At 35.3% G+C, this 144,179-nt stretch overlaps 8 protein-coding genes and 1 long non-coding RNA gene across 12 annotated transcripts; 4 read left to right on the forward strand and 5 right to left on the reverse strand.

Annotated features, from left to right (window-relative positions):
- Nucleotides 1-16,564: 16,564 nt before the first annotated feature.
- LOC104882274 (uncharacterized) lies at nt 16,565-18,288 on the forward strand. Of its 2 annotated transcripts, XR_787987.2 has the most exons (5): nt 16,566-16,593; nt 16,698-16,795; nt 16,929-17,021; nt 17,418-17,520; nt 18,121-18,288. It is a non-coding gene; the product is annotated as an uncharacterized LOC104882274 (long non-coding RNA). The 2 variants fall into 2 exon arrangements; XR_002032269.1 differs by lacking the exon at nt 16,698-16,795 and having other exon boundaries at nt 16,565-16,593.
- A 9,388-nt stretch (nt 18,289-27,676) lies between these two features.
- On the forward strand, nt 27,677-33,782 carry LOC100253625 (protein DEHYDRATION-INDUCED 19 homolog 5). Of its 2 annotated transcripts, none has more exons than XM_002280268.5 (5): nt 27,677-28,055; nt 30,786-30,901; nt 31,289-31,366; nt 31,446-31,651; nt 33,323-33,782. In XM_002280268.5, exons 1-5 carry the CDS (start codon nt 27,980-27,982, stop codon nt 33,423-33,425), a joined length of 579 nt encoding a protein of 192 aa, XP_002280304.2. In that variant the 5' UTR covers nt 27,677-27,979; the 3' UTR covers nt 33,426-33,782. The 2 variants fall into 2 exon arrangements, with proteins under 2 accessions (XP_002280304.2, XP_019082105.1); XM_019226560.2 differs by lacking the exon at nt 27,677-28,055 and adding an exon at nt 28,740-29,133.
- Nucleotides 33,783-36,365: 2,583 nt separating this feature from the next.
- LOC100244975 (elongation factor TuB, chloroplastic) lies at nt 36,366-38,305 on the reverse strand. Its single transcript, XM_002277265.5, has one exon. It carries the CDS (start codon nt 38,045-38,047, stop codon nt 36,587-36,589), a length of 1,461 nt encoding a protein of 486 aa, XP_002277301.1. The 5' UTR covers nt 38,048-38,305; the 3' UTR covers nt 36,366-36,586.
- A 6,855-nt stretch (nt 38,306-45,160) lies between these two features.
- On the reverse strand, nt 45,161-59,517 carry LOC100250110 (with no lysine kinase). Its single transcript, XM_010664787.3, has 9 exons — nt 59,358-59,517; nt 59,144-59,267; nt 58,887-58,924; nt 58,506-58,733; nt 58,187-58,410; nt 57,919-58,076; nt 46,925-47,108; nt 46,713-46,847; nt 45,161-46,603 (listed from the first exon to the last, which is right to left on the reverse strand). Exons 2-9 carry the CDS (start codon nt 59,228-59,230, stop codon nt 45,648-45,650), a joined length of 2,010 nt encoding a protein of 669 aa, XP_010663089.1. The 5' UTR covers nt 59,231-59,267; nt 59,358-59,517; the 3' UTR covers nt 45,161-45,647.
- Nucleotides 59,518-61,548: 2,031 nt separating this feature from the next.
- Nucleotides 61,549-65,387, reverse strand: LOC100255272 (uncharacterized). Of its 2 annotated transcripts, none has more exons than XM_010664786.3 (6): nt 65,245-65,387; nt 64,942-65,113; nt 64,106-64,342; nt 63,915-64,001; nt 63,654-63,787; nt 61,549-61,949 (listed from the first exon to the last, which is right to left on the reverse strand). In XM_010664786.3, the coding sequence occupies exons 2-6, from the start codon at nt 65,107-65,109 to the stop codon at nt 61,847-61,849; spliced, it is 729 nt and encodes a 242-aa protein (XP_010663088.1). In that variant the 5' UTR covers nt 65,110-65,113; nt 65,245-65,387; the 3' UTR covers nt 61,549-61,846. The 2 variants fall into 2 exon arrangements, with proteins under 2 accessions (XP_010663088.1, XP_002277262.1); XM_002277226.5 differs by having other exon boundaries at nt 64,106-64,345; nt 65,245-65,374.
- Nucleotides 65,388-73,576: 8,189 nt separating this feature from the next.
- LOC104882385 (uncharacterized) lies at nt 73,577-74,947 on the forward strand. The gene has a single exon (XM_010665532.1). It carries the CDS (start codon nt 73,577-73,579, stop codon nt 74,945-74,947), a length of 1,371 nt encoding a protein of 456 aa, XP_010663834.1.
- Nucleotides 74,948-92,398: 17,451 nt separating this feature from the next.
- Nucleotides 92,399-93,388, forward strand: LOC100243254 (uncharacterized). Its single transcript, XM_010664785.2, has one exon. It carries the CDS (start codon nt 92,399-92,401, stop codon nt 93,386-93,388), a length of 990 nt encoding a protein of 329 aa, XP_010663087.1.
- A 947-nt stretch (nt 93,389-94,335) lies between these two features.
- LOC100248384 (uncharacterized) lies at nt 94,336-104,468 on the reverse strand. Its single transcript, XM_002277150.5, has 9 exons — nt 104,053-104,468; nt 102,408-103,066; nt 102,086-102,291; nt 101,295-101,375; nt 101,095-101,181; nt 100,806-100,938; nt 100,639-100,710; nt 100,086-100,235; nt 94,336-94,795 (listed from the first exon to the last, which is right to left on the reverse strand). The coding sequence occupies exons 1-9, from the start codon at nt 104,451-104,453 to the stop codon at nt 94,674-94,676; spliced, it is 1,911 nt and encodes a 636-aa protein (XP_002277186.3). The 5' UTR covers nt 104,454-104,468; the 3' UTR covers nt 94,336-94,673.
- An 11,170-nt stretch (nt 104,469-115,638) lies between these two features.
- Nucleotides 115,639-115,998, reverse strand: LOC104882384 (non-specific lipid-transfer protein 3-like). The gene has a single exon (XM_010665531.1). The coding sequence runs from the start codon at nt 115,996-115,998 to the stop codon at nt 115,639-115,641; it is 360 nt and encodes a 119-aa protein (XP_010663833.1).
- Nucleotides 115,999-144,179: the final 28,181 nt, after the last annotated feature.

A 144,179-nucleotide genomic window follows, 5' to 3' on the forward strand; every position in this document is an offset into this window, starting at 1 on the left:
TATGTTGATGAGGAAAGTCTTTGATAGTCACAGGGATAACATAGGTGTCAGATGTGTACTTAGTTTGCTTTAGTAGGACAATGCTTTGTGGATTAGTGGGAGATTGTTAGGATAACGCCCCTTAAAAGTACGACATAATTATAACAAATTTGAAATTTATTATTTATCTAATTATATTTGAATTACATTTTTATCTATCCTTGTTTCACACATTATACTGTATGAGCATTCTAACTTGTATTTTTTTTCATTGTACATGATTTGGGTGCATTAAAAGTTGTATGGAAAATCTAAGTTATGAGTTTTTAGTAAGTTGATAATTTATTCACAATCGGTTTGTGGATTTAGGCAGTCCATTTGAGGCTATAGTGCACTACCTCTCAATTAGAGAAATAACTAGTCTTGACCATCAGGATGAGGTTCCCATGATGAGTGCAATTGTGTATATAGTTACACTTTGTACATGAGCCACAATGAGTTATAACATAAGACTTTAGGAAACCGTATTTGACTTCTGGAGTATTCAACGACAATCCTTATCATAAGGAATTGATTTAGAAACATCCAAATCTCGATAAACACTCTAAACTTGTAATTTAGAACTATTTTTTTTTCTTTTTTTAATGTTTTTTTTTTTGCTTCCATTTCTAGGATCTAAACATGTAAAAGATATATATGCAACTAAAATCAAGAGTTAAAGATGAATAAACTAGCATTAAAGTGGACTAATATACACTAAACATGCAAAAGGGTCAGACAGATCAACAAACATGCACTTGCAAAATAAACACAAATAAAATGGCTAGAGAAGATCTATGCCACAAGGAAGGGCTTGTATAACATGCATAAAATGTTTGAAATACAAAACAAGAGCCAAAGGAGATTAAAGCATACCAAAGTGTGTTGATCAAACAAGTTATTCAAATTGTATAAAAATAGGATTGAAAAAATGAAATTGCAAAATAAATATAAATAAAATGGTTAGAGATGAGATAAAAGAAAAACAAAAATTCTACATCATATTCAAAGTGTCTAGAACACAACCTAAGAGCTCAAGGAGCTCAAACATACACTAAATAGTCCAGATTCCAAAGAACATGTCACAACCTTGAATTGGGTTAGCACAATAAGCATAAAAAGATGGAATTAATTCATAAGCTTAAAAAATGATTTTTAAGCGAGACCAAAGCTTCCAATAAGAAATCTAGAATACCAAAAAAAAAAAAATTGAAAAAAAATTAAAAACCCAAGAGATAGGACTAACTTATAAAAACATTTTGAAGGTAAAAATAAGAATGAAGTTGGATAATTGGAGATACTGATTTATTCAACAAGCTTAGAGAGAGTTTTTTTTTAACAATTCTTTGGTACATTCATTAAAACATGTTCTAAGCCTTAATAATATTTTAGAACAAGTCAAAAAGTCTAGATTTACAAATATACTTTGGATGTCAAAAATAGGATAACAAACAAACAAAATTTAGAAATAAATTAATATAGACTTTGTTATAAGCCCAAATTAATTTCCATTGAAAAATTTATGTCTTAACCCTCTAATGAATATAGGAAAAGGTTCATAGCGATTGGAGATAATCTCATTAATTTAAAATTTTCAAGAATAATTCATGTTCCAAAAATCAAGAAAATTTGAAAATGAGTGATATAAGCTAAGGAAGTGAGTCATAGATTAACTACAAGACTAATTCTCTTTCTCAAGCTCAAATGAACATAAGATTAGGCTCATAAGAAGCATGGAAGGTCAAATCAACACTCACATTAAAAAAAATGTGGTTGAAAGATACATGAAGACATCCATGAGAAGGTTTGCTCATGTGAATCTAAGTCATGTTTGCCAAAGCTAATGAAAACTATTAATGACCTAAAATGAGCAAAATCTCAAGCCCCTAATGACCATGAAGAGAGATTCATAAGGGTTGAAAATGGCTGTGGACCCGCATTTTTCACGTGCGTCCCCACTCGATCGGCGAGACTCGCTTTTTATTTATTTGTGAAAAATTGATTTTTTGAAAAAAAGCTGGAGTCGCCACTTATTTTATTTTTATTTTTGAAGGGAAAATAAAACAAGAAATAAAACCCTAAAAAAATGACTCCATAATTTTTGGAAAAGCGTGTCTTTGAAAAACCCGAGTCTCAGTCCGGGGATCAGGTTACCTATTGGGAAGGTACCTTTGAAAGGTAGCACCCCTCTAAGCCCTATAAAGGTCTCTACTGACAAAGTTAAGGAAAGTGTGGCCATTAGTCAGTTAATTATAGGTACCTAAGTAGGCTAGGTGATTTCAAATATTGCATGCCTAACAAGAAAGCCAACCATGAGAGAGAGTCGAAGTGCGTACCTAAACGGCTTCTCAAGCGCTATCATAAAACATAAGAGATTAGTTTGGAAATATGACACATTACATGTATTTTATCAAAGATGATCAAACAAACATCAAGACAATCAAATATTGTATCAAACATGGTCATGGCTCATGATATCGTACATATTCATAGAATTTTAGGGTTGTGGGGTAGAAATGGCGTACCTGATTAGCAAGCGTCCACATCTCTATGGGAAGCAAAGATATCTCAACAATAAATATAAAACGAATTCATATATGTCATCAAGGAGAATAAAAAAAATCAACATATCAAGCAAACAATATTGAAGTGAGTGTTATGAATGTGGGGCCCCCACCAAAGCCCTAATTAATTTCGCATGAGTTTGTTCTATGAATTCCATTGTTTGGAATCATGAATTTTAGTCATGCTTGTTGAAAAATCAAGAAAATCACGAAAATAGTTAAAAATCGGATAAAACAATGAAAGTGCATGCCCGGAGGAAAATGGCAGCAAAAGTGTGTTAGAATATGGATTTTATACCTAGAAAGGATCTAAGATGAAATTTTCAAAGCCAGGAGTGTTTAATTGAACAATGGTTCAAAAATTCAATTTAAAATAGTAAGTTCCCAAGCAAAGAAGCAAGAAAAGGGGAAAGTGTGTGTAGCAAGGTAGCCATAACGGACTGGAGCCTAGCAATGAGATTTTGGGACTATCTTGCTGGTGTTGAATCCCCAAATACATTCTGCCCTCTCTCTCTCTTGGCACTTTCTAGGGCTTCTTTGCGCAATCAACGTTCCCTATCCATGTTTTCCTTGGATCCATGAGCTCAAATTGAAGCAGTTATTGAATGGAGATTCTGATGGGCATTTGATGTTAAAGATATTGCTGGAAGAGAGCTTGAGGGCTTCATTTAATCGTGGGTGACAGTAGAAATTAACAGGAAATAACAATTCCGGCTCTTGCTTAGTTGGGGATGGTTGCAAGTCTTAGTACTCAAATGCCTGCTACAATTTTCTCCTTGATCATCAAAAGCAATGCTGAGTTTAGTACGATTTTCAAGATCTAAGCTTGCAATTTCTTAAAGAACCCCGGTCCCCTTTCTCTCTTCCAAATAACATAAAGAACACCATGTCCTGTTTTGTGGGATTTCTGTGGGGCTTTCTTGGCTTCATCGTCATTCGAATCTGCTGCGTGAACCATGATCTTACATCCAATTGCTGGATATATCAAAGAAGTAGCAGTATTCTTTGAAATTGCACCCAACATGAAAACCGAGGGCAAAAAGGGTTTCTGGGTATGAGCCCTTAGGTGAAACCTCTGAATCTGAAACCTGCAATCTGCTCCTCTATTCTTTTCTTGAGATTCAGGGCAGAACTCTTAACAAGATCTGTTTCAGAATTTTGTTTCTCATTCTTTTTAGCGATGTGTTCTTTATGAGCCATAACCCCATCAGCATCAGACTCATTTTGAGTGATATTCTTGTAAATCTGGTCAAATGTCACGAATCTTAATGCTTAGGCAGTTCCTTTCTCAAGCTCGGAAACATATCCATGTTCATCTGCATTTTCATCCTCCACATTATCTGGAAGCTTCTGTGTTGTCTTCCTGCATATCAGAAGACACTCTGGCTCTTTCTTTCCACTCCTCAAGTGCATCCCCATCATTATGGTAAAGGTTTGCTTGAGTTTTCTGAACGGATGAAGAATCTTGTTGAGGCAATTGATTTTTGGGTTGATCATCGATGAGTTTCACATCCATAGATGAGTCAGCCACCATCATCTCCATCTCAGGAGTATCATTGGAAGGTAAGCCACTTATAAAGTGCAAGGTTATAGTGAATACCACTGCTATTAGACCATTATGTTTCTGGTGTCACGTTTCTTGAATCTGCAGCCTGCATGTCATTCTTTGGTTGTATCACAGATTTTGCATTGAGCATATGATCACTAATGAAGTCAGAATTTTCAAATCCCAAGACATCTTTCCTTGGTGCCTCTGAATCCATGTCAGCTCTCTCTTCATTACTCTTCCCAGATCACCACTCTCAGAATTTCCATCCACTTGTCCAGATTCTGCCTCTTCTAGATTTTCATTTATGGGAGAAGTTTTACACGGTTTGAATTGGTGCTCACACTCTGAAGCTGGAATTATAGGTTGAGCATCTCTGATTTCATCTTTTCTACCTGCAGATTATGATGGCATTTCTGCTCTCCAGATTCAAGGATAAACAACGACTGTGCAGTCTTCCAAGCAGCTCTTTTCTCCTTCATTAATGCCAAACAACCAATGAATGTACCTCACAAAGCTCTCCAATCTGCCAGTCCATCTCTTGCACGGATTATATTATCTGTAGTGGGCAAATACATCCCCATCTCTCTGACTAGTGCCTCTAAAGTTAATATATCGTTCTTCAAAAGGTAAGCGACAGCGTCCACACTTGCAGCCTGCTGAATCGAAGGGCGAAATGAGTCGACGTACGATTCGGTATATTGAGTCAATGGACTCAATTGTGCCATTGCACTGTATAGTTGAGCAGAGAGGTTTTGGAATGTGAGGGTTTTGGAGTTCATCATCTTCACCATCATGATCAGAAGCATGGCTTCCAAGACTAAATACATCCCCAAGAGAGCCGGAACTGGATTTTCTACTAACAGCTTCGGTCTCAGTTTCTTTGTCTTCAACTGGAATTAGAACCTTAGCGGAAATCTTAGGAGTTAGAACTGATGGGGAAATCTGTGATATCTTATGGTTTGAAGTGACAGTCCTATTGTCAATTAAAGCTTTTGAGAGAAATCCTTCAAAATAATTTGACAATTGAATCTGGGTATTGGTCTAATCGTCGCTGCTTTGGAAATCTGGTTGTCATCTCCATGGGCTGAATGCAGAGATTTGCCTGAAGAATTCGAATGAAATCCGACACTGCAGGTGACCATAATGGTAAGCGAAATCGAACAGGTGGAGAACTTTTGACGGGAGGTCTTGATGGGATTCCAAGTCTTAGTGATGAAATTATTCTCTCAGCGTGAACCTTGGCGAAGATCCCTGCTTCCATGTCATGTGTCATGGATCCATCAACAGAATCTGTATCCTTAAACTTGGTATTGTCCAATCTAATTGTATCAAAAGATGTAAAAGGAATAATAACTGGATGCAAATGTAGCTTATAAAGAGTAGACATAGAAACTGAATTCGCGTTGGTTTGGAACTCAGATTCCTTGTATTTATGTGAATGAACCAAACATGACAAAGCCAAATCCTCTGGCCAAAAACATATGCGGCTGCTGGTCAATCAGTGGGAGGAGATTCCCGACACTTATCCAATGCATGCCGAAGAGGAAGTGATACATCAGCAGGCAGTGAATCCAGCTGTTGAAGTCCAAATTCTTTCTCAACCATTGCCAAGGCTGTCGACTCCTCAGAACTGGAAGATGCTCCTGTAGTAAGGTTACCATAAACTCCAGATGAAGGTTTTTCTCCCCACTGGTTTCGCACCAGATAACAGACTTTGGAAGGAAACTATCTCTCGGGCCCAGATAACTGAATGGTCATCTTTACGAGTCAGAGGTGAAAGGTCATTTATATTAGTAGAATCACATCCTCACTACAAGCAGTATTCAAGCCATCTGAATAGACGAGGAGGAGTTGTCTGGGAAAGACAGTCTTTACACATCTCAAGTTTCTTAGGAATACCAGGAAAATCATGAACATAATGGTCCAAATAACCTCCCTCTCCTAGAAAATTAGCAACATTACATAATAGAACCACCAGAAGTCCCAAGTCCTTTTTGCGAAGATAATCTAATTTCAAACTTTCATATACCGCATGGAGGGGATCCAAAGTCTCCTTCAAAGGCTCGGAATAGGATAATTTTTCTGGGCTTCATCTACCATCCGAATACGATTTAGAAGAATCTGATTCCTGCAACTCAAGTGACATTTTGGAAGAAATCCCAGTGATCAAATTAAGTTCAAAGTAGTTCTTGTGTAAGTCGCTGTTAATAAGAAACTCCCAGGATGTGTGTGCCACTGTATCCATGATCTTTGGAGGAATTAATCTCGACTTTTTGCACATATACATTTTGATACTACTAAAAGACCCCCATTCTGAATCAACATTAAAGTCACTGGCAGTGATCTTTTGTATTATTGTCCAACAAGAATTACCCTCTTTGTGAGCCTTTGGGAAGGCAGGTTGAGAGTGGATTGTCCACAAATTTTCTGGTCTCTTACTAAGTTAGCATCAAGATATTCCCGAACAGCTTCATCGACATTTTCTGCAGTAGCTTTGACCAGCTTAGCACTTTATTACTCGGTTTGCTCTGATAGGCGATTTCGGAGGGGTTCCTCACGGTCATTTCCAATCTAATTGGACACCAATGAAGTATTTGAAGTTCACCCTTTTGGTCACGCCTGGGCTGCAAGTGGAATAAGTTCCATAATTTCTTTCCTCTCTTTGTGTAATTGATCAACCGAACAGTGATTTCATAAACTGTAATTCACGGTATTTTGGCCAGCTTTCAAGCCGAGAGCCATAGCTTTTTAAGAGTCGAATTTCTCCTTAAATGGTGATCCCATACTAGACACCTCTGCCCCTCCCTTCAGAGCTGTTGCCCCCATCAGCACCATCAATTCTCCAAACTGCAATGTATCTGTCACCAATAGCGAATGACAAGATGTACTCCCCATCATCAATAAGGATCATACAATAGACAACTTCAAGGGACATCTTTGAGAAGGGGATCTCGTGAGAACACAAAATCTTTTGGGGATATCCAACTATCTCCCAATGCAACTCCTCCAAGTTTAAGCTTCAAGTTTCCTGCTTCTGTGGCTTCCAGAGCTGCCAATCCAAGAGTGACAACAATTTTCCTCTGTAAGACTCTGCTTCTGTGTACGGAGGACTCTGTTGGGGGCTCTCATTCCTTGTTGAAAATCTCCTTCAACAATATAGTCAAATCAGTCTTCACCAATAGCTTTGTATCTTCCACGAAACTGTATTTTGTTCCAACCAGGTTATCCACAAACAGCAGATCTGCTATTCTCTTCATTCCCGCACTTAATACATATCATTGTTGCCGCATTGAGCTGGACCTCATAAGCCGAAACAAGCATCCGGAAAACGAACTTAACATCTCCACAAAAATCCTTTCTTTCCCATATATGTTTATCATTGCAGACTGGAAAACCACATTCCTTCTCATTGGCATTTCTTCAAACAATTTCCACGCTCCTCAACCTTCCCTCAGTGTACATACTTTGAAATGATCGAATTCCGAGAAGCTTCATCTCTAACCCCCATATCAACCCGCAAATTTACATTATCGTAACCAAGCTTAACAAGTGCATAAGCAGCCGACAAGCCACTAGGACAATCTTCTCTGGATCCCATATTGCGATAACAGTTTCCACAGCAATAGAACATAACCATTGGTAGAAAATGTGGCAGCTGTCATTGGCTTTCTTTTATATGAACCGACAGAATGGCATGTCCAAACAGAATTTTGAAGCGATCTCTTCGCTGAATCTCATGACTGTATGCCCAAACACTTGGAGTCACCCCCATATGAAGAGTTGACAGCTACATGACGAGTAGAAGGAAAACCAAAAAAAACAAGTGTGGTGGAAAACAAAGAAAACAAAGAGAGAAGGAACATGCGGGAAGAAATTAGATAAAACCACATCTCATGGTCTTTCAATGGGTTCAGGCTAGTGGAAAAATCATAAGTAGATTCGGGACAAAATAAGTAAGCAACCAATATCAACAAAACAATTTGTGGCCCTTTCTGTCCACACCAATCAACAGTATATTAAATATTCAGGAACGAACACACAGAGAAGTCGAATATGAGTAAGAATTCCAAGAGTAACAAGAAGCACACCTGGACAAACTCGGTTGCCATTGCTCCTTTTCTGCTTTTCTGTGCTTTTCCTCCCTTAATCAAAGAATCTCTCCCCTCATCCTCCAATGCGTACCTCCAGTTTTCTTAAAGAAAAATCCCCCCTCCTCTCGTTCCTCTGTTCTCCCATTTTATATGACAGCCCCTCAAGACCTAAATTTGTTTCCCAAAAGGAAAATTCTCCTCTTTCCTTTCTTCTTCTCTTCTTTTTTTTTAAATCTTCCAATCAAAAGCAATCCTCCCAATTTCAAATTCCCCTCCAAAACCTTCCAAGAAGAGTCCCACCTTCCTTAAACTCCAATGGTAAGTTTCCTTGCAAAAACATGAAATTCTTGAAGTTAAATAAATTGAATGAATAGATAAGCAAGTAAATAAATTAGGAAACAGTAAAAAATAAATAAATAAATAAACAAAAATAAATAATAAATAAATAAATAAGTTAATGAAAATAATATAAAGAGGAAGCAATAAAAAGTGAATGATAATCATAAAACTAAAACTAAAATAAAATAAAATAAAATAAAAATAAGCCAATAAACAAAAGCCGAGCCCAAAAGCCATGTAACCATACAAGTCATACAAGTCACGCTAAAAATGTCCAAATAGGCCAAGTGTGCCTAAACGGGCCTATGATGAGACTAAGCGGGCCTAGAGTGGTGTCTAATGGGCCAAGTGTATCTAAAGGCTATCCTAAAAAAACAAGAAAAGCCTAAGTCTAAATTAGGGCTGCCAAGGGTCACAATAAGGGATCAAATAATCCCTCAACCAAAGTCTCCAAGGTGACTCAGAAAAAGGTAAGTGGTGAGTAGTACTGGGCCACCAAGGAACTACTGTGGAGCACTGAAAACGAACTTAAAGACATGTGTTAAAGGGACAAAATTGAGGGTCTACAATGGCCCCCCAAAAATCAATTTGGAAAAGCTTTTGAAAATCCCAAAATGGTGAGAGCAACTATCTATTTTTAAAACATGATGGTAAGCACAAAGCCCATGGTAAGAGGCTTAACCTTTGGCCGCAAAATTGGCCAATGAAAGGTGCTTGAAATTCAACTAAAGAGAGTCTGAAAATGGGTTTTACAACCAGACTTGCGAAGAAAACCAAAAAGATAAAAAAAAAAAAAAAATTCTCCAAAGGGTATTTTTTAAAGAAAATGATCACTTTGGCAAATAAATAAACATTTTATGGCTCTCAAATTTTATTTCAAAATCAGTCACAAAGCTTTCAAAAATCGTTTAAATAAAAGGGAAAAACTAAATCCCTAAAAGATAAATCAAAAGAAAAAACTAAATCCCTAAAAGATAAATCAAAAGAAAATCGATTTTCTTTAAAAAAACAAATTTAAGGACACTTCATTCCTTAGGACTTTTAAAAAGTGTCAAGATTCAAGGGACATAAGGGTTAATCTTGGCGCTCATTGGATATGAGTTAATATTAATGCTTTAAAAAGGACTCAATGACTCTTCTTTTCCTTGGCGCTTTTTAAAGTGTTATAGAATAACTTTCAACTTTTGGGCAACCTTGGCACTTCTTAGAAGTGTCATGTTCTCACTTCCTATATATAACCCTCATTTCCAATTCTCTTAACATCAAAACCCTTACAACCCGACAAACCTAAAAATGCTTCAAGTTCACACCTATATTGGTAAGTTAGCAGAAACTTAAAGTTTTTTTCCTCTCTTCCGACCACCTTCAGTGACCTCACCCCAAAGGTAAAAACCGCATACCTTGAAAACTTTGGAGACTACACCTACCAAGCTACTATTGACCTCAAAGCTTAATCCTTAATGTCCAATTTCACTATTAACCTTCATAAGTGACACCCACCACCGACAAAATCTAGACTAACTACCACCTGTGAAGTTGGAAATCGTTCAAATCCTACATCTTTATTTAGGGCTATGACTCTTGTAATTTTTGTGGTGGCATGTTTCATTATTGGTTAGGGTTTTTGTGTTAGTGTGTTTCAAAAAAGAATTATTTAACAATTTTCACTCAAACAACATCAAATTAGAGATGGATATGTCACGAAACTTGGTTGTTTATAGGTACTTTAGCATGTACATGAGTTGGGTTTGACCTAAACACTACAAAGGATGATGTATCTTTATGAGAAGTTCTTAGTTTGGGCAACTTATAAACTTTGATGGGCTAAGCTTTATTAGGTTTGTTTGTGGGGTTTGGTTTCGTGTGGATGACACCACATTCCATATTTGATATGTTGGTTGCCTCTAATTCAACTCTATTGCAGGGGAAAGAAAAGTGTTTTGTTTGTTTAACTCTGAAATTTTTAATTGTATGTGATTTAAATTTTTAAATAAATTAAATTATATGAGCAGTCAATCTGGTTTATTTCATCACCTAGTGAAAAACAGCCATGGGTCTTAATTAGGGGAAGAAAAGGGGAAAAATGGAACTTTGGCCTAGTTATGGTATACGAGCCTCTTTCATCATATATAACAACCGATCATTCTCTACTTATTAGCTCACTTGAATTCTCTCATTTGGCTTGGGATCACTGGTTCACATTAAGGATCTTGAAAAGTGACAAATTGATTTTGAAAGGAAAATATTCTTGGTGAAGGTGAATATGGGTTTATTTACTCAATGGACCTCTAATGGCAGTTAAAAAGACCATTAGCAATTTGTGAGTTTGAACATGGCACTATCGTGTTTACAACTTTGTTATGGTTATTTATTTATTCCTCTGGTGATATCATCTAGAGTTTAACTTTCTAAACTTATTTTCTTTAGGGGTTAAGTAGAGATAGAATTTAGAGTTGAAGTTGATGCTATGTGCACCATAATAATTGGGTTAGACTTCTTGTATACTACATTGAAGGGAACCATAGGCACGTACTTTTTTTCTTCTAAAGATCTAGTTAAATAGTTTGTTTGCTTGTTTTCCATGTTTAGCTCTTAAATATTTGACATGTAGCATCATTATCTAAATTTTAGGATCTAGGTTACTGATATGAGAAAAAAAAAAAGCTTTGGTCATTGCCAAGGTTTATAATTTCAATCTAGCCAAGTTGTTGGCTACTAGGAAAAGTCATCACAACTTAAGTTTGAGGAATTAGGAATCGTGTAGGAAAATTAAAGTTGTTTTGCATTCCTATGCCTTTGAACAAGTCAAAAGGAAAAATAAATAAATAAAAGAAAAAAATTTAGAATGAAAATAGCATTTTAAAATAAGAATATATCAAACTAGAAATGTTAAGTTATTAAATGGAAGAAAGAATGAAAGATTACAAATGCAATCTTAGAATTGATTAATTTTATTGTTTATACTCTTTCTAAAATAATAGTAAGAAAAAAAATTATAATATGGTATTTTCCGTATAAAAGGAGATTAAGATATCGTTTAGGCCCATTGCATTGTTTTGTTTATTTCTATACTTTCCTTTTAATATGAATAATTTGAGATAAAATAATAGATAAATAATTATATCATGAAGTGAATTTGTTTCTTTAAGATAAATACTAACTTAAGATATCTTCTAACCTTTGGTTCCAATAAAAAAAAAACACTTAAAAAGAAAAAAAATGATAAAGAAATAATTTTCTCAAATTTGATTCACCTTAAAAAATGTGAAATAAAATCAAACATAATTTTAATAAATTACAATCTCATATATTTTAAATTATTTAATCTTTATATAAAATAAAATTAATTTAAATAAATGTCAATAAGTTTGTAAAAATAATTTTAAATTTATAACTATTTTTTATTTTTCTTTCTCTTTTTCCTTAAAATTTTCCAAGAATCAAATATAAGATAAAATATTTTTCAAGGGAAATCATTTTCCAAGAGTTTTCTCAACTAAAGACTTCTATATTTAGGGCTAATATTATGAATTCATTGTACAACTATATTTGTATTTATCAATTCATTTATTCTTATATGCCACTTGAATGATGCTATACTAAAAGTATTGGTGACTTGATTAGAAACTGCAGCTATATTGTTTTCTAAATTCTAAACTATTTAGTTAATAATCAAACTTAGAAATGATTAACCTATACTGGAATAAAACAAAGAAAGTGTTGAATGATATTGATTGACAAGATACTATTTTGAAATGTTCTCAAGAGCTATGATTAAAATATGGGAATTGATTTTTGATAATTGTGAATATCAAACATTAATTGAATATATAGAATGATGAAGTAGACTTTTTTTTTCCTTTTTGCTTTCCTTTTTGTTGACTATAGTGGGTCCATTAAAGATAATTCATTAGTTTTTTCATGTTAAGATTGTTCAATTAATTTGATTAAAGTTAATACTATTAAAGTTTGTTTGTAGGATTAACAAGTCCAAGATTCATATGAAAATAATGATATATATGTTAGCTTATATGGTTAAAAAATCTCTTTTCCTAAATATCAATTTGCAATTGTGGGATAGTTAATATTTAAAATATAACAATTGGTTATTTTACTGATTTTAGAAGTTGAATGTTTGTGTTTAATTATCATCTCTGCACCCAAATACCAATCTTGAAACCCATTTTTCTCATCTCATCATTTCATCTTGAAAAATGAATATCACATTGGTCTTCTATGCATTGAACTGTTTTTTTTTTTTTTATATATAGACTCTATTGCCCAACCATAACCATAAATCAAGACTGAAAAAACCAATAACCATAAAAAAAAAAAAAAAAGAGCCCAATAATCTCCAAACACAATGAATTCTAAATTGTTTAAAAGTATGAAAAAAAAAATCATCCATAAACAAATCAAAACAAAATATATAAAAAAAAATATTTCTTTCTTGGTTATGCTCTATTAATTTTTAGTTTAATACTCTCTTTTTCCTTATGGAATGTTATTAGTCAACTACATTTGGTAATATAGGAAAGTTGTAAGAAGAAATTAACACTACTACAAAAAATGTAATTTATGACGCTTTTTTTCTTGACGCTTATATAAAGTGTCATTATTTATTCTCAAAAATGGGTATTAATGACGCTTGCATTATCTTGGCGCTTTAATGGGAGAAATAATGACATTTTTAAATAATGGCGCTTTTTTAAGCGTCATTGTACAATGAATTTCAAATAATGACGCTTTATTAAGTGCCATTGTAGGAGAACCTCAACCTTGGCGCTTTTAAAAGCGTCATTGTATAATGCATTTCAAATAATGACGCTTTTTTAAGTGCCATTGTAGGAGAACCTCAACCTTGGCGCTTTTAAAAGCGTCATTTTCTGTTCATTTTATAATTACTCACATTTTTCAATTAAAAAAAAAGAGATAAATGTAATAAAGCCTTTTCCATACCCGATGCCCACACTCAAGTTTCATTACCAAATATGTCTCTAATTGAACCAGCAAGCTCCAGCCAATTTCGATTGAGAAAATGAAGTTCTTACTCCAAATCAAGAAGATAGCATTCATGGATGTTCCACCGATTTGACTATTTGGGTGCTGGATTGAGAGAAAGGAAATGAATGGAGATATGAGAGAAAGCTAGGGTTTTTTAGATTCGTAGGTTGGGAGAGGCAAGAGGAAGCAAAGGCAGGTGCCTTCGGTTGAAGAGGTAAGCAAGGAGGAAAGGTCGAAGAACCAAAGGAACAGAGGAAAGAAAAGAAAGGAGAAGAAAAAACCCAAAAGAGAGAGTTGTCGGGTACGAGCCCATATGTTCTCGTTTTCCCATGGATTCACATTCTTCACTATTAATTTCTGGGATTTGAGTGTGAATGCTTGTAAATCTGTTGTGGTTTTTGTTTATTATAAGTTATTTTCTTGGTTTGCATCTCCGATAAAAAGATACTATACCTCTGTTTTTAGGCTCAATTGTGTCTTTCCTCTGTTTTTGTTCTCTGGTTCTTATGTTCTCTAGAAGATTTGGAAATGGTTCTCGTGTTGTTCCATTTGTGTACAATGGTTCATGCCGAAAGGAGCTTGCTTTCCATGGAGTTGTAGGTACTGCCTATAACTTGTTTGATGAAATGCCATTTCGAGATATGGGCTCTTGGAATGCATAGAAAGTTTTTCAACAATTTTTATTAAGGGATGTAGTGTCATGGAACTCAATAATTGTTGCCTATGAGCAGAATCATGTGGCTTTCGAATTAAATAAAAAAAAAATTCTTTAGGGGGCACTGCCCCCTTCAACCCCCGTGAGCTGACCGGGCAGCTCAACCCCCGACATCCCGAGTGAAGTGCAACATTTACTACTAATTTAAGCTTCACAATCTGACATAGGCTTCATTTCTTATGTTACAAAAGATGCTATTCAACTTCATTTTTAAATGGGTTACTCAACATGTTATCTAATTAATAATAACGTCATGTTTGGTTCATCTATTCAATAAACTAATTGAGATTTGACACCCCACTTATGACCACAAACTAGAATGGTCACCCCCAACATAAGTAGAACACATGTCAAGGTGCGGCTTAGCTCTACTTTAGCCTTACTTGGGAAATCTACCCAAGTCTAAGCCTAAAAACAAAATGAAAAAAATATCATGATATTATATTAATAAAATTATATGTATCTATATTGATTATCTAATTAATCAAGACTCTAAAAAATGAGTAACTTTGATAAATCATTTTGGGGGTTGGAGATGAACCAATTTTAACATGAACTTTATGTAGTGGGTCTTTAATGGATTTAGCCAAGTTTGTGAACTTAGGCCTAAAATGTGATGCTTACAAACAATATTTTCCTATTCTTACCATTGCAATTGATATGAATAATTTATAATACATAACTAGATGTAATATTTTAATAAGTATTTATGTTTTAGTTTTAATTAACTATGCATGCATGAAACCTTAGAATTCCCATTCAAGTATCATTGTGAGACAGAAGTTTCTCTTATTACATACTAAGACAATAAGTTGTCAAAATGTGAAATGTGGGTATATTTAAGCCAGTTTCAAGTTGACAACTACTAAATTTGTCTTCCATGTGATAAAGATCTTTTCTCTGCAAATGATGTTTGAATTGTCCAGTTGGACAGTATAAGAAAACATGATATCTATGAAGTTAATTGCTTGTTCTTAATTCAATTTTTAGAAAATTTGGTAGTCTTTCTTTTTGTTCTCTGGGTTCATATTTGGACAAGGTCACATATTGTGCCTTATCCATTTTGTGTACTTGGAGAACTATAGGGAAATGCTGCCGAAATTTCTTTAAAATGAATTTAAGTATATTGGCAATTGACACATAGGGATTATGTATTCCTATATGGGATATGAACCACCACCTAATTAAGGATGTTGGAGATGTTAGAATGCCTAAATCATGTATAAATCACTTGCTTCTATTCATTCGAATCTTAGTTCCATTCGTTAATTGTTTTAGTTCATGGTATCATTGTCTCTTGTGGTTATGTGTTTTTAGAATTTTCAAACTTGGTGTATTTAATAATATAAGAGAAGACTAAAAGTTAGATCTTGCTTTTCATTCCTATTCATGAATAAAGCAAACATCATGAATGCACTAAGATCCATTTTTTATGCTAATATTGAATAACCTAATATACTAATTATGTTTCTTGTCATAGTGCTTATTGTTAGATGACTTGCACATTGTCGTTTTTTGGATTGGTCTAAGTTTTGTGACAATGTGGGAAATTTTAATTTGGTAGATTATATATTTTAAGCCTATTAATAGGATTTTATTAATAACTTTAGTTGTTGGTGGTATCTAGGAGTTGTGTTTATCTCTTGTACATCAAATGGATTGTTCTTGGATGTCAAAGGATAGGAGATCAAAGGATTATGCAGATGGGGTAGAAAGCTTTATCGCATTTGCATTACAATATTCCACATATAAAAACTCCATTAAATGTCCATGCCTTCAGTGTGGTAATATGATATTCCACACTCCTCAAAAAATTAGAGAACATTTATTCTTCTATGGAATTGATCAGAGTTACTATACATGGTATTGGCATGGAGACGCTGCTCCAAGTGGACCACCAACTAGTAGGGCAGAATGGCATCATACAGTTGAATTTAACGATGTGGATAGTACAATAGAAATGGTTCAAGTTGCATATGATGATCGTAAGAATGACCCAAAATTGTTTGAAACATTACTTGAAAATGCTCAAAAACCTTTATATCCTAGTTGTAGAAACTTTACAAAGTTATCTGCATTGGTCAAATTATACAACCTGAAAGCACGATATGGATGGTCTGATAAAAGCTTTTCAAAGCTTTTAAGTATTCTTGGAGATATGTTGCCTCTAAACAATGAGTTGCCTCTGTCTATGTATGAAGCAAAAAAAACATTGAATACATTGGGAATGGAATATGAGAAAATACATGCATGTCCCAATGATTGCATATTGTATAGAAATGAGTTGCTAATCCAAACCAACTAACATCAAAGGTTTGCACTCAATTCAATTCATATGGTTGGTCATTTTACTATAGCATTTTTTTTTTTTTTTGGTCAATTGAACTTAGTGAATTGTATATGTCACTCCAATTCAGTTTTGCGGGAAGAAATCATATAGTGAAATGGAAATTAATGAAGTTCGATCAGATTGGGTTATGTTAGTGACTCAGTTAATCATTACTCATGTTTGAAGGTACCTCTTATAACTTATAGTCTAATACAACTTCATATTCTTTTAAAGATGTAGTCAATATTTTGTTAATGTTAATTTTATAATGGATTTATTCACAATGATAATTTGTTAATGTATATCTTTGTACTCCTAGTTGGCAGTGTTTTCAATATGGATCATTTTGGGGGTTGCTCTATTATGATTGATGTATAGTTGGCATATTGAGAGGTGAAGCCAAGTAGACATGGTAGGTGTAACAACTTTTGTATATTTCCTCTACAAATTATTATCAGTTAGATTTGGAGAAATCTTACAATAGCATAGCTACAAAAATTCCTGCATGTCCAAGCTCATTTTCGTAGAGCCTTTAGTTTCATTACATGTGCATGAATTAGGAATTTGTCTATTCTCTACAAAAGCATTTTTGGTCTTTAAGATTACTAGCTTTATAAACTTCTTTAATCTAAATTTATAAAGGTCTCCTACTATACTAATGGGCTTAAAGTCTATAACATCTTGTACTTCCATTTTCTTTTACATAAAAAATAGGAAGTTAGTATAAGACTTCTTACAAATAAGCCTATGGAAGGAAATAACACCTCTTACTAATTGGTTGTTAAATTGTTTATTATATATTCTTCAGGTTGTACAAAAAGGCATAGGTCATTCTATTAACAACGTCACTACTGCTCTTGATGAAGGACACCCACAAACAATTCAAAATATATCATCAAAAGAATTTTGAGGTAACATGTTGTGGTTATTGTAAGTTTTATGAATCAATTCCATGTTTAGAGATCATTTCATGCAAGTTCCATATTTAGATCATAGATATCCTCATATTATTAAATGTTGATATACTAATACAATAAGAAGAACATAGATATTTTAACACAATTTTATAATTTTACATAAATATGTTAATTTACAATTTTATAATTTTTCGGACTTCTAGTTTTTTTTGTTTTTTTTTTTTTCATTCCTTAGTTCCTTCTCATGCAAAACATCTAATGTCTTGTACAACCTATAAGAAGAATGAGAAGATGTTAATGGTTGAAGTTTCATAAATAAGATAAAAATCATACCAAAATAGTCAATGACATAAAAACTTTTTTTTTTTTCTGTTTTAAAAAAAAAATAGAATAAGAGTTCTAAAATATTTAGAAATTTGGTGTAATAAAATTATTGGAGTTTGTTGAGTTCTTTTGATATTTTGAAATTTATTGCAATGGAAGAAAGATATTTTGGAAATTTAAAAATTGGCATATACACATTTCATTTACAAAGTTGCTTCTTAACTATTTGTTAATACTAATAAATATGTAACCCTCTCAATTATTTTGCAGATTGAGCATCTAGAAAGTGAGTTACAACCATCCTTTTGCACTTGGAAGAAAAATGATGTAAAACTAGATGTAGTGAAGGTTATGAACAATTCAAAGTTGAAGAAGAAGTTGTAAAATTGTTGGTTTTAGTTGTTGATTATGTATGATGTTTATGGATAAATTGTAATAGTGAAAAAATAAGACCATATTTGATACTTTTTGTCAATTGAGATTCTTAAATTAAGTTTTCATTATTAATTTAATTGTTGATAGAAAATTATAAAACAGGGCATAATTAAGACATTTTAATTTCTAGGCTATTAAAATTTTATATGAGATAAGATGACGCTTTTTTAAAGCGTCATGCTTTACTTGAATAAACAGAAGATGACACTTCTCAAAAGCGTCAAGGTTGATGTTAAAAAAACATGACATTTTTTTTTAGTGTCAAGGTATAAAATGCTATACGATGACACTTATTATGAGTGTCAATGTTGCTCCTACAAATAAAAAAAGCTATAAGATGACACTTATATTGAGTGTCAATGTTGCTTCTACCTATACAATGACACTTTATTAAGTGTCAACGTTGCTCCTACAAATAAAAAGTTATAAGATGACACTTATATTGAGTGTCAATGTTGCTTCTACCTATACAATGACGCTTCATTGAGTGTCAATATTGACATGATGAAATTATTAACATATGATGACACTTATAAAGCGTCAATGTTTCAAATAATGACACTTACTATGAGCGTCATGGTTGACGTGCAAAGAAGATGACGCTTCTAAAAAGTGTCAACATATGCGATTTAAAAAGATGACAGTCTAATATATGACGCTTTTAAAAAGCATCATCTTATATCTATCTTGACACTTAAAAAGCGTCATCTTTTGACATTTGCCTTGTAGTGTAAGGCATTTGCAAATGGTTAATATTTAATGTTTTATATTACTAAATATGATGATTTGTGATTGAAACTAATTATAAAGCATACCTATTGGTATCTTCATATATTTATTTATGAGAAATGAGTTTCATATGTTAGACATAGATAAGAAAATATTATATTACATTCCATATTGTAGAATTTATACCATTGAAAGCCTAACTTATTTCCTCTAACTTAATAATGAACTAAAAAGTCTATTAATATTTTGTAAATAAGTATCAAATTAAACAATTTTTCATCTTCATTAAAGCATAACATCTCATTAAATACCAAGTTATTCTCATTTGCACTTCTTTCATGGACCATTTATGGATTTAAATTTAACTTTCATTGCATGTATATTAACTAAACATAATTTGTTTCTTCTATTGCTTTTTTTTTTTTTTTTTTAAATGTATACAGGTAAAATATTTCAAGTTCAAGAGTGGATATGCAACTAACAAGAATACTTTTGGCTTCTTCTTCTTCTTCTTTGTGTAATATTATTTTTGATAAGGAATTTAGAGACCTTGTTTTTTGGTACATGTATACTTATTTTATGTTGAAGTTGGAAAATATGCTTGTTGTAAATATTTTGATACATTTACAAATTTACGTATTAATTAACTATGTAGCATTAGTTCTTTATCATGATATTATTCCCAAATTTATTCAATTTCTTTTGGAAGATATAGTTATTAATATTGAAGTTATTGTTTTGTACTTTATAAAAAATCATGCAGCCAAAATTATATATAACAGGACATACAAAATATATCATTTCAATAGGGGGATTTTCAATATTATTATCCACATAAGATGACACTTTTTTTAGTGTCAAAATAGACATATTTTGGATATTCCTTGGCGTTAGTGTACGTGTTAATATAGGCAGATCAATAATGACGCTCTATAAAACGTTAAAGATAATGAACATTAAAGATGACACTTTAAAAGTGTAAACATTGAAAATTTGGTGGAAATAATGGTACATAAAAAATGTCATGCTTTTGGAAAGATGACACTTGGATAAGCGTCAATGTAAGTGCTTTTATAGATGATGCTTTCTAAAAGCGACATGGTTGCCTGCACCCATTCTTTAACAGGGGCGAAAAGGACGCTTTCAAGAAGCGTCATCTTATACATTTATTGACGCCTAAAAAGCGTCATTATTGCCCTTTTTTCTTATAGTGATCAAAGATTTCAAATCCAAATAAACCTCATGTCTTGATTTAGTAAATGAGCTTCAAAAAGAGGAAAAAAACATAACAAAACCAAATTAAGTAAGGCTTGAAAAACCATTGAGCAATAATATAAGTAAGATATCAAACATCTTATCAAATAATAATCAAGATGAATAAGGTGAAGAAACGAAAAAGAAAATCTAAAGATGAAAAGCAAAAACCCAACAAGCAAATGTGGGGGCTTTCAATATCCACACCCAATATACATGTCATATCAAGAATCAATAGAAGGAGGAAAATAAACTAAAAATAAGCACAAAAATCAGAGCTAAAGAGAACTTACTAAAAATCTTCTCACAAGCGAAATCATAGTATGCATAACTTCACCTCCAAGCTAAGATTTCTCCAAAATTCTAGGAACCTCTCCTCTAGAAAAATGGGCAGAGTTTCCTTTTAAAAAACCAAGAGAGAAGTCCCTAAAAATGAGCCCCAAGACCCTTTCTTCTACGCAAGAAAGAGTGGAGATTTTGATATTTATCACCATCTCTACCAAGGCTTAATTTTCTTTAAATCCAAACCTAAACCTGAAGAGTTACTAACCCAAGGTTAAAGGACACAAAAACCCTCCAAAACAAACTATAGGAGCCCCCAAAGAAGGGTAAAAAATATAGGGCTCAAAAAGAGGTTGAAAAGAGGCTAAAAAGGAAAAATCTTATTAACTGGTTGAGGGAACTAGTTGAGTCAGTCTTTTTTGACCAGTTTGGCTAAAAAAAGTCTCGGGTTGCACAAAAAAGGCTTGAATGAGCTCCAAATATGATGAAACTTTGAGGGAACCTAGGGTGCCACTAAAGTCACACTGCAAATCTAAAAAATCCCTTCAAAAGGTATCTAAAAGTGGCCTAAAAGTAAGTTTCAAAAATTAAATAACAAATAGACCACTAAGGAACGTGACAAACAAATAACCAAAAAGGGATCCTAGTGAGTTCTACACGAAGACACAAGGTGAGGGGTAATAATACGATGAATAACATATACTATTAGAACAAAATTGAGGATCCACACTATAGTACCATGAAGGTAGGGTTACAACTTGGATTGGTTGGGTTTGATTGATAGTCAACCTAAGCTCAACCAAAAAATAAACCGCATTTGCCCAAAGTGTTACCTAATCTAATTGGTATTTTTTTTTGTTTTTCCTATTAAAAAAAAAAAATCAATCAAGCTACTTATTTAACTCTCAATAAAAAATGAATACTAAAATTATTTTCAATTTTATAGTAATTTTTATTTCATTAGAATTTTAAAAATTAGTTATCTTTAATTTATATGCAATTTAAAATTTATTTATTCATTTTTAATAAAATTTAACTTGAAAATGATTTTATATAACATAGTTATTAAAAATAAAATCAATTTCTTTATCCAAACAAGTTTTTTAAAATAATAATAATAATAATAATAATAATAATTAGTCATTGTTTTCAAAAAATTAAAAAAAACATTTTTTTCTCCATCTTAAAAATAATTTTTAAAAACAAGTTTTAAAAAACACGACTCTTTGATTTCCTTTCAATTTCTTTAATTATTATCTAGCCTAGAAATAATGTACCAATCTCATAATAGAATGTCAAACTTTTTTTTATGTGATGTTGGATATAATGTACTAGGAGTGAACATATCTAGCCATCCTGGCTAGCTTGGTGAAGCAAGTTGTCAACACATATAAAGGGAGTGATTGTGCTATAGCCTCACATTTCAATGGTGAATTCATATTAAGTAAATTGAAAAGTAATTACATCAAATGTGATTAAGAGTGCGTTTGGTAGTTATTCTAAAAAACATTTCTAATATTTGAATGATAAAATTTTTTAAGTATTAAAAATGTTAGAAATGTTTTTTAAAATCACTTGCCAAACAGACTTTAAATTATATCCTATAAATAACTAAGAGTCCATTTGATAATGATTATAGAAAACGTTTATAACATTTTTAATACTTAAAATTTTTTATCATTCAAATGTTAAAAATGTTCGAAACATTTCCTAAAATCACTGTCAAACATACTCTAAATTTACTATGTAACTAAGTCAAATTACATTTCAAATATAGACAAATTACTTCACAAAGTGATTTAGATTATCTCTTCAACATGATTAATAATTTAGTCATGGTACCATGTTGTGGGCTTCAATTTAGAAACATCCTTAATTTCTATTAATGCATTTTGTTATAGTTCGATAATAAAGCTATAATGCACACGTAGTACCATGTTAATATGATATTTTCAACTTTTTTTAGTGGTTGCATGGTGCAAAAATCAATTCTTAATTATTCTTATATTGGATCAAATTAGGAAATAACCAATCAAGTGCCCTTGTTAACATGAAGAAGTTATTTTCTAGATATTATTGAGCTATGTAATTAAATGGACCAAATTGCTTCTTAAACAATACGATTTGCTTCTTTACTATGATCAGATTACTTCTCAATTTGATCAAAGTTACCTTTCAACGTAACTATACTATCCACAATATGATATTAGCAGCTATACGGTATAAACGTTCTTAGGTTTTTTTTTTTTTTTTTTTAGCGTTAATTTAAATATTATAGACATAAACATGCTTAGGCAGAAAAATAAAAAATGATTAAAAGTCGATAAATTATTTTTATTTATTATTTTAAATTCATTTTACTTATTTTAATTCGTCAATAAAAAAATTAAATAATTTAAAATATATAAAATTTTAATTAATTTTAATTATATTTTATTTCCTTTGATATTTTTTATACCACAACCAAACATAAAAAATTCATTTTCTTTTACATTTTTCTTTCTTTCCATAATATTTTCCAAGAATCAAACCTAACAAAAAATTGATTCACAATCAATTATTGATACAAAGATAGCCTATAAATATATATATAGACTCAGAATTAATACTATTTTAAATTTCTTTGTTGGGGTAAAATCTAACGTCACCCCTTCAATGCAAATCATCATTGGGATACACTTTACCGCTGTAAACGTTGTCTCCAATACACACTATGAAGCGTAGCCAACCCAAAACAGTCAGTTAAACCCCAAAGTGGCGAGCCAGCAGGCCCAGCACTACCATTCCCCTTTAGGCCACCATGCAATCCTCCCTCAGCAATAATTCCTCATATTTTTTTTTTTCTTCTTCTTTCCCCTTTTCTTGGTGTAATGCACAGTCACTGACCCAAATAACTTTTAAGCTGTCCAGTGTAATGGTTTACGCCCATATCCCAGTTGGGTCGCCTACTATGGAACTCGTCTTTTATTTATGTTTTCCTTTTTGTATTTTTCTTCTTTAGACCCAATCACCCACACCTAGGGGTCTCCAACGGGCGGGCCGAGCCGGGCCGGGCCGTAAATAGGAGGCCCGCGGCCCAGCTCGGGCCGGGCCGGGCCAGGGAAAAATCTTCGGCCCGCGGCTCGGCCTATGAGCCCGCGGGCTGGGCGGGCTGGGCTGCGGGCCGGGCTTGGCGGGCGGGCTGGCGGGCCATGCTGGCGGGCGGGCTGGCGGGCCGGGCTGGCGGGCCAAGCCTTGGGCTTTTTTAAATAAGCCAAAAGGCTTTAGAAATGAATGGAGAGGGGGGGATTCGAACCCCTCCCCTCATGGTTCAAAGTAAAGGCTCTAACCAACTAAGCCACATTACTTTTGTGTTAAATGTTAGAGTTAGTTATATATATATAACATAAAGTATATTATTTTTTAAAAAAAAATTAAAGGCTCCAACAGTCCAACCCATGCTCCTAGCTGCCATGTGACCGTTGGGCAACGGTCACATGGCCAATTTTTTTTTTTTTTTTTTTTTTTTTTAAAAAAAAAAACCTTCCTATAAATACATCTTCTCCCTTTTCATTTTTTCATCAAATTCTCTCTATTTCTCTCTCTATTTCTCTCACATTCTACAATATTTCAATTTTTTTTATTTTTCCCTCAAATTATACAATATTGTTGGTGGTGCAAAACAAGCATTGGTGGCTCCAAGAGTTTAAATTTGCTAGGAATTTCTGCATCGGTTCTCTAATTGAGTAACATACTTCACCCCTACTACTTTATTTTTTTGTTACATTTTTTTTATATTTATTACTTTATTATTTTTGGCATAATATTTTATCAATAATTATAATATGACAACAAGTGCTTCTTCATCTAGTCCATGTGATGAAATATCATCAAACAAAAAATTTACTTCAAATATATGGAATTTTTTTGATAGAGTAGAAATAATTTTAGAAAATAATAAAAAAGAAATAAAAGCAAAATGTAAAATTTGTAATAAATTTCTTACTGATGGCTCAAATGCAGGCACAAGTCATTTAAAAAGACATCACGAAAATTGTAAAACTAAAAATAATGTAGATATTAGAAATTATATGCAATTAGGTAAAAATGAAAGTGGAAATTTAAAAACATTTTCTTATGATGAATCTAACTGTCGTGAAGAAATGATTGATTATATAATAAGAGCAGAACAATCTTTCAACATGATGGAAACTCATGATTTTGTAGGAACAATTCAACGAGGTATTAATCCTCAATTTAAAGGTTGGTCTGGAAATACAGTTAAAAGAGATATTATGAAAAAAATTTATACACAAAAAGAAATTTAAAAATTTTTTTTTGCAAATTTTGAAGGAAATATTTGTTTAACATCTGATATTTGGACATCTTTAACTCACACTGGTTTTTTATGTATAACTGCTCATTACATTGATAATGAATGGAAATTAAATAAAAGAATAATTTCATTTAAATTAATAAATGCTCCACATAGTGGTAAAAATATAGCAGCTTTAATAAATGAAGAAATTATAAATTTAGGCCTTCGTGATAAAATATTGACAGTAACATTAGATAATGCTGCTAATAATGATGCAGCAATAAATAGACTAAAACTATATTGGCAAGTAAAAGATGATCATGCTAAAATATTTCATGTGCGTTGTTGTGCACATATTTTAAATTTAATTGTAAAGGATGGATTAAAAAATGTTGATGATACATTGGAAAAAATTAGAGGCATTGCATATAGTATTAATAGTTCTCAAGCAAAACATGAATTATTTTTTGATTGTTGCAAAATGTTAAATATGAAAAGAAAAAATATAAATTTGGATATGGCCATTAGATGGAATTCCACATATAAACTTTTACAAAATATTACAAAATATAGAAAAGTAGTCGAATTATATGAAATACAATTACTTAACAATGATTGTGATGCAGATATTGATGCATTAAGTGATTATGATTGGCATGTTGCGGATCTTTTAAGAGATCTTTTTGAAATTTTTGATACTTCAACAAACATTTTTTGTGGTGTATATTATCCAACTTCAAATCGAGTTATTATGCAAATAACTAATATTTTTATTGTACTTCAAAAATATTTAAGTTTTGAAATATTTAATGATACAATATTTGCAATGATAGAAAAATTTAGAAAATATTGGGGAGAAATACTTTTAATTTTTTATATTGCTTTAATTGTGGACCCTAGATTGAAATTTGAAGCTTTGGATGAATGGTTAACAATTATTTATTTTAATGACCAAATAAAAATTGAAGAAATTAAAAATGAAATAAATTCATTATTATATAATTTATATAACTATTATAAAGAAAAATATGGTAATGATATTAATACTAATAAATTACCACCTACATCTACAAACTCCTCATCTTTTTATAAAGGAGCTCTAGAAATGTTGAAAAGTCGAAAAAAGACAACAAATAGTTCTCCAAATAATACATCTGATTTAGATAAATATCTTAATACTGATATAATTCCATTTAAAGATCAAGAAGATTTTGATATTTTAATATGGTGGAAATCACATCAACACAAATATCCTGTGCTTTCTATAATTGCTCGTGATGTACTAACAGTTCCTGTGAGTACAGTTGCATCAGAAGCTGCTTTTAGTGCAGGTGGAAGAGTTATTAGTAAAAAACGATGCAACTTAGCGCCAGACGTTATTGAAGCAGGGATATGTGTAAAAGATTGGGAAATTGCAGAAAAAAGGATGTACGATTCCATTCGAGAAACAGAGATGCTTGTCGATATGGAATCTTTAAAACTATCAAGATCTTCATGGATGCATGATAGTTCGCCATCACCGCCAGAAAATAATGACTAAATGTATATTATATTTTTATTTTTATTTTTTGTGGTTGAAAAATACAAATGATTGACAAATAAATAGGTGCCAACCTAGTTGGGATGTATTTATTTTGTAGTGATGTAAAATTTTCCCACATTTTTAAATGTAATTATACATTCAATGAATAAAATTTTGAAATGAATATTTTTTTTAATACTTTTTATTTTTGTAGTTTTTTTTTTAAATGGGCGGGCCTAAGGGCGGGCCTACGGGCCGGGCCGGGCCTAATTTTAGGCCCGCGGCCCGGCCCGCCCATAAACGGGCTCGGGCCCGGCGGGCTTGGGCCGGGCTTTAGCCCTGCGGGCCGGGCCGGGCCTAAAGCGGGCCGCGGGCCGCGGGCTTTTTGGAGACCCCTACCCACACCCATCCTCTTGTTTCATTTTCTATGACTTGGGGCATCATGGGTTCTGATGTACTTGGGTGCACATGGGGCGGCACGTGAAAAGTAAGTTGCTGTAATTCACAATTGGTAGTCCATGTATAAAGTAGCAAGCCAAAGATTGGTCCACAGGGACACCAACATCAAAAAATTATTTGATTAAATAATAAATACATAAATTTAAAATTAATTCTTCAACCTCAACTTCAATGGATGCAAATCTCGGTAATGGTATCAACATTACGATAATAATAATAATAATAACCAATTTTTAGAAAAACTTAACATTTTTTTCACGTAAAGAAAGTATAATCATGAACATGGTTATACCCGAGAGTTTAAGATTACAGGATTTGATCTCAATACATATATTATGATCTTAATAATTTGTATTACTATTTGTTGTTTTTCCCACTTTTTTCAATATTGATTTTCTCTCATCCCAATCACCCAACTCGTATATTTCATGAACTTTCACATCAAAGGGTTTTAGTGTAGCTAATATTCCTTATAGGGATGATTCATGGGAGCACGTAGGCGGCACGTGAGTAGTAGGTTTCGTGATAGGATAGTTTAACGTAAGTGGGGCAAAGGGAATATAGTTCCTTTTTTTAAAATTTTAATCAACACCTTATGGCTTATGGGTGGGGGGTTTAAGAGTCCTTTTGGAGTATAAGTATAAATTTATTTTATAATTTTAAAAATTTTAAAATTTGAGGTAATAATAAATTTTTAATATTTTAAAAATTGTAAATATTTTTTAAAAATTATTATTTTTTATCCAAATGTTTAAGAGTTAGTAGACTTTTTCATGCGAAAGCATCATTTAAGTTCTATTAATGGCAACATTTTTTTTTCTACAGAACGGGGAAATCTCCATGAGCCACACACAGCAAAGGCCCTTTATCTGAGTTGATGGATGCATTGCACATAAACAAATATTTTCTCGGGAAATATTATTATAATTTTCTCGAATTACACGTGTCAGTCATCCATGTTGTAGCTTTTGTGTGACAGAAAAGGCTTCACAAATGAGTCAGACCCACAAGGGAAGTGTCCTCAGCAACACCACTTTGATTGTCACCACCCGTCAAACTGATGAGAAAGCTTCCCATCTACTGACTGACTCACCGGAATCTCACCCTATTCGCCGGAAACCGCCGACCCATTTCGCCGGAGACTCACCATCATGGACGACTTCTGGGCTTCAAGGGTTCACTCGGCCAAGCACCTCACTGCTGTCCAAGCTGCTCGCCTCAACTCTGGTATTATTTCGATTACTTTTTCCCCTTTTCTTGTGCCTTGCTTTCTGGGTTTGCCATGCTTTTGTTTTTAGAAAACGTTTTCGGTTTTTTCCTGGGTTTTCTTTTTTGGGTTTTAATTGTTAATTGGAACTGACAAATAAATTTGGGAGATTCCACTGCTGGGTTCATTCATACGTCTGTTTTTAGAAAATGTTTTTGGTATTTCTGTTCTTTTTCTTTGAAAGGTAATTTGGAGATTTCACTACCTTGGGTTTGAGGATTTTGATTGATTATAATCATCATTAAAATATATAGATATAGTTTTGGGGGGTGGTGTGGGTGTTTTGCTAGAATTACCAATTGATTCTAAAATCTGTGGTGTTTTCAATAAAGAGTGAGTTTGACGTATAATTTTTCCAAAATTGCTGCATTATATCTGGGGTTTTCTTCCCTGGGTAGTAATAATTGATTATGATTTTAATTTTCCTATTTGGTTAGGGTCCTCCTATTAATATAAATCCTGGCCACCTTTTTTGTTATTTTCTTTTATTAGGATTAGAGAATCTTAGAAGTCTCTATAGTTAGGGTGGCCAGATATTCTTATCTGTTACTAAGAATAGAGAAACTGGGTTGTATCTTGGTAATTTAGGAAACTTGGGTTGTAAGGGTCGGTATGAATTCTTTTAAAAAGCCTTGAATTGGAGAAGAAAATTCATTTAATTGGAGTCTTTTCACTCTCATGGTGATTAAAAAGGCAAGCGGATTTGGATCCAAAAAACTTCCCAGAATCTCTATCTCATAACCCATTTGCAACACCTGGTCCCCCTCCATCTTCTTTTTTCTCTGTTCCTTCAGTATTTTGTGAAGTAAGCAATCAGCATGAGAAATTACCCTGACAAGGTGGGCAACCATGAGTTTGAACAACATGAAGAGCTGCTGATTCAACATTGTAAACATCTTGAAAGGATACCTAAGGATATCTTGGATGTATTCATGTCTATAGAGGACCTTCAGGCAATGGTGATTGAAATAATGGAGGAGAAACCAGAGCTTGCATCCATGTCGGCTGGTTTTCCAATACTTAGGATTCAGGATGAGGGTAAGAAACAGACATGTGGCTCATGCCTCTCATGCTTTCAGTGAGTAGGATGCTTTGAGTCTTTTGTCTTTTGAAAATCAACATGATGCATTAAGAATCTTCTCAAGATTCAACAGAGAAATCCACTTTGGAGGCATCTCTGCTAGATGTTGTAAGCAAGCGTAACACTTCCCTGAGATCTCATGCAGAATTTACTCACTTATTCAAAATGGGTAGTTGCTTTCTGGCACTACTGAGTGCCTCCTTTATATAGTATGCATATGGATGGCCATGTATAGATTTTCTTTTAGGTTTTAATTTGTGCAATGAAAACTTTTTCCTTAGCAAGGAAAAGTGGTCTTTTAATGATTTCCTAAAAGGTCAAATAGATAATCATATGCTGATTCAAAGAAGTCATTTCTGATGGTGTCATAAACATAAAATCCAAAAAATCTGGTTTGGTAATTTAGACCAACGGCAATTGTAGGAATACCTTAGGAGTCTGGCACATTAGTGGATATTTGTGTATTGTTTTATAGCACATGTGCTGGAGATGTTATTTTTGAACAGACAATATCAGAATTTTCTATATTTGTCTCATGGCTGAAATTAGGATTGCTGAGAATTAATGTGGACCCTTAAAAAGCTGTGAACAATAACGAAGATGAAATTTATTTTGTTGGATGTTAATGGCTATTGAAATTGAAATGTTTATAGAGGTGAATCACCTTAAGTGGTCAATCCCTTCCATGCTCTATTTTTTTTCCTCCTTTCTTTGTTCATTTTTAATGTGACAGTCTTATTGGTTGAATTTCATTTGGTTTTGTTCTTCCATTTTTGTTATCCACATGGACCAGTGACAAAAAATGCCTTTATACAAGCAGGAGACTTCTGTGATACATGAATAATTCTCTAAGCACCACATGCCCAAAAGCATTGAACCACATGGGTGCATTGGGATCCACTAATATAGCGCCACATGTCCCGTTCTCTCCTCCATAATTTCCACAATTGTATGGTATTCACGGTGTTGAGTCCCTTCCCATGATAAGGGATAGTGGCAACTTAGTGGCCATGGCTTCGTGGATGCCCAAGCAACTTGGCTGCTGGCAAGTGTGGATATCCAGCTTTGCTGCCTTTGCTTCAGCCCCTTTCTCATAGAGGGTTCCCCTTTTTGTTTTGACTACCGATCTAATTGTGGCAGAGGGAGAAGGTTACGAACAACTTTGCCCCACACACATTTCATTTGGATGTCAATATCATGGTACATTTGTTATTATATTTATCATTAGAGCTGAGGCAGAGGGTCGTCCCCACTCTGCCCCACCATGCCTTGACCCCCACTTCAGCCCCCTCTCTCTGTGATTGGTCTCTCAAACTAAGACAATCAACCCATCTATTTGAATCACATTCAAAGGTTCCCCTCTGCAGAACACCTTAAGGTTAATAAATCTAGCTGAGCCAGGAGTAGCGCTTGGGAAATAAATCATGGGTTCAATGGTGACAGGCCCTCCAAAACCATGATGCACTTTCATTGTGCATACATTGGTCACTTGTAGTTGGTAGATTTTTTAATATATTATCCGTATGACAGCTTTCTTTTTGCCTTTTGTCTTTTTTTTCCTTCTTTTGTGTATATCAAACAAATAATCATTTGATCTTGGATGATTCAGAAGGAGATGATGACGCAAGAGCTTATTTCCCATGCCCCTTCTGTTATGTGGACATTGAAATTCCAGTGCTCTGTAGCCATCTGCAGGAGGAGCACTGCTTTGACTTAAAAAATGCGGTATGTGAACATTTACATGTTTGTTTTCATATGAACTTCTCTCTTTATATGTGCTACACTTTTTAAGTGGACAGGAAACTTTTCTGTTTTGGCTTGTTGACAACGGATAACTGTCTGGCAATTTAGCTCTATATTTTCCAGTTCTCTATTAGGTGCTGGATTTTGAGCATAGCAAAATTAAGAATAGAAAGTTTTTATTGGGTTTAATGCATCATATTTTTTCATTTTGGTCAATAAGATAAGAATTGAAGCCATACAAATATGTGATGTGGCAAAATAGGGGGGATAACATGATTAGACATCATACAGTGCAGCATGCAAACAATCATCAGGTCCTCAAAACTCAGTTTGATTGCTCTGAGCTCTATCTTAACATTGCTATTTCAGGTTTGTCCCTTGTGTGCGGCAAATCTAGGAAAGGATGTGATTGGACATTTCACATTGCAGCATGCCCATTCATTAAAGGTATTATTCACTGGTGTTGCATCTTCAGGTTGTCAATTATAGTGTATAACCTATTTAAGCATTATTGTCTTCTTTGCAGCGGAGGAGAAAGTCTCAAAAATCTGGTGCCTGGACAAATAGCCCCCTTAGAGAATTGAGCTCATTTCTGGGCTCTAGGGGAAACTCATATGAATCTGCACCTGATCCACTCCTTTCACCGTTTCTCTGCAGTATATCTGTTTCAGATGGCAACCAGCAAGATAAATGCTCTAGTGATAATGCCTCATTTGCTTCTGATATGAAAAGGTATTCCCCTCCTAACTCTTGAAAGTTTAAAGAGGATTTAAATCTTGTAGTTGATGGTATATGGTTAAAAATTAAAATGTTTAAACTAGTTGGTTACATTTGGATTAGCCTCCAACAAATCCAAGTCCATCATTCTGATGAGCGTTTTAGGCTATGTTTGGGAACTGTTCTCAAAAATAATTTTCTATTTTTTAGAACAATAAGACATGAAAACATGTTTGGTTGTCAAATGTTTCCCAAACAAGTTGCTTGAGAATTGTTCTAAAAACAGAGTGTTTTCCAAGAACATATTATGGTTGTTTTCACTGGATTTTTGGGGACTGTTTTAAAAAAATAATTGTATAAATATGGGGAATAATTGAAAATAAAACATTACATATAAAAGTTATTTAAAAAACATAAAATAAAAAAAAAATAGGTTGAGAACATTCCAAGTTTGTAAATAAACTTTTGTTTTAGAAAACAGTAGAGATCTTTTTTTTTTTTTGAAAAATGTTTTCAAAAACTGTTTTTGAGAACTATTTTAAAAAATGTTCCCAAACAGGTCCTTGATTTTGGATATTGATGTCATTCTGATGTGCTGGGTTTGGAAAATCCATGAATTTCAAGTAAGTGGGGATTGGTGTTATTTCCTAAATCCTGACGGGTGGTGGGGGTGGGGGGAGGAGAGGAGAAGGGACTTCAGGATTCCATCAGATTTTGCAACTCATTCTGAGTAGTCTAACCCATTAATGTATTCCTGCAACCACCTTCCGAAGCCAGACCTAGCAGTATCAAGCACCCCACAGCCATTTGTCAACCACATACCCTCACTGATGATGAACTGCATTGATTTTAGGCATTCTTTTCAGTAAAAACTTGCCAATTTTTGTGGGTAGACAATCTGCTTAAAGAAAAGTAAAATACGCTACATTTGGAAATTCTTGAAAGTTGATTTCTTTCATTCTCACATTGATTTGAATGCTGATTGTTAAATTATGGATAGTAAATCTCTTGATTTTGCAACCTATATCCGAATCCTGGTGAGGAATCTGAACACAATCTAAAAATGATGAGAAACCAACATTGGTACAATTAGGTTCCCCCTCAAATGAAGACCACCAAAAGGCCAGGATATTCTCTGAATGATTTAACTCTGTTTCAACCTTTTTTTGCTACTTTGACTTGGATAGAAATATTGACACTTTTTATCCATGTCATCCAATGGATTGAAGAATTCTTACATGTCATAAACCTTCAAGTCTTTTTCCACCCTCCCCACTCCCATCCCCACCTGGGATGGCCGTCAACATGTGAGTGAGAATGCTTGAGGGGCTAATTTGTTATGTGTTTTCTTTTCATTGCACTCCACAAGTGAATAAACCAATGAAGTGCTCATATTATGCAATTGTTTCTGTTTTACACTATTATTGTAGTATTGCCTTCCCTTTCATTATTAAAAAAGAATCCTTGAGTGGACTTCCTACCTGGCTCTTTGTTATTGAAAAAGATTGTTGAATGGACTTCCTACCTGGCCCTGTAACTACTCTACATAACTTTCACTAGCTGTGTAATGACATGTTAAAGACTTGATTGAGAAAAGAAAAGCAAATGATTATGCAAATTGTTACATGCATGCATGAGAATCATGACTCAGAAGTAGCAAGTGGCTGATGTTTTCAGTTTGTGCAGCACTGTGCCATCAACACCGAGTGAAGGCCAAGAACAAGATTATGAAGAGAGACAGCAGAGAGCCATTTTTGTTCAACAGTTGATTGGGTCAACCATTTTCTAGGACCCTCTGCCCTGTCAGCACATTGCGGAATTTAGAATTTTCAACAATGCCAAGGGCCACTTCACTCATTGATCACCAATGCTGTGCCCGGCTACTGGGTTTTACTACAGATGCTTGAATTTAGGAAGTCAAATAGTTCCTATATCTGGTTTTCTAGAAGAATTGTCCTGGAAAAGGGCAATGAATTCCGCGTGCTTATGGCTACTCTTTAGGCAATGCATATTTATTATCTAGCAATCTATATATGTACGCATATTTGCAGCCTGTATGAAGGCAACATTCTGTAATATGTAGAAAACAAACTCTCCTGGTTTTAAAGCTAGCCTAAATATTAAACTTTTATTTTCCAAGTATAAATTTCATGGACAGCAGATTTCAGTATGCCCCAAAAACCATTATTTTAGTTTAGGCTGAAGAACAGGTGTGGGTAACCGATGGGTTTGGGGCAAGAACTTAGTTTGGAAGCCTTCTTAGAAGAAGAGTTATCCTGGCATCAGCGGTAGGTTCTGTCCGCTCTTAAGACTGCCCATCGCCTAATGTTGCCTTGGTTATCCTAGCATCACTAACAGGTTGTGTCTACTCACATAATACTTTGATGAGATAAAGATGATGATCAAGTGTTACTGACCTGAGGTGGCTGCAGTGGTTGGAGGGCAGAATCAAAATTCAAATATTTGCAGTGTCTTGACCATAAAGGGATCAACTCTATGGTAGTTTAGATTGGAAAATATAGTAACGGTTTGCATTTTAAGCTTTGCAGTCCCCAGCTGAAGAAATGTATATGGTGGTTTCCACACAAGGCTTGCAAATGGGAAGTCAAAAGTTTCTCATTATGCTCCTGGAGTTGGTTCCTCACCTACCCTCTGAACTTTTATTATGGCAAGTGATCAGTCTTTAATAAAATGATGCCAAATTTTAATGAAGCCAATGTTGGCAAGAGACACATTTAGGAACATTGGCGACACCCACTTTAAGGTATTGGAAACACACTACTGGCTATGTGCTACAAATTCGCCGTGCTATAGACATTTTCCCAGCCAACAAACATCCCCATGTATGGGTAGTAGTAGGGCAAGTTGGAGATGCATGGAACATGAATGCATTTATACTATTTCTGGCTTGTAACATGAACTATGAGCTGGATCTATCAAAGATTGAATACCTGTTTCACTGTAGGTAGAGCCAAGACAAGACTGTCAGAAACATTCATACCTCAGAAAAGCTATCACTATAAACAATAAATTTGGTTCCCCTAGAAGATTGAATTTTTTCAAAACAAGCAACAGGTTGATTGAAATTGTACGATTCTTTGAGTCGAACTTAATTGGTTACACCATCAAAAAAAGGCAATGGTATAGCACAAAAATGCATTTCCACAAGCAAAACCAAGTTACATGGAAGGAATAATGCAGTAAGAAGCTAAGCAAGCAGTTCTTGGAACCAAGTAGAACCCTGCTTCCTCTTCAATCTTGTACCAGCAAAGAAACTCATTGATTTCTATTTGTTTCCACCAGAAGTTGTAACAACTTGAATTAAAACAACTTAAGCTTCATTGACAATTTACTTTAAATATACTTAACACTTTAAATCATTCTTATGTAATCGCCCTAGTAAAACATGAAGCCTATTAATCTACTTCCCCACAGTACAATGATACAAGTAACAGAAGTAACAATTAAGAAAGTTTGCTTGGTGGATTCTGCCTATCATTCAGATTTTGTTCTAAACTGAGCATCTTATTATAACGAAAGGCAAAGTAAAAAGAATTTGAGCACATGTAAGCATCTATTTTCAAATTGCCTAGTGTGTTCATAATAAAATCCACGTAATGATTTTTATGATTGTCAGCTCAGCAGCATGATATACTCTCTGTAGTAGCTACTAATCTGCAGGTCTGCTGACAACTGGGTAATGCTACATAAAAATATCAAGTTCCTTCTAGTCATAAAAAAACTAATGAGTTCAAAACAATGCTTGAGTGCATATTTTGTCCTGTATGCATTTTGTACCTTACAGATGCTGCCTGCTATGGATTTGAGGTATTCTACAATTCCAGAAGAAAAAAAATATTAGAAGAGAAGATGAAAGGAATCAGACGACTTTCTGGCCAAGAGAACATATAAAAGAAAAAGCAAGCAGCCAAGCAAAAAGCAAGTGAACAACTCCTCATGACACTGAGAATAGGCTAAGTAGAAGACAGGTTCACTCTCATTTTACATGTTAAGTTCCCAGTAGAGTAAGAGGGCTTATAGGGGGACCAGCACTTGTAAGTAAAAACACCGTAAGGGAGCATATGTACATGTGCAAAAAATCACTTTTTCTACCGATTAATCCACAAAATCTACCAAATCAATAAACTACTAACTGGAATATTTTTTATGGTATAAAAACTTGAATTATCAGTTAAGACAAGTTCCTTATTCAGAAGGCAGAACAAATTCCTTGTAAGAGTGCATGCCTTGAGGCTTGGCTCAAGTGGGAGGTTCCAGGTTCAAGTCCCAATAGGGAAAAAAATTACCTATAAATAAAATAAAATAAAAAAATCCTTGTGAGGGAACCGTATTAAATAAATGCATCAACTTTCTGTGTCTGATTAGTGAAGGATTAGTCCCAACTACCAAACCAAGGATTTTGAGGAGTAAACCAAGTAGGAGGATCAATCATTAAGGTTATATGCTATAAGCATTTGCAGTCTTGGAAACATGCAACTTTGAGAATAACTTTCACAAGGTGAACCAAACAAGCCCCAGAGTGGGATTTTCTGAGTTGCAGGCAAGTCTTGATTATTATTTCAGTTTCATGAGCATAGAAACATCCACTAAAAGAAAGTGGGGGGGAGGAATCAAGTTTCTTAAAAGGAAAAGGAAATGTTAGCATAGTTGGAAAACCATCCCAAGCAAAAGTTCTAACAACTAGGCACTGATAGGGCTCAACAACAGCTGAAGCAACAGAGCTAATCACATTGAATTATCACAAGAATATTATCCAACTAAACTAAGACATTGGCACAAAGCAAAAGAATAACAAAATTGCAGAATATATGACATCCGGGAAGATCCATAAAAGGGTGGAACTAAATGCATAAAGCTTAAGATATGAAGTTTGGACACTACTCAAAAAGTGAAGAAGAGCATTTGCTGTTATGCCAAAGCTTCCTAGTATCACTCAATGATGGACTGAATAACACCAGCTCCAACAGTCTTGCCCCCTTCTCTGATGGCAAACCTCATCCCTTGCTCGCAAGCCACTGGCATTATGAGCTCAACCACCATCTTAACTCGGTCACCGGGCATCACCATCTTAGACTCCTCATCCTTATCATTCATAATGGATGTCACCTTGCCAGTCACATCAGTAGTCCTCATGTAGAATTGAGGTCTATACCCTGCGAAAAATGGTGAATGCCTGCCACCCTCTTCCTTCTTTAGCACATACACAATTGCTGCAAACTTAGTATGCGGGGTAATGGTACCGGGCTTAGCTAAAACCATCCCTCTCTGGATATCAGCCTTCTGAACACCCCTGAGTAAGATTCCAACATTGTCCCCAGCAAGCGCCTCATCAAGAATTTTCTGAAACATTTCAACCCCAGTTACAGTAGTGCTTCGGGTGTCCTTCAGACCCACAATGTCCACTGTCTCTCCAACCTTAATCGTACCCCTCTCGACACGGCCGGTGGCCACGGTTCCACGACCCGTGATTGAAAAAACATCTTCAATGGCAAGAAGAAATGGGAGATCGGTTTGGCGTTGGGGAATTGGTATATAACTGTCAACAGAATCCATAAGCTCATAAATTTTATCGACCCATTGGTTTTCACCTCGCTTAATGCTGGGATTTGCCATCAGAGCTTCCAAAGCCAAAAGAGCTGAGCCAGAGATGATAGGAACATCATCACCTGGGAACTCATACGAAGAAAGAAGCTCACGAACTTCCAATTCAACAAGTTGCAGAAGCTCCTCGTCATCAACTTGGTCTTGTTTATTGAGGAAAACAACCATATTGGGGACACCCACTTGCTTGGCCAACAGTATGTGCTCCTTGGTCTGGGGCATGGGCCCGTCAGCGCCGGAGACGACGAGAATGGCGCCATCCATCTGGGCAGCCCCGGTGATCATGTTCTTGACATAATCGGCATGACCGGGGCAATCGACGTGGGCGTAATGGCGGTTCTCAGTCTCGTACTCGACGGTGGCAGTGTTAATAGTAATTCCACGGGCGCGCTCTTCCGGGGCGGCATCGATTTCGTCGTACTTCTTGGGGGCGCTGTTGCCCATGGCCGCTAAGGCCATGGTAAGAGCGGCAGTGAGAGTGGTCTTGCCGTGGTCGACATGGCCAATTGTCCCAATGTTGAGATGGGGCTTATTCCTCTCGAATTTTCCCCTGGCAGCTCGAACAGTGAAAGAACGGCGCTGAGTGGTGGTGGCAGTGGTGGTGGGGGTTAAAAGGAAGGTGGTGGAGGGTTTACTGAGAAAGGAGGAGGAGAGGTTAGAGGGATGTTTTCTGGTACGGGGAGAAGGGGTGCAGAGAGCGAGAGTGGTTGAGGAAGAAGGAGAAGAAGGAGGAGGAGATGGGTATATGAGCTTTGTGGAAGCAGAAGCTGAAGTTGCTGAAATTGCCATTGAAGGAGGCTAGAATTTAGAGAGAGCGAGAGAGAGAGAGGGAGGTGGGTGTAGGAGTGGGTGGTGAAGGAGGACTGGAGGAGGGAGGAGTGGGGAGTGGGGATTTTGTTATCTGCAGCTGTGTGGGAAGACCAAAGATGGCCTCATACGCCCCTCCTATCCGTTTCTGCTTCACATGTTCTCTCGCCACTCCTACTCACCCTACTTCTCTGCTACCCTTCTCTTCTCTTTACACGTGGATTTCGTATTTTCATATATTCCCTGAAATATAAGTATAAAATGGAAAACTTAAAATATTGTTTTCCTGAAAAATATTTTTTTTTAAAAAAAAATTTTGGCAGATTTTCTTTATCATAAAAATTTGGAATCAAATATAGTTTTAATTTTAAAACTTTAGATATTTTAAAATTATTTAATTTTTACATAAAAGAAGAGAATAAGTGAAATATATTAACTTTAAACTTATTATTTTTTTATGAATTAATCGGTTAAAATGGATAAAAGAATTCCCCTATTTGTAAATCTAAGACCCATTTGGCCATGTTTTTTTAAATTTATTTTTAAAAATTGTTTATTATTTTTTTAACTTAAAAATAATTTTTAAAAATAAGTTTTAAAAAATATGTTTAGACGGGTTGATATTTTTCTTTTATTTTAATAAATAGATGAAAATAATTTTTACTTATTCTTTGTTTACTTTGTTTTTAAAGAATAATGACCAAACAGTTTTAAAAAAAATTAAAAACAATTTTTTGTTTTATTTTTAAATCACGCCATCAAATTGAGTCTAGTTCTTTAATGTTTTGCTTGAAAAATAATTAAAAGAAAATGTTATTTTTATGAGATAACAACAAAGATATTTTTATTAAATTTTTCAAAAAATGGAAAGTTGGAATTTTAAATTTGGATTTTGAATCTTTTAATCAAATAACCCATTTTTTTATTCCCTCATTTTTTTTCCCTATTTTCTTTTTGTTATATTTTTCTCAAATTAAAAAAAAAAAAATCAAATATAAGATTTGTGTTTTAACAAAATCCTAAGATATCTATTAATTTTCACTAATTAAGAGTAAAAGAAGTAAAAGTAATTCTTGTTAAATTTTAAAAATGGTTAAGAATAATATTAGTATTATAAAATTTTCAAGGGAAATTTTCATGTTATATAAAATTATAATAATAATAATAATTTTTTTATGAGAAACAATTTTTAAAAAATTTTATATTAAAAAATTTTCAAATAAAAAAGTCTTTTAATAAAACTATTCAAAAGCAACCATAAAAATTCTAATTAAGATTAATGAATTTAATCAAATTTATTTTTAACATAAATGAAAAGATCCCTATATTTGGAGCAAGATTTTTGAAAGAAAAAAATATCAAATTGATATTTAGTTTCAAGAAAATCCTAAGGAAAAGAAAAAAAAATACTTAAAATCAAAATCTTATGTTTGGTTTCTGGAAAAAAAAAATACTCAAGAAAATTAAATATAACGAATTCAAAATTTTTGCATTTTAAAATCATTTAATTTTTACGTAAAAAGGTAAAAAAAATTATAAATTATAAATATTTTTTCCATCATATTTTTAGTGGTTATTTTATTTCTCTCAAAATTTTTCAAAAAAACCAAACATTTCTTGCTTTTGAGATTTGTTGTGGAGTAAGATCAAATGGGTCATGGGGCCAATCCCATAACGGCCTGCGACTACAACTATAACTAAATGTGTCTTACTGAGTAGGGTGACTACTTACCATTGACCAAAAGTGGGTTGATCGAGACCCATCAAATCTTAAGGTGGTCTGGAATGTTGTGGCTAATATGAACTATCAAGGATTATGACTCCTACACATTCCACATCCTCAGCTGAGTGTGTCTCCCTTTGTGCCACGTACTTCATTTCAGACCATTTGGTGGTACCCAAATCCACCACATATCCCCATGGCGGGGGGTGGGGCAGGGTTGTGGTGTGGATGAGAGTGCATGATTTGTATATCTATAAAGTTTCACTTTTATAGGTGGTTTTCAATGTGTCAATTGTAAGATTATTCTTTGTTTTAATAATTGAATATTAGTATTGATCAAAGGACTTGCAAAAGAAATGAAAATTAAATTTTTTGGTCATAAAAAGAGGACTTACCTATAACCCTCATAGTTTTAAAGGGTAAAAGGCACACTTAAGGTGCAAAAGTCTCCTACATCTTAGACGCAAGGCAAAACATAAGGCACATGCATAAGTAAAGTGAAATTGAACTAAGAGACGTATCGATTTTATAAGATATAATCCAAAATTTAATTCAATTAATGAAAAATTTAAGATTCCAAACATTTAAAAGAAGCATTAAACAAAAATTCATAAAATTATATAAATTTTAATATACAATTAAAAATTTCAAGAATAAAAGTATTTAAAAAGAAAAATAAGTTAAATGAGATGCTCCTTTTGAACAGGGTATCTTGGCAAGCAAGATGCTATAACTATGGAGTGGTTACGCCTTGGGTACACCTTCTAAAATTATGAGCTTTCTTGAGGTAGTTTTGTGATCTAAGATCCAAATTTTAATTAGTGTTAGTGTAGCTTAAATTTTTTCAATCCCTGGTTGATCTTAATTAATGGAATCACAATGAGTGAGATCTTCTATTAATAATCCTTCATACTTTGATAAAAACAATTATCCCTATTGGAAAGTTTGAATAGAATTCTTCCTAGAGATGCAAAGAGGATGAATTTATAATGTAAATTTGATTGGGGACTTCCATTAAAGTTTGAATAGAACTAGTAAATTCATTAGAGAATTAAAGCCCAAACATGAATATGACAAACTTGATAATAAAGACAATGAGGTAAACACTAGTGCTTTCACCAACATTTAATGGTATGAGTCCTAATGAGTTTCATAGGATAACAATATCTAAGCATACTAAAGAGCCTTGAGATATTCTTTCTATTACTCACGAGGGTACTTCTGTTGTGAAGTTGTCTAAAATACAAATGTTTGATGTAATTTATAATTCATATTGCTCGAAGTGAAAAAGGTTACTTTGGTCAAATCTATATTGTATGTATTTAAACCAAAAAGGGAAGTAATCAATTGCAAATTGGAAAAACTCCAATGTGGAAGAGACTACTTAGTACGTGAAAGGTAATTTTCTATATTTAAGGATAACACCTTCACGTTTACAATTGGTTCTTGTTGAGATTTATGATCATTTGATAAAAATAACAATAAATTCAAAGGGGGAGTTTAAGTATTGTGTTTAAACAATCAAAGAGTTTCATGTTAAATAGAAGTCAAATAGAATGAGAATGATTTTGATTTTGATCATGATATGACTTAATGGATAACCTAGATGAGTAATATGGATTATATTGATCAAAGAGAAAATTGATCACCTTATTATTGATCACTATTGTTTGATGTTATGGTTGTTATATCTTATGTACTCTTGAAATGTCCCTAAGTCTAAATATCAATTATTTTTCTTTTTTAGATCATTTCTCTGAAAGATTTATGAGTTAATTTTTTGTGTTTACTCGAATAATTTATGAATTTCATAATTTGTTAAGTACCGATAACATAAAGAGAGCAGCCTGCATATGAGTTCATCATTTTCTTGCTTAGATTCCCTTTTTTAGATGAATTTCAAGGGATTTTACATTAAGAGAGACATATTTTACGTTTGAAGGATAACTTAAGTATCTGAGAAGCTAAAAGAACACTTGATGATAACTTAGGAATAGAAGGAACTACTTGAGTGCCCTTCCCATGCTAGGAGCATTCAAGCACTCCATGGAATGCTTCCAACACACACACACACTATTTCTTACGATTTATTCTTAGTTTCACTTCACTTTCTCATATTCTTATGTGTTCTCAAGGTTATGTTGGTCCTTCCTACATTGTCTCTTTGCTCTAATATGGATTTTTGACCCAATTAATTGCATATTTGTCTTTGTAAGATTGTTCCTATGGATTTCCTAGTCATTTTCAACATTTAGTTTCCTATGTTTGTACCCATAAATTCTAGTTTATTTGTTTCAGTAGAGATGTCATCTAGGTGCACTAGGCAATGCGTTTCTTCACTTCCTCTTTCTACGCCTAGATTTGGTCTTTATTCTCCGATTCAAGGTCCATTTAACTTGGATGACCTTTTAGATAAGTGCTTCATATTTGAGTAGCACATGGAGATTTACTATTCCCAATTTCATAAGCTTAGAGTAGAGCCTGAGTGTGAGCTCTTCCATGCATCTTTAGGAAGTGCCATTGAGAGCCCATGAATTGCTTGATTGGGTTGTCTACCTACATTATGCATGAATATGGGATTACTATACCACCGACATTTAGGTCAATTAGAAAAACCTTGGGTCTTCATCATTTTTTTGAGTGATTGCTTACTTTTCCCTTAAAATCCCTTTGGTGACCACTTTTTAAAGCTCCTAGAGATTCTTATGGGATTATTTAGTGCTAACTCTACCAAAACAACCTAGATTCTTACTATGTTTGTGAATTATATCTTCTATCCCACCTCTCATAGGACCCAAATCCTATAGCAACTACATGATTCATTCACTATGTTTTATTTGGTCATCCTATTAACATTGCTCAAGTTATATTTAACATTATGTGCTCCTACAAAAACTCCTCTCATTCAAGGAGTACTCCATTTACCATCATAATCTCTTGCATCTTGGTAGAAGTCGATGATCTCTCACATCTTAGTAGAAGTTGATGATCTCTTGCATCTTGGTGGAGGTTGGATTCAACTTCTAGCATGATTTACAGGTGTTTAGATCAAACAACTCCTATTAATGAGAGCACATGGTCTAAGCATGTTAGTTATACGCATGAATACCTAATGGGACATCTAACTTATGTTAAGGAGGCAAAGATTCAAGGGATGGAGCAAGGTAGTGGAGAGAGGAGTGGTCCGAGGACTTGAGGCAAGGTAGTAGAGGACATGTAATAGCTTTATTGTTGACCATGTCAAATCGAGAAGGATCTTTCAAGCTACTATTGAGTCATGGGTGTCATTACAGTCTAGTTTGAGCTCCAAATGTTTTCCTTCTCTAGACAATTTGAGCTAGAGGCTTTTAAGGTGTTTATTCTTGCTATATTGGTGTTTTTCCTAGCTCATCTATATTTTTATGATGATGGTTTGTGTTCTTTTAGATTTGATAGTTTGATGTATTTGGATATTCGATTTATTTTGGACATCTTGATCATTTATTTTATGATATTTCCTATTCTACATATTTTGGTTTCTTATTTCCTTCCTCTCTTTGCCATTTTGTAGGGGGAAGGGAGGCGTTGGAAATGATTGATCTTGATAATGATTAAATCAAGACACTGATGATCTCAATATATTAGTCTAATTATGGATGTTATTAAAGTTTCATTACGTATCATATGGTTATATATATTTACACACTCTTTTCACAAGTATTGTGTTTGAGTATGTGTGAATCATAGGTTTACAAGAATTTTTAGGATTCACTACATGATGATTGAAGATCATTGTTTAGAATGCTTGGTTTAAACATGAGAGTTTTTAAGTCATATGTAAAGTTCAATTTAAAGTATTGAAATGAGTTTATGTAATTGTTATTTTGTTGCAAATTTTCCAAAGAGAGGGATTATTAGTATCTATTCTTGCTAGTTTAAGTTAGCAATTGTGTTCTAAACATTCTTAGATTCAAGTCTATGTACTTCCTAGGGTTTTAGATTGGGTTTGAAAATACGAGATTGTTGTTGATTCGTTCACAGGGTTGTTCATGCAAGTATGGTTGAGTTTGTTCAAAGTGTAATGACATGATGCTTGGGTGCATTGTGGGCACCCTACGTGAACACTCCAGCTTCATTTAGCACAAGTCTTAACTATTTGACAAGTTTTTAATTATCATTCATGGTTCAACCCACTAGGGTTTGTTCAACTATATATACACCTATTGGTTGTATTTTTACACACGAGTTATTATTCTTTATGCCTTCCCAACACACTCAAAGCTTTCACTATGTCGATTGGTCATGATGGTTCGTCGCATCCCCTCAAGTCCTTAAGGAGTACATGGATGCTACTTTGCAGACTTGATGAAAAGGGTAGTTGTTGGCTAATGTAAGACCTCTAGAGGAAAATAATATTTAGTCTAAGTAAAACTATGTACTTGTTCTTTCAAATTTAGTGAATTTGCTTTGCAATGGATTGACTCATGGTTTTTTATATCTATAGAGTTTCTAAAAAACTAGATAGATGGATTTTCATGTACATGAGATGTCAATTATATAAAAACTATATAATTGTTCTTTGCTTTAATAATTAAATACTAGTATTGGTCAAAGAACTTATAAAAGAAATAAAGATCCCACTTTTGGGTCATGAAAAGGAGGACTACCCATTCACCTTCTCCTAGGTAGTTTTGTGAACCAAGATTCACATTTTCAGACTCAATAGCAGAAAAGATATTTCATGGCTCGGGCACAATTTTGAAGAATACATAAGATCGAGGATTTGAATTGCTTAGTTATTACCCAGCCTAGAAACATGGATTTGAGGGAGACAGTCACATGAGTTGTTCCTGTTTGTGCATGTGATTCAAGCCAGAGAACAAGCTGAGGGGATGAAAATTTGGAACACATATGGTTGATGACAAAACCCTAGTTTGAGATGGCACCACATTCTCCTTGGAGTTCTAACCACAACCAACTCTGCTAATGAAATTCACAGCTCTTGTACTCGGATAAGATAACTATCTAAGAATCCATTAGTATGAATACCATACCTGTGGACTCAAATGAAGAAAGATGAATACTAGTCTTAAATTACCTAATATTTCTTCATTACTTTTATATATTTCAATCTCCTTTTTGCCAGTCCCATTGGGTTTGCTCATTTCTCACCGTGAAAAGGTGAATGGGGAACAACACAACCCCACCACCCCCACCCTCCTTTTTCTCTCCTGCAGACATGGCTATTTTGTATGCATGCACAAACCTATTTGAAATCTCATATACAAAGGGGTGCAGTAACAAAAAAATCAAAGGCAAGCATGCTACAACAATAGTTTAGCAGTTCAACGAATCTTACCCCATTTCAGGGGACAAACATGTAATGCACAAAATTGAAAAATAGAATTAGTTTACCTCAACATATATCATATAATTTTGAAGTAGCTAACCTTTCTTTTGACACGGATGATGAACTGTATGTACATGTATACACCATGAAAATTTGATGACCCATGAGACCATGTATAGACTTAAAATGAAATCAAAGGCATGTGAATGATGTGCAGATATATATCTCTCAAGCATGGGCAAACTTATCTTACAGAAACACATGACATATTCAGCCAACTCTCGACTGAGCAGCATGATGTAGATTGTGCTTTGTCCGTCAAGAATTAACCCCAGTGGATCTCCCAAATAAGCATGAGCTTCTCCCTGTGCTATGACCTGGCTGCATTGTCTCTTGAAGATTTGACATTCTGCTTCAACGTATTTGAACTGTCTCCAAAGACAGCTCCAGTGACATGTTTTGCAGCTGCTGACTCCTGCTTCCCAACTTTCCCAACAATCTGAGAGATCTTTGAGCTTCCTGGAATATCTTTAACCTTTTTTTGGGAGACTAAGTTTGACATTAGTTGGTCCAATGGAATAAGTATCTAGATTGTTATACACGGCCAAGTTGGAAACTTCTGATGACATTGGTTCCATTTTTGAAAAGGAGCCAGAGATCTTCAGGTTACAAAGGCTAGAAACTTTGTTACGGATGTCTGGAGGAAGTTCCTTCACAAGATCTAATATGGCCAATTCATGCTTCCTCTTTAGTTCGTCTAACTCCTTTTGTTGTTTTACAAACAAATGCTTAAGTTTCTCCACAATAACTTTGGCGTCTCCTAATTCAGTTTCCCTCAATATTTTACAGTTCCCTCCCCATGAAGGTGCTCTATAGCCACCAAGTAATTCTACAGCCACATCGTTTTGATCACTAAACTGGGTTTCAGCAGATATACTAGCTTCTTTCTCTTCAACGTCATCATCACCACATACACGTTCATCCTCCCGCTTATCAAGTGAAGCAGCAGTATTTAACTTATCTCCATCTCTAGGACTAGCAAGAGATTGCTCATTAAGTTCACTAAACCTACCTTCAGTAGTTACCGAATCAACCTGAGAAGACAAGTTTGAAAAGGCAGGTCTAATAGGAGAGTTTCCACCAACTGCCTTGGGTGAGTCGGACCAGTACCTCCGACCTGAAGGCAACCGTTCCAGGACAAGGCCACAAGAAGAAGTAGCAGACTCATTCATCAAGGGCAAAGCATCACCCTCACTTTCAGGGGGACAGATATCAGAAATTGCAACCTCTGTGCTCAAATTATCCCCAAAAACTTCTCTTGATGGGGGCCAATCTGAAATGATGGACCGAATTTCTGAGTCAATCATTGCAGCAATGGTTGAAACATCTTGATCTGTCAAGTCCAACTCTTCAACCATTTCACCAGCAACAGAAATTGCTGTATCAGCCCCAATATCAAATGGGAAGTGGATGTTGCGAATATGACCTGCTATGTTCAAACTCCATGATTATAAAATGAATGAAATGGTAATAAAGACATCCAAGTTCCCAGGAGGAAATTTTATAAACTGAAAAGGTAAAAAGAGCAAAAGAACCTTTAGAATCTGCAATTCGTAATTTTAGAAATATTGTGTTGACATCTCTCCTTTGACCTTGCACCTTGAAGTCTCGACTTGACTCAGGCAGAGAGACCTTAGAACTTGTACCAGTATTGAAGTGGTCATGACTACCTTTTGCATTTGTTATGTCAGAGTGTGAGCTTAAGTAAAACAATGAAGAAGTTCTGTAGGTGCTTTCTAAAATTTACCTGAATGATGAGGATGGGGTTGTAAAGAACGGCCTACACTTCCATTTTCCTCATCTGATTGGAGAAAAGGATCCCTCAAGAGTTCCTTGGCAGACAACCGATCAGAGACATTTGCAATACATTTATCTATAAATGCTCTAACTCTAGGGTCTTTCACTTTTGCTAATGATGCTGGTTTGATTCCCTATAAAGCAAAATAACCAACAAAAAAGTACAATCAAGAAACTTCTTCTAGTATAGATGATTCAAGCCACTCCAACAATTGTCAAGGAAAAAATAGCAAGAATTGTTTGTAGATATCTTAACGCTATCCTAAGTACGAAATCTTCAAATATTGGCAAGATTCTAAGATCTTGCTGAAGTTTCAAGTCACTGAAATTTCTTATATTTCACAATCTTGACAAGTTCTAATATTTTTATGAAGAAAATCCAGCATTTCAATAAACTTGGGAATGTATATCTCGGTTATGACCATGATCAACATCGTGGCTGAAACCAAAATTTGAAAACTTGAGGGTAACAGGAAATAAGAGAAGTAGATTGGTTTATTTTGTTAGCATTGTAGCTATTGACTATGAAGTCTACACAAGATGTAAATTACAAACACACGGTACATTACATGAACAGATATGCACATTAGTGATCAAATCCCAAGTGGGCATGGCCCAAGTTCTATGGGTATCTACAATACATGGGCACTTCAATTTAACCCAAAATACCCCTATTGACACAATATGACACGTGTGAGGATGTCCATGTCAGATACAAATATATGGAATCTCTTTCTTTAATTTTTTTAAAATCTTGTTGATATCGCTTCAAATACATTTATTTCTCTCTTTATTTCTTTCTTATTTTTTTTTTAAATTATACTAGATGATAATATAATTAAAATTAAAAACATTTATATTAATTTTTAACTCTTGTAATCGAAGTGTTTCATCTCTTTCTTAATTTTTTTAATTATAATAAAATATATTAATTAATATCATATAAAATTTAAAGATAAATATAGTAGTTAAAAAAAATGTTTTATCTCTTTCTTAATTTTAAAATAAAATTTAAAGATGAATATAATAATTAGTAGAGTAAAAATATGAAAATGAATATCAAAATTAATATATTAAAAAATCTAAAGATAAATTATAATAATTAATATAAAAAATCCAAATTTTCGTATGATAAATTAAATATGAATGATATTTTATCAATTTCTAATGAAAATTTTTATTAAAAAATCACTATAAATTTTTTAAATTTTAAGCTAATCAAAGTTTACTGGTATAATATTGTCTTAAATATTTTTCTCAGCATCCTATTAAAATAAAAGGCATAATAAATAGGTTTATCATGTACAATTAGTAGTCATATCAAAGTAAAATAAACTTAACATCTTATTAAAATAGAAAAAATATAATAAATATATTTTCCAACTACAATTAACCATGTAATATTCTAGATGACTTATCTTACTATATTCATACTTAGTATTAAATTATTTTAACTGATATTGTATTGAAGTACTCGCACTCACAGTTGAGATCCTTCAACCGAAACCCCATGTTCTAAGATTTTGGTATGCAAAGGATTCGACACCTAAAGATGTACCACTCTTGACACCCATATCCGAACTCGTGTAACATAGATGATATATAGGTTGATCACATATCAATCAATAACAAACAACAAACTGACTAGAAAGATAAAACTTATAGGCTAGAAAAGTTTTACTCATAAGGTGTTAAAGATTGTTGGCTATTCAGCATTGGATAAAATAAAAAAAAAGGGAACGAAATACCCATTTTTCCAATAAATGGTTCAAATCATTTTATCGACATGAGTGTTCTATACTGAAAAAATTTCCAACTATTCATTTTGAAACTACCTCCGCATTAATATAGTGGTAGAAAGAATACCATGCTGGGTCTGGACTTCAATGTTATTTGCTTTTTTAGTACAATTAGCTATATAATATGACTCATTACAATCATCCAATAGTTACCGAGGCTTTTACTTTTGTTCAATGCATAAGTCTAAAGTGTCTAAACATAGGGACACATATACCTTATGAGGGTGCAACTACAGTGAAAAACTATTGTCCAGTAGGGAATCACCTAAGGAGGGTGAATGGGTGTATTTGAAAAGATTATAATATAAGAGTTAAATAATTTTACCTAATTTAATTCTAGGAGATATCAGAGAAACAAAATAACCAAACATCAAACAAATAAGAAAGGGATAGAAGAACTTTTACATAGAAAATCCTCATACTAACAATGGAGATAAAAAGCCACAAGGTCTAACACCTCTAATCTAAAATCCATTATTTGAGATCAAGTCACATAGATTTACCTAGCTCCTTGCCCTTAAGACTTACTCTCCATAACCTACAATTTGATCCACATTCGCAACGCAACAATTTCTAATTGCTATTGCATTAGGGAATTCTCCTCAGCCTCGCTAAAGAGATGCAAGTCTTCTAAGAACCCAAGATTTAAGCTTTGAATCTTTCTTGAGATTGAGAACAGTAAGGCAAGTTAGGCTAAATTTTTCAATGAGTGTCCCACCCTAAGTGGGTCAAAGAAGGGTTTATATAGGCCTATAGGTCCTAAGAGATCGGTATCCAGAATTTTTCAAATACAATATTCGTGAATTTCCAAACAATATTCTGACAAATTTGGAATGAGTGCTAAAGCACACTTACCTACTGCTTAAGCGCCTTGGGCGCTTGAGCTTTGGATAGGCGCTTGAGCAGTTCCAATGCTTAAGTGCTACTTCCGTCGCTCTAGTGTCCCTTGTTTTTCTAAAATAATATATTAAGCCCTTTTAGTTTATAAATGAATTATTGATCTACTTTAACCCTTTAAACATCTAACTTGCCACAAACCAAATCTTTTTAAACTTACCTATGACATTCCAGTTGAGTTAACAACCTTGAAACTTCAATGGAGAGTAAGTCACTATCTAAAAAATTTCCTAAGTCAAAAAATAAATTGGAACAAAATTGCAACAAACTATGTACTAGACTCATTGTCCTAACATATAGGTAATAAAGGATCATAACATGAAGCATATGTATAGCTTAAGTCTATGATACATGAACACATTCATTTCAGCCAAAATACTCATGTTGGTGCGATATAACATAAATACAAGAGTGAAATCCATGTCAAATACACTTATATTGCATTAGATAAAACTTTTGAGCTAATGAATTTTTTTTTTATAGACAACTTTTAAGCTCATAACTGCTGTTAAGAGAGAGAGAGAAGAAAACCTTGATTCTCATTCATTGTGTCTACTTACAATTAAGAAAATATATATATACAAGGCTAGGAGTCCTAACTACCATACATGTGACCTATATTAAAAAGGAAAGATTGTACACTATAAATTCATTATATTCAACACTCCCCCTCAAGCTGGAGCATATACGTCATATGCACCAAGCTTGTTACAAATATATTTAATCCTAAGACCTCTGAGAGATTTAGTGAAGATGTCTGCTAGTTGATCATTTGAATTAACAAAACTTATAGCAACACATCCTGATGCGATCTTCTCTCTAATGAAGTGACAGTCAACTTCAATATGTTTGGTCCTTTCATGAAAGACTGGATTGGATGCAATATGTAATGCGGCCTGGTTATCACAGATGAGTTTCATCTGTTCATCCTTTCTAAATCTCAACTCTCGAAGAAGATGTCTCAACCATATGAGTTCACATGTTGCCAAAGCCATAGCTTGATACTCAGTTTCAGCACTAGATCTGGCCACTACATCTTGTTTCTTACTCTTCCAAGATATTAGATTACCTCCAATAAAAACACAGTACCTTGAAGTGGAACGTCTATCTGTGGGTGAGCCAGCCCAATCTGCATCTGTGTAACCAACAACTTGAGTATGACCTCTGTTCTCGTACAACACACCTTGGCCTGGTGTACTTTTGATATATCGAAGAATGCGGATTACGGCATCCCAATGGCTATAACATGGTGACTGTAGGAATTGACTAACAACACTCACAGGAAAAGAAATGTCTGGACGAGTAATGGTGAGATAGTTCAATTTACCTACGAGTCGTCGATATCTCCCAGGGTCTCCTAAAGGCTCCCCCTGTCCTGGTACAAGTTTGACATTCGGATCCATAGGTGTGTTTATCGGTTTACAGTCTAACATACCAATTTCTTCCAGGATGTCTAAAGCATACTTCCTTCGGGAAAGGACCACACGGGAACTGGATTGAGCTATCTCAATTCCCAAGAAATACTTGAGTTTCCCCAAGTCTTTGGTCTGAAAGTGGGTAAAAAGATGTTGCTTTAGTTTCTGAATACCATCCTGATCACTGCCTGTAATGACGATGTCGTCCACATAAACAACCAGATAAATACACTACCCCAAGGAGTTATGATGATAGAAAACTGAATGGTCTGCTGTACTGCGAAGCATGCCAAACTCTTGAACAACTTAAACTAAAACGGTCAAACCATGCTCGAGGAGATTGTTTCAAGCCATATAAAGAACGGCGTAACCTGCACACTAAACCAGACTCCCCCTGAGCAACAAAACCAGGAGGTTGCTCCATATAAACTTCCTTAGCAAGATCACCATGAAGGAAGACATTTTTAATATCCAACTGATAAAGAGGCTAAGAACACATAGCAGCCATGGAGAGAAGCAAGCGGACATAAGCAATCTTGGCAACAGGGGAGAATGTGTCACCATAGTCAGAACCATAAACCTGAGTATAGCCTTTAGCAACTAAGTGGGCCTTAAGGCGATCAACCTGACCACCAGGACCAACCTTAACTACATAGACCCAACGACAGCCAACTGTAGATTTACCAGAGGGTAAAACAACAAGATCCCAAGTGTCATTAGAATGCAAAGCATCCATTTCATCCACCATTGCCTGTCGCCAGCCTGGATGGGAAAGAGCTTCATGGGTGCTCTTTGGAAGAGAAACAGAGGATATAGCATAAACAAAAGCAGAATAGGGTGAAGATAATCGATGATAACTCAAAAAATTGTAAATAGGATGAGGATTACGAGTAGAGCGAGTACCTTTCCGAATAGCAATGGGTAAATCATCAGGAGAAGGCAGAGCCAGGGCAGGAGAAGCCGAAGGGATAGAAAGTGAGTCAGCAGGTGCCTCAGCAAAAGGGAGAGGAGCAGCGACACGAGGGCGACGATGATAAACCTGAAGTGGTCGAGGAGGCACAACATCAGATGGGGAGACAATAGGAAGGGGCAAGACTTCAGAAACAGGAAGAGACTCAGAAGTGGTGGAAAAGATTGGTGAGTCCTCAAAGAAAGTGACATCAACGGAGATAAAGTATCGATGAGTCTCAAGGGAATAACAGCGATAACCCTTCTGAAGTCTGGAATATCCCAAGAAGAGGCACTTCATGGCTTTGGCGGAAAGCTTGTCCTGTCCAGGAGTGAGAATATGAACAAAACAAGTACAATCAAAGACACGAGGAGGAAGGAAATAAAGTGGTTGGTCAGGGAAGAGAAGGAAATGAGGAATCTAATCATGTAAAACAGAGGAGGGCATACGATTAATTAAATAACAAGCGGTAAGAACAGTGTCCCCCCAAAAACAAAAAGGAACATTATTATGGAGGAGGATAGTACGAGCTGTCTCAATAAGATATCGATTCTTGCGTTCAGCTACCCCATTTTGTTGAGTATGAGCACAAGAAGACTGATGAAGAATCCCATTATGAGACATAAATGAAGTAAATGGAGCTAAAAAATATTCCCTGGCATTATCACTGCGTAACACACGAATAGAAATATTGAACTGGGTCTGGATTTCAGCATAAAATTTCTGGAAAATAGAGAATAACTCAGCTCGATTTTTCATTAAAAATAACCAAGTACATCGAGAATAGTCATCAATGAAAGTGACAAAATACTGAAATCCTAAAGTATACGCAGTCCGACAAGGACCCCAAACATCAGTGTGGACAAGCTCAAAAGGAGATTTTGCCCGATTATTCAAACGCTTTGGGAACGAGACACGAGTATGTTTCCCAAGCTGACATGACTCACACGAAAGCGACGACAAAGTGGAAAAACGAGGGACCATCTTCTGGAACTTGGAGAGACTAGGGTGGCCCAAACAACTGTGAATGAGGAGAGGAGCATCAGTGGAAATGCAAACTGTAGGAGATGAATCCGAGGTGAGGTGATAGAGGCCTTGAGACTCACGTCCTATGCCAATCGTCTTCCCCGTACTCCAGTCCTGCAAGGTCACAAATTTATCAGAAAATGTAATAGAGCAATTAAGAGTACGAGTGATTTTGCTGATGGAAATAAGATTAAAAGGACATTCAGGAGTATAAAGGACAGAAGTGAGAGGTAGAGAAGGCAGAGGAAGGGCCAAACCAATACCTTTATCTATAGTTTGAGAACCATTAGCTAAGGTAACAGTAGGTAAATCAGAGGTAGTAGTAATAGAGGAGAAAAGATCCTTATTACCAGATAGGTGATCGGAAGCTCCAGAATCTAGAATCCAGGGTCCAAGAGAAGATGTGTGGGTAAGGCAGGCAGAAGCATTACCAGGCTGGGTAACAGAGGCAATAGAAGCCTGAGATGCCTCAGATGCGGAGGAGCTCGGAGGCTGAGGCAACTGAGAATTAGAGGACTAGGCCACATGGGCAGTGCGAGGAGGCCGTCCATGTAACTGATAGCAACGATCGCGAGTGTGGCCAAGTTTATTGCAATAGGTGAAATGAGGACGTTGGCCTCTACCTCGATTACCACTGCGTCCTCCTCGAGAGGTAGTGTGAGAAACTAACATAGAAGAATCTGAAATGCTATCAGATGGCAAAGTCTGAGTGGACGAGATACGAAGGAGGCGAGCAAACACATCATCCAAAGACGGAACTGATGAACTACCAAGAATTTGATCGCGGACAGACTCAAGATCCGGACGGAGGCCAATAAGAGTAAGGACCATGAAGAACTTATCAAGCTGTGTTTCTTGAGCCCCAACATCAGGAGTAAGAGGCATCACAATCAAGAACTCCTCCTTAAGAGAGGCAATCTGGCCAATATAAGTAGATAGATCCAAGTCCTGTTGGCTGATATGGACAATAGCAGAAGCCACCTTATAAAGACGCTGGATATCATTCGTGTATAATCCTTTGGCCTGAGTCCAAAATTTAAAACAAGTTTTGTAGGCCCGAAGATGAAGAAGGATCTTGGGATCAACGGATTGCCATAATACACTACATAACTGGGCATCTATCTTTCTCCACTGTACGCGCTCAACCTCAGGGATATCTGCCTCCTGTGTAACCAAGTGATCCTTATATCCTTGTCCCAAAAACCAAAGTTCAACAAAGGCAAACCAAGAAAGATAATTTTCACTGCCAACCAATTTCTCCGAAGTAATCATAGGAGATTCAGATATGACAGAGGAAAAAATGGAAGTTTTAATAGCCATATCCACTTATCTGGAGAATGAAGTATATTTAGATCGAAGAGAGCCCTAATACGGCTTCAGATGCGGCTGAAGAAGGAAAAACCGAAGAATCGCCCTTGTGAAAGACCAAATGGAAAAGAAAAAACAACCGTGGCACCACCGGAAAGGTAGAAGAACACTTCCCAAGGCACATGCAGGGATTGGGGTTGAGAAAAAATAGTCGAAGGACACCGGAAAAACTGTTCGGAGGGTCGGCGGAGGCAAAAGAACCCCAAAAGAGGCACGTGCAGGGCTCGGATGGCAGAAACAGGTATGAAGGGTGGCTAGTCGGCGTCAGGCGAGGCTGGAGGAGGAAGCGCGTCGCCGGAAAGTGGCTCACGCGCCCTCACGCGCCGGCGCGTGAGATGCAGTCGTCGGCCGAAAAAACGCGCGTGGCCGGCGTGTAGGTGGTTTTCTGGCTCCGGTGCTTTGGGAAAAATTGGAGATCTCCTCCAGGCGCTCCTTGCGGTGTGGGAAAAAGACGTCGCCGGAAAAGTTCGCCGGAAAAGTCGCCGGTGGTGAATGTTTTCTGATGACAATTCGACCAACCGGAAAGCGTTTTCTGACGACGATTCGATCGACTGGAAAGCTTTGGGGTCTGGGGAAGGTGATCGGAATGAAACACGATCACAGGAAGGTTTCCCGGAATTGATGACACGGGGAAACTGGAAAGAATTAGGTTTTTTTCCTTGGCTCTGATACCATGTTAAGAGAGAGAGAGAAGAAAACCTTGATTCTCATTCATTGTGTCTACTTACAATTAAGAAAATATATATATACAAGGCTAGGAGTCCTAACTACCATACATGTGATCTATATTAAAAAGGAAAGATTGTACACTATAAATTCATTATATTCAACAACTGCTTTATCTCTTTCTTTAATTCTTTTTTCAATTATGCTTATATTGTATCAAAGACAGTTATTACACTCTTCATATTTTTCTTAATTTTCAAAATTATGTTAGAAAATAATATAAAATAAATCGTAATGAAAAAAAAAACAAATTTTTAACTAATTTCTAACTCTTGTAACTAATTTATCCCTTTCTTAATTTCTTTTTAATTATGATAGATAATAATATAAAATTAATTGTAATAAAATAAAAAAATAAAAAGAATTTTTTAATTATTTCCATTTTTATTTGAATTTTTTGGATCTAAAGAAGAGATAACAAGAACAAAGTAGCAATTAAAAAAGATAAGAGGAGAACAAAGCAAAGATTTGTTAGAAACTTCAAAATTTTTAAGCCTTTAGGAGAAAATTTAGAAGAGACCCAATGATGAGAGAGAAAATTTAGATAGTAGAGATAATTTCAAAGGAAGTATACTTTTATTGGATGTTGTACCATTTTTTTATATAAATAAAATAAGTATGGTGAAATTTAAATTCATACCATTTTATCAACTTAAAATAATAAGATTAAAAAAATACTTAAAGAGAAATCATAGTTAAATTGAACTATATTAATTTTAAAATAATAAAAACTATTTCGAACATAGTTAAAAAAATAAATTAGTTTCAATTTAAATAATTAAAAATATAAAAATTGAAAGTTTTCAACTAATAAAGACTTACTTATAATCAACTATATATTTTCCTAAAAGTTCACTCAATATCTATGGTAAATATGATTTCATTTATAATTAATTTCCTAAAAGTTCTCTCAACATTCTATTAAAATAAAAGATTTATCGTAAATATGTTTTACATTTACAATTAAAGAAACATGTGATAATTAATATTATATCAAATTTGAAGATAAATATGATAATTAATATCATAAAAAATCTAGAGATAAATTATACTAATGATAAGAAATTAAATATGAATTATAATTTAATTTCTTATATTTTATAACATCTAATGTATTAAAACTACAAAATCAATACAAATTTTCGAAGTTCTAAACTAATCTAAGTTTACTAATAACGTGCTATAGCATTTTCTTACAAATTTCCTTAGCATCTTGTAAAAATAAAGGGTTAATTATAAAAATCATTCTTGCATTATTACTCATGTCTCAATTTAGTCCCTAAACTTTTTTTTTTGAAGCATTGCTGCCCCCAAACTATTTCTAAATGTTAAATAGGTCCTTCTATTAAGATTTTTCGTCTGAATTCGCTGGAATAACTCATGTAACAATCACAAATACACTTGCATGAGCTTTTATATCATATGTTTGAAAGTGTCTAATTTGTCTACATGCTTATCACATAAGTTTCTTCATTCATTTTTTGTGAAAATCTTAACAAACTAGCCTTTTAACATTAGGGCATAGTGTAAGGTTGACATTGCTTAAAAAAAATGTTTTAAGGGATAAATTGAGACATGGGTGAAAGTATAACGCTATAAGACTGATTTTTATAATTTATCCAAAAAAATACAAAAACCTATACTAAATAGATTCTTCATGTACAATTAGCAATAGTGCCAAAGTAAAATAACATTTAAAATCTTATTAGAATAAAAAAGATATAATAAATATATTCTCTAGCTACAATTAACTATGTAGTATTATAGATGACTCATAATAATTAATATCATGAAAGAATTAGATTTCACATAATAAGGTATTTCAATGTCAAACTTATTATATCAACATTCTAGTATGTCATAATTTTTATTATAAAATGAATATAAATTTAAAGTTTTTCAATTAATGAAAATTTGCTCATAAATTATAATATAATATAATAATTCCTTAAAAGTTTACTCAAAATTCTATTAAAGTAAAATCCTAAGATAAATTTACAGGTTTTTCGTGTGCAATTAACCTTGTCATAATGGAAGAAATTCTATTATCATTCCTTTAATTCCATATCTAAGTGTCTACACCCATAGTTGAGATCCTTTTCAACCAAAACACTCGTGTCCTAAGATTTTGGATACAAAGGATCTGACGCTAAGATGCATACCTACACCCGACATTTGTACCCAAGCCCATGTTACACGGGCATGAGTTGCAAGAACAAAGTGATGAGACTCTTCGATTTTCACTATGTTCAACCATTAAATTAAAAACAACCAAATTCACACTCCCTTGGAAGGTCCTATCAAGTCTACAAATGCATCACTTCAAATTGTAAATTTATAGGTGTACAATCTGATCTTTTAATACAGAGGAAACTTTTGGCAACACAGAGCTGACCATAAATTTGATGACATCAAATTTGAATTATTTGGAGAATCCTAAAATTCCCAACCAATGATAGATAGATAGAAAGATATATTGCAAAAACATGTATAAGGTCTTGACAAATAAAAATCTACCAGCTATGCCCAAGGAGAACTTTGTTTTACTGCAAATTTAAAATCATGATTAAACCATCGCAACTAGCATTCCATGGATAAACTTCATACCCTTTAGGAGTCCATGAATATAACAATTTTAAATTCCCCGAACTAACACCACCACTCAGGACAACCGATAATCTTGGATGTGATATGACAGTGAGGGTGTGAATGAGTGACAACTGCATAACATTGTTTAAATGGGCTGGAATCAAGAATGCCTTACTGATGTCACTTTCTTGTATATTTGAGCAGCATTGGCACATTCAACATATGGGTACTCAAAGGTCACCAACTCCAGCAAGCACATCCCAAAGGCATAAATGTCTACAAGCTCATTGTATTCCTCCTCGTAAAGCTCAGGTGCCATGAACTCAGGAGTACCTGAAATCATGGCAACAATTACATCATCACCTCCATTGCCAAAGCCTGCTTGCGCTTCCACCAGCACCAAAAGGAAAAAGAGCTAAAGGAAAAAGTAATTCTGTTCTCACCAATGACACTATGAGCTGATCGAGCCTGGCGAAGAATGGCAGCCAGTCCTAAGTCCCCAATTTTCACCTCTCCTTGGTTTCCATTAACAAAAATGTTGTCACACTTCAGGTCCCGATGAATAACAGGAGGGTCATGACTGTGAAGATAGAGAAGACCCTCCAGAATCTGCCTAGACCATTTCTTCAGAGCCCTCAAATCAACATGCTTATGTTTCTTTCGATACCTACACAACAGTTGAAAATAGAGTTCTCAATAAAAGCACAAGTGCTAAATAAAAATAAAAAAATCAAGAAAATGAAGTAAGATAAGAAACCCTACTGCCTCAATGTGCCTGAGGTGAAAATCTCTGTAATAAAATTGATATTCTCATTCCTTGTATCGACCCACGAAATATAAAACTTAATTATGTTCTTATGCTTCAGAGTCTTGAGCAAATGAACTTCTGAATACAGACGCTCGAACTCTTCTGAGTTCCGTAATAGATCTGCCACCTTAACCTGATTCCAAGCTACTTCAATTCCTTCCAATTCATCAAATGCTCTATATCTGATTCCCCACATCATCAAGGATGATTCACAACGTTTTACAAACAATTATGCTTCAAATGCATGCACATATTTGTATATGAATAACTCCAAAAAATAAAATAAAATAAAATTCGATTCAACATCAAACCACAAGAGGGGTGAAAAAGGATACACTTTCTTGAAAGCCCCTTTTCCTAGAACCTCCTTATACTGCAAAAACCACCCCCATTAACGTCAATATCAATAGAAGTTAATCCAAATATTAATCCAATAATGGTGAAATATATCAAAATTTTAATTTGGGTCCGCCGGAATTTCAATTCAATTAGCAACAACAATTCAAATTCCGTGAAACCAAACATAATTGTCAGTAAATCTTCAAAAAACATATATATCAAAGAAAACAACACAATAACCATAGACACTGACCCGACCATATCTCCCAGTTGGATCAATCTCTACGAATTCAGTATCGGGATCATCAGGGTCTTGCTCGGAGGACAAAACCTGGGGCATTCTCTCGGGCCCAAGACCACCACAAATCGCAAGCAATCTTGATCAAATTCAGAAAAACAAGAAATATGAAAGCCAAATCTCAAAACGAAACCCAACCCATTCCAAGATTTTCGGATTCGAGCAATACCCAAATCTCAGAAACGTGTAAGGAAATGGGTGGCGCGTGTGAGGTCTGCAGAATCCCAGTCAAACTGACTGTGACTTGCGGGCTTTCAGGAAACGTTTCCTCTCTGTTTTTAAATAAAATAACTTGTTATATATCTATAAGGCATTTGTTTTCAATGTTTTCTGAATTTGTCTTTAGAAGGTCAGTTTTGGGTTGATATGGAGATTGATATCACATGCTCCACCAACGATTGATATTTCCTCAATTTTTGCATTTAAATAAATTAAATACAAGGGTGTCACGTGTGACGCCCCCCAATATAATGAGGATATTTTCATCAATTTTTGGGTTGTCCTATAATTCTATTTTAATATGATGGTGGATACCACTTTCATCATATTTTATTTATCAATCCTTCGAATCCGACTAAATTGCCAGTTGCCACCTTAACTACATCAAACCATCTCTCTCCCTTTCAAATTATGATGAAGTCATTTTCCTTCAGTGAAATTTAATTATTTTTATGGTAATTTTTATGTAAAATATTGATAAACATATGTTAAATTTATTTGAACATAAATTTAAATCATTCCATTCAGATTCACAATATCTTTTCTAAGGGAACCATTATGATAGACCCATCCACAGAATGGAAAGGCAAAATAGCCAACTAGGCTTCTCACCACCAACCCATTCAAGAGGGAGAGGGAGGCAATTAATAATGAGTGGGGCAAGCTCCACCTAGAAGCTGCGACTGAGCTTTATGTTAGGCTTTATTGGTCATTACATTTTGGCATGAGTGGGTCTCCAATTCTTTTCTTTTTTCTGTTGGAACTTCCAATGTTGGATGAGGGCTGAAGCTCTTGCCCATAAATGTAGGCATGTGGCCACCAGCATGGCCATATGGGTTCCCTTAAAACGCCCTAATCTCTTATTTTACGAAGGTCAAAAGTTCTGGACTTCTCCACCTATGGGAGGCCTCTGCCCCAATTGTGGCAAATCCATATCAAACCCATCGCATCCATCAATCAATGTAAAGCACTAGGACTTGGACAAATTCTTCAAAACATTATGGGAGTAGTGAGAGGACACATAAAATTTATTGGGCATAGCCCACTTAGGGTAGCCAGATCCGAAGACAAAGCCTGCTAGTAGTTGATATGGTATTTATTCCCCTCTACAATGATGAGAATTTGGGTTCCTCATCTAGGGTTCCAGCTCATCCACCCACAACTAGATGCAGAACAACAGAAAAGAACAATAAAGAATATCATGGTTGACTTGGACGTGGCTTCACATTACAGTGTCTCCATTGGTCATTCTTCAGGCATCTTTTTTATATCTTTATCCTCTTCTTATGTGAACCCAGATGCTTCCATCTGGGTTGGCTTAGAAACAATAAGAAAAAAGATGTTTCCACTTGGACGGAAGAGCCAGCTCATCCAAAATCACAGTTGGCATTTTTCAGATCCTCATACTTGTCTAGTAATAGTACAACCTTCTTGATTATAAAACATTTTCTCTGTTCTGAAATTGGATATCATCAAATATATTTAATACAACTAGCCCATCTCAGCAGAATCTATATGGGGTATTGTATGTCCTCATTTTGGCTTTAATACTAGGGTTTAAAGACTAGATTATAAGATTTTATAGTTGGATATCATTCTATCAACAATCTATGGGGATGACAAAATTCCAAGTTTTCTACTAACAAAAGCACCCTGTTTGAAAAGGAATGGCTTTTCCCTGCTCCAATCATAGCATAAAGGCTAAAAGTCCTGCTAAAACATTGAACACAAAATGAAAAATTGGGACAGTCGCATGAGAATCATGTGGCCAAGTTTTCCATCAGAAGACAGTAACCAAAGATAACGTAAATCAGAAGATATTGAGCAAATCAAATCAGAGTAACATTTAAATCTTTAGCATGTTCCAACTTTCTCACCAACCCCTGAACATGTATTGCCACCTTATCAACACAGCAACTGAAATACCAAAGGACAACACCCCAGCTATAAACTTCCAAGGGTGCAATAGGCCCACCAGCCCCACCACCTTAGAGGGGCACATGTCCACAAAATGATCCCAACTACAAATTGCCAAAGGTACAATAACCCCACAGGCCCCCCAAGGTACAGGGTGGCCACAAATTGACTGGATAATGTTTTCCCTCATGCAGAAAACCATTATTAAATGGATGGTCTAAAAATGAGGTAACAAATTTCAATAGAACTTTAAAAAGGACAGACGCATTTATGTCTGCTCATAAGTTACTTTAACCTGAGCAATGAAGCAGTGAAGTAAATTAGCATATTTTGTGGATGGTCCTCCGTTATGTTGCATTGTATCCCACCCACAACTGGAATTCAAGAAGTGCTATAAACCAAAACTTGTTCCAGAAAAAAACAAAATGGGAAATGAAAAAGGAAAGTCCAGATGATATGAGAGTTTTCTAGCAAAAGCAATCGAACCCCTCTTTTATCTTCCACTAGCTACAAGTTTTGTTATTATTTCCTAAGTGCATTCATTTTGTCCCTGAGATAATAAAGCTTGGCCCTTCTCACTTTCTTCTTGTCCAGAACCTTGATCTCCTTTATGCTGGGTGAGTACCTGTCATCACGCACTCATTTGGCCATTATGCAGAGACTAAGAGCATTGTCAATCAAAAACAAATGATGAAAGCAGGTAAAAGACCCACAAAATCAGAAAAATACAAAACAAGACATTTTACAATGCATCAACAAAAGCAAAACCTTATCTTTCACAGAAATCACACAGTAATAGTACAGAATCATCACATGTTTTACTAAGTCGCAATTTAGGAATTTAAAAATCTTGGGATCTTATCAGCCACTTTAAAGCCCCTTCACAATCATGATCTGTATCACCTACAACCCAACATCAGGTCTGAGAAAACTATTTCAGTGTTTCCAAGGACTTTTTTCATGAAGCTCATGAATGTACAAAACTTCATTTCACGTGATGCAACGGCATATTTCACAAATTATAGAGTCATGCTCTGAATCTTTTGTATTTGTGGAGGATATACTCTATCCTACAGTGGAGTGGATAATCCAGACTTGAAGGGGAAATGGGCCCACCCTTAGATATATCGGCATAACACTGTTTGAACAGGTTGATGAAATTGACAAATCACAGCACAGTAATATGAAAGAGCTGGTTGGGAAATGTGCCACGAAAGGTATCTCTTTGGTTCTTCTATTGTGATACCTTTTTTTTTCCCAATAACAATTATGAAGAAAATCGGTGAGTTACAATTTCAGATTTTGTGGACAGGGACAACTTAACTGATGTATTATAGGTTTCAGTGCCTTATGATCTTGTCCAATGAAATAACTTACTATCTATGAATTCACCTTTACCAAAATCTCTTTAATATTTCTCACACACACACACAAAATAGGAGAACAAAGAAGTTTTTTGATGAAATCCCAGTTGAATAAAGGTAACCATTCAATCCATAACTGGGCAGCCTAAACTGTACACTAGATCAAACTTCTAAAAAATTCACTCATCCATATACTATTAGTGAAATAAAATTGCACCCCAGGTAAATACAATGATCAGCTATAGGTCTTTCCAAAGTGTGTATACAACGTTATCCTTAGCTCCAGGTTAACCTGAAGGTCTTGGTTTAATTAAGGGGGGGATCAACCCATTTTGAGGAACATCACCACCTTGACTAAGCCAATAAAGAAGGGAATTCAACTCTGTCCTAACCACAATAATAAACTGCAACATGGGACATGGTGTAAAGGGCCTAAAGGCTGAATTGTTAGTACAGTTGCCATCTAGTGCAGCAGCAAGGGATGCCACAGGCTTTTGGCCTGCAACCCACAGGCACTCCCTTACTAGTGCCCTCAAATAGCTCCAACTTGCACAAAAACTCATAGCCCAAGGTCTTACCACCTCTCTAAACTTTTTCCCTTCAAATTGCTCCACTCTTCACTTTCACTTGACATCTTTGACATCTTTGCCATCTTTGCCATCTTATCAACCATATGTAACCTATCTCATTCATCTAACAACTGTATCTTACAATTTCTAGTCACCTCTTTCCTTTAGTGTGAATCTACCAATAGCAATTAACACAAGATGTGATTTGTACATATAGTCACACTCAAGGATTATTAGGTTTTTGAAGGGGCAATTTTGGTATACCTAGCCTCAATGATTTTTTATCCTCCCTGATATAAAGCAGCATTTTCAAAGCAACAAATATTGTGAACCATATTTCATTTTAGAAAAATAAACAAATAAAAAAAAAAGGAAACAGAACCAAAATTAACTTACAGTGGAAAAAGGGATTCAACCCCCACCCCTGCTACCAGCCTCCTTAATCTAAATGTAGTATTGAGCCCAGCATTCCGCCTTGCTATAACAATACCTTTCAGAACTGAAGTACGCCTCTTGTTCTCTGGCACTTCCTGCTCATACCAAATATCACAATGGAACAACTTATAGCTAAAATTCCCTTAACATAGCCACCCAGACTCACATAATGACAGAAATTAATAATAAAAATAAAAACAATATCAACAAGCACTTACATACCACTTTGAGCTGAACAATATAACCAGGCTTTATCTCAGGTATCTCTCTCTTTGCCCTCACCTCCTCCACTGCTTCCTTATCTAGAATCTGCAAGTACAGCATGATTAAAAATAAAAATAAAAATAAAAGAATTAATGAAAGACCTGGAAAGTGTTACTATTGATTCCAACAGTGCTCAAAATGAAGCATGCCTGCATTATGTGTTTGGATGTTTTATCTAGCCTCTTAAATTTGATGCGTGGAGCCAAATCGGAAACAGGAGCAGCAGAAGAATCTTGTGAAGCAGAAATAGGGTTAACTGTTGTCGTGATACACCTGCTGGGGAAAGTTGGCATTGCTGCTGTCCATTGAAAAAGACCTGACCTAGAGCTTCTGTCTAACAGTGATCCTGAAGGAGTAAAAAATTCTGCTTGCGATCCAAACTTTGACTGCTGGAAAAAATTCACAAGGATTGCTATAAACCCTTATATCTTAAAGAAAAATAAAACCTAGAAATAAGAAAAATATGTTCTTTGAATGAAAAATGAGACCTTGTAAACATCAATATATTCTGGCTGAAATGAACACTAAGAAGTTATACTAAGAACCATGCCATCATCACTAGCCTATCGCTCAAATTTTTTAAACAAAAGGCAAATTACCCAAGCATAATCAAACCCTCAAACAAAAAAATGAACATCATCCACAAAACCAACAATCTAATCACTAGTAAACCAAAAAATTTCATCCACTTATAGACACCAGTCTAATTTTCATCAACAGAGGGGATGGCTACATAGGAATTGATTTCAGACGCCCTAAAATTGGGCTATAAAATTAGAAAAGTCCAATTTAACAATGACAAACACTTCTGGGTTTCCAAAATCCTAAACAATTGGTATCCGTATCCCTCCAGATTGGCCCCAGGAATCGCTTTCAATAAATCATTAAAAGTTCCATTCAACAATAAGCAGGCTGGAATTCTCTAATTTGAGCAAAACCCTTTCATTTTTCGAAGTACAGACAATGAAATCAGCAGAAAACGTACCAATGGCAATGAAGAGCGAGAAGTGAACTTGCGGATCGAAGAATCAAATGATTTCCCACAAAGATTGGCGACGGCCACAACCCCGTCATTGGTCTCGAAACTGCACAATCTTGTTGCCAATTTGAAATGAACAATCTTCGAGCGAATGCCTCCACGAAATGATTGCATTTCTCTGAATTCGACGGGGACAATTTGGAAAACAATTCACTTACAAAAAACTAACATGCGAGCTCAACAGATAAATTAAGTGAATTGAATGAGAAGAAAAAAAAAAAAGGAAAGAAAGAAAGAAAAAAAACTCACATTGATCTTAATGGATTTCTACGGGGTTCGTCGATGAAGAATCTAAAACCCTAAGGTTCCTGATTCGAATAAAACCCAAGGTTTATGATTGTGCTACATGGACAAAACTGCCCACATAGTTCATGCTTTTATGTCTAAAATACCCCAGAAAAGGAAAATGGTAATGGAGAAAATATCTCTAATCTCTGTAGAATGATAGGTCCGAATTTTGGTTAGATTTTTTTATTTCGAGCTTAATTTGGGTTATACTTACGAAGTTTTTTTTTAGTATATTTTACTGAAAATAATTTGTTTTCACAATCTTAAGTTATTTGTTTTTCTATTTTTTAATGACTTATTATAAATTTTTTGTTGAATAAAAAAAGTCAAAATATTTTTATTTTTTACTTAATTCTAAATAGAACCTTAATGTTTAATAGTGTTAAATATTAGATTGTTTGTTTTTATAGTATTTTATTTCTATTAAGTATTAAAAAGTATAGAAAAACCAATATGTTATTTTTTCTATTTTAAAAAAGTTAAATATTTTGGCTTTTTTTATTTAGTAAAAAATTTATAATAAGTCATGAAAAAATAAAAAAATAAACAACATAAATTCTCAAAACAAATTACTTTCAGCAAAAAACCAAAAAAACAAACACTGTTAGTTTTTTTAAAATAGAAAAAATATTGTATTGATGTCTCTTTGCTTTTTAATGTTTAATAGAAATAAAATATTACAAAAATAAACAATATAATACTTAATACTGTTAAGCATTAAAATTCTATTTAGAATTAAATAAAAAAACAAACATCACTCAACTCAAACTTAATTTAATGTTTTTATCATATTAATAATATATAATAATATTTATTTTATTTTCATATTTTTAAGAAAAAATATTAATTTATATTATTTCTTACATTTTTTTATTTTTTATAGAAAGATATATAATTTTTTGTTATTATTTTGAAATTTTATCATATTTAGTATTTAAATTTTGGCATAAATATATAGAAAAAAAATTTTAAAATATTATGGTTGGATTTTAAATCATACAGCCCAACTAATCCAAGTTTAATCTAATCAACTTGAACTCAACCTAAACTTAGAAAAATGATGTTGCGTTGGCCTTGAGTTGAGTTCGTGTCAATTATTTCTTAATTTGAATTGGGCTTTGGTTAGCCATTAACACGACCAATCCACTCAAATAGCAACTAATAAAAAAAACTCCTCATTTTAATCAAATTTTCTTTGTATATTCTTACCTAATTTCAAGGAATATTCTTTATTTGGATAAGTATATTTCTATAACAAAACCGTACCATAGAACATTTCCTTTTTACTAATAGAAAAAGTTTATAATAAAATATTATTCAAATAAGAAAATGTCAAAAGACTTAAAAATAAATCCAAAAGAAAATTTGAGACACTTTTCAAAAATCTTTGCCTTTGCTCCAATTCCTAAACTTGTAAACATCCTTAACATACATTCCTAAAGATTCTAAATTGTACTCCTTTATAGATTTATGCAACTTTCCATCTTCAACAAAATGAAAAAATAAATAATGTTCTAGCAATGTTTGAACTCATCCTTGAGAAGAACTGCAGTCAATATATCAATTGCATTGTCCTACGTGCATGGATGATGCAATTTTGTATTCTACACCCCTAACTAGTAGGTCTACTAGAAAAAAATAAACAAATAACCCATTATATACCTCTTGGAATTAAGATCTCTAGCATAATCTAAATCAATATATCCAACCAATGACTATAAAAGGATACACCTTTGTCAACTAAGATACTTGAATCATGAGTATATAAAGGGTATCAAAGAATCCATTTTACAGTATTTCAACATTCCTTTCTATAATTCATCATGTAGTTGATAACTACGCTTACTACATATGTAACGTTAGGCTTGGTACAAACCAATAAATACATAAGACAATAAAAACTATTACAATAAGAGACTTTTGACATAAATTCCACCTCAAGTATTTGTACAAGAACAAAAATGAGATGATGACAGTATAAATGTATAATAAGAGGAACATTCACATGTTTGGATTCACTTATGTTTAATCTTTGCAATAACTTACGAAGACACTTCTTTTAAGACATCCACAATTTTCCGAATTTTTTATATCTCTATATAGCTCTGAGATTTTTCATAGTAAATTTTCTACTTAACATATTCACATCATTAAGTACGATTGTAACTTGGAATTGTTTTTATTCAACGATCTTCCCTATTAATGACCTTTTCCCCCTTTCTTTTCCGACTTTCCCAAGAAACCATCTTCTTGGTATTCCCCACCAAATGTTTTATTTTTTTTAATCATAATATGGTAAAATTCTAATAGCATGATCAAACTATAAAAAGAATTTCCCCGTTGTAGACCCCTCCTTGCAAGACCAAGGGGATTATTTTTTATTTTGGCTGCCACCACCCGAGAGAAGTGTGCTTTTCTTTTTTTTGGTAGGATGAGGGGACCCCTTTTCTAAAGAGGGAACAGCTTCATAGACACGGCAAGAGACGTGGGCAGCGATGAGGGTGGTTGCAAGCCCATGCTTGCTGACGTGATGAACAGGAAATGGAGGGCTGGCTTGCTGAAGAAGACACCAACAGAAGAAAAGATGAGAGAAAAGAAAAAGCTGGAAGGAGGAGGGGTGCCTTTGCTGCCACACAGAAGAAACTCTCTGGGTTCATAGGTATGATTTATTTTCTGTTGATCGGTTTGGGCACCAAAAATTACTGATTTGTTTTGCTAAAGGTGTTTATGTGTATGTATGCTCTGTTTAATTTTTCTTTGGCTTCTTGGGCTTCCCCTGCAAACATTTGACGCGTGACTTCATTCACGAACCTGATATGGATAAAAAAAATCATGCTCTTGTCCCATGTTTATGATGTCTGCCCCCAGCTCTATTGACTACCCATGAAATATAGCTAGGTTCACTCTATATTTCCATGCTTTTCTTCCTCTCTTTATCTCTTTGTTTTTGACTGATTGGTGGAGCAATGCCTTCACTAACCAACCTGCTGAGGTTCAGTGAACCAGGTCGTTCATCCACCTCCCATCCTCTCAAAAATCTTCATGCACTTCTCACTTGCACTTACCGAACTTCTTACACCCACTTTCTCTCATTAAACTCCTCATACCCCTCCCACCACTTTGTGATTCATATCTCCATTATCACCAGCCGTCCAATGCTATCAATAATGTCCCCACTCATCTTCATACCCATTTGTTTCACCATCTTGGATTCCCATGCAAGTGGATCCCCATGCACGCGAGCCGTCCCATTCTTCATTTCTTTTTTTGCTGCAAGCACCCCGGGACTGCCGCCACTGCTCCTCACCAACCACCATCACCGCTCCAGCCATGTGGGCACTTGCACCAGCCACCGTGACGGCGACACCTTCCGAATGCCGCCAGACCGCCGCCACGACTTCTCTCTCCATCTTGCCGCCGGTGGTGGGAGCTCCCTTTGAGGATGATATTCGGGTGGAGAAGCAAGCTGGAGGAAGATGAAGTTTTGGGCTTGGGTTTGAGATGGGTTTTTGAGCCCGCCCATGGTAGCTTTGGATTTGGGCTTGCGTTGGAGCACCAAGCCCAAGTTTGTGATCAAGTCAGCCCATTGGGCTTGCCTATAGCATGGATGTGGACTTGAGTTTGGAGCCTAGCCCAAGCTTGTTGATGGGGGGCCTCATGGCTCCCCAAGCTAGCCACCCTCATGGCCCAAGCCCATGTTGAGTTAGCCCATTTGGTTGCCTCAATTCCAAAAAGAAATAAATCTCTCTATACCTCTAATCTTTCAAAAATCCCATGGCTTAATTTATTTTTTTAATAATTAATTCAAATATCATTTTTATCCATTAGAATTATTTATCTCATATTATCTAACTATTTAAAGTCTAAATCTTTCAAAGTAACCACATATTTTAATTTAACTTTTCAATAATTAGTTCAAATATCATTTTTATCCATTAGAATTATTTATCTCATATGCTCTTCTAGTTATTTAAAGTCTAACCCTCTCAAAAATTCCATGTCTTAAATTAATTTCTCCATAATTCGTTTAAATCTTATATTCATCAATTGGAATTATTATCCTATATATTCACCTATCTATCTAGCCTAACCCTTCAAAAATCCCGTAGTTTAATTTAATACTTCAAAATACTTGTTCAAATCATATTTTTATAAATCAAATCATTATCCCTTATTTATTATTTATTCAAAGTCCAAGCTACCAAAAAAATCATCACATGTCTTAATTTAATTCTTCAATAATTCGCTTAAATCTTATTTTCGTCAATTAGAATCCTTAACATATACTTACCTAATTATTCAAAGTCTAACCCTTCAATGTCCCATGTCTTAATTCAATTTTTTTCAATAGTCCATTCAAACCTTATTCGTCTAAATGTTATTTTCATCAATTAGGATTATTATCTCATATTCGTCTATTTATTTAAAACCTAGTTCTTCAAAAATCTCTCATCTTAACTCAATTTTTCGAATCTTAAAAATTCTATAGTTCGTCTAAATTTTATCCTCATCAGTTAGAATCATTATTCCATGTCTATTCAAAGTCCAATCTTCCGAAAACCCCATGCCTTAATTAATACTTTAATCCCAAAAATTCTACTATCCATCTTTATTCGCCTAAATATTATTCTCGTTAATTAGTATTATAATCCTACCTATTTATTCGAAGTCATATCCTTTAAAAATCCAATGCCCTAATTCAAATTCTTAATTAGAAAAATTCTACTATTATTTTTTTACTCGTTAAACATTATTTTTGCTAATTAGTGTCATTACTCCATACTTATTTATTAATTTATTTCGATCATTAAAATTCAATTCTTCAAAAAAACGAACTTCCAAATTTAACCTTGAGACTCAAAAATTCCACCATTCACTTTTATTCACTCAAATATCATCTTTGTTATCATTGTTATAAATTCCACGTTTACTTATTTCTTTCTTCTAAAAATTCTAATAATTAGAGTCCAATTATTCAAAGATCCGACTTTCAAACTTAATTTTAAAAATCCCACTATTCACTATTCATCCGTCCAAATATCGTTTTGATTAATTAATAACATTATTCCATATTTACCTATTTATTTCTCTTAAAAATCTCAATCATTAAAATTCAATTCTTCAAAATTCTAATTTCTAAATTTAGCTATTTGAAACTCCAATTGTCCAATCTCCGAACTTAATTTTCAGTTTCCCATGCTCCAATTCCCATATTTATCCCACTACTTATTATTATCATTATCATTATCATCTTATTCATTATTTCTATAAATTCCGCCTTCGAATGATTTCTAAGATTTCCAATTTTTACGCATCAACTTTCATAATTTCTATTTCTCAAATAACTTACGATTCTGATCTTTTTCAAAATTCAACTCCCAAAGTCTCAATTTTCGCAACTTAATCTTTCTTTAAAATCCCGAACCTTCAAATCGTTTTCAAAATTCCAACCTCTTTCAAATTCAGTTTCTAAAAATTCTCATTCTCACATTCAATCTCTAAAAGTCTAATCTCCAAATAAACTCTAAAACCCCAATTTTCTAGTGATCTTCGAGATTCCAATTTTTCAATTAAATTTCAAAAATCTAATTTCCTCCCGAATAGTTTTAATTCCGCTCTGGCTTTCAAACAATCTTCTGCTCCTATGGACTTTAATAAGCAAGAATGAATCTTCATAATTCCTAAATAATGGAATTTGTGATATTAATTCATGCAAGATTAATCGGGCTTTGGTGGGGGCCCCACATACATGATCTTATGATCTATTGATTGATTTGATTGATTGACTTGGTTATCATACATGATTTATTTATCCTGCTCTCCGTCATGCATGCTATTATTTCTTAATTGTGCACTAACCTCTCTCTTGATAGCGCATGGTGGCTCGTCGCCCAGGTACGCACCTACTTTCACTCTGGTAATTGTCCAAGCATATTTTGATTCTCACGTGTGCATGATTTATTCTGGGTGCTCATTGATCTACTCGTCCACTGCCATGATTGCTTCATTTTATTAGTAGAGACCCATTTTTAGGGACTTAGAAGGGTGCTACGGTTTTTACCGTACCTTCCTGATAAGTAACCTGACCCTCGAACCCGATCCGGTTTTTCACAGACCACCTTTTCCAAACTAAGGAGTCACACTTAGGGTTTTTCTTTCTTATTTTGTTTACCCTTTAAAAATAAAACAAAAATAAGTGGCGACTCTAAGTCATTTTCATAATCAAAATAAAAAAATCAATTTTTCGAAATAAAAAGTGAGTTTCGCCATCGAGCGGGAAACGCATGAGCCGAAATGCGGGGTCCACAAAATGGCGACTCCACTGGGGATACTTTTAGAGGGTCAAGCTTGAACTTAGGATGAAGCAAATGTGGCGTTTGATGAGTCGGTCAGTGGATACCTATCTCTTGATTGCACATTGAGAGTTCCCGATATCATTGGATGCATGATTGGATATTGTACTCATTTAGGACATTGATATGTTGATTATGATGATTGATTGCCTTGATTTGGGCTTCTGATGCTGCGATTCTTTTTGTGCATCATTGCTATATCTATTAGGGACACTGATATGCTAGTTGCATTGATCGATTATCTTGCATTGTTTAGCATAGTGACCCTGATTTTGTCATGTTTGTTTTGATCACTTCACATGCATACACTCGCCATTGTATATCACTCAGCTTGACATGTTGATTATCTGACTTGTATACTATTTTGATCGTCTTTGAGCATGATGTTTTGTATCACTATTCGTCTTGATTGTCGTATTCTCGCTTATCTTGTGTGTACATGAGTGATATATCCTGCTCTGCCTGACTGTATGATCCATGACTGCCCTCCCTCTGCATGATTGCATGCCGCTTGTCTATGTGGGTCTCACTTTTATCCCCTTACTTCCAAATCTCTTGATCTCGGTCATTCCTTTTATCTCGGTTCTCACTATTGCAAGTGTGAGACCTTCTGTGTGCTTGCTCTCTGACCGAGCCAGAGATTAGGAGTAGGGTCTAGCGACGGGCTATATCGATGCACGGGAGCATTCTGGAGGAGAGCGACACTTTGATGTCGATTGGAGTCCGATCATTGAAGGCTTGTATAGCCCCGAGCTAGGTTTCATGGATATTTGTGCGGCTAGTTTGTTTCATTTCCTGTTTTAGCTTCCTAGGATTTTCGGATGCACCCACACCATCACTGTGCACTCTAGTTGACTATTGAGCGTTGAGAGTTTGAGAGGTTTCACCATAGGAAACCCCCTGGGATGTCGAGGTAGTGCATGTGTGGAGGTGATGACCACCTTGCATGGAAGCACCCCGTCTCTTCGGAGGCGTGCAGAGGGTTGCGTACTGCCGGAGGGTATGATCGTTTCTGTTAGGGATCTTTAAAATCCACCCATATCCATTTAAAGCCATCTTCACCTCGTAGGTTGAGCCGTAGATTCTTCGATTAGGACTCCCTCCCTACACGTGGGTGCATCTGAGAGCCTTCAGAGCCTTTGTAGTCACAGTTTGGATTTGTTACTCCTTCCTTTTTTTTAGTCTCCATTTGAGAGTGCTCAGAGATCAGTTTGAGTTTGAGTATCGGTTGGATCACCTTCGTCACGTCACTTTAGTTTGTTCTTGTCACCCGATGAGTTCAGCATGTTTTCTCCCTAGAGTTTTCGTTCTCATTTCTTGGCTTGACGCACCCCTTCACTTTGTTGTCACTTACTCGATACTTTGGGATATGTTCATCGATCATCTTTTTACACTACACACCTATCACGAGCTCGGTACCTCATTCTTTGTTGATCCTTAGTTCGATTTTCGACTCGATGCTCATATTTTCATTATAGAAAGGTGAAAGACACATTTTCATATTCACACTTTTTTTCAGAGAGTTGCCTTGATCACCTTACCATTTTTTCTCTTATGAAGCTCGAGTCAAAATTTGAGTTAAAGATATATGTTTATTGGTGGAGTACTGATCTCGTGATTGTGTGTTTTTCGCACCTCTTTTATCCCAGATTATTGATGGAGATTCTTTGGTCACATTTGTAGCCATCTCGCAGTGGATATCTTTGTGACTCTAGAGTTTTCATCAAACATCCAGATTTCGGATTGCCATCTCAGGACCATGTGCTTACATGTTGTATTGTCGTCTTTTAGAGTTTTATCTCGTGTCCTTCATCCGTTTTATTTGCATTGTATGGAGTCAGTTTAGGAGTCGGTTGAGTTTGGAGTCACATTCTTGGAGGAGAGTTCAAGGACGATTGATCAGAGCAGATTCATATCCGAGTTCAGATAGTTCAGTTGAGATGTCAGATGAGCTAGCTTCCACACTTACTTCCATTCAGGAGTTCATGGCCGGAGTCAGTAGACGCTTGGATCAGTTAGAGAGTTCTTGCCAGGATCCTCATCCGGCTGGCGTGGTCACTGACGAGACGATTCCTCATGCATCTCAAACAGCACAGACTCGTCCACCTGGGGTTTCACTTAGTACTCCATTCCATCTGGCAGACCATTATGAGACCATTCTACCACCTACTGTCACAGTGTCGCCTCCCATGGTTCCTACTATTGGGGATACTCGATTGGCCGAGCAGGAGGCCAAGGTTGAGAGGCTCGATTCCATGATGAGACAGATCAGATTGCAGGACGGAGGTTTGACTTGGGATGACAGAGATGGCATACCGGCGGCTAGCTTGCCCGCCAAGTTCCGCATGCCAGACATTGAGCGCTACAGTGGGATTGGTTGTCCCAAGATCCATTTGAGGCTATACAGCATAGTCATGAGAGCACATGGGACAGATGATGCGCAGTTGGTGGCCCTCTTCCCTATGTCGCTTAGCGGGGCAGCTCAGAGGTGGTTTGCTTCAGTTGAGCCTTCGAGACTTCGCACCTGGGAGGACGTGGCTCGTGAGTTCCTGACTCAGTTCGCTTTCAGTGCCGATATTGATGTATCCAGACGAGAGTTGGAGGCCACTAGACAGAGGCCAGAGGAGTCTATTTCTTCCTTTGTCACTCGTTGGAGGGCAAAGGTAGCTGGTATGGTAGACCGGCCTAAGGAGCAGGATCAGATTGATATGGTTCTTCGGAACCTACAGCCGAGGTTCGCTAGACGTCTGGTAGGCATCCCATTTCAGGATCTTAGGAGTTTGGTTCATGCTGCTTTCAATGTAGAGGAGGCTATGGCTCGAGGATTATGGACAGATACTGCTACTTCCCCTGACAGTAAGGGGAAGAGGCCGATTGGATCATCTACCAGATCTGGAGAGGTTGGTGCTATTAGCTATCGGCACCAGAGGCCCGCGCATCACTCAGCTTATAGGCCTCCTACAGTCAGAGCTCCTTTCTCTCTTCCACAGTGTCAGTATCAGTTGGATTATGCTCAGGAGCCTTACATTGCTCAGACTAGCACGCAGCCGCGACCACCACATCCGAGAGTCGCTGCTCACCCACCGCCTAGACCATATACACAGAGGCCCTCGAGACAGTTCACTCCCTTGGGCATGACCTTGACTAGAGCTTTTGAGAAGCTCAGAGATGCTGGAGTGATTGCTCCTTTGGCGCCGAGGCCTTTGCCTCATCCTATTCCTCCTCATTTCCGTTCACATGAGCACTGCTTGTATCATCAGACCCCGGGGCACGATACTGAGCGTTGTTCAGCACTCCATCATGCGATATAGGATTTGATCGATTCAGGGGTGGTTGACTTGGCTAGGCCAAGTGTGACCACCAATCCCCTTCCTGCACATTCTACACATGCAGTTCCTCCTCCTCCTGGTCTTCAGTAGATTGTTTTGGATGTTGATGGTATTGATGGTCGCATGGTATTTTGGGACACCTCGGGTTGGGGACTTTGTTTCAGTTGACATGGGCGCATCATTTTGCAGCGATTTAGCTCAGAGCGCCTTCCACTTTGATTTATGGCCATCATCAGAGTCGTTCTCGTTCTGTCGGGTCCAGTGTTTATCTCATCAGAGTCGCTTTGTCGAGTCCAGTTTGGTTCAGAGTCGTTGTTTGTAGTTCATGTTGAGAGTCTAGTCTTTTGTAGTCCTCTATCGCTTCACACATGATGTACTCATTTGGTTCATTTAGTGATATGATCTTTTTATTTTAAGTATGTGTTATTCTCTTTTCTAATGGGTATGTTTTGCATATCATGTGTTGATGCATGTTATGCTTTCGATATGATACATATTTTAACTTATACATCATGATCATTTTAGTCTGACCTATCATGGAAGATATTGAGCCTATTGACCTAGGATTAGGAGATCGACTTAGGGAGTTCGAGACTGTGACCCATTTCACCTTCCATTCAGAGCAGTACCATATCCATATCCATACCCTGACTCTATGGACTTGGCGACCTACCCATTTTGAGCCTGACATGACACCACCTCTTGGTACCATTACACGACTTTACTACCCCTGTTCGCCTTATCATGCTACAGTACCATTGTCTTTCCTTTCCATCATTTCCTTGATCTGACTAGGTAGAGTCCGAGATGGTTAGACCCGAGGTGAGCTTTATACGATGATAGATGGATCGTGATGAGAGAGTGGTTTGACTGTTTGGCGATATTGTTGAGATAGAGGGGTTATCATGGAGCATCCAGATGTGAGTCATTACACATGACTTCGGAGAGTCGGGATGATTAGAGATGATGATTTTATGAGATGATGACGAGTTGGATTATGATGATAGAGTGAGGTGATTATCAGAGGACATTGACGGTTATCATAGAGCATCAGTGGGAGCTTTCACACGATTTCAGAGGAGTCGCCATGACTATATTGGATGGATGCCAGTCTTTAGTATTGGCCATGTGAGATCTCGAAAGCATAATGTTCGAGGTTTTGGTCAAAGGATGGGTGGCCATCATTTCATTGAGCCTATTTACTTTATCACCCTCATATATAGAGTTACCCGTTGCTAGCCCTTTGAGCCTCACACGAGCACATAACCTTTTTTTTCATCACTTCATTTACCTATTACACCGGGTTGGGGACCCTATAGTGCTTGCATGCTATGTTTGGATACGTCATGAGTTCTAGACCTGACACACATATTCGGGTCTCATTCCTCACTCTTCATTGTGATATCTTCCACTTGGTCATCATTTCATCACTATTTTTCGATATCACATATCACCACTTGCGATATTCATTCTTTGTCTTTTCTCACATCATTGCTTACTCAACATTATCTTTGTTCCACCTTGAGTGATGGTTTTTCACACGTCACTGCATGGAGGATTGTCACATTCTTTCCTATCATTCACCCCATGGGCAGTGGTTCAGAGATGTTTTTTTGAGAGGTTGTCTTGTTGGTGAGGATTCATGTTACATTCGTATGTGGAGAGGGTTTGATCATTTGGGTATGTATTTTAATGGGAGTTCATTCATTATTGATTAGAGTATGCGCAAAAAAAAAAAAAAAAAAAAAAAAAAATGAAAAGAAAAAAAGAAAAAAAGAAATGAAAAAATATATATATAGCGCATTGTTCATTTTATCGTTCTTCATTGGGCATGTGTATGGGCGTGTCGGGTTGCTTCATTGAGTTCATGTGTTAGAGAGAGTTCTATGAGAGCTTCTTTCTAAGATTCATCTTGATGTATATTTTGGGTGAGAGTATGAGTCATCCATTCGATTTTTGTGAGAGAGACGAGCGACCTTCCTTTAGTATCTCTGGGTCCCTGTTCTATCCATCATTCCATCTATTTCGGATGTGACTACTTTCTATGCTTTGATGCAAGTTGACCATCACTCATTTTTCTATCTCTTTGTTTTCTTGTATCTTTGTTTTGTTCCTCCATTCCATCATAGCTCTTCTGATTTCTTTCTTTTCTCATCCCGCTTGATGTTTGACTTGGGATTGGTACACACACATCATACTTGTTCATTCGATGTGACCATTCATTTATCATCACTTTTCGTGTGGGGACCCCTAGGTCCGGGACTCATGACGTTTTCTACGCATTGCATCTCATGCATGAGGGGTATGGGGATTATATCATTGGGATCTTTGAGCCTAGTTTCCTTTCATTTCTTTCACCCTATTACCTTGGCCTACGTTACGTCCCGAGTCTGAAGACCACCCTGAGGCCATTACTTCACATTGTGTTTGACAGCTCACACGTGGACAATACTCGAGATTAGTCGGAGATTATTCCTTGGAGCATGATGGATGAGGAGTCGAGGTGATGATTTACACTGGGGCATACCCCTCTTATCAGCGATGGATTTTCAGAGGTGATATGATCTACACTGGGGCATACCCCACTCATCGATGACAGTTTCTTTCGGGATGATGTTTTGCACTGAGGCATAGTCGGTTTACTTCTTTCACATTGGATTATAATGGATCAGGGGTTGTTGGATGACCCTACACTGGGGCATAGCCATTTCAGAGAGCTCTTTTATTGGAGATACAGTCACTCTACTCGATGCTCTGCATTGGGACACATTCCACTCATTGATAGTTGATTTTTGAGATGACGTTTTACTTTGAGGCGTGACCCTCTCATCGGTGATGAACTTTGATTTACTTTGGAGCATAGTCACTTCAGATGGTTTATACTAGGGCATAGCCACCTCATTCACATTCATAGAGCCCGGAGATTCTGATTCATATGGATTATGTTGAGATTGATCGATTCGTTGACGTATACTAGGCATGGTTTTCCTTAGCAGTTGTCGACTTGGATGCACTACTTTACACTGGGGCATAGCCATGATGGAGGGTATTCTTCTTTGGAGCATAGCCACCCTATTGGATCCCATACACTAGGGCGTATTCATTTTTTGGAGGGAGATCAGATTGATTCTTTACGTTGGAGCATCTGACGAGTGACGTGGAGATCATTGGATTATTTCATGTTGTCCTTTACACTGGGGCATAGCCACTTGGGTGGATGTTTTGACATCGAGATTTGACTTCCTGTTTGTGATTACTACTTTTCGATGGATTATGGAGCTATTGATACCTCGGGTTTAGTCTTCTCGGCATACTTGGACGATCTCGGATATCTCTCTACCTTTCATTTCATACTCAGACATTTCACCCTTGATACTTTTGTACTTTCTATCTTACCAGAGCCCGATCATCACCTTATTTTATCCTACACATCCCACCGTAGCACATGACTTCACCCTTTTCTCGATTAAGAGGAGATGTAGATCAGTCTTCGATCACCTTGGTTATGTTTTCATACATCTTTTGGACTTTAGGTTCAACATCTTCCATGATGGCAGGGCCTGACAGATTTGTTGACTTATTGTGACGATGCTTTCATTTTGATAGTTGGCATGTTGAGTGTTGATTTGCTTGCTCTTTTCATTTTGAGCACTGATTATCATCATTGTTGTTATTCACCAATTAGTTTTGTTTTGTCAGCATGGTGTCACGATACATGGTCCTGTTTGGCATTACCTATCTGAGATTGGGCATTTTCATTACATGATGGATGAGCATATTTCAAAGTACAGTAGTTTTGAGGCATTTTGCATCTCTGTATGTTCATCATTGCATACTGGGGCATACCCCCGCTCCGAGAGCATTGAACCTTCCACCGGTTTCATTCACTTTTGATCTAGTTGTCGACCCCGAGAGTTGCATACCGGGGCATACCCTCCTTCTCCGAGATCATCGGACCTTTCACAGGCTTCATTATCTTTCGACCTAGTTGTCGATCCTCATGAGTTGTCATACTGGGGCAGATCCCTTCCGGTCGGGTCTGCTGGTATCTTCATCTTAGCATCATTTGGCTTTGGGCCACTTGATCAGATCATTCATCCTATCAATTTCAGTTTAGTTTGAGTCGAGGCTGCACCTATATCGATCGGCCATCTTCCTGTCAGTTTGTGTTTTTCGAGTCAGGACCGCACCTATATTGATCGGTCATTTGTCGTGTCAGTTTGAGTCGGGGCCGCACCTATATCAATCGGCCATCTTCCTATCAGTTTAGTTTGAGTCGGGGCCACACCTATATCGATCGGCCATCTTCCTATCAGTTCAGTTCGAGTCGGGACCGCACCTATATCGATCAGATCATTCATCCTATCAGTTTCAGTTTAGTTTGAGTCGGGGCCGCACCTATATCAATCGGCCATCTTCCTGTCAGTTTGTGTTTTTCGAGTCAGGACCGCACCTATATTGATCGGTCATTTGTTGTGTCAGTTTGAGTCGGGGCCGCACCTATATCAATCGGCCATCTTCCTATCAGTTTAGTTTGAGTCGGGGCCACACCTATATCGATCGGCCATCTCATCTTCATGTCAATTCAGTTTGAGTCGGGACCGCACCTATATCGGTCGGTCATTATCTTGTCAATTAGAGTCCGGGGCCGTACCTATATCGATCGGCCATCTTCATGTCAGTTTAGTTTGAGTCGGGACCGCACCTATATCGATCGGTCATTGTCTTGTTAGTTAGAGTCCGAGGCCGCACCTATATCGATCGACTATCTTCCTATCAGTTCAGTTTGAGTCGGGACCGCACCTATATCGATCGGTCATTGTCTTGTCAGTTAGAGTCCGGGGTCGCACCTATATCGATCGGCCATCTTCATGTCAGTTCAGTTTGAGTCGGGACCGCACCTATATCGATCGGTCATTCGTCGTGTCAGTTTGAGTCGAGGCCGCACCTATATCGATCGACCATCTTCCTATCAGTTCAGTTCGAGTCGGGACCACACTTATATCGATCGACCATCTTCCTATCAGTTCAGTTCGAGTCGGGACCGCACCTATATCGATCGATCATTGTCTTGTCAGTTAGAGTCCGGGGCCGCAACTATATCGATCGGCCATCTTCATGTCAGTTCAGTTTGAGTTGGGACCGCACCTATATCGATCGGTCATTCGTCGTGTCAGTTTGAGTCGAGACCGCACCTATATCGATCGACCATCTTCCTATCAGTTCAGTTCGAGTCGGGACCGCACTTATATCGATCGGTCATTCGTCGTGTCAGTTTGAGTCGAGGCCGCACCTATATCGATTGACCATCTTCCTATCAGTTCAATTCGAGTCGGGACCGCACCTATATCGATCGGTCATTCGTCGTGTCAGTTTGAGTCAGGGCCGCACCTATATCAATCGGCCATCTTCCTATCAGTTTAGTTTGAGTCGGGACCGCCCCTATATCGATCGGTCATTATCATGTCAGTTTGAGTCGGGGCCGCACCTATATCGATCGGTCATCATCCTATCAGTTTGTCTTTGAGTCGGGGTTGCACCTATATCGATCGGCCATCTCACTGTCATGTCAGTTTTCGAGTCAGGACCGCACCTATATCGATCGGCCATCTCCCTGTCATGTCAGTTTTCGAGTCGGGACCGCACCTATATCGATCGGTCATCTCCCTGTCATGTCAGTTTTCGAGTCGGGACCGCACCTATATCGATCGGTCATCATCCTATCAGTTCGCGTTTGAGTCGGGGCCGCACCTATATCGATCGGCCATCTCCCTGTCATGTCAGTTTTCGAGTCGGGACCGCACCTATATCGATCAGTCATCATCCTATCAGTTTGTGTTTGAGTCGGGGCCGCACCTATATCGATCGGCCATCTCCCTGTCATGTCAGTTTTCGAGTCGGGACCGCACCTATATTGATCGGTCATTATCATGTCAGTTTGAGTCGGGGTCGCACCTATATCGATCGGCCATCTCCTTGTCATGTTAGTTCAGTTTCTGGGACCGCACCTATATCGATCGGTCATCATTTTATCAGTTCGAGTTTGAGTCGGGGCCGCACCTATATTGATCGGCCATCTCCTTGTCATGTCAGTTCAATTTCTGGGACCGCACCTATATCGATCGGTCATTTTCATTCCTCGTGTCAGTTCGAGTTCTGTTTGAGTCGGGACCGCACCCATATAGATCGGTCATTCATTCTTCCTATCAGGTCAGTTCGACGTCCAGGTCTTTGTTTCAGTATGCAATTCAGAGTCACATTTCCAGATTTGGCATTTAGAGCCATTGTGCGTACTCATCCAGACATTTTTTTTTTTTTTAGTCACCATGTATCCTCCATTTTGGGCATTTAGAGTCACTTTCCTCACCTGGCTACTCTGGTGCTTATTGCTTATTCATCAGGCTCTTCTAGATTTCCCCTTTCATTACGCATGGCATAGTCCTTTGAGATCACGAGACGTATTTTTGTTATGTTGTTGGGCACCCTACACCTAGTCTTCTCATGTAGTCCACATAGGGCAGTCTCCTTTAGAAGCGTTTTATCCGTACTCTAGAGTGATTCGACCGTTACTCATCTTTGACATCGATCTTTGAGTCACTTTTGGAGACGTCTTAGAGGGAGCCTGAATCCTTAGTGTGGCTTCAGGGTCATTTTGAGACATCCTTTTCTTTTAGGATTAGAGCCTTTATGTTCGTCTATTGACCTGAGTAGGTCCGTGTTTCATTGGGTGTCCTTTTGGGGGTTTCCTTTGTTCTTCGATAGAGCTCATTTCATCACACTCATTACTCACACTTGTATTTCACTCTAGTGTTCACATTCCTTACGCTCATGAGCTTTACCGAAGAGGGGCATATTTGTAGACCCCTCCTTGCAAGACCAAAGGGATTATTTTTTATTTTGGCTGCCACCACCCGAGAGAAGTGTGCTTTTCTTTTTTTTGGTAGGATGGGGGGACCCTTTTTCTAAAGAGGGAACATCTTCATAGACACGGCAAGAGACGTGGGCAACGATGAGGGTGGTTGCAAGCCCATGCTTGCTGACGTGATGAACAAGAAATGGAGGGCTGGCTTGCTGAAGAAGACACCAACAGAAGAAAAAAGGAGAGAAAAGAAAAAGCTGGAAGGAGGAGGGGTGTCTTTGCTGCCACACAGAAGAAACTCTCTGGGTTCATAGGTATGATTTATTTTCTGTTGATCGGTTTGGGCACCAAAAATTACTGATTTGTTTTGCTAAAGGTGCTTATGTGTATGTATGCTCTGTTTAATTTTTCTTTGGCTTCTTGGGCTTCCCCTACAAACATTTGACGCGTGACTTCATTCACGAACCTGATATGGATAAAAAAAATCATGCTCTTGTCCCATGTTTATGATGCCTGCCCCCAGCTCTATTGACTACCCATGAAATATAGCTAGGTTCACTCTATATTTCCATGCTTTTCTTCCTCTCTTTATCTCTTTGTTTTTGACTGATTGGTGGAGCAATGCCTTCACTAACCAACCTGCTGAGGTTCAGTGAACCAGGTCGTTCATCCACCTCCCATCCTCTCAAAAATCTTCATGCACTTCTCACTTGCACTTACCGAACTTCTTACACCCACTTTCTCTCATTAAACTCCTCATACCCCTCCCACCACTTTGTGATTCATATCTCCATTATCACCAACCGTCCAATGCTATCAATAATGTCCCCACTCATCTTCATACCCATTTGTTTCACCATCTTGGATTCCCATGCAAGTGGATCCCCATGCACGCGAGCCGCCCCATCCTTCATTTCTTTTTTTGCTGCAAGCACCCCGGGACTGCCGCCACTGCTCCTCACCAGCCGCCATCACCGCTCCAGCCATGTGGGCACTTGCACCAGCCACCGTGACGACGGCACCTTCCGAATGCCGCCGGACCGCCGCCACGACTTCTCTCTCCATCTTGCCGCCGGTGGTGGGAGCTCCCTTTGAGGATGATATTCGGGTGGAGAAGCAAGATGGAGGAAGATGAAGTTTTGGGCTTGGGTTTGAGATGGGTTTTTGAGCCCGCCCATGGTAGCTTTGGATTTGGGCTTGGGTTGGAGCTCCAAACCCAAGTTTGTGATCAAGTCAGCCCATTGGGCTTGCCCATAGCATGGATGTGGACTTGAGTTTGGAGCCTAGCCCAAGCTTGTTAATGGGGGGCCTCATGGCTCCCCAAGCTAGCCACCCTCATGGCCCAAGCCCATGTTGAGCTAGCCCATTTGGTTGCCTCAATTCCAAAAAAAAATAAATCTCTCTATACCTCTAATCTTTCAAAAATCCCATGGCTTAATTTATTTTTTTAATAATTAATTCAAATATCATTTTTATCCATTAGAATTATTTATCTCATATTATCTAACTATTTAAAATCTAAATCTTTCAAAGTAACCACATATTTTAATTTAACTTTTCAATAATTAGTTCAAATATCATTTTTATCCATTAGAATTATTTATCTCATATGCTCTTCTAGTTATTTAAAGTCTAACCCTCTCAAAAATTCCATGTCTTAAATTAATTTCTCCATAATTCGTTTAAATCTTATATTCATCAATTGGAATTATTATCCTATATATTCACCTATCTATCTAGCCTAACCCTTCAAAAATCCCGTAGTTTAATTTAATACTTCAAAATACTTGTTCAAATCATATTTTTATAAATCAAATCATTATCCCTTATTTATTATTTATTCAAAGTCCAAGCTACCAAAAAAATCATCACATGTCTTAATTTAATTCTTCAATAATTCGCTTAAATCTTATTTTCGTCAATTAGAATCCTTAACATATACTTACCTAATTATTCAAAGTCTAACCCTTCAATGTCCCATGTCTTAATTCAATTTTTTTCAATAGTCCATTCAAACCTTATTCGTCTAAATGTTATTTTCATCAATTAGGATTATTATCTCATATTCGTCTATTTATTTAAAACCTAGTTCTTCAAAAATCTCTCATCTTAACTCAATTTTTCGAATCTTAAAAATTCTATAGTTCGTCTAAATTTTATCCTCATCAGTTAGAATCATTATTCCATGTCTATTCAAAGTCCAATCTTCCGAAAACCCTATGTCTTAATTAATACTTTAATCCCAAAAATTCTACTATCCATCTTTATTCGCCTAAATATTATTCTCGTTAATTAGTATTATAATCCTACCTATTTATTCGAAGTCATATCCTTTAAAAATCCAATGCCCTAATTCAAATTCTTAATTAGAAAAATTCTACTATTATTTTTTTACTCGTTAAACATTATTTTTGCTAATTAGTGTCATTACTCCATACTTATTTACTTATTTATTTCGATAATTAAAATTCAATTCTTCAAAAAAACGAACTTCCAAATTTAACCTTGAGACTCAAAAATTCCACCATTCACTTTTATTCACTCAAATATCATCTTTGTTATCATTGTTATAAATTCCACGTTTACTTATTTCTTTCTTCTAAAAATTCTAATAATTAGAGTCCAATTATTCAAAGATCCGACTTTCAAACTTAATTTTAAAAATCCCACTATTCACTATTCATCCGTCCAAATATCGTTTTGATTAATTAATAACATTATTCCATATTTACCTATTTATTTCTCTTAAAAATCTCAATCATTAAAATTCAATTCTTCAAAATTCTAATTTCTAAATTTAGCTATTTGAAACTCCAATTGTCCAATCTCCGAACTTAATTTTCAGTTTCCCATGCTCCAATTCCCATATTTATCCCACTACTTATTATTATCATTATCATTATCATCTTATTCATTATTTCTATAAATTCCGCCTTCGAATGCTTTCTAAGATTTCCAATTTTTACGCATCAACTTTCATAATTTCTATTTCTCAAATAACTTACGATTCTGATCTTTTTCAAAATTCAACTCCCAAAGTCTCAATTTTCGCAACTTAATCTTTCTTTAAAATCCCGAACCTTCAAATCGTTTTCAAAATTCCAACCTCTTTCAAATTCAGTTTCTAAAAATTCTCATTCTCACATTCAATCTCTAAAAGTCTAATCTCCAAATAAACTCTAAAACCCCGATTTTCTAGTGATCTTCGAGATTCCAATTTTTCAATTAAATTTCAAAAATCTAATTTCCTCCCGAATAGTTTTAATTCCGCTCTGGCTTTCAAACAATCTTCTGCTCCTATGGACTTTAATAAGCAAGAATGAATCTTCATAATTCCTAAATAATGGAATTTGTGATATTAATTCATGCAAGATTAATCGGGCTTTGGTGGGGGCCCCACATACATGATCTTATGATCTATTGATTGATTTGATTGATTGACTTGGTTATCATACATGATTTATTTATCCTGCTCTCCGTCATGCATGCTATTATTTCTTAATTGTGCACTAACCTCTCTCTTGATAGCGCATGGTGGCTCGTCGCCCAGGTACGCACCTACTTTCACTCTGGTAATTGTCCAAGCATATTTTGATTCTCACGTGTGCATGATTTATTCTGGGTGCTCATTGATCTACTCGTCCACTGCCATGATTGCTTCATTTTATTAGTAGAGACCCATTTTTAGGGACTTAGAAGGGTGCTACGGTTTTTACCGTACCTTCCTGATAAGTAACCTGACCCCCAAACCCGATCCGGTTTTTCACAGACCACCTTTTCCAAACTAAGGAGTCACACTTAGGGTTTTTCTTTCTTATTTTGTTTACCCTTTAAAAATAAAAGAAAAATAAGTGGCGACTCCAAGTCATTTTCATAATCAAAATAAAAAAATCAATTTTTCGAAATAAAAAGTGAGTTTCGCCATCGAGCGGGAAACGCATGAGCCGAAATACGGGGTCCACACCCGTATAATAGAATTGTTACTACATTATCATATAACGAGGGAAGTAATAACAACAATAAAATTGTTTTGCCCTCTTCTTCACACCTTGCCTTGAATTGCAATAGTTGCAAAGTCAATCAATTAAAAATATTAAAGTGTTGTGTGTTGTAGTAGATCTGTGTTTTCTACCATATGTAGGCCATACAACTCCGTCTTCATATATAACTTATTTGACAAATTTTTTGTCATGTATAACTAGTATAAACTATTTTAGGTATCTTTTATGCGCCAAGTTCACATTATGTATTAAATGGATCATAGTAGCAACCTTCTAATCCATCTTTTCAAACGGTTCATCTATCATAAATTTGGGCTTCTTCATCATACCTTTTAACACCTTATGAACTCTTTATTGAATGAGTAGTGCCTTTATTTGTCATTACTATAGGGAAAAAATTATTTCAAGAAAATTTTGTTATCTCATATTTCACTCTAGAAATCTTGTTAACTTTAATACAATTTGTTATGTAAAAGTGAGTGAATAATAAATAAGAAAACAAAAATAAACGAGAAATGATCAATAATAAGAAAATGTAGAATTTAACATGATTTTGCAATGTGTCTGCACCCACAAGAGGAAATCAACTCAATACACTCAAAGGAATACTAACAATACCAAAAAAAAAACTCTCAAATCCCAAAAGTTTTGAATTATACAAAAAGGGAAAAAAAAAAGATTCATTATTTTTTTTTAAAAAAAAAATCCTTGTTTTCTTTCCCAATTTCATAAGAATATTTTAAAAAAAAGAAAATTCTAAGTATAAAAATTAAAGGTAACCATCCTAAGAGGAGTACGAGGAGGAAAGGAGAGGAAAAAAAAGAAGGGTTGAATATGGTGATGTTCACTTTTTGCAATTTTAATAATTGTAGAATACAAGTGATAATATAAACAATAATGTGATGAAAATCAATATAAGAGCAATTGCAAATACATAAAAAGAGTAGGGAGGAAAGAAATATAATATCAAGATTTATAGGGATTCAATCTAATCTCGGCCTATATTAACTTTCCTTTAGCTTCAATCCCAAGTTTGAAGTTCCATTATGTGAAAGCTTCAAGCCAAGTCTTCAAGTTTTTACACTTGGATTAACCAGTTCCAATGAGCACTTACAATTTTCCTTAAAAGACATTTCACTCTTAAACTCTCTAAGTATTACCTCATACTTAGAATTTTTCCTAAAGTGATACCTCATACTTGAGCCTACCTCACAAAGTATAAAGAAAATATTTGATAAAAATAAAACTTTTAGTTTACAATTTTGGTATAATACGATACAAGGAAACTAAAGTTGAATAGTACACTAAAATGATATGTAAGTTTAAAAACAAGTGCACTCTAAAACACTCCCTGATACTTAAATAATATTCAAGAATGATTTAAAACTGTCTCCCCATTAATATATGAAGTTTGGAGCTTTTAAATAGAAGTTGAAAACATAACTAGCCAGTATGCATAGCTTGGGGTCAACTAATAGTCAAATTGGCTTCTAGTTGTTGAGTAGCAAAAGGTATAGGATTTAGACATTTCCTAAACTCACATGCAACATTTAGACAGCTCAAAATGCTTGATGTTGCTATGTCAACCTTTCCCACCCACTTAGCTAGTTAGACTAAGTAATTCACATGACTTAGAAGTTAGAGTGCACAACGAAGGCAAAGAAAGGAAGCTTTCTATTGCATAAAAAGGTTTTACAATGCTATGAAGCTTTCAATTTGTTTGGTATCTTGGCCAAATGAGGACACCTCCTATTTATAGGCATTGTACAACTCTTTAGAACCTATAAAGGTTCCACTCTATTCTAGATTTCTCTATACAAAGACTATATACAACATATGTACAAAAGTACGTTAGAACTCTTTAAAATACCCCGCACTCTTCCCTTGCCTTCCATCTTTATGTAGAAATGTGTGGACATATTTAGTATCTTCTAGAAACTTTCACACTTCTCCACTAGTAGTTTCATGTGTATGGCTTCAGGGGGCTCCAGAAGCTTCATGTTCCTCTATATAAGCTCAAAGGAGGGTCATTTGAGCAAAATTGTGACAATTAGATTACAAGAGTTTGATTGCTTGATCATTGGTTCGATCGGGTGAGGTTATATTTCAACCAATTGAGACAAGTTTTTGTCGCGTTGAAAATTTTCATAAACCAGTTGGTCACTTGACCTGATCAGTTAACCTCTTGGTTTAACTGATCAACCTTAAACTTAAACCAGTCAACCTCTTAGTTAACCATTGGTCAAACAAGCAAAAAAAAAGTGAGAAAATAATGCATGAATGACTTTAAATGACTCGGATTGTTTTAATGTGAAAACTTGAGATTAAAAATAATTTTTAATGATAAAATGCATGATTGCACTAATGACCTTACAAAGAGATCTTAGAAAATACGTCTTGGATTAATCTTCTCTTTGAGGTTTTTTCTTCTTTTTAATTTTCTTTTGATTACATTTATCTTTATTATTGTCACTTTATAAATCATCTTGCCTAAACACACTTAGAATAAATCATTAGTTTCAAACCCTATTTTATTATCATCAAAATTAAGATCAATCAAACATTGATTTAACATATTTTATATCACAATAAACCCATTTCTATTACATAATTTCACCATATATAGGATAGTTCATTTATAATAATAGGAAAATAGTTCTTTATAAAATATTATCTAAATAGAAAAATATCAAACATCTAGAATAAGCACAAAATGAAATTTGAGACACTTTTCAATATAAATAAAAAAATTAGTCAAATAGTTTGACAGATCTAGAAGCTAAAAGATAACTTTCTTAATATGAGAAAGGGATGGTTACAATTTTCCTTGACATAAAAAGATTTTTAAGGATCAACAATCTCCATGTCAACAATTTTTTCCAAGAAAAATATTTGTTCTATCATTTTTATAGATGATGTTTCAACGTCAACGAATTTTTACGAATATTTATTTTATATCTAATTACCACTTGATGTGTAATCATATGATAAACATGGTAATAAAAATGTGGTTTGGTGTATATAGTATCACCATTTTCTTCAAATAGAAAATTTCACTACATATATTATTGGATGAATGTTATTTGTATAAATTAAGAATGCGTTTGGGAGTTATTATAAAAAGTTTTTATAGCCTTTCTAACACTTTAATGATGAAAATTTTCAAATATTAAAAATATTAAAAATGTCATTAAAATTACTACCAAACAGACTCTAAGAGTTTAATTATAAATATACTCGATGACTTATTTCATTCAAAATTGCTCCTACAACACCATGTAAGAATAGTGTAATTATTTTATTATTTAAAAATAAATAAATTTGAAACCATATTTTATTATTCAACTGCTGTTGTGTACCTTGTTCTGCAATTTTTTTTTGGGGGGACCCCTTTTCTTTTGTTCTTTTTCCTTCTCAATGTTAAACAAATCAATTCTTCAAATTCGCCCATAAATGAGAAACGATCCAAATACTTTCATTCATTATTTTTCAATGCCCCATAACTCAAGCCATCATCCTTAGGCCTTGAATTACTTCAAGGATGGGTTTTGATAATTTGGAGATCAATTTAGGTACAACCAAGGTTTGAAAAATCTTTTGTTTTGTTTTTTTTTTTTTTCGTTGGCAAATTTTGGAGAAAAATTGGGCGTGGGGGCGATGCTGTGTGGGCCCTGATTTTTTTGGAAATTTTTTTCTTTTTTTTTTAAATGATATATATTTTTCTTTTTCTTTTTTTCAAAAAAAATTTATTTTATTTTAAATTTATATTATAATTTTATTTTATATTATCTTTTTATTTTTAACTTCTTTTCATATTTATCTCATTAATCCTATTTTTAAAAATTACTATCACTTCACTCTTAATTTTTTTATTTATCCTTTTAATTTTAAATGTTTTTATTTTAAAATATTAAAAATATAATTTCACTAAAATATTGCTACAATATATATATATATATAAACTAATGAAATCCTAATATTTTATAAATTAAAATTAATTTGATAAGATAAATTATTAATAATTTTAATTATTTAAATAAATTAATGTTAATAGAAAAAGTTGTCACTACATATTTGTAATAAAATTTTAGAAATAAAATCTCAAATAAAATATTTTATATAAATCAATTTAATTTTTTATTTAAAATGTAATAAAATATATTTTAATAAAAGTATTTTTAAAAATCTTAAAATAAATGAATATAAATATATTAAAAGAATTTAAGCTAATTTTTTTTTTATAAAAATTTGATAAATATTATCTTTAATTGTATTTATCCTAATTACACTTACAAAATAACTTTAATACAAATATTTTTACTCATTTTATCATTTTTTTAAGTTTTCTAAATATTTTCATGAATTTTGAATTATTTATTTTCTATTTATATTTTTATCAAAATATTCATAAATATTTATTCGATATTTTCAATATATCTATAAAATCCAAGTACTGACATATTCTTGTTTACCATATTTCAAACCTAGAGTACAACAAGAGAGGTAAAAACCCTTCATATCCATGAATATTATACTTAATCTTACATGGTTTTAGATCATTATTTAATTTAAAGGGTTATTTAGTTAATAGAGGTTAAAATAACTCTCATATTTATAAAAATAACCCATACGTCGAAAAACATAAAAAATGATTCGATTGGAACAAAAATGCCCTTCCTTTTATTTCCCTCATAGACAACTTCTCATTTCCCTCTATTTTATAGTAGATTAACTTTTTATTTTTTATTCGATCATCTATTTACTCTTTTAAGGTTTTTAAAAGAAAGATGAGGAGTTTGTTCAATGTATCTAAAAGAAGAGAATGAAATAGAAGAAAAAGATGATAAATTCTCTTGGGTTTCTAAATGAAAGATGAAGAGTTGGTTCTGTATACCTAAAAGAGGATAATGGAGTAGAAGAAATGTTCTAAATGTTGAAGGGAAATAAAAAGATGGGTATTTTTGTTCAAATTTGGTCAATTTTTATACTTTTCGAGGGATGAACTATTTTTGCAAATATGAGAGTTATTTTAATCCCTTTAACCAAATAACCATTATTTAAATAGGTGTTATTTTTAAAGTCATTAGTCTATAATATATATATATATATATTATAATTCTTCTATTAGAAACAATTTTATAAAGAATAATTAATGTTTAAATATAAATTAAAATATTCTTTATTACTATGTTAAGTAACAAAAAATATATATATATATTTTAAAAAAAAGCATCTAACAAATATTGTATAAATATAACTTTAAATGATTATGTGTAATTTTTTTAAAATTTATCAAATATCTAAATATTTTTTTAATTCCTTGCTATGGTAGTTGTATAAGAAGACTTGATTAAGGTATTATTTTGAAAAAATTATAATTATTATACTTTTAGGATAAGTGATTTATGATTCTAGTCATAGGATGACATGACAACCCAAGAAGAGATAATTTTCAGAATTTTTTAATTATTAAACTTTTAGAATAAATTATAATTTAAAATAATATATGAAAGTTTTGGTTGAATTCTAGTAACAATGACATCAGGGGTACTTTTTTCTGGTGACAGAAAAGGGGAGGCAAGGCAGAAGAAAGCATATTGTTATTTTAGTTTTTCTCCACTAAAATGTAGAAATGGGGTTGTTTATTGCCATGTTATCTGCTTGACTTAAACCCAAAGTACAGGCAGAAGACTGGGCATTGAGACCAGATCTGCAGCTGCAAGCCTGCAGCCATAGATTCCTCAACACTTTTCTGCAACTATCACCCCCCCTAGATTCCTCTCCTACACTCAGTCTCTTGACTCTCTTGTCTCTGCTGCAAAATATTTGGAGAAAAGTTAAAAAGTGAAATCTCCCCACAAAAAAATGATGTATAATATTAAAAAAAAATAGAGAAAGAATTATGAAGACCCACATTGGAAAACCAACTCTTCATCTCTATGTAATATTTTAATTTTGACTGGTCATCTTTTCACCCACCCCTTCATGTGCTGCAATTGCTTGGATGTAGAAATCTATACTCCAAATCTGGTGAAGAGGGGCTTCTCTGCTTTTTGCCATGCATGGAAGTATGTATTTTAAGTGTAACAGAAGCAAAACCACCTTGGATTCATAAAAGTTGAAAGAAGAAATTGAAATGCTTAAAGTAAACCAAGAAACCAAGAAAGAAAAAAAAAAAAGAAAAAAAAGAAAAGAAAATCCAGGTATGAGAAATCAACAGAGGTCATTGGTGATTGAATATAAAAAGGGTTGTTCTTGTTCTTCACTCACTCTCACTCATCTGCCATCTGTATGCCAGTTAGGGAATATGTATAATTTTATCACTTCATAAATGATGCCAAGAACACCTCTGGCAGCATCTGTGACTCACATCTTGTGAGCAAGATCTCTCTCCCCCTCTCTCTCTCTCTCTCCCTCCCTCTCTCTCTCTCTCTCTCATTTTTTTTCACTCCAATTCAGCCCTCTCCAACTCATGTATTTCATCATCCTGGCCAGTAGCTCATCTTGTTGACTGGTTCTTCCTCCTCAAAATTGAGCTTTGCCCATTGTTAATTTGCAGGAATAGTTGGTACAATGCAAGACCCAATTGGGATTCCTGCTTGCTTTTCATCTGTTGAGAAGCAAACTGATGACCCAGCTGCTGTTACAAGGTCTGGGCAGAGTGTTTTCATGTATGTATACCGCACGAAAATTGCAGATCAGTGCCGCCTGATTACCATCACTTGGTGCAAGAATTTGCTGCTTCATGGCCTATCAGTGGCAGTGGAAGGCCCGGATGGGGAGAGCCAATACACCTGCAAGGTGGAGCTGAAGCCATGGTACTTCTGGAGGAAACAAGGCTCCAAGCGCTTTGTAGTTGATGATAAGCCTGTTGACATCTTCTGGGACCTTAAGGCTGCAAAATTCAATGGAGAAACCGAGCCAAGCTCAGAGTACTATGTGGCAGTTGTGTGCAATGAAGAGGTTGTGCTACTTCTTGGCGATCTAAAGAAGGATGCATACAGGAAGACAGGTTGCAGACCGGCTCTCATCGATCCAATTTTGGTTTCAAAGAAGGAGCACATATTTGGAAAGAAGAAGTTCTCTACAAAAGCTAAGTTCCATGAGAGAGGCAGATTCCATGACATCTCAATTGAGTGCAAGAACAGAAGTGGTGGCAGTGGTGGGAGCATGGGTAATGGCAATTCCTGTGGTAGGGTTGATCCAGAAATGGAGATAAGGATAGATGGCCATTTGGTCATTCATGTTAAGCATCTCCAGTGGAAGTTCAGAGGTAATGAATCCATTCATGTCAACAAACTAAGAGTGGAGGTGTATTGGGATGTCCATGACTGGCTCTTTAGCCCTGGTTTAAGGCATGCTCTATTTATCTTTAAACCACTTATGTCATCCACATCACCAACATCGATATCAATATCAACTTCCTCGTCTCTGCCATTATCATCACTGACATCAACAACACCATTGTCATCTCAAACTGGGAGCTGTGATGCAGCAGAGGGGTTCAATGCTGGTGGGTCATCTGAGTTTTGCTTGTTTCTCTATGCCTGGAAGGTTGAATGAGGGGGACTGAGTTGGCCCATGCCAACGGTCATATCGCCAACAATGCCAAGAAGAATAAGGCTGTAAAAGAATGGGCCTTGAATGCAATGGTGAGGATGGAGGTTCGGTGCAGAAAGCACATTGAGAGGGCATCACATGAAAGGAGATGGGGCCAAAAGAAGAGGGCTTGGAAGTTAGTCACAGCTGGGATTGAACAAGTGGTCACAATTGGACAAGACACATTGGATCACATACATGACCAATAATTTCTAATCTAGAGGCATCTCCCTCATCTTTTAAAAGAAATTCTATTACCTCCTCCTCTTGATCTGATCTTGATAATTGAGCTATTATTTTTTCAATATATATGTCACTGTCTTTCATTTATGTATAGACTGAGAGGTTGACATTAGAATGTCTGTATCTGCCCAAACGAGGCTGATGCATGTGATGGTGATGGAGTCGCCAACTGCAAGAGAGTAAGTGCATTGCACATGAAATAAATATCTTCATTTCCATTCTACTTCTCTTTACAACTACTTCGCTACTAAACTAAACACCCATCAAAAGTTAATTTTTTGTTGTTTCCTAATAATAGTGGTGTAATACTCATTTTCCTTTGTCCATCACAAAAGAAAAGTCTATCAGACACTTCCCACAGTTGTATCTTCAGAGTCCAACCTGCATAAAACTGGTGACTGAAAAATTATCAATTTATTACCTTAAGGTCTTAACCAGATACGGTAAAACAGGAAGCAAGAGTCTGATGCACCTTACAGGGAGAATTGGTAGATAGAAACACAACATATTTGTCGTAGTCCACACTACTGTTAAAGGCCGAAAGCTTTGGGTAAATAGTAATAGCAAGAAGATCAATGTGATAACTATGATCACATGATCACTCAACCATTTCCAAGTTGTCGATTTGTATTGTGGGAGAAAAAACTTGCTCCTTGTGGACAGGCAAGTGAAGAATTTTGAACTTCAGCAATAACAACATTGGGAGAAAATACAGGAGTTACAATAGCATGGACTAATCTGCCTGTCAGCAGCTCTAAACATTATTTGTCTGGTACAAAAATAATAATAGAGGCATGCCAGCCATAAGTATTTCATCTCTCCTGTAGCCAAGCAACATCCAAAAACAAAGATCATGGGGGATAAAATGGTGGAACCCAACTCACTGCTTTGTTGAACCCACTGGCAATCCAGGAAATGATGCTCATCTACTCGGCCTCTAACTCTCACTTTTGGAACTTAATGAGGATCAGATTTACAGTATGCAAATGACTCAGGCATTTGATCATCATTTTGAACCAAAACCAAACCACTTTGCCAGGAAAAATTTATTCTTTCCACCAGAGGAATTGGGTGCTGCTTCTGCTGGTGCTACTGTGGGTGCTTGCACGGTTGAAGACTTGGGCTTTGCTGCAAGGGGAGAGATGTGTTAATGGTGTCAGGCCTGAATTAAATTTTAGAATAAGCATTGGAGGGGAAAAATAAATTCGTGCTGATGAACTTGATTTCTATCAAGAATTTACGATGGTGGAAAAAGGGACTATTTTCATTATCCCATCCTAAAATACCTAGTTCTTTTCCCAAGAATACCTGCTCTCTTTTACATTACTTGAATGTTCCTCAGTTGTATCCCCTTTTTAAAAAAGACTCAGGAAATGAGACAAGCATCGACACCAAGTGATAATAATTGGTCAAGAAAAAGACAAAGAAGTAAATTACAGCAAGAACTAAGGGATAGAGAGTGGTGCCCAAAATGCATGTTAAGAACCTAGAATTTAGAAATTCACAAGGCAAGAAAGAATCCAAAGGAGTTTCAAAATGAAGATATTTTTATTTACATTTTATTTTATTATAATAAATAATTATAAATAGTTAAAAAAATGTTTTGCAGAATGATCTATAAAATAATTGATGCAGTTTGATTACTTAACTGAATTAGTAGTACCTCTAGAGCCCATTTCTTCCTCATACTATGATTGAAAGAGAAAATGTGAAGACTACCATTAAAGCAGCCCATGTGAAACTTAATACATCCAAGTGAATTATGTTCCCCATCTCTATGAATATGAAAGAATTATTCCATTATTGTTCACTAATAATAGTGGAATTGATGGCACAAAGTCAAAATAGGATTCTGACCCAACATTACTGATGAACAAATCCCATATATTCACTTATAACAAAACAAGTTCCTAAAAGATTTCTATGAGAATCAGAAAACATTAAGCACAAGCAAAAAATGCCGTGACACCCTTGGAAAATATCATTGGAATTTTACTAATGAAAATGAAAGAATAATAAGACCCCTTTTTTCTTTTGTTCCCCTTCATTGGGCATTATTCATAAAAGGCATAAAAATATAGAATCAAGACAAATCACTATCTACTATCACATACCTCCATTTCCAATTTAATCTAATCCTTATCACGTCCCAATTGTGTTTGTGAAACAATTGGGAAATAGCTTATCGTTGTTTAGAATTACAGAAAAGAAAGAATTTTTTTTTTCCAAAGTATACTTTTAAGCAAGGTAAGTCTACCACCCTTTGAAAGGTATTGTTGTTTCCAAAGGGCTAACCTTTTATGCAACCTCTCCTCAACCACATCACATATAGAAAGGGACTTAAACAAAGCACCCAAAGGCAAGCCTAAATAAGTAGTTGAAAGTTTCCCCACTTTGCAACTCAATAAAAAGGTAAGCTCCTCAACATTAGGGACCTCCCCATGGGAATCAACTCGCTTTTATACAAATTAATTTTCAGCGCTGAAAAAGCTTCAAACCAAAACAAGACCAAACTCAAACAAATCAATTGGTCTAAGCAAGGCTCACAAAAAAGCAAGGTATCATCCGTGAAAAGGAGGTGAGAAATTTCCACTCCTCTTCTTCTGCCTCTTACCTTGAAGCCTGAAATGAAGTGCCCCTCCCCTGCATTTCTTAACAGAATACTGAGAGGCTCCATCACTAGCACAAATAGATATAGGGATAGTGATCCCTTTGCCTTAAACCCCTTGCTCTGAAAGAAACCAGTTAGAAAACCATTAACCAAGATAAAAAAACCTAGTTGTTCGATATATACAGAGCCAAATCTAATCAACCCATCTCCATACAAAACCTAATTTCTGCAACACTTCCAAAAGAAAGGTCTAATTGGCATGGTCATAGGCTTTCTCAATGTCCAACTTACAGATCACTCTCCCCCTTCAACTCCATAATCTTGAATCTATAGCCTCATTTGTAATTAGGGCTGCGTCTAGGATTTTCCTCCCTTGCACAAAAGCATTCTGAGAATCAAACACCACTCTTGCTATAACTTTCTTCAGCCTATTTGCCAAAACTTTAGCTAGAAGTTTATACAAACTTCCCACTAAACTAATTGGCCTGAAGTCTTTTAAGTCTGACTTCCCTCTTTTTTTAAATTAACACTAAGAACATGGCATTTAGACTCCTTTCAAAAGATCCTGGGGTGTGGAATTCCCTGAACAGACCCAAGATTTCATTCTTAAGAAAGTCCCAACAGTGCTGCTAGAAAGCCAAAAGAAAACCATCTAGATTGTGGGCTTTGTCTCCTTCTAATTCTAGCAATGTTGCATAAACCTCCTCCACACTGAAAGGCTCTTCCAACCCTCCAGAAGTCTCATTGCTTTCCCTTGAAAAGGGTAACCTATTAATACTGTCTCCACAGGCCACTTGAATCTGCCAAAAGAAGTTGGAAATAATTTACAATTTTTTCCGAAATCTGAGACTCCTCCGTAACCCACTCTCCATTCACCTTAATTCTTCCTATGAAATTTCTTCTACGACGAGCATTAGTCATCTTATGAAAAAACTTTGTATTCTTGTCACCTTCTTTAAACCATAGTTCCCTAGATTTTTGCTTGAGGTTTCTTCTAAAACCTCCTTACCACTTGGCCATGCCACCACAACAATACAAAAAGATAAACCCTTTTTTTTATTGTACTTACATCTTGAATTTCATTTAGCTTAATCCCTTTTCTAAAAAGAAATCCTTCTTTTTGTTTTGGATCGGATCCATCCTTCTGATTGATTGTATAGTATCACAAAATACATAATACCTGAAAACCTCCCCTCTCTTTTCGATTGAAATTGAAAAGCTAAACAATTCACAAAAGTTAAAATTCAGGACAAATTGGAACCATTAACTATTACCATTGACTATGAATTCATGAATGACTCTTGGATTTGAATTTCAAATTGTGTTTCTTTAATGACATAAGAAATTCTTTGTAATTATATTATAGAAGCAATTATATGTAAACTCCAAAACACAAATTCTTACACAAATATCTAATTATCTTATCTATATAAGATGCCCATAGTAAATTTAAATTATCGTGTTTCAATTTTCATGGAATAGAAAATACAAATTTTAATTTTGATAGAGCATGTCCTATACTAACGTAAATAGAAACGCAATAAAGGAGGAGACCGATATATAGATAGTTATATCTCTACATATTTAATAAATATAAACCTTCATAAAATTCTCTTTATTCCTCCATTAACGTGTATTTCATATATTAGATCAGATTAATGGAGTTGAGTAAAATTTCATGTGATTCAGTAAACATAATATAAATTCCATCATTGCTAGGTCTTGATTGACCCATATAATTCGATGAAGAATGAGCCAATCTAATAATAATAATGAGATTTTTTTTTTTAATTTTATAAATGGGAAATTAAAAATACTCGAGGAGGAAATGAGGGAATGCCTACAATACTTGGATTTCATTAGATACAAATTGAAGGATTTTATAGGATTATTGATTAAGGCTTGATAGAAGAGCTTTATACATTTCAAAAAATTGCAAATATAGATTAGGAAATTAGATTTTGATTATTTTTGGAAACGTATCAAATGGTAGAATCATTGATAAAAGAAAGATATTGTAAATGAATCACTCATATTTTTTTAAATTGTTTCTATAGTGAAAACCAAACGGGACAATGATGTGTTCGATTGTACAGGTGTGATCTCCGCAGAATACGATACTGAATTGTGTGCTGTTTATGATGAAGATGAGATAGGATAACAACGTGACCAATCGTATAGGTCCGCTCTACGCTGAAAATTAAATTGGATTGTTATGACCGATCCGACGAGGCGTACTACGAAGAAAAACACATAGAACAACGATGTGACTGATCGTACAGGTGTGATCTACGCCAAAATCGGAATTGAACTGCCATGACTTATCGAACAGGATGTGGTTTATCACAAAAACCAGATAGGAGAATGACGTGACTGATCGTACAAGTATGATATTCGTAGAATATGATATTGAATTGTCAAGACCAATTAGATAGTGTGCGGTTTATGACGAAGATGAGACAAGACAACGATGTGACCGATCATACAGGTTCGCTCTAATCTGAAAACGAAATTGAACTGTCATGATCAATTTGACAAGGTACAATCTATGATGAAGTCTAGACAGTACAATGACGTGACTAATTGTACAGGTGCTATCTACACCGAAATCGGAATAGAACTATCATGACCGTTCAAACATGATGTGGTTTATCACGAAAATTAGACAGGACAACGACATGACTGATCATACAGGTGCAGTTTATGATGAAAATGAGATATAATTATGACGTGATTGATTGTGCAAGTGATATCTACGCAGAAATTGAAACTGAACTATCATCACTGATTGGACAGGATGCGGTCTATCATGAAAACCAGATAGGAGAATGAAATGATTGATCGTATAGATGTGATCTCCGCAAAATATGATAGTGAATTGTCAAGACTGATCATACAACTCCACTCTACTTCGAAAACAAAACAGAATTGTGATAACTGATCCAATAGGATACGGTCTATGATACGGTATTAATTTAGAAAACTGGCAAAGATATGCAAGAATAAACAATTTTTGTTGGAAACATTCCTCTAATGAATTCCATAGGAAGTTACTATAGTAAATGGACTATGTAGAATTGTGATTAATCAAATATTGCAAAGCCTCAACATTTATTACCAGTTAAAATTGGATCATAATAGAATACCGGTCTATACAGGCACCATAGTCTCAGAAGGGGGAGGAAGATTAAAATTAGAAATTGATAGAAAGCAATGATCAGGGCTTGTGTGAGTAGGAAACGAAAAATATCTATTCTAGGTTTGAATCGAAGAGAATGTTTTCTATCTTGAGATTATCTTATCTTTCCTAAATGATAAGGGGAAAAAAACATCGATCAAAAGAAAGTGTCATATTTTTGGACTTTTATCAACAATTTCCCTTGTAGGTGGGGATTTAGTATTTTTTGAATCATTATGTAGGGACTAACAAGAGACAAACATAGATACAAAGTGATAATAATTGGTCAAGCAAAAGACTAGGAAATAAAGAACATCAAGAACTAGGAGACAAAGTGTGGTACCCAAAAAGCATGTTAAGAACCTACAATGTAGAATTCACAAGACCCATTGAAAAAAATCACCAAAGATAGGAAATAAGATCATTGTGGACCTTGCACTTCAATAATAGCTTTAAGAAAATAGATTATACTTAGCTAATATTAGTTATCATCTCAATTAATCGAACAAAAACATCCCAAAAAACTGACATTCAGTGAAAACAAATTTGATAACCTACTACAAGATACAAAAGTTTACCACATTTGTAAAAGTAGAAGTATAAGTGCTTAAAGAAAAGGAAAAAAATACCTGATTTTGGTGACACTCTGCTAGGTTTTGCACTTTTCACATCATTAGAATTCCTATATGCATTTTGTGTGATGGCTTCATTGCGAGAGATGGAGGTTGACTTCCTCTCTAAAACTGTATGTTCCACCAGCACTCCACTATCACGACCATCTATAATCAACAAACAGGGGAAAAAGATGAAAAAACCATTGAACTTTGTCAAATGCTAGTGAATGCTCAAGAGCAAAACATGCATTCACACTGTAAGTGTAAAACTTCAGATCACCTACAATCCACTGTTATTAGGAGCATAGAGCATAGAAAAGTATTCCACTCAATCAAATCAGGAAATCTCATCTAGACTACCTAGAGTTGGGTACACAAGTTTTGTCTTCCCCTTATAGACATTAGGGCTCATCATATCTGACTCAAACTTGATCAAATGACAATCCTCAGTGCTTCCAAGTGACAAAACAACCTTTTTAAATTGCCCCATCTATTACAGGGATTACAAAGATAAAAAGGAAAGAGAAAAACAATTAAATCTCCATAAAATATTAGCTATATAGCTTACTCTCATTAGGAGGCTTCCCATAGTTGTGTCTCAAGGCTTCAAAGAAAGAATTGTCTCTCTGATCTTGCATCACTGATAAAAAAACCAAAAACTGGATGAGTTAATTCATGATACATGAACAAATGGAAACATTTTCACTCATGATCTAGAGAAGCAGAAAACCTTACATTGATCAAAAAGAGTATTTCTGTGATTTGGGGCTGAGCCAACCAATAACAGCTGAACTGCCTCCGCATCTCTGGCCATTGATAACTTAGCAGATGCATTCAAATTTCTAGTGTCTAGCAGAATACCTGCCAGCTGAAGCACAGAAACGAGTAAGAATGCGCTATGCCAGACTGTCCAGTTCAAAAATATTCTGGAGCAGGGCTACATTTTAGTTTTTAATGTAAGAAAGTACAAAAGATACTAGACAAAAATATTAAGTACAGCTACAGAAAAAGTATTATGATTTACCAAAAGGTTTTTTAGCACTGGGATTTGAAGTAGATCATAGGCATCTTCACAGTAATTATCTGTAAGGATGGTGCATTGGGATCCAACCTAGAGATGTTACAAAAGGTTTAAGATATAAAATCAGCTTCACAACTTTGGTAGTGCATGTTCATAAGAATCATTCATACACATCAAACAATCTCCAATTCATATTTACCAACCTCGCCATTGGTTCTGAGAACATCTTGCCCAACCACAAGGATGCTTAATTGCTTAGCCATCATTAAATTCTCCAAATCCACCTGACCCACAATTGCATTAACAAAGTCAGAGAATTGTTCAAACTTCAAAACTATTCAAACCAGCAAACACGTTTGAACCCAGAAAAGAACTGGATGGATGGCTTTCATCCTATTGCCCAAATGAACTTAAATCATATAAATCCGAGGCTCAAGTCAACTATATCACACAAAATAGTCAATTTATTATGAAGTCTGCAGTGACGCTGCGCTGTTGCAGAATAGAAAAGAAATATATCAAAAATAAAATTCTTCGAGTAGGATACAAATAGGCTTCCACAGTTAGGATACAAATAATTGACATTAGAAACTTCAAAAAAGGGGCAATTATACTTGATCATATTTTCTTTATTGAGGTGATATCCGAATTTTATGTTACCCCCCAATCCACACCTTTTTTTTTAATTTTTGTAATTAGATGAATATTGTATAAATTCAAACTTGGTCTACACCATAATTGAACTGGGACAAATTTAAGAAGATTCCACTGTCAAGTCTGAAAAAAAGAATGTAGATAAATGTCAAAAGTAGAGAGGGTATCTGATTATTTCACTGATAAAGAAACTTTCTTTCTGTGATAATAAACTTTATTTCTGGAACTACGAGTTCATTTAAGGGTGAGACACTTGGGTCCAATTCAGTGCTGTGAGCTCCAACTTCAAAGTAACAAACAATGAAACCGAAAATAGCAAAATAGAAGACAAATCGAATACCTCATCAGAGAAGAGCAATGAGGTGGCATCAATGCCGATATGGTGGAAGAGCCAGGCGGCCCGCAGTAGCTTCCACATGTTTCCCCTCCTCACATTCATCACAGGCACCACCACGCACTCCTCCTCATCGTCTTCTTTCTTACTATCCCTCATCCTATTCTCCAACAACCACGCATAGCATATAGCCGCCACCATCGAACTCGTGCCTACAAACCCACCACCCAAAACACAAACTCATCATCAACCCGTATAAAATTCAGCTCGAATTGCAAAATTTACAGAATAGGTTTTAAATTTCAATTCAATTTGCAAAACACTCAACTGTTTGAAGGCCCAGAGAGCAAAATTTTCGCCTTTGCAGAGATTTCTCCATTCACAATTTTCCCAATTTTGGTTCTTTGCTCTTTGAGAAACTCATTAATATTTCGAGCTTCGTCTCCACCTCTGTGCCCTCCTGCCGAATTGACCTTTGACGAAAGTTTATCAATCGAGCATGTCGACGAAGATATCGACCGCCTGTGAGCGGACTCCACGAGATTTCTGGGCGGCGACAGAACCGGATTCTCGGGCAACGAGCATGTCGACGAAGAAATCGACCTCCGGCGAGCCGATTCGATGAGATTCTTGGGCGGAGAGAGCAAATGTGTGTCGGGCGCTGCCGGAGCTTTGAAGGTTCGTTTGGACTGGGCGGCCGCGGCAGGGATTGGGAGTGAGTGAGGTCCAGATGAGTCGTCCTGAAAGCGAGATTTGCGGTTGGCGGAGAGTCGAGGTGGCAGAGTTTGGGGCGTCGGATTGGGAAGGTTGGAGGATGGAGGGGCGGGATTGGATGGCTTGAGGATGTTGGAGAACCATTTCTGGACCGCCGATGCAGGGGATACTTCGGAGGGAATGGCGGCTGCGCCTACACTCTCCGACTTGTTTCGGCTGTGTTCAGCTGATTTTGAGAGGATTTCTCCACTGAAGCCTTCCGCTGCTCTGTGCCTGTCATTCAATATTATAACCCAGGAATCTTTCAGGAAAATTTAGGATATAATCGGTAACAGGAGTCCAACCAAGGATGATGTGTCCTTTTGGCTTTCACTAAGCAGTTTGTTTTTTTTGGCTTTTAAAAGTAATTTAGTTTTAGAATTTAGATTGTTTGTTTTTTTTTTTTTTTTTTATGACTTATTATAAATTTTTTATTAAATAGGAAAAACCAAAATATGTAATTTTTTCTAAATAAAAAAAAATAACATATTGATTTTTTTTACTTTTTAATACTTAATAGAAATAAAATACTATAAAAATAAGGTGTTTTTTTTTTTACATTAGAACCTTAATACTTAATAGTGTTAAATATTAGGTTGTTTGTTTTATTAGTATTTTATTTTTATTAAGTATTAAAAAGTAAAAAAAACCAATATGTTATTTTTTCTATTTAAAAAAAGCTGTATATTTTTGTTTTTTCTATTTAATAAAAAGTTTATAATAAGTCATAAAAAAGTAGAAAAACAAACAACCTAAATTCTAAAACTAAATTGCTTTCAGCAAAAATCCAAAAAAACAAACACCACCTAACACTATTAAGCATTAAGATTCTATTTAGAATGAAGTAAAAAAACAAACACCACCTAAGTTCATACTTTCTAGTATTCACCCTTATGCAGTTTATAGTCCTATGCAAATCATAAAGGTTCGAGGGAATGCCAAATCATTCTCTAAACTCCACTTAATCATAAAGGATTAGTATATTTGATGGTTTTTTTTTTTTTTGAAGAACTTTTATTTTAAACAAAAACATTTTTTGAGATGAGTATTAATTTATTATATATATATATTCCTAAAATCAAACAAAGCCTAAAATTTAGTCTAAATTAGTCTAATATTTTGAATTTTGATTAGCGTTTAAGATTTATGGGTTACGCTTTGTTAAATTAAGAGCTTAAATGGAGAGGGTGAATGTAGTTGCAGTGAATATGATCATGTACCTTCTAGCAGACCTGGAGAGAGGATTTCTCCGGTCCAGCAACGACGCCGACTCTCTGCCTTGTGCCGCCGCAAACCTTGGCGACCCGACAAGCCTTGAAGGCGATTCACACCGAGAAGGAGACGATGCCACCATCTGCTTAGCTTCCCTGAGCCATTCTTGAGTTAACCTGCTGTTACTGTTCCTTGTGCTGTCCCCGTAGTAATCTTCATCGTCGTCCATCAGACCACCACCTGTGAAGTTGTATGCCTTCTTGTCGTTGTTTGTAGTCCCGAAGAACATGTCATTCATGAAGTCAGTGAGATCGGGAACTGGTTCTTCTCGGTTTGGACGCCGGCTCTCTGCCAGCTTCTTCTGCAGGCTTGTGAATCCGTTGCTTTCTCTGCTGAATCTCCTGTCCATGGCTGCCACTGCTCTCAGTGCAAAGGCAGGGTTTGTTTTGGAGGAGCTTTTGGCTGAGAACACAAGAGAGGTGTTGTTATGTATGATGAAACGTACATTGATAATATCACAGTGGATGAAGTAAAAATTTGGCCGGCTTAATTTGGGTTGGTGTCTTTTTCTGTTTGTATTGTTTAGTTTAATGGGTTGGCGACATGAAGGGTTATGATCTAATGGTATGTTTGCTTGCTGAGAAATTGTAGCTAGAAAGAGGAATGGGGCTGTTTTGGGGGGGTGTTTGAATTGGCTGTAGTGAGATTATTCCAAATTTTCTTTATTTCCTTTTCATTCCTAGAATAATATTCCCCAAGGATTTTGTTTTTCTTTCATACAATATATTGAATCCAAATCACTAAAATCCTACCACACCTTGCAGAGATTCATGGACTCTCCCCAGATTTTGTTGTTCATGATGAAATTTCAAGAATCAAATCCACCCAATACGAGAAAGTTGAGGCTGCCACTGAATTAGTCTTGAGTGAGACAACACAACTGAACAATACTGGGAGATATAACTTAATTTGGAATGACTCATCTTCCATATATTTATTGGAGATATTGGCATAACTTATCCTAATAATTTAAACATTTTCTTTCTTTTTTTTGTTTTTTTGGAGCAGCTTTTGTCTTAATGAAGCTCTCCCATTACATCTACCTAGCTATAGTTGCTGTGTACCATCAAGACACTGCCCCAAATTCATATGGTGTGAGGCTGCAAATCATAATTAAGTGCAAAAATATGTGGTCGAAGCCGAAAAGCACATAATTTTTATGCAGCTAGTGCTGCCCATTCAGTACTACAATAACAACAGAAAACACAGCGAATATGCCATATCCCCTCAACACTGGGCATTCTCAGAAATGTCAAAGCCAAGACTAACACCACATTTGGCCTGGAGACTGGTGGAGATATCTCGTTCACCAGCATCCAGGGTTTTGATGGAAGCACCTGCAGCTACAATATGAGTAATAACACAACTCTTGGCACATTGACATGTGTTTTGGACCCCAATTCTGGATTCCGTCTCTTGGATTCGTTTCAAGGCATTGCAGCACTCAGTGGGTGGATCATCAGGGAGGTTTCTGCTCTGAAGAATATGCTGACATTCATGGATATTTGGGGACACATCTGCACACAGGGGATCGGTTGTTTCACTTAGTATAGTGATCAAAGCCATCGGGAGGAGGAGGAGGAGGATGTGTATTAGTGCTTTCAACACACTTTCCATCATGTTAACACTATGGATTGGTTAATTTGCTTGGTTGGGCGTGGAATTGAGCTGAAAAGAGGACTTGTATATAGGAGCTTGATAGGGCAAGGACCCCATTCTTTAAGGACTCAATTAAGAGACCAGCAGCAGCAGCAGTATAGCGACAGATATTTAACCATTGCAGAGGCCCAGTGGATGTTACCATCATGGTTAAGTGTTGCTAGCTATTGTTGATAATTAAACCAGCATTTATACTTTTAGCCAGTCTCTGAAATTGATACTGCTTTGCAGTAATTGTAATATTTCAAGCCTACACGAAACAAGTTGCCAAAAAATAAAAGGGTGTGAATTATATCAACTGTCATGAGTTGTGAAGATTAATTTTCAAAAGGTTGATCAGAAGGCATACGAGCTTAGCTTAAAAATAAAAGGCACATTTATTATTATCTGTCCTCAGTGATAAGTTGGATTTTCTTCGAAAGAATGGTTTGGGCTCACCAGAAGCTGAATAATTTTCAATCTTGTATTGAAAGCATCTAATATTATTTGTGAAGTTCCTTTCCTATATTAGTGTTATATACAAATGTAATCATTTCATTAATTTAGTTCTTATATATTGATTTATATGGAAGTTTTTTTAACTGAATAACTTTCTGAAGATGATTAACAGAAAAGCATATTAAACAAATATTTTCCTTGACTACTTGACGACTTGCCTGTGATCTTTCTTTGGTGCAAGAAGTTAATTGAGTGCAATTTCTGTATATGGTTTCAGATCATAGCTAGGGTCCCTCCCTCTTTAAGAACCAGTTAGTATTCCAGCTTTTTAAATATCCATGGCAGTACCCCAGAGTACTGATGAATAAAATATGATCAGACTTGGCTGCAAATTGTTGGTTATTCAATGAGCAATCAGGTTCTTGATTGGTCGAGTCCTTTTCACGTCAGTGTAATAATTGACTCTTGATGAATCCTGCATGGTGACTGGGGCTCATGATCGCTACCAAACTTAAAGATCAATAGGATCTATTGGGTAGTACCTCTTTCTCCCTTTTGCTAAAACTACTCCAACTTATCTGAAATCAGGGAGAAAGTCTTTTGAACATATATATAGATTATTTTGTCTTCATGATTTTGTTCTAAAACAGATATTTTTTCTGGGAATTTTTGAACTGAATTTTCTGAGCACAATTTGAAAATTTTCCCTTTCTCACTACAAATATATGGAAGTTTTGTTTGGCTGCAGGGACCCGACGATAGGATCGTACTTCTAATTGGCAAACCATGGATCTACAAGAGGGCTCCTTGGGATATTAGGCCTCACATCATATACTACATAATTTCAAGGATTCTTAAACTCATATATATATATATATATATATATATATATATATATATCAAACCTGCATGGAGTATGCTATATTAGAAGTTTATTCCATGTCAATATGGGATTGACACCACGGTAAACAATGAGAGCAGATGTGGATGTGCAATCATCTTTATCGCCTGCCCGGTCAGTATCTGGGAAAGCATGAAGATAGAGTAGAGTGGGTTTGCTCAAAAAGTAGACTAGATGCAACATTTCTTTTAGATAATGAAGGATCTTTTTGATAGTTGTTCAATGAACTTCAGAGGGCTTAAGCATGAATTTGTTAGAGATTGTTTATTGCATAGGGGAATGTTTGGTCTTACTAGAGAAATTAAGATATTAGAGATGGCCAGTGACGTGCCGGTAAGTGGAGAAAATGCTTGCATGCCTTAAGGAAATAAATAAAGTGAACCAAGGTCTTTGAGGAAGAATCCGATCTCCAAGGCATGATCAATGAATTTTTGAAGAAATATCATCCATGTGCCGAGAATAAAAAAACAAGCCTTTGTTAAATTCAGAGATGACAAACTCAAATTGAAGGAGGAACCCAACTCTACTCTTGATATAGACCTTACTCGTGGTATATATATATATATATATGCAGTTGTTTTAAGTCATAAATTGTGTTTTTAAATTTACACAATAGATGGAGTTGAATTGAAGGAAGTTGTGGAATTCATTCTATATTGGTTTTTCTCTTGAAAGAATATAGAGGTTGGGCTCATGTCAGGTTGAATAAGCTTGATTTTTTTCTTTATTAAAAGCATCTACTATCATTTATGAACTTTATTGCCTATTGATATTATAAAATTATTTAAACCGCTGAAAACTCCTTAAAATATTTTTAATCAGACGTTTGTTTTACAAAACACTATAAAACAGTTTTTAAAAATAATTTGTATTGGCCGTTGTCAGAAGTATTGTTTTTGAAAATACTTGCCTAGGCCTGGAATCACGTACTTTCAAGGATCCATAACTCATATATATGCAGTATCTATACATCGATTCTACTTGGAGTATACTAACATAAAAGTTTATTAATTCCATAATAAAGGTAGATTTTTATTGCATTATACGCGGGTGCCTACTACAACTGCCACAATCACCATTACTAGCAGTGCTGGCACAATAGTTCATCATACTTCGGCTGGTAAGGAAGTTGTACGTGCCCTATCTTCCTAAACATTACAGGTATCATTAATTCCCGGTGGGGTCAAAGGCAAGGCCAACACCACATGCATTCAGGAGTACAGTGGAGAGTTGAGAATTGATGCCTCCATTAATAATGGCTCGAACTTGGGTTTGGGTGCCGATACTGCTAAAAATAAATATCCCCATAATGTATGTCATTCAAAATACATCTAACTATAATCAAACACCTAAAACATGTTTACCTAAAAACACACCTATGATTACGGTCCTTTACAAGAGATAACCTTCAATTAGCACCAGCTTGCTTTCCTACCTACCATTAAAAGCAAATCTGCAACCACTCTTTTGGCAGCTCATGGTCAAGGTCAACAATGGCTACAGAAGGTTGACTGAATACTAAAAAAGGTAGTTAAACATATGGAAGAAAGAGGGAAGAAACCCTTTGGAAGCTTCATGTAGGAGGAGCATATAAGTAGCTCCTCCCTAACCAAAGAGAGGTCAGCTCCCCCTTGGGAAAACTCTCAAAAACCTTGAAACCCATTTCTGCATCAAGAAACCTTATTTGAATCCAGAAATGGTAGAACCAAAATTTTCAATTAGTTATGAAGATTTTTTAGCATCTTCAAGTGCATAAGCATGTCACATTGGTTCCCAGGTTGGCTTCAAGTGCTTGTATTTGGATCAAGCTTTCATAACATGCAGGAGACAGGCCATTAGTACCAAGATTTTTGAGGTAAGAAATAACAGCACAAGCGCAGAGATCAACCAAGGAATTCTCACAAACTTGTCCAAGGTTGGTTTTGGTAGTGACTATCCCCACCAACAAGATGAGGAATGTTGCCTTCATTGTGTCAAGTTTAGATCTGAACTTAGCCTAACCCATAACCCCAAAAGGACCTAAAAAACAAAGTTAACACTAGATCAGGCCCATCAACTTGATTTTTGACCATTAAATTTTGTAAGAAGAGTGTAAATGTGAAGTTAGTCTTTTGTTCTGTACTAATGTAATTTTGTTCCGTTTGACTTAGTCTTTTATTTTTTGGCTGACTCTTTAGGAAAAGTCCCATTGGGGTTGTGTTAGTGGTTCCAATTACAAGTAGAGTCCTGTTGGGATTGTGTTAGTGGTTCCAATTATAGGTAAAGTCTCGTTGGGACTGTGTTAGTGGTTCATAAAAGCAGGTCACCCATAACTTTCCACACACCAATTTTTTAGAGAGTTCTTATGTTCATCACCGTCCTTGCTACATTCATACATCTATTTAGAGGAATATTTCTAAACTCGAGTTGTACACATCTTGCCTATAGAGTGCACCCAAGGCGAGATTCACTAGCCGTTGAATCCTGGAGATAGACCACTAGTATCATAGTGTATCAAGTTTGTCTTCGAGGAAGGTGGATTTATTTTAAGGACAGTGCCTGTCACGCCTGAGCCTATCACTAATAAGTTTCCAATTCATCTTTCTATTTTTTGGTTATGTGTTTTGGGCTAGTCCTATGCTTTTTGATACCCTTAGAACAAAAATCTTGAAATAGATCAATGGAAGCTTCCCTAGTTCACACACGTCCTGATACCTCTAAGATTGATCCCTTCAACGGGACATTCTTCAAGAGATGGCAAAAAAGGGTTTTTTCAACAATTGATGTAGTGAACTTGGGACATATTTTGATTGACCAAAAACCAGAAAATGGTTTTGAATAGTTGCCTATTTGAGAAACTAATAATAAACAAGTTAGGCATGCTATTCTTAGTACCATTTCCAATGAACTTTTTGATGTTTATTGTCAATATAAAGTTGCAAAAGAAATTTATGATGCGATGAATAAAAAATATGTTTTGGAAGACGTAGGAACTCAGAAATATGCCATATGGAATTTTAGAAATTTCCAAATGATCGACGATAGAGATGTATCATCTTAAATCCATGACTACCACTTGTTGATTAATGACTTAGTTATTGAAGACATTAAATTACTTGAATATTTTGTGGTTGGTTACTTAGTAGAGGCTCTTCCATAGTCTTGGAAAGACTACAAAAATAACATGAAACATAAAATGAAATAAATGTCCCTAGAAGATATCATAATCCATATTAGGATTGAGGAACAAAATCGAAATAAACACAATGTTGATAAAGCTAAGGAACTGTCTTCTAAGGCTAATGTAGTAGAAGAAAAACCCAAACTCAAAAACGATAGGTCTCGAAAAAAAAAACTCTAAGAACAAACCCAATGCATAAAACAAGGTCCATAACCCAACTATTAAAAAAACGGGGTAATTGTTTTGTCAGTGGCAAGTGTGGACACCATGCAACTTAATGCCACCATAGGAAGAGAACCGAGAAGTCCAATTCAAAGGCAAATTTGGCAGAGACAAAGGTGATCATAGCAGTAGTCTCCTTTGAGGTAAGCTTGGTCACTAATATGAAAGACTGGGTGGTAGACTCTAGGGCTACCAAGCACATCTATGGCAACAAAAGTCAATTTGCTTCCTATACCACTATAAAGAAAGGAGATGAACAAGTGTTCATGGGCAATTCTAGATCTACCCCAGTGATTGGCAAAGGGAAAGTTCTCCTCAAGCTAACCTCTAGAAAAGTACTTGCCCTTAATGATGTTCTTCATGTGTCAGATATTCGCTGGAACTTGGTGTCGGTATCTCTACTTAGGAAAGCAGAAGTGAGAATCTTGTTTGACTTTGATAAAATAGTTTTAATCAAGAATGATGCATTTATGGGGAAGAGTTATTGTAATAAGGGTTTATTTATGTTGTTGAATTTTTTTTATATTATCAATAATAATGTATTTTATTCTTCTTCTTACATAATTGATTCTTGTGATATTTGGCATGGTAGATTAGGACATGTGAACTTTTCATATATGAAGAAAATGGTTGAATTGAGTTTAATCCCTAAGCTGTCCTTAGAAAATCATGGAAAATGTGAATCATGTGTAGAATATAAATCTACAAAGAAATCTTGCAAATCAGTAGAAAAATAATAAGATCTACTAAGTTTAATACACAGTGACTTAGGAGACTTAAAAAATACAATGACTAGAGGTGGTAAAAGATTCTACATAACTTTCATAAATAACTAATCAAGGTATACAAGGGTATATCTTTTGAGAAACAAATAGGAAGTAAGAAATGCTTTCATCAAGTACAAAAATGAAGTGGAAAATCAACTAAGTAAGAAAATTAAAAGGCTTAGAATTGATAGAGGAGGAGTGTATGAGTCTAACCCCTTTAATTCTTTTTGTGAAGATCATGGGATCATTCACGAAACTACTCCTTCTTATTCCCTTGAGTCTAATGGAGTAGCAAAAAGGAAAAATAGGACCTTAAAAGAAATAAAAAAATGCAATGTTGGTAAGTTTAGGAGCACCCTTGAACTTGTGGGGGGAAACTATCATCTCCGCTTGTCATATTCAAAATAGAATACCTTACAAGAGAACTAGTAAAACACCTTATGAGTTGTGGAAGGGTTATGCACCTAATATAGCATACCTGAAAGTGTGTGGGTGTTTAGCTAAAGTTCTTTCCCCAAACCTAAAAAACAAAAACTAGGTCCTTAAACCTTTGATGCAATGTTCATTGGCTATGTTGAGAATAGTGTGACATATAGGTTTCTTGTTACTAATTCAGAAAACAATCTTGTAGAAGTAAATACCATAATAGAAATAAAGAATGTGAATTTCTTTGAAAGCATCTTTCCTAAGAAACTAAGTGGTGGCGAACTACAAGTTTAGAAAACAAGTAGAGACGAGTTTATTGAACCTTCTAAATTTGAACCTAGAAGGAGTAAAAGAGATGGAAAAGAAACAAACCTTGAAAATGGTTTCTACACCTTCCTAATAGATGAGGACCCTAGATCCTATAAAGAAACTATAACTTTGAATGATGCACCATTCTGGAAGGAGGCCATTAATAGTGAAATTGAATCAATCATGTATAACCATAGATGAGAGTTAGTAGATTTACCTTATGGTGCAAAGACTATTGGTAGTAAGTGGATCTTTAAAAGAAAGTTAAAACAAGATGGGTCCATAAAGAAATATAAAACTTGTTTAGTTGCCAAAGACTTTAAACAAAGGAAGGATGTAGATTACTTTGACACATTTGCCCCTGTGACTAGAATAGCGTCAATTAGAGTATTGATCGCTCTAGCTTCCATTCATAATCTGGTGACACACCAAATAGATGTCAAGACTGCATTCTTAAATGGGGATTTGGAAAAGGAAATCTATATGGAACAACTCGAAGGTTGTGTAGTTCCGGGGAAGGAGAAAAATGTGTGTAGGCTGGTTAAAACATTATATGGGTTAAAAAAAGCACCCAAACAGTGGCATAGCAAGTTTGATCATGTGTTAGTAACTAATGAATATTCCATTAATGATGCTGATAAGTGTATCTATAGCAAGTATGAGGATAACACATGTGTAGTCATTTGTCTTTATGTTGATGACATGCTGATTTTTGGAACTAGCCAAGAGGTTGTGTGTGAGACCAATAAATTCCTAAGATCTAAATTTGATATGAAAGACCTAGGAGAGGCAGAGGTGATTCTAGGAATTAAAATAACTAGAACACCTAATTGGTTTAAACTTTCTCAAGAACACTATGTTGAGAAGATCTTAAGGAAGTTTGAACACTTTGATTGTAAACTAGTGTCAACTCCTTATGATCCTAGCTCAAAACTGAAGAAAAATAGAGAACTCAGTGTTTCCCAAATCGAGTATGCTCAAATCATAAGGAGTCTAATGTACTTAACGAACTGTACCAAGCTTGACATTGCTTATGCAGTAGGTAGATTGAGTTGGTACACCCAAAGTCCTAATCAAAACCATTGGATTACTGTTCGTAGAGTCTTTAAGTATTTGAGAGGCACTATGAACTATGGTTTGTGCTAAAATGGATTTCCAAGTGTCATTAGAGGATTTAGTGATGCAAATTGGATCTCTGATTCATATGAGATGAAATCCACTAGTGGGTATGTTTTTACCCTTGGAGGAGGTGCAGTTTCTTGGAAGTCTGCCAAGCAAACTTGCATTACTTGGTCTACTATGGAGGCTGAGTTTATTGCCTTAGAAAAGACAAGTTCTAAGATTGAGTGGATTAGAAACCTCTTAGCAGATATCTCTTTATGGACGAGACCCGCCCCGTTTATGTTTATGTGTTGTGATAGTCAAGCTACAATTGCTAAGGTTAAAAGTAAAATATTTAATGGGAAGAATAGACATATATGCCTAAGGCACAATATTGTGCGACAACTGCTTGAAACAAGATTTATATCCCTAGAATTTGTGAAATTAGAGTTGAATTTGGTCGATTCTTTGATCAAACCACTAAATAAGAAACATTGAGGGGGATGAGACTTATACCTATTACAGAAGTCAAGAGTGGTGGTAACCTAACATATTAGAATGGAAATTTCATGAAGTAGGTTCATATGAGTAATAACAAATCACTTGTTGACTTGAGGTGCTCTATCAACTTTAATTGTATGAGAGTCTATCCCTATGGTGTAGATAAAGCGTATTTTGCATTGACTAAGGCTGAGTGTTTACACTTAACGAATACCATATTCCTTATGGATGGTATGTTTAATGCAGAACATACTTGATGGATTCACCTATATAAGAGTGGAGGTGAGACCACTTCCTATGAGAACTTAAGCAAATTCTCTGGAGCTCTTATGAATATCTAGGCAGGGCACATGACCTATTTATGCCAACCTGTTATGTACAACTCGTAGTGTAGTTGAGAAAACCAATGTGGATAAAGGTCCCTTGAGTTACATCAAGAAACACTAGTTCATAGAAATTTATTTTCACCGTGTTTTGTGATTTAATACTTATTTGTCCTAAGACTAGTTCATACCCTTTGGGCACTAGTACTGATGCATTGAATTCTTTTTTCCTCCATTTTTTTCCTTCCTTCATGTCTACACTCTGTGGGGGATTGTAGGAAGAGTGTAAATGTGAAGTTAGTCTTTTGTTCTATACTAATGTAATTTTGTTTCGTTTGACTTAGTCTTTTATTTTTTGACTAACTCTTTGGGAAGAGTCCCATCAGGATTGTGTTAGTGGTTCCAATTACAAGTAGAGTCCTATTGGGACTGTGTTAGTAACCTATAAAAGCAGGTCACCCACAACTCTCCACTCACCAATTTTTCAGAGAGTTCTTATGTACATGACTGTCTTTGCTACATTCATAAATCTATCTGGAGAAATATTTTTGAACCTGAGCTGTACATGTCTCGCCTACAGAGTGCACCAAAGACGAGATTCACTGGTTGTTGAATCCTGGAGATAAACCACTGGTAACCCTAGTGCATCGAGTTTGTCTTCGAAGAGGGTGGATCTATTTTAAGGACAATGCTTGTCACACCTCAGCCCATCTCCGATGTGTTTTCAGTTCCTCTTTCTGTTATTTGCTTGTGTATTTTGGGATAGTCCTCTATTTTTTTATACCCTTAGAACAACAAATTTTACATGGGATACTAAATAATTAATTTGAGCAAGGCCATGCTCTTCATCTCTCTTAGAAGAACAAGTATAGCTCATGAAATTAAGGAGAGAGTCTTCTGAAGTGACTTATTTTGTTTTATGATATTTGTTTCTTAAGCCTATGTTTTCAGTGCCCATAAAATTTGAGGGAAAATTTAACGGAAAGAAAAGAAAGAGGAGAAATAGAAAGAAAGAAAAAGTAAATAAAAAAAAAAGATTTAAAGTTAATAAATTATTTATATATACTTTTTAAAATTTATTTTATTTATTTTCCTCTATTAAATAAAGATTAAATAATTTAAATTAAATTTATAATTAATTTTAATTATATTTTATTTTGTTTCATATTTTCCATAGTATAACCCATCATAAGAAAATTATTTTTGTAAATATGTATTTTTCAGTACTTTCATAAATCAAACATAACTTAAAAATATTTTTGATGATTTTCAAAATGATAGTATTCCAGTTGTCTCACGGGACATAATCACATTTATTTATTTTTGGTTGAACATTAGATGTTTGAACTACAAAAATATTTTTATAAATCATATAAAACCCAAAAGATGAGCCTTTTTCTTAAACAGATATTTTCCTGGATATGCTGATTGATGGATAGCTATCAGTGTTTACTCCGTTAGGAATAAAATATAATAGTTTTAAAAATCATTTTAAGTTAGAATATTTCAATATTTTTTCTTTTTTTCTTTTGAGGGTTGTACATGTGCGAGTGCAACAAGCCAGCAGTTCTGCAACGTGTACACCAAAACAAAAGTTTATTAATTCCATGATAAAGGTGGATTGTTATTGCATAATATGCCACTACAGCAGCTACCATTACCACCATTAATACAAGCACGACCACAAGAGTTCATACTCCTGCAGGTAAGGAATATGTCTTGTCTTCTTAAGCGTTACAGCCATTTGGACTCGCTGTAACGTTAAAGGCCAGGTTGACACCACATGCAGCCTGCACTTGGCGGGGGATATCAGTAATGATGCGTGCGGGAACCATCTCTGCCACAGCGCCCTGGACGCATACACAGGTCCTGTTGATTCCAATGGAGGACTCAAGAGTTTGTATTTGGCCCAAGGTTTGGCAGCATGCGAGAGTCGGAATCAGATTATTTTCAAGCAGAACATCAATACAGGCTCGGAGATTAATGGATATACCCAAGCAATTATCTGATATTCCAAGGGCTGGTTTGGTGGTGACTAGACCCAGGAGGAGGATGAGAAAAGCTGCCTGCACGGTTGAGTAAGCCATGTATCTAATTTTCTTCTAATAGTATTGAGAGTTTTCTTGCTTGTGATATTTGCTCTGATGCATCTAGTACTGAGGGTGCAATGAGCTTTATATAGTTGTTGATCATTGGATTTCATTACAAGAGCTCAAGGATACTAGAATATTGCTAGCCGCACTCATTAAAGAGATAAGATTCCTCGATAGATCAACTATGATGGTCAATAGTGACCATCTCATCAAAATGTGCACGAACCTTTTAGTGACCACCCTCACTAAACTACTGTAGTTGACATCCAATGGCCAGCACCTAGATATTCAAATGGGGTGCTAGAGGGTTTTTTTGGTAGCCATTGTCTAACCTTTATTACTCTAGGACTCTCACTAATTAGACGATTTTAATTACGATTCTCTGTGACTTTCATTAACTAGAGAGTTTGTACAAGGACTACTTTTGTAGTGATAGCCCGAGAACAACCTTCGATCATTGGAGGATTTAGCGATAATCATACCTTAATGCCCTTGATAAAATAATTATTATAAAATTGTAAATTATTTAATTTGAATTAATATTTTTTAATGGAACCCTAAAATAGCCAAAAATTATTAAATAAACAAAACCACAACACAATTTTCTACAATTATATTTCATATTTGTAAGTCATAACTTCTATTATTGTTATATTGATCTTTAGTAGTAAGATTCCTGCAACCCTACAGCCCCAACGATAAAAAGAAATGAGCAAAAAGCTACTGTTTCTTTATTGCTTTATGCCCTTGATATGTTGTGCTTTTATGAACATAGGGGAATAAGTAAGGGGAAGCCATTTGCAGTAGTGTTTATATTACAGGGACAAGTCGATCCACTACAAATGGTGGGTTCACCATCATTAGTCTATTGGAATAACGAGTTGCAACTAGCAGCCAAGTTGCAACACACTAGCAGCCAAGTTGCAACACACTATGCTATACTTTTCCATGACAACAATTTTCAGTGCTTGCCTCTTCATTGCTAAAAGGCCAACTATACATACTGCATCATCCTATTCCCTTCCACTCATCCCCTTAAGGTGCCCTTTGCAATTTTCAGCTATATGATTCTGAAGTGAAAACAAAGTACCTAAATTTGAATACATGAAACTAGGGATGGCAACGGGGCGGGTTTTTTCGATTACCCGCCCCGCCCCGCCCCTAATGGGACGGGGTTGAAATTTAATAAACGGGTTTTTAACGGGTATGAGATTTTTTTTAAAAACCCGGGGCGGGTTCGAGTATTGCCCCATTCCGCCCCGTTTACATATAAAATCAATTTTAAATTTTAATTTAATTTAAAATTTAAAATTAATTTTATTTTACTATTTTTAATATATAGATAATAATAAAAAAATTAATAAAATAAGTTATAAAAAATATAATAATTTTATTATTTATAAATATATTTATTTTAATGTAATTAAAAATTTTAAAAGCAAATTTTAAAAAAAAAATTAAAAAAAAAAGAGGCTAAATAGGGCGGGGCAGGGCGGGTTTGGGAATTTCCCATACCCGCCCCGCCCCGCCCCGCCCCGTTTAATTTTTTAAACGGGACGGGGATGAGAATTATTTTTAATAAACGGGGCGGGGTTGGGATGGGGGCGACCCGTCCCAAACCCGCCCCGTTGCCATTCCTACATGAAACTAACTACTTAATTAGGCCATTAATTATATATTTAATTAGTGATGCACTCAACAAATTATGAATTAAGTTCAAACTATGTAAATTGAAATATACTAAGATGATGTTTGTTTTTTTGGCTTTTTGCTGAAAACAATTTGTTTTCAGAATTTAACTTGTTTGTTTTTTTACTCTTCATGATTTATTATAAACTTTTTACTAAATAAAAAAAAAGTCAAAATATGTAATTTTTTTTAAATAGAAAAAATAACATATTGGTTTTGTTTTTTTTTTACTTTTTAATACTTAATAAAAATAAAATACTACAAAAACAAACAACCTAATATTTAACATTATTAAGTATTAAGGTTCTATTTAGAATTAAGTAAAAAAAACAAACACCACCTAAGTGACTATGCAATTGAATGTTATTTTTTCTAAGGAAAAGATATGTGGAAAAAATTTTATTTGACAAAAATTGTTTCAATTTATATATATTAAAAATTTTGTTTTTGATTCATGAAAATGCTTAAAAGTAGGCCAATATGTAGTACAAGCCTAATTATGAACGAAAATTTATGAGGATTTTCTTAGATATCATGAGTTTAATTAAATCAAGAATATCATAATACCAATCAACATAATAGATAGATATCAAATATTCATAGAAAATTTGCCTACAAATTCACGCAAAAACTCTAATAGATTTTAAAAATAAAAAATCATAAGTTAAAAAGCAGTAAAATAAACCCATTGACTTCCCAATAAACAAGTTTACCTTAGTCCTTCCATGTCTTATCTTAGTCAACACTCACACTTTTTTTTCTTGTAATATAATATTTTGTACTCCTTAATAGATTATGTAAAGGGGCCTTCACGACTTTAAAACGCGTCTACTTGATTAAGAAGAACCTCTACATATATAGCGCCAGGAACATTCTCCCATTTCCGATGTGGGACATCACAAATCACCTCAAAATCATAACAAGATTGCAACCTAGACGCATTCTCCTTTTCATCTAAAAGGACTTTTAGGTCAAAGAATATGTTTTTATAAGCAAGACAATATATTAGATTCTATTGTAATGCGTGATGCCTTTAAGTCAATCCAACTTTGCCAAGTAAAGAAGTTTCTAGGACCTAGTGTTAAGAATAATGAACTACTATTCTCATTACCAACATTTAACCCACCAGGCAACTATATGCTTTGCTTCGCATTGAATGTCATGCCAATTATTAAAGATAAAAGCACATTAAACCTATTTGAAGTTTTATTGTGAATAGATTGTATCTATTGAGAAAATATAGGTTCAATCAAGATTTGTTTCTCTAGAGTACCAAAAGTGCTATTTTCTATCGAACTATTGTGCTTTTGCCACAGGCAATTAAAATAAAAACCTATATCACTTATGATAGGATATTGCATATAACAGTTATTTATTACAATGTTGTACGTGAATGTATTATGTATAACATATAATACCTTAAAATGTGAATTTGTTTTTATTATTTGATTATATAGCAATTCCATACCCTTAGTTATATATATATATATATATATATATATATTTCTATTTGAAGTATTTTTAGTGAAAATGTTTTCTTTAAAAGTATTTGCAAAGAATTATCTATAAAGTGTTTCTCCATTAAATATTACAAATGATTTTTTAACTTTTTAAAGTATTGTTAAAATTTTATCAAAAACCTATTATTTTTCTTTAAAATGATTTTATGTTAGAAGTGCTTAACAAAATCACTACCAAACGAACCTTTAAACATTTATTTAAAACAAGTTTTCAAAGATGAATTATAAAAAGGAATCTATATCTATCTACATCTATATCTATATTATATATAAAAGTCGGAATGCGAGCAGTTTTGTTATGACTATTTTTTTTAGCCTCATTCCCTTTATATATTTACTTGCCTGACCATTCATTCACACCAAGAATTCATGAACTTTTTCTTATAGCTTAATATTATTATCCAAATAACTTTGTACCCAAGTAACTTGGAACTAAATTAAGTGACAAAATGAAGTGACATTTTTTGCTGCAAGTGTTCTCAAAATTGAGAACATAAGAGTTCCTAGGGAGTTTATATTTGTAACATAGTCCATGCACAATGCCACGTTTCACAACACCAACGTTCTACTATGATTATGTATATTGATATATATACTTTCGCATTACTTCATCCACAACTCCTAGTTGCAGAACCCAATCTCTTCTGCTATGTTGGTTGTCCTTCAAATTAACCAGATTATTTTTTTTAATTGTTTTTCTGGCTTAAATTCAGTTTGCTTCAAACTTTTTAAATTTATTTTTCTGCCTTAGATTCAGTTGGCTTCAATCTAAGCAAATTATTTGAATTTTTTTTTTTGCATATTTTTACTGTTTCATTTTAGTAATATAGAATATATATTTAAGAAAACTATATGCTGCAATCAAAATTTCTGCAACTCAAATAAAAAATTTGAAAAAGGTTAGGGGTTTGAAGTTCTAATAGATCAGGTTTTACTTTGATCTTTTAACTTTCCATTTAACCATTTCCATTTTAAAAGAAGAAAACAACGAGACAAGGAAAAAAAAAGGAAGAGATTCTATTAGAGAGAGGGAGAACAAGGAGGGGAAGGTTCCCGGTTTCAATTTTTTTTTTTTCTTTTTCATTTGGATGGCTGAGATTTAATCAGTTTCATCTAATGGCTGAAAAAAAATGGAGGCATGGTACCGAAGGAGGTATTGTAGAATTTTCCGGGAGAACGAACAGAAAGGAGAGCAAAAAAAGACAGGTGCCGTGTGGTCTGTAGAGCACTTTTTTTTCTTTTTTTTTTAAAGAAAAAAAACTAGATTAAAATATTTATATTTATTAAATGATTATATTAATAGGTCAAATTATATTTATTTTTTAGAGAGATGATAAGATTAACTTTTATTTATTGTTATTAAAAAAACAATATTTTAAATTGTAATTCAATGATGTATTATCTATATTAAGATTACAAATGAGTTTAAGAATAAATTAATAAATTCTGTATTTATTTTTTATATTTTTTAATAGAAAATTTTAATATTAAATAAAAAATCATTAATTATTTTTTAGTAAATTAATTAATTATGATGAATAATGTAATTATTTTATACAATATAATTTCTTTATTTTCCATATTTATTCTATAATAAAAAACCTATAAATTAAATTAAATTTTAAATAATTAATTTTTTTTATTATTTTATAAATAAATATACATTATAATTTATTGAGCTAGTGACTATGACATAATTAAATAAGGTTTCTTTAACAAGATTTTCCTAAAATTTCAAAAAAAAAAAAATTATATTTCAATTACAATCTTCCACCTATAATAATAATAATAATAATAAAACTAAGTATGGAAGTAAAATCATTTATAAACAACCAAAAGAAAGTAAACCCCAATTTTGTGACATGTTCTATATTAGAAAATAAATAAATGTTAAATTAAAAAATTTAAATTTTAAAATTCAAAAAATTATTTGAATTTTAAAATCATTCCATTTATATATATATATATATATATATATATATATAATTATTCATAATTATATTTTTGTTATAAAGAATATTTTAGAAGAGCGTAATTATAATTTTTTCTCCAACGATATAAAATTGTTCATGTTTCTTTATTCTTTGATTTTATAAATCAAAATTTGTGTTTACATGTTACAAGTACCTTTTGTTCCCTAATAAAAATATAAGTTTAGATTAAAAAATATATATATTTTTCAATCTTATATATTTGGTAAATATTAATTTTTATAATTATTAATATTTTTATTTGACAAATATTATTTTTAATTTAAAATAAAAATAGAAAAGGGTTATAAATTGCTCACATTTTATTCATGAAACGGGAGAGAAGGGATGTCATCACAGGCGGTTTTATTGTGATTGTTTTTTAACCCTATTTCCTTCAAATATTTACCCACTTGCCATCTTTCCCCAATGCGCCTCCTCATTTGCAACTTTTTTTTTTTTTTCTATTTTTATTTTAACCGTAATCTAGGGAATTTTGTTGTTAGTGTATTCAATCACACCACCAAACCGAAAATTCCATAAGCATAACCATCCTTACTCCCCTAAACCCAAAACCCAAAACCCCAAAAAAAGCTCCAACAGCCAAATACGAAATCAAGCACATTGCAAACCCCATATAAGAAAATCTTTAATAATTTCTTTATTTATAACCATTCTGACAACGTTTTTTTCCTTGTATTTTTCTATAAATAATTTCTTTATTTATACAAAATAAAAACCATTTCTAGATAATTATTTTTTTAATTATTTTGAATTATTATAAAATTCATATTAAAAATTCAAAATTTTAATTATTGTGAATGATTATAAGAAAATCTCAATTGCATCCTTTTTTTATTTTTTATTTAATTAAAATAAAAAAATATTCATAACACACAAATAATAACGATGGTAAAATTAATATTTACTAAATTTAAAATTAAATTTTTTAAATTTAAAAATACTTATTTTCTAATATAATAAGTGTCCCAACATTAAGACCTTGCCTTTTTTTTTTCTTCAATATTTATAAATGTCCCTTATGCCAATATCAAACCATGAATAAAGAAAGACATGAGAGAAAAACATACTTTTTTTTTTTTAGTTTTATAAGAGTTATAAATGTTTTTTGAATAAGATTATTATTTTAGTTTTAAAATTCAATAATTAACAAAAATATATTGTTTATTAAATAATAAAAATAAATTAAATTAACTATAATTTATTCATTATAATTAATTAAAAAATAATTAATTACTTTTTATTTAATATTAAAATTTTCTATTCAAAAACAATAAAAAATATAGAAAATAAATAAAGAATTTATTAATTTATTATAAAACTTATTTCCAATTTTAATATAGATGGTATATCATTGAATTACAATTTGAAATATTTTTTTAAATAATATATAAAATTTAATTTTATCTTCTTTTAAAAAACAGATATGATTTGACATATTCATATAATCATTTAATAAATATAAATATTTTAAAATAAAATATATTCAAATACAACCATAACATAAAATAGATGAATATTAAATTTTTTAAAAATTAATTAAATAATTAAATTTAAATATAAAAAAATATGCTATTGGTTAGCAGTTCACATGCAAAGCACATGGAACAAACCTAGTATTTTTAAAACATTAAAACTATGTTTAGTTTTTGAAAAGTACAAAGGAAAGAAAAAAATATTAAGGAAAACATTTTTTTTTTCATGTTTGGTTTTACCATGAAAAATATGAATGTAGACCCCCAAAGACGGATAGCTGACTTTTTTTTTTTTTTTTCTATTATTACTATTTGCTGACCACCCGGGAAACAGGCTACCTTGGGCGGCCATGGGATGTGATCGGGCTAGCTGGTGATGGCGGCCAGATGGGACAGAAGGTAGAGAGTAGGTGAGGGTTGTGGGAAGAAAGGCGGGAAAAGAAAAAATATCTAGGGGGGAAGCTAAGGGATATTCGGGAGGAGGACCAGGAAAGAAAGGTTGAGGAATCAGAGAGGGAGGACTCACAGGCTTTGGGGATCACATTTCTATTAGAAAGGGGAGCTCTCTCAGGTGCGGGTTTCATGAGTTTTCGATCCATGTCTTCTGATCACATCGTGTCTCATGCATTCTTCTGGTGGTTTAGATTTCATTCAATGTTGGGATGCATTTTGCTTTGCTATACTCTCATTTGTTTTTTTTCTATTATTTCATCTTTGTTTTCGCTTTGATATCATTTGAGAATATCCATTCAAGGGCACACTCTTTGCAATGTAAGAAATCTTGCAAAGAGAAGAGCTTAAGAGCTCCATATGCACACTAACAGCATTTAAAGTGGAGATCCTTTCAATACATTGGATAAGAAATGGCGCACAGCAATCATGCATGGCCATCCTAGCTGTTCTCATACCTTGAAACATTCACACCCATTAAAACCGTCCTCTACCCTTCTATCACTCATACCCATTAAACCCATTTTCTCTCACTACCTCTCTTGTTCATCCTTACCATGCATGCATAACCACCATTCCTCATTTCCCTCGCACCTCATGTCCGTCAAGCCCACCCTTCTCTCATCTCTATCGTTTCTTTTCACGTGCATGGAGTCCCCTACACATAGCTACCCCGCCACCTCCCGCATGCATGAAGCCCCTGTAGCTGAGGAGAAGAAGGAGCACGTGGATGCGCCGGGAAAGGGACGCGCGTCAGCTTCCGTTCTCTGGCAGCTGTTCCGACATGGTGGCGTCGCCGCTGCCGCCGCGGGGAGGTGGCTGTCGGTGCTGAAGCCAGGCGCATGGGAGAGGAAGCTAGGAAGAAGATGAAGTTTTGGTGGATTTGGGCTTGACTAGGATTGGGTTTTATTAGGGTTGCTGATGGACTTGGTGGATTTGGGCTTGACTTGGTTTGGGCTTGAAGGTTGCTGGTGGACTTGGTGGATTTGGGCTTGACTAGGTTTGGGTTTTATTAGGGTTGCTGATGGACTAGGTTTGGGCTTTATTATTATTATTAATTCCACTTTTAAAATATTATTATTATTATTATTAATTCAACTTTCAAAACCTTATTATTATTATTATTATTATTTCAATTCAACATTTAAAATATTATTATTATTATTATTATTAATTCAACATTTAAATTATTATTATTATTATTATTATTATTATTAATTCAACTTTCAAAACCTTATTATTATTATTATTATTTCAATTCAACATTTAAAATATTATTATTATTATTATTATTATTATTATTAATTCAACATTTAAAATACTATTATTATCATTATTATTAATTCAACTTTCAAAACCTTATTATTATTATTATCATTTCAAAATTTTATCATTATTATTATTATTATGATTATCATTATTATTAATTTAACTTTCAAAATCTTATTATTATTATTATTATTAATTCAACTTTTAGAATATTATTATTATTATTATTAATTCAACTTTTAAAATATTATTATTATTGTTTTTATTAATTCAACTTTTAAAATATTATTATCATTATTATTATTAATTCAACTTTTAAAATATTATTCTTATTATTATTGTTAATTCAACTTTCAAAATCTTATTATTATTATTATCATTATTATTATTAATTCAACTTTTAAAATATTATTCTTATTATTATTGTTAATTCAATTTTCAAAATCTTATTATTATTATTATCATTATTATTATTAATCCAACTTTTAAAATATTATTCTTATTATTATTGTTAATTCAACTTTCAAAATCTTATTATTATTATTATTATCATTATTATTAATTCAACTTTTAAAATATTATTATTATTATTATGATTATCATTATTATTAATTTAACTTTCAAAATCTTATTATTATTATTATTTTTATTAATTCAACTTTTAAAATATTATTATTATTATTATTAATTCAACTTTCGAAATCTATATTCTCGTAGTTTAATTTCCTAAAGTTCATTTCTCATTTTCTTTGGCAAATTTCATTTTAATTACCCAAGCTCTAATCTTTTAAATTTAATTCCCAATACTCCAATTTTCAAGTAAATTCCAAAAATCCAGTTTTCCTTCGAACAATTTTAATCCCTGTTTAGTGATGCATGTGATATGTTTTGTGCTCTATATGGTGTACTAACCCTTTCTATTGATACCGCATGGTGGCTCATGGCCCAGGTATGTACCCATTTTCCCTCTAATCGTTGTCTATGCATGTCTCGATTCTTATGTGTGCATGATCATTTAAGATATTCATTGATTTACTCATCAATTGTCACGTCAGCTTCATTTTATTAGTAGAGACCCGACCTCTAGGGACTTAGAGGGGTGCTACGGTTTATACCGTACCTTCCCGATAAGTAACCTGACCCCCGAACCAGATCCGATTTTTCGTAGATCACCTTTTCCAAAATAAGGAGTCATACTTAGGGTTTTTCTTTCTTATTTTGTTCACCCTTTTAAAAATAAAACAAAAATAAGTCGCGACTCCAGGTCATTTTTCTTAATCAAATAAAAATCGAGCTCGCCATCGAGTGGGAAACGCATGAGCTGAAATACGGGGTCCACAAAATGGCGACTCCGCTGGGGATCATTTAGAGGGTCAAGCTTGAACTTAGAGTGAAGCAAACGTGGCATTCGATTGGACGATCAGTGGATGCTCATTTCTTGATTGCACATTGAGAGCTTTTGATGCATGCTTAGATGTTATATCCATTTGGGATTTTGACATGTTGATTATGTTGACTGATTTGTCTTGATTGAGGATTCCGATGTCGTGTTTTCTCCTATGCTTCATTGATATATTCGTTTGAGATATTGACATGTTGATTATATTGATTGATCTTATTGCCTTGCTTAGCATGTTGATTCTGATTTTGCCATGATTGTTCTGATCACTTTACATGCATACACTCACCACTGTACATCACTCAACTTGACATGTTGATTCTCTGACTTGTATACTATTTTGATAGTCTTTGAGCATGATGTTTGTATCACTATTCTTGATTGTCGTATTCTCGCTTATCTTGTGTGTACATGAGTGATATATCCTGCTCTGCCTGACTGTATGATGCATGATTGCCCTCCATTTGCATGATTGCATGCCACTTGTCTATGTGGGTCTCACTTCTATCCCCTTACTTCCAAATCTCTTGGTCTTGGTCATTCCTTTCATCTCGGTTCTCACTATTACAAGTGTGAGACCTTCTGTGTGCTTGCTCTCGGACCGATCAGGGATAAGTATATAATATTGTGGATCCCGCATTTTTGCTCAATGCGTTCCCACTCGATGGCGAAACTCGCTTTTTATTTTTTGAAAATGATTTATTGATTAAGAAAATGACTTGGAGTCACCACTTATTTTTGTTTTATTTTTAAAGGGTAAACAAAATAAGAAAAAAAACCCTAAGTGTGACTCCTTATTTGAAAAAATAGGTCTATGAAAAACCGAGTCGGATTCGGGGGTCAGGTTACTTATCGGGAAGGTACGGTAAAGAGACCGAAAGCATCCCTTTAAGCCCCTAAAAATGAGTCTCTACTAAATAAGGTGAAGCAAGTGTGACAACTGATAGGAAAATCAATGGATATCAAAATGAAACAATCCAATGATAAAGCGAATCATGCATGGGAATAAACGAAATGGGATGAGATTGTACCTTACCAACAATTAATAGTGCGCTACCATAAAAACGGGGTTAGCTCAAGTATAAAATCATCACATGCATATCAAAGAGCAAGGCAAAGATCAAACAGCACTCATCAAACATAACAATTGACAATCAGAAGAGAAAACTCATATGTGTGGGCCCCCCACCAAAGCCCAATCTATCTTGTACGAATTCATCTCACAAATTCCATTATTATGGAATTATGAAAATTACATTCATGCTTATGTAAAATCAAGAGAAACAGAAGATCATTTGAGAACCGGAGTGAAATTAAAACTATTCAAGAGAAAACTGGATATTTGAAATTCATTTGAAAATTGGAGTCTTGAGAATTATTTGAAAATGAAGTTTTTTTTTTAAATAAATAAAATAATAATAATAATGATAAATAAATAAATGTGAAAATTGGAATTTCGGAAATTGGAAAATTAGAATTGCGGAAATTGAGAATTAAATTTGGAAATCGGAATTTTAAAGAATTATTTAAAGATGGAATTTTAAAAATAATAATAATAATAATAATAATAATAATAATAATAATAATAATAATAACGAAAATAATGATGATTAAATAAATAAATGTGAAAAATGGAATTTTTAGAAAATTATTCAAAAATGGAAAATTTGAAATTATTTGAGAATTGGAATTAAGAAAGACTATTCTAAAATAAAAGTTTTGATATTATTTGATAAGTAGAATTATGAAAGGTATTTGAAAAAAATGGAGTTTGGAAAAGTTATTAAAATATCAACAAACAAAGAAAGTTAAGTGTCCATTGGAAACGTGTTCCAAAATGACCACACTTAGTGGTGGGCCCAAGGTGGAGAAAGGCTTTCAAGTAAAATTCATGGGCTTGGAACATCATGGCAGCACAAAACAAACAAAAGAAAAGAATTCCTACCCATGCAACGTGCCTGCAAGCATGCACTTTTCATCTGTGGCTCCACCAAATGTCCATGTATGCCATACAAGAAGATTACCCTAACCGAAATCATTCCACGTACTGCTAACACTCACAACCCACTCCATGTACTACCAAAGAGTACCACAAACCCATTTTTTTACATCACATACTACCACCTCTCTTGAAGTCTTGCATGCTTGGAGCTTCATATATGTAGAGAATGGAAGGGAATGAATGGGTGAGAAATGTATGATGGAAACAGTGATGGAAGGTGATGAGGGGAATGGGTGTGAGAGGCATTAGAAGGTGGGTATGGAAATGGGCAGTGGATGTGAATGGTGCATGAGTTAGTGAGAGAAAGTGAGAGGAATGGGTAGTGAGTGAAAAATGGGTACATGGTGTAGAGTATTAGAAAATGGGTATGATGGATGAAAATTTAGAGAGAAATGGGTATGACGAGTTTGGCGGGTGTGAAGGTGGAGAGATGAGGGTGGCTATGTGCATGGGAATAGGAGAAGGATGGGTGCAGTGATGAAACCGTTTACGTGAGGGGTACATGATGTAGAAAAATGGGTATGGAGAAGGTTTAATGGAAAAATGGGCATGGAATGAGTATACTCACACATGGAAAGTGGGAAGGTGATGAAATGAGGTGGCTTTGACAGTGGGAATGAGTGGGAAGTGGATATGGCAGGCATGGAGAGTATGATGGGTAGCCATGCATGCAAGGTTCATGCACGTGAAGAATAATGGAAGTGGGAGGAAAGTGGGTTGGATGAGTGGGTATAAAGGATGAGAAAGTGATGAGAGGGAGTGGATTTAATGGGTGTGAGTGAAAAGTGGGTATGTGGTGTTAAAGAATGGGGATATACATGAAGCATGAAGGATAGGTATGGAGATTAATATGGCCATACGTGGCCATGCAAACGTGAGGAGAAATGGGTGTGATGGGTTTTTAAGAAAGAAATGCGTACGTGGTGTGGTATAGAGAGAGAAGTAGATGCAATGGTGTGCTTGGATAGGTATGCACATGGTGAGCGTGAAACGGGTAGCTGGTAAGGCATCCTGGGCGTGATGGGTATGAATGGTGACGAGCTTACATGGGAATTCAAGTTCATGAAGAGTGAAAGGAAGAGGACCAAAAAGTGGATTATGGAGGGTATGGTGAAGTAGATGACGTGCATGTAAGGTACATGGTGTGAATATCATCGGTGAAATGGGTAGTAAGAGAAGAGAATTCATGGGTATTGTGTGAAGGTGGTGAAAATGAGATGAATATACATGCATGTGGTGGGTACGGGAAGTATGAAGGATGGATAGTGAGATTGGTTCGATGGGTATGGAAATATTAGAGAGAGATGTGGGTTTAGTGGTATGGTTGGATGGGTATATGCATGGGGATATTTGCATAGTGGGGATAAAGAAAAAAGAAAGGGTATGGGGGAATATGGCAGTGGGTATTAGAAAAATGACGATGGATAGGAAATGGAATGAAGGACATGTGGTGTTAAAAAGAAATGTGGTATCCATGGGCATGAAGTAAGGGTGTATGTGGAAATGGGTGTGAGGGGGTTAGCGAGAAATGGGTGTAGTAGGTGGTGAAAAATAAAGACATGCATGATACAAGATGGGGGATAGAATAAGGGGTGGAATGTGAAAGACGAAAGTATCAGTAATGAAATAGAAAGTGGGAGGAATGATTTGGTGGATGCTGGAAGGTGATGATGAGATGGAATGGGTTTGACAATGGAAATAAAAGCATTGGTGAACCTTATGCACTGAGCCATTGCTGCCATATAATCTCGCAAATGATTCTCAAATGAAAACTGGAAGATAAAAACGGGGCCTGAGGGAGCATTATAACATGATGATGAACCCCCTGCAACTTGATTTATTGTCGAGTCTGATCTTAGGATCCGATAGGATGATCTGAGAGCCAAAAGGTAACAGTGGAGCACTGTCTGGAAACATCCCATCAACCTTCCTTTGTTTAGTGAACATAACCCAATGAAGAGAAACTCATTCTTAAGCATTAAAACACCTTTCACCAGTCGAGAGAACTTCGCTCACTTTCAAATACCCAGGAATTGTGATTTTCTATCAGCAATATCCACATCTGAAGAACCCAGAAACTGATCTAAGTGGGAATAAACCCAACCATCTGACGCCAAACTCGACAACACCTTGAAACATTACAAAATAATACCAAAAAAAAAAAATACATCCTATAGTGAGCCAGAAATAGAGGAAAATACATCCCATAGGGAGTTAGAAACAGAGAAAAATAAATGGGAAAAAAAAACTATTCTAAAATAAATATAAATGGGATAAACACGAGATATTTCAAACATAAATGGATATCATGGTTGCCAATATCAAGAAAGAGCAGAGCCAAACCCAACGCCAACAAAACCAAAAAAAAAAAAAAAAAGTGAACACATTAGAACACCTTCAAAGCACCTTAGAGGTCAGAACCAACATATGATCCTCTATGCCTACTCTCAATCAACAGGTTACTGCTGGGAATTCAACAGCAAACTGAGCAAAATAGCAAAAAATGAGAAGTGAGAAGATTGTCATACCTGAGCTCCTTGAGTGAAGATGACCAAGCTTCTTCTCCTCTCCCTCTCAAGCTTTCATCTCTAAGCTAAGAAGTACACCCTCAGAAAACCAGTCTGCTCATTGTCCCCCCACAAAACTTGCCTCCCCAGCCAAAAAAATCCTTTCATGTGGACCACGAATACCTCTCATCTGTTTCTATCTTCTCCCACAAGCCACTACCCACTCCCTTGTTCACCGCTCAGCAAGTCCCCATCTTTAACCACCACCATGGCAAGCCATGCTCTTTGCCATATGTCCATGCAGCTGGTTCTCGGCAGAAAGGGGTCCCCCACTCCTTTAAGGTGTGGCCAGCTCTTCCCAGGTGTGAGAGCAAAAAAACCTCAAAATGCTATAAAAGCAATAAATAAAACTAATAGCATTTGGTTTTTAAAAGGGGTCTACAAATATGCCCCTCTTCAGTAGGGTTCACAAGTGCAAAGAATGTGAACATCGAAATGAAATGAGAGTGTGAATGATGAGTATAACGAAATGAACTCTACCGAAGAAAAAGAAAGACCCCTAAAGGTACAAAAGCAGAACACAAACTCGCCCAAATCAACAAAGGAACAAAAAGAGCAAACCTAAGAGAAGAGTGGATCTCTCAAAGTGCCTCTGAAGTCGCGTTAAGGATTTGGACTCCCTCTAAGACGTCCAAAAGTGACTTGAAAAACCATGTCTAGGACAATATGATTGAAATATGTGTCGTGAACTCAAAGGACTATGTCATGTGCAGCAGAAGGGGAAGTTTAGAAGAACATGATGAATAAGCGATGAGCACAAAGTAGCGAGGTGAGGAAAACTGATGACGAATGTAAAATCGTGAAGGTAAGATGTGCAATGCTAGTGAAAATGAATGCCAGAAGCCATGACCATGAATGACAAGGTTGACAGAAAATGGCTCTGAACGCCAAAAGGAGGAAAAATGGTGACTCTAAATGCCTAAATAAGTATGCACAAAAACTCTGAACGCCAAAACTAAAGGAAGATGGTGGCATCGAATGTCAAGTTGGATGATGGCTTTGAATGCTAAAATGAAGACACGACTCTGAATGCCAAACTGAAGAAGATGATGACTCTAAATGCCAAATTGAAGACGCGACTTTGAACGCCTAAAATTGATGAAAGTGGCTCTAAATAGCAAGGATGACTTTGAATGCTAAATTGAAAGAAAATGACAACCCTAAATGCTAGGAACGTGGCTCTGAACACCAAACTGAAGAAGATGAAAGCTTTGAACGCTAGGAATGTAGCTCTGAACGTCGAAAAGGTGGCAATTAATGCTCGATCATAACGTCAAACTGTGAAAGGGACAATGACTCTAAATGCCAAACTGTGCAGGGACAACGACTCTGAATGCCGAACTGGAGATACGACCCTGAGCCCCAAAATAAGAAGGAATGGTGGCTTTGAATGCTGAAACTGAAGATGCGAATTTGAACGCTGAATTGAAAAAAAGATAGTGGCTCTGAATGCCGAACTGGAAAGGGATGTGACTTTGAATGCCAAAATAAGAAGGGATAGTGGCTCTGAACGCTGAAACTGGAGATAAGGCTCTGAACGCCGAAACTGTGAAACGATGATGACTCTAAACGCTGAAACTGAGAATGATGATGACTCTGAACGCCGAAATTGAGAATGAAATGGTGGCTCTGAATGCCAAAATAAGAAGGGATGATGGCTTTGAACACAGAAATTGAGAATGATGGTGGCTCTGAACGCTGAAATTAAGAAGAGATGGTGGCTCTGAACGCCGAAACTGAGAATGATGGTGGCTCTAAACACTGGATCTGGGAAACGATGATGGCTCTAAACGCTGAAACTAAGAAAGATGGTGACTCAAAATGCATGAATGGGTGTGAAAAACAGTTCTAAATGCTAAAATGGAGGATGAAAATGTGACTCAAAAAGCCTGAAGGAGTACGCCCAATGGGACTAAACGTAAAAAATGGAGGAAAATAATGGTGGATCTGGATGTCGAACAAAAAAAAATAGACATGAGGACTCTGAGTGCCGAACTGAAAACGTGACTCTGAATGCCAAATAGAAGACATAGACTCTGAACATCAAACTGAAAGTGTGGCTCTAAACGCCAAACTGAAGATATGGCTCTGAACACTGAGATGAAAAAACGGTTCTGTACACCAAACAAAATTTGAATAACGACTTTGAACATCAGAATGAACATGTGGCTCTAAACGCCAAATGAAAAATGATCAACGACTCTGAACGCCAAATTGAAGATGCGATGGCTCTGGATGTCAAAATGAAAAAATGGGTCTGAACACCAAGCTAAAGATGAACAACGGCTCTGAACACCAAGTTATGAATGTCAAGCTAAGAAAGATGACTTTGAACGTCATAACCGAGAAGACATGGTGGCTTTGAAAGCCAAGCTGAAACAATAGTTGTGAAAGTCAAGCTGAGAGATATGACTCTGAATGTCATAAATGAGAAGACGTAGTGGCTCTAAACGCCAAACTGAAAATGGGCGACTCGGAATGTCGTAACTGAGGATGTATGGTGGTTCTGAACACCAAAACTACAAGGAAATGATGAAAGAGGGGATATGCCCCAGTATAGCATGCCATCACAACTCTCAATCCACTGGAAAGATTTGAAAGAGACTCCACGAGTCTCAAAAGATGCTCTACTAGCAAGTCAGAATGATCAAATCGACTATGAACATAGTCTCACAATTCGCCCGACTAAATCACGAGGTCTGCCAAAGTGTTGCAATAAGTCAAACTCCTCTAACTCAAAATGCTCTACTGGAGGAACCCATCATCATCTCAAACAAATGATCTACTAGGGAGTCTCAAAAGAATAGTCTACTGGGATGACCACCACGATCTCAACACAACAATCTACTGAAGAATCATGGATAATGAGGCAGTCAAAACTCGAAAGTCATGCCTTGCTGAAGGCTCATCTCGTTGAAAATCACAAGAACAGTGACCCGTAAAGCAAATAAAATATCTCACGGCCGACCGATGAAGACTGTAGCAGATCTATGAGAAAACCATCACCTCTACAACTGGATGATGAAAATATGCCCTAATATGGCATCAGATATATCCGGTTTGTCCTGACCACTCGAGAATAACTCTATGGGGATGTATAAAAGATTTGACATGCACCTCACTATAATGATGATGTGGGAATCAATGCACCCTAAATAACTCAATCCAAAAAATCACAACAATATCAGGAAGTATGAGCTTGACTAAATGACTTAAGAAAGGCTCCATCGGAGAGTCAAGACAAAATGAAATCAAGTCATCCGCCCGACGTGTATCTCACAATTGGGGATGATCATGCAAATCCACAGAGATCTACAAATCTCTATCGAAAAGGCAAATATACCCTAGTATGGCATCGAATGTGTGACAGGTTGGAAAGATCAAATGACATCAAATCATCCATCAATAAATATGTTATTCTGGTCATCTGAATTCATAACTGAATCATACCCATAGATCCAAGATGTACCTCTAGGATGGAGGAGCATGATGGCATCTAAGTGCCGAGAAGTGCGAGCCTAGCTGGAGGGCTCCCAAGAGGCTCCACCAAGAAATCATCCTAAAAATAGTGAATAGATCATCGTCTCGGCGTACATATCGCAAGTGGGGATAAGCATGCAACTCCATCAAGACCTGTAAATCTCATCCAGGACGGAAATATGCCCCAATATGGCATCAAATGTACGGTAGGTCAGAAATTAGGTGATATGGAATCATCTATCATTGAACATGTGATCTCCATGATCCAAATCAAATCCAAACATCTAGGGAACATATCTCGGAATAAGAAGCATGACAGTAACCAAATACCGAGAAATGTGGGTTTGACTGAATATCTCTAAAGGGGCTCCAATGAGGGATCATGATAAAATAATGAACACATCATCGTCTCAGCGCATGCCTCGTAAGTGGGGGTGATCACACAGCTCCATGAAGATCTATAACTCTCAACTAGAACGAAAATATGTCCCATTATGTCATCGAACGTGTGACAGATTAGAAAGGTTAGGTGGGATCAAAGCATTCATCATCAAATGCATGATCTCGGTAATCCAAACACAACTGAATCAGATCTAAACATTAAAGAGGCGACTCCCAGAAGAAGAAGCATGATGATATCTAAATATCAACCAGATCTCAAACACCTATCCAAGTAAAGGCTGTCGAAGACGACATCTGATCCCATGGCCTCAGAGTGGTCTTAAGACATGTGACATAACGTAGGCCAGGGTGATAGAAATGAAGGAAAACTAGGCTCAAATACCCAATGATCAGAAACCCATGCCCTCATATATGAAATGCAACATGTATAGTAAATCCCGTGAGCCATGGACCTGAGAATGCCTAACGTGAATATGATGCCGATGAGGATACAAATGAAGCAAAATGAACTGATAGTGATATGTGTAATGATGATGCAAAGAGAGTATCAAACCCGAGATGGGTTGTTGTAAGAAAAGAATAAGACGTGAAGTGAAAATGATGAATTAGAAGCAAAAACGAGGAAGATGATGAGACAAATAACACAAAGAGGAGTAGTAATCAACTCAAATCAGACATGGAGTGAAGTCACATCAACAATGAACGTAATGATGGAAGAGACAATGACCCAGAACTCCTAAGAGAAGGTCACTCGTCTCGCTCTCAAAATATACAATAAAATGAATACAAAGCACGAAGGGTCTCGGAAATCTCACATACGAACTCCCATCAACAAACATACTCAATCAAGTGACCCTCGAACATCAATATACACACTCAATGATAGAAAATAATATACACATGCATTTTTTTTCATTCATTTCATTCAAATTTTTTTTTTCATTTTTTTCCTTTTTTTATTTTTTAAATACATACAAAATGTACATGCTCTGAACGCAAATGAAGAAGCTCCCAAGATGAGGTCAAAAATGGATAAACATACTCTCAAATGCTAATGTAGCATAAACTCTCTTTGACCAGGTGACCTTCTCAAACTGAGGATCCTTGGATCAGTGTTCGTGGGATAGATAATGGAAATGACATAACTACCCTCCATGTAATGAACTGAAGAGGATCACTCGTCAGGGTGGAAGAAGATGATGACTCATATAGAGGTGCGAAAAGAAGTTCGATAAGCCCACAATGCGAAAGGAAGCTTCTCTGACCAATCCTGAGAAGTCTCAATCATCCTCCGCAAGATCCTCTTAACATTCTTATTCGCGACCTCTACTGTCCCGTTCGTCTGCGGCCTGTATGCAAACGAGGATGCCGGATGCCATATTGCTACACTAAGGTGTCAACCTCTGCTCTGAAATGTACCCTTCTATCCGAGATCAGCTCGTGAGGGACTTCATAGCGACAAATAATGCGTGATCTGATGAAACTAGCAACTCCAGCCGATGTCAATCTCGCATATGAAGCGACCTCTACCCACTTGGTGAAATAATCAATGGCAACCAAGATGAACTCATGACCACTGGAAGATTTTGACGAAATCTTCCTGATGATGTCGATACCCCATACTGAAAATGGCCATGGTGAAGTCAACGCATGTAACTCCGACGATGGCACGTGGATGAGGTCTCCGTGTATCTGACACTTTGGACATCTCTAAACAAACTGACAACAATCCGTCTCCATGGTCAACCAGAAATAACCAGTCCTCATGATCTTATGGGCCAACATATGTCCTCCCATATATGGTCTGCAGACTCCCGCATGAACCTCTCTCATAACTTGATTGGTAGAGGCGAAGTCCAAGCACAATAGCAACATCCCATCAATTAATCGTCTATACAACGTCTCGCCATAAATCACGAATCGGGCGGCCAACTGTCTCAATGCTCTCTTATCATTGGCCGTGGTGGCCTTAGGATATACGCCAAGCCTTATAAAGTGATATATGTCATGATACCATGGCAAACCATCATCTAACTCTGTATCGTCGATCAGACAACAGTAAGCAAGAACAGATCTCGACTCGATCAATAAAGGACGAATAGTGTCATCAACAGGAATATCAATCATGGAAGTTAGAGTAGCTAAGGCATCAGCAAACTGGTGCTGCGCTCTAGGCAGATGAATATATCTCAAATCATCAAATCTCCCAACCAATAGCTCCAAATATGCATGGTAAGGCCTAAGCTTCACATCTCTAGTCTTCCACTCGCCCTGAATCTGTCTCAATACCAAATTGGAGTCACCAAACACCTCCATCTGTCTAATCTTGAGCTCAAGGGTTGTCTCTAATTCTAATATACAAGCCTCATACTCAACAATGTTGTTCGTGGTAGGATGTCGATCCGAGAATGCCAAACGAATAGATCTAGGAATGTGATCACCATGAGGGGATATCAACAAGACGTCTATCCCGTATCCAGAATGGTTGCCTACACCATCGAAGTACATGCGCCAACATGATAGACTAGTCACGGCAGCAACATCGTCATCTAGGAAGTCTTCATAAATAGCTCTACCATCGGAAACTGGTAAAAAAGCTAAGTGATCTGCAATAATGCTCCCTTTGATGGACTTCTGAGTGACATAATGGATGTCAAACTCAGTCAGAAGTACCAACCATCTCATGACGCGACCGACCAGAGCAGGCCTGTCAAACAAATATCTTAGAGGATCTAGACAGGATATCAAATGCACTGAATACTCGATCATGTAATGTCTCAATCGGCGAGTGGCCTAAACCAAGGCCAACCAATATCGCTCAATCATAACTTATCTCGTCTCGTAGTCTAACATCCTCTTACTCAGATAATAAATGGCTCGCTCCTTTCCCAAATCATCGAGCTGAGCCAACATGCAACCCGAAGCCATGTCTGAGATTGACAAGTATAGGAGTAAAAGAAAGCCTGGCGTAGGAGGCGCCAAGACTGGAGGTGACAACAAGTACTCTCTGATCCTCTCAAATGCGCACTGACACTGATCATCCCAAATAGTAGGTTGACTCTTCCTCAAGAGTCGAAAAATGGGCTCACAGATGTCTGTTAATCTGGCAATAAATCTGCTAATGTACTGAAGTCTACCTAAGAAGTCTTTGACCTCTCTCTCTGTCCTCGGTGCAGGCATGGAAGAAAATATCGGTAATCACGGATATATCGGTACTTCGATTTTACGGATATATCGGATATATCGGAGATATATCGGCGGATATTTTGGAAAAAAAAATCGGTAGGCTTAAAATTGTTAAAAACTCATGGAAATGTAAAGAAAACTTCATAATAATATAATTAGAAGTATAATAGACATTTTAAAGTTGTTTTGTAGAAAAAATTGATATACATATGATATAATTTGCGATATTAAATGTAATTATATCATGTCGATCTATAAGAAATGTTAATTTTGTAATTGTTCTCATTATAAAGTCACATAAAATACTTCATTTCATTAAATAGCAATAATTCGTACACATTACATTACAATGTCCCTTTAATACCAAAATGAGGATCGATGTGGTTCAATGGGATTGATAGATGAAGGAACGCCGTCTTGCTGTTGGAGACAATATTGGTACCAACTCAATGAGCCTCGATAATATTGGTTAAAAATTCTAACATGCCATGCATATATCTCTTGAGTCCTGCCCACTGCCTCTACATGGATAGGATACTCAAAGTTCACCCATGTGTTAATGCCCAATCCTCCTTCCATCTGATATGGAACTTGGTAAGACATTTGTCTAGAAGGTGAATAACGTGACATACCATACTCTTCATCTGTTGAACTTGAAGGTTGACCATAACTCATCACATGAGGAGGGTAGACATTAGCCTTATTCGAGGAGTCACTAAATTACGTTCCTATACTCATAGATTCAAAACTCCCTGAAAGTAACTCCTCATTATATGGTTCCATCATTCGTTCTCTTCCTCTATATGGCTTCCCAATAGCTCCTATGTCTGGACCAGCTCTTCTAGAGCCATGGTCTTCATCCTGTGTGCAGTGTGTGAAAGTATTTTCACAGGTGAATTGGCTGACTGGATATTGACTATGTTGACGTTCATTAATATCTCCTCCCGCATTATCACCTCCATCATCAGTTCCACCTCTTGAACCATCGTAACCAGAAGCAGAAGTACCTACAGCACTAGGTCTACTACTATGGCCAGCACTTGTGGAGTCAAGTAGATGACGCAGTTTGTGAGAGAACTTTGATGGCTAACTTTCTCAATGTAGGTGTTTGATTCCCATACATAAACCACCATTCAGCTGCAACCAATTTGATAATCATATAAATACTTATGTGGTGAATTTACAATAATGATAATCAATTTTTTCCTACAAAGACTCACCGGGCACCATGATTGACCTTGCTGCAATTGCCGCTCGATCACCGAATCCTCTTTTTGCATCTTGAAAAAGCACAAGCTATGTATTCAACATTTAATTTGTTAATATCATATTTGTTAGTAAACGTTCAAATAAATTGATGAATGAAATTATTGTTTTATAGACAAATAACAGTTTTTTATTTACCTCATTTCCAAATTGACCAAGTGATTCAGTAGTTGGATCTAATTTTGCAAAAACATGATGGACCGCTTGAAGTAGTTCCGGATCACTACCAACTCCACGCCTATATTGAAATCTTGGATTCAAGAAGTATGCTACAATAAAATTAAGTAGAGTTAGTATTTTTTTAAACAAAATTAAATACAGAGTAAAAACTTATAAAGATATATAGTACTTAAGTACCTGCTGCATGAAGTGGATGTTTTAGTGTTTTCTCCCAACGATCTTGTATTATTTTGAACATCCAATCTCCAGCTCCTTGACGCGTAAGGTTCGTTTTCATCACGTGCATAAGCTCATACACAAATGGCATTGTGGGAACAACTTCAGAATCCATAAGTCGAAGCACCACGTATAATGGCTCATATAATGAAACTATATTTGTCATTCTGTCCCAATACGCATGGTCAAACAATAATTGCTCCAACTCTCGTCCATGTTTTGTTCGACTCAGCTTGTGTTGTGCCCAATCATCACTCATAAACAATTTTTTCAAATCGACCCTTTTTTTAAGAAGACTGTCAAGAGCAATATAATTGGTAGCAAACCTTGTAGTTCCTGGTCGAACAATGTCTCCACCACAATACAGTCTCATTTGTGCTAGTAACCAACCATGATTGTAAATGAAGTTAGTTATCTTGCGAGCATTGTTTATCACCTCGATAACACTAGGTCTTTTACCAATGTCTTCAAAGATTAAGTCGATGCAGTGTGCCGCACACGGAGTCTAGTATAAGTTATACTTCTTCATCAATTGTTTCCCTGCTTTCATGAACGCCGACCCATTATCTGTGACAATTTGGACCACGTTTTCTTTACCGACTTCTTTGATAACAGTCTTCAATAGGTCGTATATATACTTGTGGTCTTTGATATAGTTCGATGCATCAACTGACTTAAGGAAGACCGTGCTCCCTTTAGAATAAACCATGAAATTAATAATACTTAATTTCGTGGGCCCTGTCCATCCATCTGACATTATTGTGCACCCATAGGTCTTCCATTTTTCTCTTTGTTGGTTCACATAAGCTTCCATTTCTCTGTACTCCATTTCCAAGTACTTGTTCTTTATGTCAAATGGAGATGGAGGTTCGATTCCCATTCCTGCACTTCATATAAAAAAAAATGTAAAACATGTCACAAAAGACTATACTTACTAAAAGTATAACACAATATAACATTTAAAAAATTAGTAATTACCAGCTTGTTGTGCACCAATAATCATATTCTTGAAGTGATGAGACTTTGTTTTTGCGGGTGCGACGCTCTCATAAATGAAGAATTTGCTAATTAAGCGTCCCATCGTTTCTTTAATTGCACCACCCTTGAATATATCTTTGATATTTTTTTGTTTTGCTGCAGAAGACTTGTAAAGTGAAGGGGCAATAGGGGGTGATTGTTGCGAATGTCGCATACTATGTGATTTTCGCATCATCGACGGTAATCCAGTAGACTGTGAAGACTCCCCCGTTTTGCGTTTGCTTCCTACAATATTCTCATATTGTTCACGTTCCCATTCTGATGCTTTCGAGGCACGAACTGCAGATCGATATGCATCCCGCTCATTTGGGTGCATATCTGCCGGATACATATAGACATCTTCATTCTCAACATCTTCATTATCATCATCTTCGTCTACCAAATGTGTATGATGAGTCCCCATTGTGCCACGTAATTGAGCACAAATTTCTTCAATATCTGCATTTTTCTTTGCTTTTGCTTTTGTTTTGTCATGCACTAGGAATCGTATCTCTTCTTTCACTTCGGGCGGCACTCTCGGACACTTTTTGGTGTTGTTATGCGGGTCTTTTTGCATTAAATGAAACTTGAATCGCGTGATGCCTCCACTTTTCATCACCAACCCACAGAAATTACAAATTGTTCCATTTCGGTTACCCTCAATCGGTAAACAATACTTCCAAGCCGGATCTCGCCCTGGCAGGGCAGAACCACCTTCACTAGCCATGCTAAATCTATTGCAATAAAAATACACTTGAATGTGATTTCAATGTAAACAAAAATCAAGTCAATATTTAAATTTAAATATATGAGAAATGTACAAAATAATGATAAAGAATGAACATAGTTGATATTCCATATATTTAATTAAACTAATTAAATAATTTAGCTAAGTTAATTTTTTAAATCTAGATCTAATTCTATGATAAATTTACTAAATTAAAAACTAATCATAATTGCATATGAAAAAAAATCCCAATAATCATAAAAATGAACATATTTCATATTCAAAATTTACTAGTTCATGTTAATTAAACTAATTAAATAATTTAGCTAAGTTAATTTTTTGAATCTAAATCTAATTTTATGAAAAATTTACTAAATTAAAAATTAATCATAATTGGATATAAAACTAAATCATGATAATCATAAAAATTGAACATATTTAATATTCCATATATAGTAGTTCATGTTAATTAAACTAATTAAATAATTTAGCTAAGTTAATTTTTTAAATCTAGATCTAATTCTATGATAAATTTACTAAATTAAAAATTAATCATAATTGCATATGAAAAAAAATCCCAATAATCATAAAAATAAACATATTTCATATTCAAAATATACTAGTTCATGTTAATTAAATTAATTAAATAATTTAGCATGTTAATTAAATTAATTAAATGTGAAACTAAATCACAAATAATCATCTAAAATAAACATATCAATTTATAATTAAATAATCAAATTAACCTAAGTCAATTCAATAAAAATATACAAATTAATTACTATTGAATATAAAAATAACATTAAATCATCCATATTAATTATAATTGCAAACAAAATTAATTACAATTTAAAATAAACATACCTTCAAATTGGAGTAATGAGAGAGCAAATGAAGAATGAAAGCAACAATGGGTGAAATTGATGGAAAAATGGCAATTTATAGAAGAAATTTGGGCCAAAATAGCCGTTGGAACACCAATTTACCGTTGAAATTCAAATCTGGCCGTTGGATCACAAACTGGGACAAATCTGGCCGTTGGATCACATTATTAACGTTGGAATCGCATCTGGGCCATTGGATCAACGCGGGGGAAATCTAAGCCGTCAGATCGCGCTGGAGAGAGGAGCGAAAAATCGGCAAAAAATCGGCGATTTATCGGCGATTTCCCACGGCCACAGGCGATTTTATGAAAAAATCGCCGATTTATCGAGATTCGGCGATATATCGTCGATTAATTGGCGATTTTTGGCGAAATTTCCTTCTTCGATTTTTCTCCTCCATATGCCGTGTCGCCGCCGTCCGATACAAGATATATCGACGATATTTCGCCGATATTTCGCGATATTTTCCTCCATGGGTGCAGGCATGTCAAGGATGGCACTGATCTTATCCGGATCTACCTCTATACCTCTCTTACTGACCATATATCCAAGGAGTTTCCCAGAAGTCACTCTGAAAGTGCACTTCTTGGGATTTAGTCTCAATCTGAACTGTCGAATCCTCTTAAAGAACCTCTTCAAAGCTACTAGGTATTTGATCTGCCTCGGGATTTCACAATCATGTCATCTACATAAACCTCGACATCCCGATGCATCATGTTATGGAAGATGGTGGTCGCTGCTCTCTGATAGGTGGCTCAAGCATTTTTCAATCTGAATGGCATGACTCTATAGCAATAAGTACCCCACTCGGTAATGAAGGACATCTTCTCCATGTCCTCTAGAGCCATCAGAATCTGAATGTACCCGAAAAATCCGTCCATAAAGGACAACATCGAATGACTTGTTGTGCTGTCAACTAACATATCGATGTATGGAAGAGGAAAATCATCCTTAGGACTGGCCTTGTTGAGATCTCGGAAATCAACACAGACTCTCACCTTGTCGTCCTTTTTGGGAACATGGAGGACATTGGTCAGCCACTCAGGGTACTCGACCACTAATAAAAATCCCACACTGAGCTGCTTCTGAATCTCCTCTTTCACCTGTAAACTCCAGCGAGGGTGCAATCGCCTCAACTTTTACTTATCCAATCTGGCATGGGGCAAAAGTGGCAAATGATGTTGGACGATAGATGGATCAAGGCCCGGCATGTCCTCATAGGACCATGCAAAAACATCCAAGTATGATTTGAGCAGCTGGATGAGGCTATCTCTCTCATCTGTAGATAAATCCGATCTGATCCTCAACTCCCTAGGCTGATCTGCTATGCCGAAATCAACAACCTCTGTGTCCTCTGTAGTAGGTGAAACTCTTTGATCAATGGGGTTCGAATCAGAAGCAGACGACGAGTCATCATCTGAATCATGCTGTGCAATCTCATCGTCTATATCAAATATTTGTGCTGTGGATGAAGATGGTGCAAATAAAGTAATATCACGAGAGACATACAAATACTAAAAAAATGCTCAAATCCATAAATGAAGAGTTAGAAACATCGTCATGATGGGAGACAAATCCTGATAAAACATCAAAGGAAAGAAGTGAGTCCACAAAGTTGGACACTTCCTCAACTAGGCTAATAGGGCCATCAAATAAATCATTAACTACTATAACATCATCTGCAAACTCTGGAGCAGGAGTAGTCTCGATCTCCTCAGCAATCTCAATGACGGACACCCCAAATAGATCAAATGGTGAAGCAAGCTCTGGCTGAACTATCTCCTCGATCTGGCCCATACTCATAGCGAGCATCTCGTCAACGTACTCGTCACGTGGAATAACTCCGTCCACTATGTCTTTAATCTTGGCAAATGTCCCGTGCTTGTCGATCTTATACGGGAAATAGAGCGTCAAAAGGCTCATATGATTTGGAAAGGAAGGGGCGGTCATCGCATATGTCGAAGTGCCAGGGGCTCCATCACTCAACTATAGCTAATGGACGAGGCGTTATAGCTCGACCTCCTGAGTAATGCTAAGTCCCCCAATGATTCCGTCTGAATGGGTCTGTGACTCCGACGCCCTCATAAAGTAATCTTCCAAGCTCATGGTGTATGAGCGAACAGAATAATCGAACGGTGTATGAGTTAGTCGAGCTTTCACCCACTCCTTGCGCAATCGCACCATATATGTGTAATCGACCTCAGTGGGGATGAACTCAAGTTTGAATGGCACATCGTGATTAGGGATGGCCATGAACTCACTAGGCCCATGCTGGCATCGCCCCAATCCCATGTCGGGATGATAAGACATACTCATCATCATGTTGAGTACCATTGTGCGACAGTGCTGGTCAAACGACATGGCCACAAAGTCTCGGCAAAAATCCTCCATTTCTAAGGCTTGCACCTCGTCAAAGGTGAATCCAGTCAGAAGTAGGTCATCATCACTGTGACTA

This window comes from Vitis vinifera, chromosome 17 (genome assembly GCF_030704535.1).
Source record: "Vitis vinifera cultivar Pinot Noir 40024 chromosome 17, ASM3070453v1".
NCBI lineage: Eukaryota > Viridiplantae > Streptophyta > Magnoliopsida > Vitales > Vitaceae > Vitis > Vitis vinifera.

Coding starts and splice junctions, on each gene's coding strand:
- LOC100250110 (XM_010664787.3), bottom strand. CDS start 59,230: ATGCCCCAGGTTTTGTCCTCCGAGCAAGACCCTGATGATCCCGATACT. Junction 46,848..46,924: donor ACCCCATCCTCATCATTCAG/GTAAATTTTAGA, acceptor CAAATGCAAAAG/GTAGTCATGACCACTTCAAT. Junction 46,604..46,712: donor ACGAATTGCAGATTCTAAAG/GTTCTTTTGCTC, acceptor TGAACATAGCAG/GTCATATTCGCAACATCCAC.
- LOC100255272 (XM_002277226.5), bottom strand. CDS start 65,109: ATGCAATCATTTCGTGGAGGCATTCGCTCGAAGATTGTTCATTTCAAA. Junction 64,002..64,105: donor CATCCAAACACATAATGCAG/GCATGCTTCATT, acceptor CTGTACTTGCAG/ATTCTAGATAAGGAAGCAGT. Junction 63,788..63,914: donor ATATTGTTCAGCTCAAAGTG/GTATGTAAGTGC, acceptor TGGTATGAGCAG/GAAGTGCCAGAGAACAAGAG.
- LOC104882384 (XM_010665531.1), bottom strand. CDS start 115,998: ATGGCTTACTCAACCGTGCAGGCAGCTTTTCTCATCCTCCTCCTGGGT.
- LOC100244975 (XM_002277265.5), bottom strand. CDS start 38,047: ATGGCAATTTCAGCAACTTCAGCTTCTGCTTCCACAAAGCTCATATAC.
- LOC100243254 (XM_010664785.2), top strand. CDS start 92,399: ATGCAAGACCCAATTGGGATTCCTGCTTGCTTTTCATCTGTTGAGAAG.
- LOC104882385 (XM_010665532.1), top strand. CDS start 73,577: ATGTCAGATGAGCTAGCTTCCACACTTACTTCCATTCAGGAGTTCATG.
- LOC100253625 (XM_019226560.2), top strand. CDS start 28,914: ATGAGAAATTACCCTGACAAGGTGGGCAACCATGAGTTTGAACAACAT. Junction 30,902..31,288: donor GCTTTGACTTAAAAAATGCG/GTATGTGAACAT, acceptor TTGCTATTTCAG/GTTTGTCCCTTGTGTGCGGC. Junction 31,367..31,445: donor AGCATGCCCATTCATTAAAG/GTATTATTCACT, acceptor TCTTCTTTGCAG/CGGAGGAGAAAGTCTCAAAA.
- LOC100248384 (XM_002277150.5), bottom strand. CDS start 104,453: ATGGACAGGAGATTCAGCAGAGAAAGCAACGGATTCACAAGCCTGCAG. Junction 100,939..101,094: donor CAGTGCTAAAAAACCTTTTG/GTAAATCATAAT, acceptor TCTGTGCTTCAG/CTGGCAGGTATTCTGCTAGA. Junction 100,711..100,805: donor AAATACTCTTTTTGATCAAT/GTAAGGTTTTCT, acceptor TTTTTTTATCAG/TGATGCAAGATCAGAGAGAC.